At 50.3% G+C, this 143606-nt stretch overlaps 1 protein-coding gene across 1 annotated transcript; it reads right to left on the bottom strand.

Moving 5' to 3' along the window:
• Positions 1-25609: 25609 nt before the first annotated feature.
• SMAD6 (SMAD family member 6) lies at positions 25610-103427 on the bottom strand. Its single transcript, XM_052646847.1, has 4 exons — positions 101866-103427; positions 93942-93998; positions 89960-90037; positions 25610-26469 (listed from the first exon to the last, which is right to left on the bottom strand). Exons 1-4 carry the CDS (start codon positions 102680-102682, stop codon positions 25928-25930), a joined length of 1494 nt encoding a protein of 497 aa, XP_052502807.1. The 5' UTR covers positions 102683-103427; the 3' UTR covers positions 25610-25927.
• Positions 103428-143606: the final 40179 nt, after the last annotated feature.

Here is a 143606-nt window from a genome sequence, read left to right as displayed (position 1 = left end):
CTCTTTCAGCTGTAATCAATTATAATACTGATGATCTGTTATATTAGCAGTAAGATGTTGGGAAGGGGAAACAGACTATATTCCTATCACTAAATCTCTGATTTCCAGTTGATCTGAGTCCCTAGGCTGTGACGTTTTTAAGTATATTTTAGCCTTTATTTCTCCTCTTAAATGAGACAGTAAGGCTAAAGAGGGCTGCAGTTATTTAACTGCCCTTCCTCTAGGTCAGACAAGGCTCTGGTAATGTATGTTTCTCCTGAGGGGTAGGCCTTTGTTTTGGCATATTTTAAAGTATTTATTTCTCCTTCCCCAAAGAGGGTATTTTTCTCTGATCTTTACCACATGAACCTGGAAGGGTGTGGAGGGGACAAACAGGGAAACTAGGATTGGCACTATACACATACACTGCTGCTGCTGCTGCTGCTACTGCTGCTAAGTCGCTTCAGTCGTGTCCGACTCTGTGCGACCCCATAGACGGCAGCCCACCAAGGCTCCCCCGTCCCTGAGATTCTCCAGGCAAGAGTACTGGAGTGGGTTGCCATTGCCTTCTCCGATACATATACACTGCTGCTGCTGCTAAGTTGCTTCAGTCGTGTCCAACTCTGTGCGACCCCATAGACGGCAGCCCACCAGGCTCCCCTGTCCCTGGGATTCTCCAGGCAAGAATACTGGAGTGGGTTGCAATTTCCTTCTCCAATGCATGAAAGTGAAAAGTGAAAGTGAAGTCACTCAGTCGTGTCCGACTCTTAGCGACCTCATGGACTGCAGCCTACCAGGCTCCTCTGTCCATGGGATTTGCCAGGCAAGAGTACTGGAGTGGGTTGCCATTGCCTTCTCCACATATACACTACTATGTATAAAACAGATAACTAATGAGAACCTACTGGTTAGCATAGGGAACCCTGCTCAGTGATCTGTGCCAACCTAAATGCAAAGGAAATCTGAAAAAGAGTGGAGATAAGTATATGTATAACTGATTCACTTTGCTGTATAGCAGAAACTAACACAACATTGTAAAGCAACTATATTCCAATAAAAATTAATTTACAAAAAGGAAAGAAATATGGGCAGATGATCTAAATAGACATTTCTCTAAAGAAGATGTATAGATGGTCAAACAATCATGAAAAGATACTCAACGTTGGTAATTATTCAGTTCAGTTCAGTTCAGTTGCTCAGTCATGTCCGACTCTTTGCGACCCCATGAATCGCAGCACGCCAGGCCTCCCTGTCCATCACCAACTCCCAGAGTTCACTCACACTCATGTCCATCGAGTCCATGATGCCATCTAGCCATCTCATCCTCTGTCGTCCCCTTCTTCTCCCGCCCCCAATCCCTCCCAGCATCAGAGTCTTTTCCAATGTATCAACTCTTCACATGAGGTGGCCAAAGTACTGGAGTTTCAGCTTTAGCATCATTCCTTCCAAAGAAATCCCAGGGCTGATCTCCTTCCGAATGGACTGGTTGGATCTCCTTGCAACTCTCACATCCATAGATGACCACTGGAAAAACCATAGCCTTGACTAGATGGACCTTTGTTGGTAAAGTAATGTCTCTGCTTTTCTTTCTTTTTTCCTTTATTTTACTTTACATTACTGTATTGGTTTTGCCATACATCAACATGAATCCGCCACAGGTGTACATGAGTTCCAAATCCTGAATCCCCTCCCACCTCCCTCCCCATACCATATCTCTGGGTTATCCCAGTGTACCAGCCTCAAGCATCCTGTACCCTGCATTGAACCTAGACTGGCGATTCGTTTCTTACATGATATTATACATGTTTCAATGCCATTCTCACAAATCATCCCACCCTCTCCCTCTCCCACAGAGTCCAAAAGTCTGTTCTATACACCTGTGTCTCTTTTGCTGTCTCGCATACAAGGTTATCGTTACCATCTTTCTAAATTCCATATGTATGTGTTAGTATACTGTATTGGTGTTTTTCAATATGCTATCTAGGTTGATCATAACTTTTCTTCCAAGGAGTAAGAGAGTTGGACTGTGAAGAAAGCTGAGCGCCAAAGAATTGATGCTTTTGAACTGTGGTGCTGGAGAAGACTCTTGAGAGTCCCTTGGACTGCAAGGAGATCAAACCAGTCAATGGTAAAGGAAATCAGTCCTGAATATTCACTGGAAGGACTGATGCTGAAGCTGAAACTCCAACACTTTGGCCACCTGATGAGAAGAACTGACTCATTGGAAAAGACCCTGATGCTGGGAACAATTGAAGCCAAGAGGAGAAGGGGACGACAGAAGATGAGATGGCAGGATGGCATCACCGACTCAATGGACATAAGTTTGGGTAAACTCTGGGAGTTGGTCACGGACAGGGAGACCTGGTGTGCTGCGATTCATGGGGTCGCAAAGAGTCGGACACGACTGAGCAACTGAACTGAACTGATATATATATATACACACTATATATATACTCCCACCTGGGAAGCCCATATGTGTGTGTACATATATAATGTGTGTGTGTTTTTATATTTAGCACAGAGATTTTTCATATTTATTTATATTATAGATATATAATACCTATATAATACTACATATTATACATATGTGGATCTTAGTTGTGGCACTCAGGTCTTCAATCTTGCATGCAGGATCTTTCTGTTGTAGCATGTGTGATCTTTAGTTCCATAATTCAAACCTCAGTTGCAGCATGTGGGATCTAGTTCTCCAACCAGGAATTGAACCCAGACCCCCTGCACTGGGAACATGGAGTCTTAGCCACTGGACCACCAGGGAAATTTCAGCACAGAGATTCTTAACTGCTTTAGAGAAATGCAAATGAAAACTGCAATGAGATACCTCTTCACACAGGTGAGAAAGGCTATCATTAAAAAGTCTACAAATGGAGAAAAGGGAACCCTCATACACTGTTGGTGGGAATGTAAGTGGGTGCAGCCACTATGGAAAACAGTACGCAGGGTCCTCAGAAACTAAAAAAAGAATCACCCAGCAATGTGGGATATGTGAGATGTGTGGGATATGACCCAGGAACCCCACATCTGGGCATATAGCCAGACGAATTGATAATTCAGAAAGATGTATGCACCCCGATGCTCAGAGCAGCACTATTCACAATAGCCAAGATATGGAAACGACCTAAAATGCCCATCAGCCAATGAAGGGATAGAGAAGATGTGGAACAAATGGAATACTATTCAGCCACAGAAAAGAATGACACAACGCCGCTTGCAGCAACATGGATGAATCCAGAGAGACCATACTAAGTGATGTAAGTTGGAGAAAGACAAATACCGTACACTGTCACTTAAGGCAGAATATAAAATACGTACAGATGGACTTATCTACAAAGAAATAGACTCACAAACAGAAAATAACATATGGCTGCCGGAGGGAGGAGCTTGGGGAGGGGTGGAGTGGAAGGTTGGAGCTGGCAGATGCAAACCATTATACATAGCAAGGTCCCACTGTAAGCACAGGGAACTACAATAGATTCAATGTCCTGTGATAAACCATAAAAGAAAAGGGTATTAAAAAGGATATACATGTGTATATGTATGTATAACTGAATCACTTTGCTGTGCAGCAGAACTTACACTTGTAAATTAGCTGTATTTCAATAAAATTTTAAAAATTAAAAAATCTTGAAAAAGAAATACGAAAAAGAATATACGTATATATGTATACATGTAACTGAATCACTTTGCTATATACTACCAACTAACACAACACTGTAAATCAACTATACTTCAATTAAAATGTTTTTAAATAAAAAAAATTACCATTCAAGTGTTCGTAATAGTTACTAGCTTTGGCGGCTTCTGCTTAAGTAAGCTGATCTTAGCTGTGATCCTCTATATTCACCCGTCTCTCCAGATTTTAGAGCCGCAGTCTGCCCTGGAACATTAATTCTCTGATGGATCTAAAAGTTGTTGACTTTCAGTTTGTTCAGCTTTTTCCTGCTGTGAAGATGAGTGGGACATCTTCCAACTCCTTTTATACATGGGTGTTGAAACCAGAAGTCCCCCCCACTGGGGTCTTAACACATCTGCCAAAGGCCTGCCTTCCAGTCAAGGCACACAGAGACGGGCAACTGTGTTGGAATGGGGTGCAAAGCCAGGAGCAGCTAAGCTCAGTGCAGGGCCACTCAGAAGACCCATTCTGGGACTTCCCTGGTGGTGTAGTGTTCAAGGATCCGCCTGCCAATCCAGGGGACGCAGGTTCCTCCCTGGACTGAGACGATTCCACGTGCCACAGGGCAACTGGGCCCATGTGCCACAACTACTGAGCCTCAGTCTAGAGCCTGAGCTCCGCAACGAGAGAGGCCACTGCAGTGGGAAGCCCGCGCACTGCAGGTAGAAAGCAGCCTTGGCTTGCCGCAACTAGAGAAAGCTGGCATATAGCAATGAAGTCCCAGAGCAGTCGAAAATTAATTAACTTAAGAAAGAAAAAAGAAGACTCTCCCTGCTCCTTGCAAGAGTGAGGTACCATCAGGGGAAACTGAGGTTCTGATGAAAGAGCCTAGAACCACAACCCTAGGACCCGTCTGCTTCCCAATCCTCTGCCAGCTCTGACCTCCTGGATCCCTCTATCTCCTCAAGGGACTGGCTTGAGCTGTAGTAGAGGCAGAAGCATGGGGTCATGAGGGCAGGCTGGCCAAGAACACCCCCTCCAGCTCTAGCTCCATCCTTCACTAACTGTGGCCTTGGGTTGGTCACTGCACTTCTGGGGCCTCACAAGTCAGTCCTGCCTTCTCTACATCCCACCGCAGCCCGAGGGCCAGCTAAAGGAGGGAGAGAAGGCAGGCTGAAAGCAAGTAGCTAATGTTCGTGTAGCTATGTGCCAAGCATCGTTCCTAGTACTTGATGTGTATTCATAGATTTAACCTGCTCAACAAAAATGTATGATCCAGGAAATACTGTTACCCTATTCCCTGGTGGCTCATACGGTAAAAGCACTTGTTTGCAACGCAGGAGACCCAGGTTCGATCCCTGGGTTGGGAAGATCCCCTGGAGGAGGAAATGGCAACCCACTCCAGTACTCTTGTCTGGACAATTCCATGGATGAAGGAACCTCGTAGGCTACAGTCCATGGGGTCGCAAAGAGTTGGACACGACTGAGTGACTTCACTTTCACTTTCTTTTATGGAAAAGGAAAACCAAGGAACTAGAAGTTTGCAACAATAATCAGAGTAAGTGGTGAAGGCTGGGTCTGAACGCAGAGTGCATATTCTTCCTGGGTGGCTCAGCGGTAAAGAATCCACCAGCCAACATAGGAGACGTGGGAGACGGGGGTTTGATTCCTGGGTCAGGAAAATCCCCAGAAGAGGAAATGGCAACCCGCTTTAGTATTCTTGCCTGGAAAATTCCATGGACAGAGGAGCTTCGGGGGCTACAATCCTTGGGGTCGCAAAGAGTCAGACACAGCTGAGCACACACATACATGCACATTCTAGGAAGGAAGGGTGAAGGAATTAAGATCCTCAGCTCTGGGAAGCGGGCTTATCAGAGGGAGAGTCCCTCCCACTGTATTAGTTTGCCTGTGGGTGTTAAGGGCTGGAGGCTCCCTCCAGGGTCTTCAGGGGATGCCGGTGCTAACAGGGGAGCCAAGACCATGGGAGCTGGGCTGCTGCTGCTGCTGCTGCTAAGCCGCTTCAGTTGTGTCCAACTCTGTGCGACCTCACAGACGGCAGCCCACCAGGCTCCCCCGTCCCTGGGATTCTCCAGGCAAGAACACTGGAGTGGGTCGCCATTTCCTTCTCCAATGCATGAAAGTGAAAAGTGAAAGTGAAGTCGCTCAGTTGTGTCCAACTCCTAGCAACCCCGTGGATTGCAGCCTACCAGGCTCCTCTGTCCATGGGATTTGCCAGGCAAGAGTACTGGAGTGGGGTACCATTGCCCTCTCTGGGAGCTGGGCTGAGGCTGGTGCAGGTCCTGTTATCCTGCCCCTCTATGTGGCAGGACAAGGCTGGGGGACACATCTGTGTGCCTCACCCCGCTTCTCCAACCTGAATGTGCACACAAACCAGAAGGATCTTATTAAAATGCAGATTTGGATTCAGCAGGTCTGGGGCAAGGCCCTAGATTTCGAATTTCTAACAGTCTCCTGGGTAATGTTGATCCCTGCTGGCCCAGGGACCACATTTGGAGAAACAAGACACTACAGGACCCTGCCTCTCAGGCTCCACCTGCTTGATCCCTCCCAGTTCTGGAATGAGAGCTCTCTCCACCACCACCTCTCAGGAGGCAGCATAGTCTCTGAAGGGCATTTAAGAAAAGCTGCACAGGAAAAGGTCAGCCTCGTAAACCCACTCCAGTATTCTTGCCTGGAAAATCCCATGGACAGAGAAGCCTGGGGGGCTACAGTCCATGGGGTCACAAAGAGTTGGATAGGACTCTGTAAACCAGTTAATCAACATGGGCCAAATCTGAGTTGAGCCCGGCAACTCCCATCACCTACAAGATCCCAGAGCACTGGCTTCTGGCTAAAAAGCAGTGCTTATGGCACCTGTAAGATGGAGAAATGATCACAGAAGATGATGTCACGGGGTTGACGTGGGGAGTGAATGAGCAAGCATGCGTCAAGCGGTCAGCCTGGGGTCTGGCGCACAGAAGGCGCTCCTTAAGCATTACCTCTTAATTTGGTCAATAAATAACCAGCAGATGTGGGTTTGAAGCTGACTTGGAGAAAATGAAGTACAGCGGTCCTCAAACCTGAGTGCACATCGGAGTCACCTGGGAGGGCTTGTTAAACCTCAGCTCTCTGGCCTCCACCCCCAGCGTTTCTGATTAGCAGGGCTGGGGTGGGGGTCTGAGACTGCGTTTCTCACCAGTCCCCAGGTGATGCAATGCCACTGATCCAGGGACCAATTTGGAAACCCTCTGACCTAGGGGAACTCTTGTCCCTACCCCAAAAGGAGGAGTTTGGAGGCCAGGCCAGAGCTGGCAGTGCCAGGGCAGTCATACCAGGAGGGGGTACCTTTCCAGCAGCCTGGGCTCCAAGGACACCAGAGAGGGGCTCGTCAGGGGCCTGAGGCCCCTCTGCAGGCCTCTCCTCCAGGCCGGTTCCCTCCTGCCTGGCCCAGCGCCCTGGCCCTCAGAAGGCCCCTCCACCCAGCTTTGTTTGCATTCCTGGAGCCTGCGTCAGCTTGGGCAGTGGGCATGTCTATGCGGGCAGGCCTGGCGCAGTCCTGGCGGCTGGCCCTGCTCCCCAGGCCTCCTGGGCAGGCGCTGCAGTGGCCACGCAGGGCTCACTTAGCAGGCCTGGTGACTCACGCTTCCTCCCGGATTCCGGGAAATGCTTTCCTCCTGTTGCTGCTGCTGCTTTTTTTCTTGTTTAATGAGAAGTTCTCTGCAGACTTCCATGGCAACCTCAGGATGGAGAGGCAGAGGGAGGAGGTGGTCAAATCCATTCCCAAGAGGGGCCCCAAGAATTCCCATCACACACACACATATACACCCTTGCCAGCCCTGGCCGGAGCCCCCAACCCACCATGGAGCTCTGGTCCAGGAGGGCTAGCCCCAGAAATGCTCGCTTTTATTAAAAAGGAATGGCCTCACAAAGGCACGACTGTAGGAAAGGTTGTAATTTGCCCAAATAAAACTTAATTTGATCCATGAAATAGCTGTGGTTTATTGTGTAATAGATGTGCTATGTGTTTCGGTTTAATAGAAGCCAATATAATAGGGGGCCAGCTGGGGCCTCCAGAGGCCAGCCTCTTTCCCACCACGCACAGTAGGGCCACACAGCCCGCCCTGATGGTGAGACCCTCCAGCGGGAGCCGATGGAGAAGGGCTGGCCACAGACTCCTGGCCCAGATCACAGAGGCCCGTGGGAGAGACAGCCCAGGGACAGAAGAGTAAGAGCACTTGAAGGAAAAGAAAAAAAGAGAAGAAATGAAAACCACCCTTTTTCCAAAGCAAGACTGTAAGTGTGAGTCTGAGGAGGGGGCTGTAGGGACTGAGTCACTTTCCTGTCCCCTGCTGGAGTGGGAGGGCCCCTACCAGGGGCTGTGGGAGAAAGAAGGACTGGTCTGTCAGCTGGCACGGCTAGGGAAGGGAGCCTCTAGGACGGTCCCTGGGGAGTAGGTAGCTGGTTCGGCCTCCAGAGGCTTCGTGCGCAGGGTCAGGGCGGAGGAGGTACAGGCTGGGGGAGAGAGAGCCAGTGTGGGGGCGCTGAGTGGCTCACGTGGGTATGGTGGGGCCCCGGAGATGGTCCAGGCAGCAAACCCTGCCCCCGCAAATCCTGACCTGAAAGCCCAGACTGAGGGTCAAAGAGAGTAAATAAGCTGGGTGGGGGGGCGCTCAGTCACTCAGTCGTGTCTGGCTCTTTGCAACCCCGTGGACTTCAGCCCACAAGGCTCCTCTGTCCATGGAACTTTCCAGGCAAGAATACTGGAGTGGGTTGCCATTTCCTCCTCCAGGGGATCTTCACAACCCAGGGATCAAAACCGCCTCTTCTGCATCTCCTGCACTGGCAAGCAGATTCTTTACCTCTGAGCCACCTGGGTCAAACAGCCAGGGAGCAGCTCAGCCGGGTCTCAGTCCATAAACCCTGACGACACACTGGTGCTGGGTCTGGGACAGGGACCAGTAGATGGGATGCCAAAGTGGCCTTCCAGATACCAGGAATACTGGCCAGCTGACAGAGACCAACAGAGAAGGGGAAGGGACGTGGGTGGAAGGAGCGGGGTCTCACATTTGCCTGCCGTTCTCTGTGAGCTCGGCACTGCTCTAAGCAAGTCATGTGCGTTATCTCACGTAATCCTCTTGATGGCCCCATATAGTAGGTAATATGTGTGCTGTTGCTCAGTCACGTCCGTCTCTTTGTGACCCCAAGGACTGTAGCCCACCAGGCTCCTCTGTCCATGAGATTCTCCAGGCAGGAATATGGAGTGGGTTGCCAGGCTCTCCTCCAGGAAATCTTCCCGACCCAGAGATTGAACTCACATCTCTTGAGTCTCCTGTGTTGGCAGGCAAGTTCTTTACTACTAGTGCCATCTAGGAAGCCCAGATATAGTAGATATTGGTGGTTCCATTTTTCAGATGAAGAAATTGAGGCCAGGGTAGCTTGTCCAAAATCATAATTACCCATGGACCCTCTACTGCCTCCTGTGGGTGAAGACAGCATCCAGTTACCAGCTCGCCCTGCCCCACCCCATTCCCTAGTCCTTTCTGGCCCCTGGGTCCAGTTTGTTCCTGACTCATTCTCCCCAGGAGTGCATCCCTAAAAAAGGTCTTTATTTGGCTCAGTTTGACCTTCAACAAACCTCTGAGCTTCAGTTTTCTCATTTATAAAATGGTAATAATTAACACATACCCCACAAAGGCTGTTGTGGAGATTAAATGAGATATCATGTAAAAAGCATGTGAGACATTATTTGGCCTTCAGAAGATATTCCTTAAGTCCATCTATTCCATACAACTCCCATTGAGAATACTATGTGCCAGGTAAGTTCTGGACATTAGCTTAGGGGGAAGAAACACCTAGATTTGAATTCCAGCTCTGCTATTTACTTGCTGAGTATCTGGAGGTTACTTTACCTCCCTCAGTTTCACCATCTGTAAATTGGACATAACATTACCTATTTCACAGGGATGATGGGATAATTAAATGAGATTACAGATGGCACATAATAGATAGTGCTCAATAAACAATAGTTACTTCCTCCTCCTCATCCACACTATTATTCTCTTTCTAAACTCTTTTATGGCATGGCCTCTAGCGTGTAGCAACAATATGTCTAATGCAATGTTGCCCCATAATCCTGCTTGACCTGTGTCCCCTCTCCCTCAAAGGTTTCTCAGTCTATCTGTGAACTAGGGTTTCAGTGCTGAGGCTCACAGAACCGTCTGTATCCCGAGTACCCCAGAAACCCATCACACATGAACCTAATGACTGAAAGAATGGAAAGCAGTTACCCTGGAAGCATGGTCTTCTGTTCTTCCAAGGAAATGTCCTTTTTTTGCCAACTCCACTATTGAGCTGAGAAGGGTGGGTCTGTGCGGCATCCAGAGGGACAGCAGCCTCATTGATCAGGGTGGGGTCTTCCAGGGAGAGCAGCCGAGAAGTCTTCTCTGAAAGCCAAGTGAGAGAGGAAATGCGCCCCATCACCCTTCTGGGAACTGCGGGAATGTGCCTCTCTTCCCCTCCTACCCTGCTAACTCCCACCTGGACCTGACAGATGGCAGCAAGGCCAGGGAGCCCAGTCAGAAAGCCATGCTGTGGCCTGGCCACCTAAAGCCACAGTGTGGGGCTTATACGAAACTGGAGCCATCGAGGCTGTGCCTCAGCTGTGCGTGTGTGTGTGTGTGTGTGTGTGTGTGTGTGTGTGTGTGTGTACACTTTTCCCATTATGTCTTGTGAAGTTTTCCCAGGACTTTGCAGAGGTGCTATAGAGGTCAAGGGAGATAGTTGAGAGGTGGAAGTACACTACACAAATGTAAGGTTCAGACTTCCCTGGCAGTCCAGTGGTTAAGACTCTGCCCTTCCAATGTAGGGGGCGCGGGTTCCAGCCCTGGTCTGGGAACTAAGATCCCACATGCCATGGGGCACCGCCAAAAAAATGGGGAAAAAAATGTTAGTTTCATTTATTGTCATTTAATATAGTCAAACTTCAACTAAGAAGAATACTGGCAGATAGAAATGTTTAATTAAGACTTAACACCAAATCCCTTATGGTTCAATGTTTATAGTGGAGAGTCTGGTTTTATAATTATAATTTAAAATAAAGTTTAATATAATATAATAAAGATAATGCATGCTCATTGTAGAAAATTTTTAAAACATGGGAAAGTAGTTTTAAAAAAACAAATGCTAAAACTACCCCTAACTCCACAACCCAGAAATATTCACTGGATATATTTAATATACATGTTTATGCATTAATATCACAATATTGATATATATGTGTCAGGGGTGGAATTTCAGTGCTTACTGTATTTATGTACATATGGAAATGAAGTACTTTATATATGTATAGATTTATCACTAGGTTTTTTTTCCCATTTGTCATTATATCATAAATTTTCCAGATAATTGAAGATTCTAAAACATGATAGTTTTCTTTATAACACATGCTGATGGTAGGATAGATAGTTCAGAAAAATAGAAATTGGAAAGAAAATACTCCCCCAGCTCACTTTGATCTTTCCTCCCATTTTCTCAGGCACAATTGCCATTAGCAATTAAACATAAAAAAAAAATTAAACATGATTTTAAAAAGCTGCATAAAATTTTGTCACATGGCTGTGCCATCATTTCTGTAATTCCTTATATTGGACAGTCAGACTTTTAAAATTTTTGCTGCCATACCAAATGAATATTTCTCAGGAAAAATCCCCAGAGGCAGAACTGCTGGCACAGAGGGCATAACATATTTAAGGCTTTTAATCCATATTGAGAAACTGATTTCCTGAAGACTGCACCCCCCCCACCCCCGGGTTTGTTGGCCAATCAGCATAGAAGTACATTCATCTTATTTACCTCACTCCATCTCAGCCCCGTTGAGGGCTATTTTTTTATAGTCTGGCCAAGGTGATAAGTGAAAAATAACATCTTGCAGTTTTAACTGAGGTTTTGTTTTCTAAAGAAGTTAAACATATTTTTAGATACTTACTTTCAAATATAAACATAAACTTAGTCACATTTTTTCCCCTTCATTAATTTTCTTTTCATGTCCACTGTGCTTTTTTTTTCCTATTGAGGTTCTTAATTTATTTTTTTTCTATTGAGTTTCTTAAATTTTTTTCTTTTTGATTTGCCAGGGCTCTTTACATATGTGTTGTTATTTTAATTCTATTTATGGGATGTTTTGATATACAGAAATTTCCGATCTCACGCACACAAACATATACATACATCTTTTTCTGTATAATTTCTTCCGTGACTGTTGGTGCTTAGAGACCCTTCCCATCCAGAGATCAAAATCATGAACATTTTATTCTAGTTATTTCATGGTTTGTTTTCACATTTGGCAGTCTCAGCCATCTGGAATTTGTTCTGCTCTATAGTGTGAGGTGAAGGTGGAGCTATTCTCTCTCCTCCCCATTGCTGCTGCTAAGTCCCTTCAGTTGTGCCCAACTCTGTGCGACCCCATAGATGGCAGCCCACCAAGCTCCCCCATCTCTGGGATTCTCCAGGCAAGAACACTGGAATGGGTTGCCATTTCCTTCTCCAATGCATGACAGTGAAAAGTGAAAGTGAAGTCACTCAGTCGTATCCGACTCTTAGCGACCCCATGGACTGCAGCCTACCAGGCTCCTCCGTCCATAGGATTTTCCAGGCAAGAGTACTGGAGTGGGATGCCATTGCCGTCTCCCTCCTCCCCACTACACTCGTCCATCTCCTTGGTTTCCTAGGCACCACTCATAAAGCAAAACCTCCTTTCTAGAAGTGAAAGTGTGAGTCGCTCAGTCATGTCTGACTCTGTGATCCTATGGACTGTAGTCCACCAGGTTCCTCTATCCATGGAATTCTCCAGGCAAGAACACTGGAATAGCCTTTCCCTTCTCCAGGGGATCTTCCTGACCCAAGGATAGAACTCATGTCTCCTGCACTGCAGGCAGATTGTTTACTCTCTGAGTCACCAGGGAAGTCCTTTCTAGGAGATTCCGCAAAGTGTAGCAGCCTCAGACACTGTGCCATCGCCACCTGAAGACGCCCACCCAGCTCTCCAGTGATACCTTCTGTACACAAAGGCACTCAACAAATAGGTGACCCAAGGGTGCCTGAGTGGGAGAAGACAGTCCTCCTCATGCCATTTATAACACACGTGCTTATCTCCTATTGTGTTAAATGCTCATAAGATATTCCAAACTGTAAAGGGAAGGAGTCTCACAGTGAAGCGCCAGAGTGGGTGAAAGGCATCTAGAAAAGGGAACGGCGTAAGCAGGGGCTTGGAGGGACCTCCCTGGTGACCCAGTGGCTAAGTCTCCACACTTCCAATGCAGGGGGCTGGGGGGTTCGAGGTCTGGTCAGGGAACTAGATCCCACACATGCAGCAACTAAAGATCCTGTGTGCCACAACTAAGACCCAGTGCAGCCAAATACATAAATAATAAATATTTTTTCAAAAATTAGCAGAGGTTTGGAGTCACAGATCAGTTTGGCCTATTTAGGGAACATGGTTGGTTCAGACTTGGGAGGGTGAGGGGACTGAGAAGGGCCTGATACATCCCACAAGGGACTTGGACTTTGATGGGCAGCCAAAGGATAGCTTTTTGCAGAGAAACGACTTACTAAGCTGCGTTTTAGGAAGATCCATCTGGCTGCAGCATAGAGAGGGGAACAAAGGGAGTTCCTAGAGGCCTGTGGAGGGATCCGCTACGAGGGGGTGATGGCGATGCCACAGAAAGATCGTGTGACGGAGCCAAGGTGGTCTGGGGCTGCCCCTTCCAAGCCTGGAAGTCTGTCCTCAAACAAGCGAGCAGTGGCCTCCAGTCCCTGTGAGACACCACCCACCAGGGAGCATTCTGAGCCCCTTTGCCCTGGTCCCAGTCTCAGCGTGCTTGGCTGCTCTGGGGGTGAAAGTCTAGGATACAAAAACCTCGGAGCCCAAAGGCCACCAGATTCTGAAGCAGCAGTGATCTCAGTCGAACCCTAGCTCTATGCCTTATTTCCCGTGAGACCTCAGGCAAAGTCCTGAGCTCTTGCTAGCCTCATTCTTCCATATCTATAAAAGGGGACAGCCATATCTGTAGAAAGTGCTAGCATGAGGGTCCAGTGTGAGTATTCCATTAGTGGGAGGGGGACTCAGTTTATGTCAGTACCATACCACTGCCCTAAAGGTTAAGTCTCCTGCTTAACCCAAAGGAGTGGCCAGGTGTAAGGCCCAGGAAGGCAGGTGGTATCAGAGCGGATAAATAACAGTTTATAAAAGATCACTGGGCCAGTGTGTGTGTCTGACTAGCCCTTTCTGCTCTGCTTTCTTTCCCTCCCAGCCCTCTGTTGCTGGTGCTGCTGCTGCTGCTGTTTAATCCCTTCAGTCAAGTCTGACACTGTGCAACCCCATGAACTGTGGCCCACCAGGCTCCTCTGTCCATGGAATTCTCCAGGCAAGAACACTGGAGGGGTAGCCATTTCCTCCTCCAGGAGATCTTCCTGATCTAGGGATTGAATCCAGGTCTCCTGCACTGCAGCAGATTCTTTACCACTGAGCCACCAGGAAGTCCTCCCAGCCCGCTATCAAGCCCTTATTCTCTTCTAGGTCGTGTCTCAGACCACATCAGTGCTTGCATCAGTTCCCATCTTGTTTTCCAAAGCACTTTCCTGCTTCCAAGTTCATTTATTCCTTGCAACCACTCTGTCAAAACAAGTATTAGACCCATTTCATAGATAAAGAAACTGAGACCACTCCCTTGTGGGGAGAAGGTGGTAGGAAGCCCTTTGGCTGTTTTATGCTTCCCCAGCCTTCTCACCCTCCCAACCATGGTGTTCAGAGTCAGGGCACTGGCTGAGAGGCATGAAATTCTACAAGCCAGTGTCTTCGAGGCACACGAAAGAATCCCAGCACCTTAGGTGAGGGAAAGCTAATGAGCACTGGAACAAGAGTCAGGCAGACCCAGTTACAACCCAGCACCACCACGTAGCTGTGTGACCTTCAGGCAATCACTTGACCTCTCAGAGTTTTTGCTTCTCATCTATAAAACAGGCATCATCCCACAGATGCTAAAGCTTTGCTGGGAGCGTGAAACGAGAGAACTGATGGTGTACCAGTTATTTACTGCTGTGTAACAAACGACATTGTTTTTAGAAAGACTATCTCCCCAAACTAGTCAGTCCAACCTGTCCTATTTGTCAACACCATCAGTTCCACCAGATGCCTGAGTGATGGAAGCTGGGTGAGGCAGACATTTCAAGGTGCTGACAGGTGTTCTGCATGGGAGGTGCAGGAATAGGGGATATCTCATGCTGTTTCCCATAACTTCTTGGTTTGGGAAGGTTAAGAGAAAGAGTGATCAAATCACGGTCAGTGCTATTTGGTGGTAGATAGCTAGTCCAGCAGTGCATTTAAGGCATGCACACCAACGTGGCAGGCTGCATGGGTGCTGCCCATTGTGAAGAAGGTCCTGGCATGCAAGGTGTTCCCTTCCCAGGTGCTGGGTTGCTGCTTTTCGCTCCACCGCCACAAAAGCTATGTGTTCTCTCCCAGTATCCATCTTTTCCACACTCACCCTCTACTTGTACCCAGATCTTTCACCCAGAAGGGCCAGGTACACTGAGTGGCAAGGCACTTTAATAAAAACTAACGAGAATTCCATTTGAATCCCCTTTTGGTCAGACTACCAAGCATAGGGTGCATTAACTAGGCTGGCCATTCAGGGAAGCTAAGAAGTCATTGGCCCAGGAATTATTAGGGCAGGATCTCCTTAAATCCACTCCCCAACCCTTTTCATCCTGGTTATTACCCAGGTGACCCAGAGTTAGGTGATCCCTTTCTGGGAACAGTCACAATCAATGACCAAGTTGCCTTATTCAGGTGTGTGGACCAAGAAGAGGGGAGGGAGAGAAAGTTGGGAATGTTGACCCAACCAAGACCATCCCTGTGAAAGGCAGGGAACAGGGACGGTCATGAACACTTTGACCATCAGCCCCTTGTCAAGTGTCTTCTGCAGTAAGTTTGCACCATTGTTAAACTGTAAATGGCCCTGAATGCGAAAACATGACCCAGATCAGCTTTGGGGCCAAAATGTTGTGGCTGGAATTGGCTGATCTGACTGCCAGTGACAACACAACTTAAAAATGTGTCAACAGCATGGAAGCATACACCCACAGTCCCAAGACGGGGTCAGAGGTCTGAAGCAGTCAGTCTCCCATAAGCAGCCAAGGTTCATGCTTACAGGTCAGCTTTGGGCAGCAGTCTCAGGCCTGGTGGACTGTGTAGAAACACGCCGTCCTTTCCTTGCTCAGGTCTCTGAGGGTAGTCATGTCTGGTAGGGGATAGGTTCGGGTAGCAACAGGGGGCAGGCTGGCTAGGGCAGGCATGCCAGTCAGTCTCATCAGAGAACAGACCATTTCCAACAGGCGTCTGCAGGAGTGACCCACAAAGTTCAATCAGCAGGCTCAATTAGTGGCAACAGTTTGCGTCCCTATAGAGAGGTGTCTTTAATTTGCCAGTTTGTAGTTCTCCTAGTGACAAATGAAACAGACAGGTCATTGGTTAGATCCAAGAGACAGCAAAACTATAACAAGCTCCATCAAGAGGACTGTTGGCTGGAGCTATGAGAACAGTCTTGAGTTCTGCCCACTGAGCACAGCGGCTGTGCCCATTCACAGAGCTGGCACACTGATGCGGAGTAGCTGCCACTGCCCAGTGGACACCATCGGGACAAACCCAACCTGCAGGGGAAAGAGCCCTGATACCAGTCCATTCTCCACCTATGGTTTCCTCCTGGATTTGGTCTCAGGGAAATTTCCCCAAGAAAGTCAAAATTACCTTAGAGCAGCCAGGACCGACTTAAAGACTTCTGATTATCATCTCTGCCTGGATCTAAAGTCGGTAGGATACACTCTATGAGGGGCTGAGTCATCATTCTTCCCTAAGGAGCGTGACCTGGGCCACCCTCTTGTCCCAAGCGAACCAGCTGAAGTTCTAAGGATCCCTCTGGTTCCTGTCCATGTCAGTGGTGAATTTCTCTCCTTTCTCAGTGTAAGTACCCATCTCCATAACTGCTATCTAAAAGGCAAGAGCAACCTCAATCCCCCAGGAGAAACTCTAGTGGTGGCTCGTTTTGATGGGGGAAACTGACATTGGGCATTACCTTGACAAGGAAGTCCCACTACCTGGAAGAGAGTTAACCATGGTCAGGGAAACATTTTGGCAGCTGTCTTTGAATCTCCTTCTTAGCACTCAGCCTGAAACCACCTCCCCAATCCTCCTCAATAAAAGGCAATAAAATATAGGGACATCTATTGCTCAGAGGGTAAAGCATCTGCTTGCATTGCGAGAGACCTGGCTTCGAGCCCTGGGTCAGGAAGATCCCCTGGAGAAGGAAATGGCACCCCACTCCAGTATTCTTGCCTGGAAAATCCCATGGACGGAGAAGCCTGGTAGGCTACAGTCCACGGGGTCACAGAGTTGGACACGACTGAGCAACTTCACTTCACTTTATTGCCCAATTGGCCATACATCTTGATCAATATATTTGCTACTGAGTTCCATGGACTTCCTCAAAAGTCCATTAACTGGCTTGTAAGACCCTCCTCTTTCCTCATCCAGAAAGCCATGTCTCTCTCAACATCCCTCCTGCATTACTGTCAAAGTCTATGAAGGATCTGAGACTTTCCCCAATTTGTAAGACAATAAGTTAGCTTGCCCTGTTTCCTGGATGCTGATGGAAGACACGAGACGCCTGGTTCAGAGACGACAGATTTCCAGCACTCAGGTCACTGCTGCAGCATGTCCGCACTGGTTTTCTTGTGATGCAAAGAGGGACAAGTGACAACTTCACACCCAGTAGGGTGCTTTATAGGAGCAGAATCCTAAGCTTGGGAACCCAGATCTTTTATACGGGGTAGTAAAATGCCTGTCCTTTGCACCAGAGGGAGACACTATCTCTAAGGCTGTTGGTTATCATATATCCTGGGAGAAAGAGTCTGGAATACAAGCAGTCTGTGCCTTTGCTGCCAAGATTCTTAGAGAGTCCCATGGAGAATTATCTCCCCACACTACAAGTTTTCTCATTTGGTCCCTACGTGATAGAGGATATCATTCTCATTTTATGTATGAGAAAACCACAGCCCAGAGGAAACACATGAAAAGTTCACAGAGAGTGGAAAATGGTGGGGCTAGGATTCAGACATCAAAGCTTCCCACTTCTCTCCAAAACTGGCCCAAATTCCTCAGCAACTGCAGTTCAGACAGAAGGCTTGACAGAGAAGGTGGCAAAATCTCTAATTCAGAGATGGTTTTCGTGTCTCTTCTCACCCTAACCATGACAAATTCCAGAACAGACTCACCTCAAAGGCCTTTGGCTTATCCTGGTCACTTGGGAGCCCACCCCTGAGGCTTAGAAACTGTTCCAGGGGATGTTTGATGACATCGCCTGCTTAAGCTAGGGCCAGGCCGGCCAGAGCCCTCCCCGAGTAGAAGACCCCTGGGAATCTCCAGCCTCAGACTCGGATAGAATGGGATCCCAAATATGCAGACTAATTCCTCAGTTTAAAAATCCTTGTGTGGCTCAAGCTGGTTCTTCCTCCCTGCAAGTTGTGGCAGGGACACCCCTCAGCACAGCCAGGGCCTGGCAGAGACCCGGGCTGTGAGCCCAGATGGGGCCAAGGAGCCCAAGGGTCAGACCTCAGCCCCGGAGCCCCAGAGTGCAGACAGCTTGGGAGCCAGCCGAGGCCTGTCACCAAGGCGCCACTCGGCTTTCTGGGGATCCGATGTGGTTTTTGACGTGTATTGACATTATATGTTGGGCAGCACAAAGCTGGGGATTCTTAAAGAGTCAAAAGAGCTGTCATGAGGGCCAGGAACGGCAAGCATCATCGCTCCACGGGTGGAGGAGGAGAGCGAAGTGGGAACGGGGTGGGGGTGGGGTTGCCACTTCCAAAGGATCTGCTTCCTGTACACATGCTCAGAAAGCACCAAACTGCTGCCCATTTTAGACAATTTAAGGAGCCTAGCCAACATTCTATGGCCAACGGAGAAGATCTTTCTTCCCCCCTTCCCTACAAACACTCACGAATAGCTGTGTTTCGTCTGCAGTGCTAAGGGAAGCACCGCTTGCCCTGCATGCATGGACGCAGTGCTGTTTATATGCATGTTTTCCTAGGCATTCCTGAAGCTCAAAGATCACTGCTCAAAGATGAGAGCTTGAAAGTGAGACTATGACAAATAAACATTCCCAATTAATGTGCTGGTTCAAGCAAAACTGACCCCCCAAAGCTGGCAATAAATACAGTATTTTAAAAATTCAACAAATGCTAAATGGCACTATAAGCAGGTCCTATTCTAACCACTTCACAAATAGAAACCCATTTAATTTCATCTTCCTAACCATCCTAGAAGGTGTCCATTTTAACAAATGAGGAAACTGAGGCACGGAGTCCTTAAATAACTTATCCGAAGTCACTTAGCTGGAGGCAGAGCTGGGCCTGGAGCCGCAGGAGTTGCCTCCAAAGCTTGTGTGCTCAGTCAAGTTCAGAAGTGCACCATTTATTCACAGGATGAGGGGGGTGGGAGTGGGTAGGTAGGAGCACCAGCTCTGGAACCAGGGATCTTGGTGGGAATCTTCCATCTGATACTTATTAGCTGTATGACCTTGCTTAACTTTCCTGAGCCTCACCTATAGATCAGGGATAAGGATTAAATGAGATAATACAAAGTGCCTAGAATACAACACTCAGATGGTAAAGAATTTGCCTGCAACGCAGAGACCCAGGTTTGACCCCTGGGTGGGGAAGATCCCCCGAAGAAGGGAATGGCAACCCAGTCCAGTATTCTTGCCTGGAGAATTCCATGGACAGAGGAGCCTGGAAGGCTATAGATCATGGTGTCACAAAGAGTCAGATATGACTGAGTGACTAACACTTTAGTATATATTAATAACAAGTCCCTTAATAAATGAAAAGTGTTATGGTTATTGCTAAACAAAGTAAGGGTTCTATTACTAGCAAGCACCCCAGCTCCTCTCAGCAGATCCAATATGAAAGCCCACCCTAGGGCTTCCCTGGGTGGCTCAGTGGTAAAGAATCCACCTGCCAATGCAGGAGACACAGGTTCGATCCCTGGTCCAGGAAGACCCCACATGCTTTGGAGCAACCGAGCCCGTGTATTACTACTGAGCCTGTGCCCTAGAGCCTGTGCTTCGCAAGAAGAGAAGCCACTGCAATGGGAAGCCGGCACACCGCAAAGAAGACTAGCCCCTGCTCACCGCAACTAGAGAAAAGCTGGCACAGCAGAAAAGTCCCGGCACAGCCAAAGATAAATAAATATATAAAATTTCTAAAAAAGAAAGCCCACCTTAGATTTTGGGGTGGGCAGCAAGGGATCTCTAGAACCCCTGGGCTCCTCCAGAAGGCATCATCAAGACATCTGGTTTAGACCTTTCATTTTTGAAGGGAAATTAAAGCCCAGGGAGGAGCCTTTCCTAGCACCATTCAGCCAGGTCTCCCACAGTGCCCCCAGGGAGTCAAGGAGGTCACATTAAAAACGATCTGTATCCTCTGCTCAGCCCATGAACTCCTGGTCTCACACTCAGAAATTCTAGGCATTTCATCTACACTCCACTAGCCTCGCTATGACCTGCATTGAAAACAGCAAGGCTGCGAGGCTGTTTCAACTCATATTCCCGGTGACAGTCAGCCTTCACTGGACTCCCCTTTTCCCAGTATCCTCCACCAAGCCCCCAACCAGGCCAAGGTGACACTCAGCTTCCTCTGGGTTATCCAGGCTGCCGGAAGTCAGCAAAACCCTCAATCTCAGGGTGAAGAATTGTAAAACTTTGTCTTCGTTTGCCTTTTATTAAAAAGCATAGGGAACACAACAAGGAGAATATTCTTAATGCCACAGAACCACACATTGAAAAATGGTTAAAATTGCAGTTTCTGCTATGTGTATTTTACCACAATAATAACACTCACCACAAAAACATAGAAAAGATGAAAAAGTTCTAGGGAGGGTTGGTGGTGATGATTGTGCAACAGTGCAAATGCACTTAATGCCACTGCATTGTACACTTCAAAATGGTTCAGCTGGTCAGATTTACACTATATATGTTCTTTTTTTTACCCACAATTAAAAACAGACACAACCAAAAAATGATCTCTGCCACTAACCTTCTTGCCTCTCCTCTGCTTTGGTCAGACTAATGCAGGTTTCTCAGAAGCCTTTACAGCATCTCTGGGAGGTCAGCTCCGAAAGGAGCCCCAGGTCAAGGGTTTGGCCTCCACTGGCCATTGCCTTGCTGTGTGGCCCTGGTTAGCAGCCTGACTCTCTGAGCTTCAGTTCTATGAGAGTAATGGAACTAGATGCCCTCCCACTCTGGACATTTTCTGACTCTGTGCTCTAAATCATTAAAGGATGCCCCGCCCCCCCCCCCCCCATCCCAAATCAGGAATTCTTGCTATCACAGCCCCAAGAGGGTAAAATAAGACTATAGGACTGGGGCTTGAGGCTAGTGGAGGGCATGAAGGTTCTTAGAGGCCTAGAAGGAGAAGTCAGCTGGGGTTGTCGTGGAGACGCATGGTACTAATAAACACACCCCCCTCTGGATGCCTGCTCATTCCTGCAGAGTTTATAAAACACGCCCACATCTAGTACTCCCATGACCCTTTCACTCCACAAACATCCAGAAAGCCCATCCTCTGTGTCCGGCACTGGGCTAGACCAGGGTCGTAAGACATCTCTGGCTTCCAGGAGACTCCTAGGGAGGAGAGAGGCGACAGCAGCGTGGTCAGATCTTGCACTGGGCAGGCCAGGGCATGGTCGGGAGCAGGGGGCAGTTTGGGCAAAGGCCTAGAGAGGAGAGAGAGGTCTGGAGGGTGGTGTTTGAAGGTACTTGGCCAAGACGACCCAGGGCAGGGCTAGGTCCTCTCAGAGGCAGTGCTATGCCCTAAACACAGGCAGCCAGCGGAGAGGCCATCGCCACACGGGAGAGGTTCACTGTCCGATTTGGGTGCAGGGGCTTCCCTGGTGGCTCAGTGGTAAAGAATCCGCCTGCCGACGCAGAAGACATGGCTTCGACCCCTGATCGGGGAAGACCCACACGCCGCGAAACGACGCTGCCCGTGCACCACAGCTACTGAGCCTGTGCTCTGGAGCCGGCAGCTGCAACCACGGAAGCCCACTCGCCCTAGAGCCCACACTCTGCTACAAGAGAAGCCACTGAAACGAAAAGCTTGTGCACTGCAACCGGAGAGAAGCCCCTGCTCCCCGCAACTCGAGGAAAGCCTGAGCAGCAGCGAAGACCCAGCACAGCCGAAAACACGTCAATTACTTATTTGTTAAACAAAGATTTGGGTGCAGACCATGATTCTGGGTGAGGAGTGGACTGAAAGGGACGGGAGAGGGAGGGAGGCCTATTCAAGAGGCCACAGCAGCTGCTGGTGGAGGCCCTGGCATCCTGGACTATGGACGTCCAAGTGGGTCACTGACTATTCCTGCTGCGGAAAGTGAGGTTCTCCCAGGTCAGCTGACTGCCCCAAGCCAGGAGTGAGTTAGGAGATCTGAATTTGAGAACTCATACATGCTGAGACCCTAACCCCAGCTTTCCTTAGCAACCTGAGCTGCTTTCTAGGCCTCAAGGCACTTGCTGAGAGCTTAATACGTGCCAGTTGTGAGTGCCTGCTGCTGCTGCTGCTAAGTCGCTTCAGCCGTGTCCAACTCTGTGTGACCCCATAGACGGCAGCCCACCAGGCTCCCCCGTCCCTGGGATTCTCCAGGCAAGAACACTGGAGTGGGTCGCCATTTCCTTCTCCAATGCATGAAAGTGAAAAGTGAAAGTGAAGTCAGTCATGTCTGACTCGTAGTGACCCCATGGACTGCAGCCTACCAGGCTCCTCCGTCCATGGGATTTTCCAGGCAAGAGTCCTGGAGTGGGCTGCCATTGCCTAACAGGTATTAACTCACGTAATCCTCCTGACAACCCTAGGATGGAAAGACTCTTGTAATTCTGATAAGGAAACTCGGGCACAGAGAGGTAACATGCTTCAGATCACTTTATGTGGTAAGTGGCAGAGTCTGGATTAGAACAAGGCAGTTACAGCCAAAGACAGCCAGAACAATGAAGCCTTCTGATATGTGTGGGATGGAAGCTTCCGGAACAGGTAGTGGGAAGGGATGGGGGGAGTTCCCAGAAGTGAACAGAGGTGTGTGCACACCCTCTGGAGTAATGAGGGAATCTGTGTCCAGACACTGAGGAAGCAGCCAGATCAGGCATTCTGAGACCTGGGATTCAGGCTCAGTTCTGCCCCCAAACTTGCTGTGTGACCTTGGGCTCCTCATAGCCCTCTCTGAGCCTTGCGTTTTCTCACCTGAAACCTGAACACAAGATCTCCAGGACCCCTCCCCCTCCCAGCTGTACTCCTCTGGCTCATAGACCCATCCTTGCACACCCTCACCCCCAGACACTTTCGGAGACTAAGGCAGGGAAGGGACAGGACATGGGGGTGGGCTGTGCAGCAGAGAGAGAGGGGCAAAGGAGGGACTAACGCCTCTCCCCAAATCTAGCCAATAGCAGGAAATCCATTCCCCCTCCGTTCCCATCCTAGGTCTGGGCCTGGGGGCAGTAAACCCCACCCACCGCACTTCCCAGAGCCTGCAGCGACCCGGCTCCCACCACGCTCTCCAGAGACAGGGCCTTGTTTAGAAAGTGTCTTCTGGAGCCTGAGTCACCAATCCCTGGGTGGTCTGGGGGAAACCACAAAGTTTCTGCAGGCACCACGACTGGGAAAGGGGGAGGATGGAGGTCCTGCTGCCACTTGTGACCTCAGCAACTCAGCCTGTCCTGTCTGGGACTCGGTTTCCCCCTGTGAATTGAAGGACCAGAACTGGAGCCTCAGACCCCCGCGAAGAAAGGCAGCCATGAGGCCTCTCCGCAACACTTGAGCCCATCCAAGGACCTCAGGGAGGTTCCCAGCCTGGGCAGAGGGCAGGCCTGGGAGCAAGACTGCTCCAAGATTGAGGCCCCTGGGTCCCCAGAGTTCAGCCCTCCAGACTCAAGGACGGTCCCCAGGGGACAGGCCCACTCCAGCAAAGCCAGTCACAACCAGCACAAGAGAGGACGTCGGACAAGACGCCCAGCCCACATCTGAGACAGAGACGTGTCCTGTTCCCCAGGGAGCTTGGGCACAGGACAGTATTCCCATAAGCATCCATTTCTCCATCTGGAAAGAGGGACTGGCCAAGAACACCCTCGCAGAGGTTCTCGCTCCGTGGTATTAAGGACTCACAAACAGTTCATGTCAGTAATCACTGACTTGAAAAGGAGACAGATACAGTGACTCTGGGCCCATCCTCCCAACACAGCACGGCTCTGCTCACTGCACCCCAGGAGGACCAAGGCCTGGACAGCGGGGACAGCAGAGGAAGGGGGGACTCCTGGGAAGCTCGGGTCTGGGGTGGCAGAGCGGAGTGAAAGGGACTGGGCTGGCTGACCTGGGTCTGAGACAGAATTAGAGGGGTGGAAAGGAGTCTGCTGGCACAGCACTTTGGGAAATGAAGTAAAAATAGTGTAGTTCTTGGAGGATGTGGTGGCCATGATTCCCACCTCCGGGCACTTTTATGTAGCAACACCACCCCCTCTCCCACACACACACATCTGCCACCAACACACACACATACTGTAGCAAGAATGGTTTGTGTGACCAATAGAACATGGCAGAAGTGATGGAATGACGCTTCCGAGATAAGGTTAGGAAACACAGCAGCCTCACACTTGGTCTCTCTCTTTTGGATCAGTTGCTGTTAGGCAAGCCACGTCACGAGTAGCCCAATGGACAGGCCTACGTGGTGAGGAACTGAAGCCTCCAGCCAACAGCCACGTGAGCAGGCTTGGAAGTGGGTCCTCCAGGCCCAGTTAAGCCTCAGATGACTGCAGCCCTGGCCGACAGCTTGATTGCAGCCTCAAGAGACCCTGAATCAGAACCACCCAGCTAAGCTGCTCCCGCATTCCTGAGCACAGAAACTGTGATAATAAATGGTAGTTGTTTCAAGCTGCCAAGTTTTGGGATAATTTATTACGCAGCAATAGATAATACACAGGACTTCTCAGAGCATTTAATAGGCTAATGTAAATCTCCAAGAAAGAAGATATACAATGTAACATTCCCCTTAGTTATTTGGCCAAGAAGGCCTTCTTTTTTTGAGTTTTCTCAACAGAGGAAACTAATTTAATATGGCTCTGGTCCTACAATTAGATGTAAGTTCAAACCTTGGTCTGTTTCATGAGCTAGTCATTTACCCTTCCAGAACCTTTAACTTTTTCCCTTTTATAGAGTAGAAAGAAACCACCTGCCTTTGCATCAATCATGACGACAGCCCCAGATGGGCAGGTTCTGACCTACTTGGTGAGGGATCGGAGGGTAGCTTATTTAGGTCCTAAAAGGGAGTTTCACCCTGGGGCTCAGGGAGCTTCCACAAGGCCATTAACTGGGTCCAACACCCACCATCTCAGTCTTTCTTCCACAGATCATTTCCCCAAAGTGGTGAGAATTAGTCCTCTAGTTTGCAGACAGCTCAGAGATGGGAGGTATGGACCCACATCTTCCCCATCAGACTGAGAGCTGGCGTAGGCCACAGCATGAGCCTCCCCCATCAGATTGGAAGCGTTTTCCCAGGATGGATGGGCCACAAACTCCCCCTCCTCCTCCTCCTGAATCCTGTGGATACCCCACAGCCATGGGAGGGAAGGATCAACAGAACCTTCTCTGGTCTTAAGAACAAACATAGGTCTTTCCTTTCTTTTCAATGTAATTCCCTCTATTCTTTAACCACTAAAAGAATGAAATCAAGTTTCAAATGCCTGACTGGTCAGAAGCCCACGGAAACCCTGCATATCCCTCTTTGTTAAAAAGAAGACAGTTAAAAAAAAAAAAACTATAATGTGAATACTTTATTATCAACGAGTGACTGGTATTAGCTTTTTGTCTGGGCATTAATATTTCAGAAACCAGACACCAAACCCAGGCTTTTCCACCTGGCTCTGCTGTATCATTTTCTTTAAAGAAAAAAAAACATAAAGAGGAAGGAGGAAGAGAAAGAAAATATATCTGTATTATAAGCCAAAGTGCGTCTTTCTTGTTTTGTCCATATACACACATTGCACCATACATAAATAATTACATTGTAAAAATGACTCCATAATTACAAGTATAATATATATTTCCATATAATATATAAAACTTTATATTAAATCTAGGTAGATGATATCTGGGGAGGGGGGGTTCGTCCGTGGGGGCTGTGTCTCTGGGCACGGGGCCCCCCTGGCGGCGGGGCAGGTGGCGGGGGCGCTATCTGTGGTTGTTGAGAAGGATCTCGAGCCAGCAGGGGCAGGAGGTGATGAACTGCCGGGAGTAGCAGGGCCCCCAGCCCTTGGCGAAGCTGATGCGGACGCTGTTGGGGTCGTAGGGGCCGTCGGCGGCGTCGGGCTCGGGGCCGTGCTGGAGCAGGCCGGAGCGCTCGAAATCGAACACCTTGATGGAGTAGCCGGGAGGCACCTTGCGGACCACCAGGGCGCGGCCTCCGGGCGCGTCCAGCGTCGGGGAGTTGACGAAGATGGGGTGCTCGCCGCGGTTGTAGGCCCACACGCCGTCAGGCTCCTTGCTGAGCAGGATGCCGAAGCCGATCTTGCTGCGCGTGCGCCGCACCGACTCGCTGCGCTGCTCCAGGTTGAGCTGGCCCAGGCAGAAGCCGCTGCCCTGAGGTAGGTCGTAGAAGATGCTGACGGCCTGGTCGTACACCGCGTAGAGGCGGCCCACCCGCGTCCGGTGCTCCCAGTAGGCCACGCTGCACCAGTGGCTCGGCTTGGTGGCGTCCGGAGACATGCTGGCGTCTGCGAGGCAAGCACAGGGCACGCAGCTGTTATTCCCGGGCAGCGGAGGTGGTGTGGCTGCCTGGCCCGGGGAGAAGGGGGAGGTGCGTGGAGTTTCTAGTACCCCACAGACATGGGGAGCATCCACTGCGGGCCAGGCTGTCCTCACTTAACCCGCAGGCCCCCTCGCCCAGCCCCACCCACACACACACACAAAGGCAGGGCACCTACTGTGCCAGGTGCCACGGGCACCCAAACAGGAGCCACACCCGGCTCCGGCCCATAGAGTTTTACAAGCCAGCGGAAGAGGGACACACACCCACACACCCAAGGGAGGGGCTGAACGGTGAGCACCTACATTGTTCAGGGTGCTGTGGTCTGCACTCGTCACTCCACACGTGACTCTCTGGGGCCTCCAGAAATGGCGAGGAGGCCACCTTCTCATTTTACAGATGAGGATCTGAGACTTTGCAGCCCAGGGCCACGGTGGCACCACCAGGATTTGAACCCACTCAGTCCAAGCCTCAACTTGAACAGAGTGGGGTGAGGTGCAAGTTAGTCGCTCAGTCATTTCCGACTCCTTGCGACCTGGTGGACTATAGCCCGGCAGGCTTCTGTGTCCATGTGATTCTCCAGGCAAGAATACTGGAGTAGGTTGCTATTCCCTTCTCCAAGGGATCTTCCTGACCCAGGACTCAAACCCAGGTGTCCTGCATTGTAGGTGGATTCTTTACTGTGTGAGCTACCAGGGTGAGGCAATGGAGGGATGTAAATCACCCTTTGGAGGGGTCTCAGGAATCAGAAGGCAGGATAGGGTGGGATAGGGGACGTGGCCCCCAGTATCTCTTGCAGCTGGGAATCACAGCTGCTCAGTGCTGACGGCTCCCAGCCTCAGCCTTGAGCGTCATGCAGTCTCCCAGCAACCCCCACCCCCAGCCCCTCAGGTTGGCTCTCTTGGCAGGAAGTGGAGGTCTTCACCAGAACTGCAGTCGCTTCTGTGAGACAGAGAAACGAAGGGTCTCTAAGTGGGAAAGGAGATCGCTCCTCAAGGGCTCCAGTTTCCGAGGTGTTCCTCTCCAGACCCCACTTTCCCCAGTGACAGCAAAGATGTGGCCTGGATGAAGACTGGAATCCCTTTTCACTCCAGCTGGGAGCACCTCTATGCATCTGCGTGAATTTAACAATTTCCTGAAACTAGGTATAGCAAGGGCCCTGTCTTGAAGGGCAGCCTCCTCCTCACTGCCCTCAGGCATGGCTGGCCTCAGATTCTGAAGCATTTTGACGCCTGGGCTCTCCTTTGAGCTCACGGCTCTGAGAAGCAGACTGCCCAGTGGGGTGATGTGTTTCCCACTCAGGCCCTTGGCTGGGGCTTTGGCAGAGGGAGAAGGTCTGCTGGAGGCCTGATGAGGACACAGTGAGGCCCTTTATAGCTCAGCTTATCCCAGAGAAACAGAGCAAAGTCCAGTCACACCTGAGGGAGAAAGCACTGCCAACAACTTCATTCAGGAGCCTGGGGGAGGTCAGCTGTCTGCCTTCAGTCCAGTCCCGCCCAGACGTCCCAGAGCAGCAGGGTGACAGAGCTCCCGACGTTCCCTTATGTTCTGGGAGCGCCCCCCTGCCCCAGCCAAGCAGGGAGCTGTGCACCTGAGGGGCTTCCTGTTAGGTTGCTTGCTCTGCTCTGCCTGGGGCTGGGCACAGTCTCAAAGGGTGGCATTAAGGTCCCAGCCACAGGGCCCCAGGCTAGCCCCTGAGGATGTATACTTTGTCTCATGGTCCCTACGCAGACCCCTCATGGTTCTAGCTGTGGTCAGAGTGGGGGAAATAGGCCCTGCTCCCTGCTCTCAGCTGACCTACCCCTCAGCCAGTGGGCACTAGGCCAGTCCCAGCAGCTGGGCAGCCAGGAGTACCCCACACCCTTGTCCCTTTCTCCATCCATCCATCTGGCCTTGGTCTGAGAGTTGTCAAGATGCAGAGGAGCAGCACCGTCCCAGCCTGGCTGTGAAACTCCGAAACCAACCTTCTCCTTAGAGGAGAATTCCGTCAGTGCTCCAGGCACAGAGGTGTGGAGGCAAAGAAATGTGCCTGGAGAATGCTGGGCGACAACACAGGCAGCAGGCACCTCTGAGTGCCCTCCGTAAGCCAGGTGACTTCTTCACAACGGCCTTGGTGCACCCGCTACCAGCCTTGTTTACAGGTGTGGAAACTGAGGCCCCAGGAGGTGCCATAACCGGCCAAGGGCACATGCTCAACAGTGCTGGGGCTGGCATCAGTGCCAGGCCACACTCTCGAGGGGAGCTCGTCTCCATACTCCAGACAGGCGCCCCATCTTCTCGGAGCCTCAGTCTCCCTATCTGGAACCATGACAGTTCTCGTGGGCTGTGAATCCCCAGAAGTGCTTACCCACAAGCTGGTGAGTCACAAACGAAAGACCTTCATCCCCTGAAGACTCACACAGTCCTACTGAGGGAGGGAGTGCTGCTGTCCCGCCCATAAGCACAGAGGGGCCACCCTAGTCATAAAGGGGCAGCTCTGCCCCAGGGTGTAGCCACTTGTAAAAGCGTAAGAAGCACTTTAACAGAGAGAAGAGTAATGGGACCCTAGGGGTGGGGCACTTCCTCCCTCCCAGCTCCTAAAAGGCTTTTAATTCAAGGCCAGGTGGGCCTTCCTGTCCCCCTCCTCAGCACCTCCAATCCCAGCCAAGCCAAACCAACTGTGCCTTCATCATCTAACCACCCCCCCCAAACCCCAGTCAACACCTGTGTCCCGGGTCTTGTCACCTGTGTCCCGGGTCTTGTCCCAGTCAGTGCTCCTCATGGGGGATGGAACCCTATGCATGGGGATAAACCACCCACCCCGATTTGCCCTGGGGCCCAGCCTGCCCCAGCTGTGGTGCTCCAGGACACCGCCTAGTCCAGGCCTCACCTCCTGTGGCCTCTGGATGAGCAGTAACACCTCATCAAGCCTGGGCTCTGGGCCAGGGCTTCCAAATTCCAAGGGATGGACTGCCGCCTCTGGGAAGCCCTCTCCGACCTCTCCCTCCTGTGCGCCTAGAGCCTCAAATGCAGCCTCGCTCTTGGCCTGAGCAGGGGTCTATGCGGTTGGTCAGTGTCCCTGGCTGGCCTCGACTCTCAAGGAGGAATGGGTGGGTCTTAGTCCCCTCTGCGTCTGACCCAAGTCTGCGGGTATCGTCCAGGGTGCTCTTGGAACACCCTGCAAGGGAAGGAGGAAGGAAACAGAATATATGCCAAGTGTGGGCATACTGCCGTCACCCTACCCCTTACTGGAATCCTTCCCAGTAGCTGGGGCTGATGGCCTCAGGCCTGAAAGGTGCTGGGCAAGGTCTAGGGTCTCAGGTCTCATCCTGAGACAGCAGCCCAGCAGGTGAGCCTGTCACCATGCCTGAGGCCTCCTTGTCTCCACCTAGCTCTCAGGGTCTCTGGGCTCCAGTGCTTGAGGGTCCCCCAGCACTATTTCATCCAGGGAGCCCCAATACTCTGGAATTTCACAAACCAATACACTGTTTAATGGGTGTGGGGTGGGAATATTACAAGGTTACTACAATTTTATTTTGTCACATACAGACTGGTTAAAAACCCCAAGACCATCTACTGTCACTAGCACAAAAGAAAGTATAATTTGATTCTCAAAAAATAGAGTATTTTAAAAATCAAATCAGAAAATTTTAAAATACATTTACATTGTAAGAAATTTTCTTGTTTCTTTCACAATAGACCAGTGAAAACTCAGTCCTGAGAGTGGCCTGTGGGAACCATCAACTGAGTCCAGTGTCCTTGTGCCCCAAAGATGGTGTCCGGGGGGAGGGGTACCAGGTGACTTGCCCAAGGACATATAGCAGTGGGTGGCAGAAGTGGGACCAGAACTAGAGACCTCTGAATTCTAACCTAATGCTTGTCCCATGATCCAAAAGGTTTCCGAGCGAGACAGACCTAACTTTCACCACTGACTAGATATGTGGCCATGAACAAGTCACTGAATGTCCCCAAGCCTCAATCTCCCCATCTGTAAAATGGACTTGTTCATAATTGAGTACCTCAATTACACAGTCCCTCTTTGAACTTTCTGGCAACTCCAGCAGCAGATCAATATGGAGCAGAAAGAAGCAGCTGTTTATCTGTCCCCATGCTGGCCTAACCCTTCAAAGGCCAGGGCTCCTTAGGTGTTGGGGGTCATGACCCAGGATCACCACCATGGGAGGTTACAACAGGACAATGGACAGCAGTGGCCTTTGCAAATTGTAAAGTACTTTACCAATGTTAAGCTTTAGCTCCTAGCCTGGTACCTGAAGTGCAAAGAGGTGCTCATTAAGTGAAGAAATAAAAGTGAAGCGATGAATAGCTGAACATGAGGGACACAGATGAGTGCTCCTGTGGCTCTGTTTACACACACACGTGTATTCACATCTAATGCTGCGTGTTCACAAGCTAACAACGCTCTCTGCGAGTGAGCAGGCAGGCACGCCCAAACCCAGGGTCCCCTCTCCACTCCCCTGAGACGCAGAGCCCCACTCCACCCACCAGGCCGCTCATCTGCAGCCTGGGCTGCCTCTCGGGATGCGAGGGGACAGCCTCATCTGCAGCCTGGGCTGCCTCTCGGGATGCGAGGGGACAGCCTCATCTGCAGCCTGGGCTGCCTCTCGGGATGCGAGGGGACAGCCTCATCTGCAGCCTGGGCTGCCTCTCGGGATGCGAGGGGACAGCCTCTTCTGCAGCCTGGGCTGCCTCTCCGGATGCGAGGGGACAGCCTCATCTGCAGCCTGGGCTGCCTCTCGGGATGCGAGGGGACAGCCTCATCTGCAGCCTGGGCTGCCTCTCGGGATGCGAGGGGACAGCCTCTTCTGCAGCCTGGGCTGCCTCTCGGGATGCGAGGGGACAGCCTCATGTGCAGCCTGGGCTGCCTCTCGGGATGCGAGGGGACAGCCTCATCTGCAGCCTGGGCTGCCTCTCGGGATGCGAGGGGACAGCCTCATGTGCAGCCTGGGCTGCCTCTCGGGATGCGAGGGGACAGCCTCATCTGCAGCCTGGGCTGCCTCTCGGGATGCGAAGGGACAGCCTCATCTGCAGCAGATCCTTTTCTTCTCATGGTTCCAAGGCTGTGGTCCCGCCATCAGCCTAATTAGGAACCAGCTCCTTAATTGCAAATAAATACCGGGGAGTCAGACCCGATTGAACAACATCAAAGATGACCGCTCTCTGACCGAAACTCCTGCTCGCTACCCCCTGCTCAGGGCCTGGCCTAGTTCCCAGCCAGACTCTGGGTCCTGGCTGGAAGGGTTCCGGGGGGAGGGGGAGAGGAGAGGCGTGGTCTGGCGTGATGTCTGGGGCGGATCTGGAGGAGCAGCACCAGACCGGGGGGTCAGGAGTGCTGCAGTCAGGTGTCCTGTCTCCCAGCCCAGATCTGCAGGCGCGCTCTCTTCTCCCAGCCTCAGTCTTCCCCTCTGAACAGTGAGCTCTACGCGTCTATGACTTCATGAATGTTCACAGCAGCTCTACCCATAATCACCCAAACCTGGAAAGCAGCTCAGATGTCCATGAGCAGGAGGATGGATGTTAATGGACTAAATGCTCCTGTGTGTACCTCCCCAAGTTCAGGTTGAAAATGCTAATCCCTGACGTGACAGTATTAGAAGACAGGGTCCTTGGGAAATGAGGAGCTCATGAACAGATCAGTGCCCTTTAAAAGAGACCCCAGAAAGCCCCCTCACTCCACTGTGTGAGACTATAGCAAGAATATGGCCATTTATGAACCAGGAAGTGGCTCTCACTAGAGACCAGATTTACCAGCAAGCATTTTGATCTTGGATTTCCCAGACTCCAGAACTGTGAGAAATAAATATGTATTATTTAGGCCACCCAATTTAGGGTATCATTGTGATTACAGCCCAAACAGACTATGATAATGGATAAACAAAAATAAGGCACATCCATTCAGTACAAGAGGGCTTCCCAGGTGGTGCAGTGGTAAATTCCCACCTGCCAATGCAGGAGACGCAAGAGACTCAGGTTGGATCCGTGGGTTAGGAAGATCCCTGGGAGGAGGAAATAGCAACCCACTCCAGTAGTCTCGCTGAGAAAATCCTGTGGACAGAGGAGCCTGGCGGGCTACAATCCATAGGGTTTCAAAGAGTCAGATACAACTGAGCATGCACGCAATATAGTGGAACACGATTCACCAGTAAAAAGTAATAAACTACTGAAGCACACCCCAGCGTGGGTGCATCTCAGATGCATCTGGCTGAGTGAAAGAAGCCAGACCCAAAAGATGTGCTGTCTCCACTGATATGAAATTCTTAAGTAGACCAAACGAAGCTAAAGTGACAGAAATCAGAACAGGGATTACCTCTGGGGAGTAATCCCTGGGGATGAGGAAACTTTCTGGGGTGCTGGAAACGTTTGCTATCTTCAACAGCAGGAACTCGGGTATACACACTGTCAAAAATCATGACCTGTGCACTGAAGAGCTGTGCAATGCATCGTAGGTATGATGCCTTGAAAGGATGACAACAAAGATAGTAGAAATGTGCTGCCAGGCCAGCCCTCTGTGGCTTGTCCTAAAAGTGGTCTCAGCAGGGCTCCCAGGGGGCCCAGGGGACAGGCCGGACAAGGGTGGCCTGGCCTCTGGGTGGCGCCCACATTCCTGCCACCAGAGGGTGGTGGATGCCTGTCGTGGGCAGGAGGAGACTGGCCCAGCAGAAGGTCCCCTCCCCTGCACTGCAGCCAGCCCCTCCGATGGCTGGCATTCCTTCCTCTGGGCCTCTTGACCAAGTGAGGGTCCTGCGAGCCCAATGTGTAATTTTGTGGGGGTGCTGGGGCACCTAGGGGGCCAACTGTAGTCTGGGGAAGGTGGGGAAAACTGAAATACCAAGGAAAGCCTTTAGCTTCTTTGAATCAGCAGCTTTCTGTCAAAACAAAGGGCAGGAACGTTCCTGTGTGCTCCCCCGTGGGCCACACACTCCAAAAGCCTGAACAACGCAATGCAGCCTGTTTCCCTCGTGACTTCCCCTTTCCGCCGCGCCAGACTGCCCTGGACTTGCCCACCCTGGGAGGCGAACCAGAGAAGTGCCCAGATGAAAGTCTCTGGATCGCTTAGACTCCAAGGAAGGGAAATGTGAAGGCTCCGGGCATTCGCAGGAAGCTGGCCCTGAGTCCCCCAGTCTCCAGGGCCTAGCTGGGCTGCTCAGGCTCCTCCATGTTCAAAGCTTTGGCTGCTGCTTCACACCCCCTTGGGCCACAGCAGCCTCACTGCCTTTCCGGGGGCTGGCCCAGCCACACCTTAAATGAACAATGAAACAAGGGCAGACCCCACCGAGAGCTGGGAAGGGAGGCTCAGAGAAGCTAAGTGACTTGCCCAGGGTCACCCAGCAAGTTGGTGGCAGAGCCAAGGAGGAGCCTAGGGCTGGCTTTTCCAATCCCCTTTGCAGGGATCGAGCCCTGCTGGGGCCGCCTGCCCTCCTGGAAAACTCCTTTCTTCTGGCCCATGTCATGCCCACGGCTTTTAAGTTCCCATCCAACCAGGAGCTTTTTCATCTGAGGTTCTCAGGCCTGGGAGTAATTACGTGGCCCTGCATCTGGTTAACCTAACACCCCTTTAAAAGCCTTGTTTGCCCATTAGATAAGTAGTTTTTGTTATCAAACTAAAGGGGGGAAAGAAGTTTCCACTTAACCTTCCTTTGTCATTTTAAGCTGCAGAAATAGCTTCAGGTTTTGCAGCAAGTCTAAAGATGCAGCATTAATTAGAGGCTCTTTTTTTTTTCTTCGTTAAGGGAGGGGGAGACCGTCCTTTATTCACTGAGATCCGGCAGTAAAAGCAGAGAAGGAATGTGCACAGGGCCACGTTAATGGTCAACAGCTTAGAACGAGCCTCTCTGCTGAAAGCTTTCCAAAAGCAGGGCCCAGCTGACAGGAGTTTCCTCTTATTCGCTCCCACCCGTCCCTCCCCACCCCCACCTCAACTCCAGCACCTTTGGCCCCTGGAGGAAGCCAGGCTTCCAAGAGGAAGTTCCTAATCGGTCATTACATCACGGGCGGTCTGGCCACCACCGCCGCCTTCACGGGGTCCACCTTGGGGGCTCATTCAGCCGCTGGTCTCTGGGCCAAGAACTGTTTGGCCACCACTTTCCAGACAGTTGACTAGCCGCTCTGCTGGGGGCAGGAGGGCGGGGGGTTACCCCCTAGACAGCAGTGAAGCAGGCAAAGGGAAAATGACAACAGGAGGAGGGAGTCCAGGAAATTCGTGGTCCATGTGGCCAAAATTCAGGATTCTGCAGATGCAAAACTGAGGCCCCAAGAGGGAAAGGAACTGGCCAGGGCTACAGGAGAGATTCACAATAGACTGGCAGCTAGGACCAGTTGGGTGTCTCCTGCATAGGGTCCAGGAGCAAAGCTGCCTATGTGTGTGAATCTCAGCCCTGCCACTCACCAGCAGTGAAATCTTGGGTAAGTGCTTTCACTCCCTGGGCCTCAGTTTCCTAATCTGTAAAATGGGGATGCAATCAGCGCTTACTGCCTCGAGCTGGTGGGATTAATTTCAAGTGCATAAAATAATGCCTGGTTCAAAATAAGCACTCAGTTAGTAACAGCTATTCTTCTTCACTAGTGTTATTACCACTGTATATCTTATCTCTAATTGTATAAATTATTTAATAGATTGATTCAGTCTGAATAGTTCATAAGGGTATTCATATTAGGTTAGGTAATGTGCCAGTGGAATTGAGAATCAAGGGAAAATGCTAAGAAGAGGCGCACTAGTAGTAAGAACAATAAAATGAACCAGCCAGTAGTAATAGTAGTAATAATGATGCTGATATACCAGCCAACCTTTTACCAAATGCTAAGCAGAGTAGGAAGCACTTTGAATGCACTGTCTCATCATACTGTTCATTCTCTTAGTAATTCCCATTTTTAGACGCCGCTGAGGCCTGAAAGTCAGGTAGTGAGTCCAGAGTCCTCACCTAAGAAGCTGCAGATAAATCTGGGATCCAAGCTCATGTCTATCTGGAGACTGGGGACTTTGCATTGCTCTCTCACGGTTCCAACCTATAAGCTGCAAAACCCCAGAGGCCTGCAGGGTAATGGCACAGAATCTGTGTTGTAACAGCCCATCCATGTCCACTCCAAGCCGGCACTTGGCGGCTTTATAAAGATTGGATGTTCAAAGTGGTCTTTAGATGTGACGATATGGAGGCCCCAACAGACACTGCCCACCTTTTGGGGGTTTTCAAAAACCATGCCTTCTAACAACTATCTATGGACCCCTGTGCAGCCCTGCGAACATACATTTCTTCAGTGTTTCAGTAGTCTCTCCCATGGACTCCCATCTCCCCTCCTCGACACAAGGAGCATGCCCTACACGCACTGCAGTAATGGTGGGCGACCAGGGCTGCTGACCCTGGCTGAGTGATTGGAGGGGTGGGGGGTGCCGGGTGCCCTCTGCTCTGCACCCAGTTCAGGAGGCAGCATCACCCCCATTCTCTGAGGACAGACCCCAAGTCACAGAGGCCACAGAGCAGGGCTGCGTGGGAATCCTGACCGGATGGCCTGACTCTGAGCCCGCTTCTCTCTGCTGGGCCCTGCGTGCTGCCTCTGCTCTGCTGGGAGGCCCAGGGAGCCGCCGCCCTGAGGGGTTTAGAGGGAGTAAGCGCTGTCAGTGGCCAGCCTGCTGAGTCGTCGCTGGTCTTCTCTAAGAACAGTCCTGCTGGACCCAGCGGGATTCTTTCACCCTTGGCACCTTGACCCCTGCCTGCTCAGTCCCATGTCTCCTGCAGAACCAGGTGGCGGCCTGGGCTGAGGTGGGTAAGGTTACCGTTATTTAATCTCCTGCAGCATGCGAATGGATCCTGAAAAGATGAGCTCCTCTTGCAACCCTGGCATAAAACAAGCTCTCATCTGGGCCCTACTACACAGGCCTGCTCAGGGTGTCCTCCACACGTAATATCCCTGGAGCCCACCAGGACCTACCACTTCCATCAGCATCCTTCTCACCCTGCTGCCCCTGTAAGCTTTTCTGAGGTTCTCTGGGCCTGGGGGCTGTGGCTTTTCTCCCCAGGCCTTGGTGCTTTGTGGTCCAAGCTTCCTTCTTAAAAACATTCTGCAGGCAGGCCCAGCTCTGAGGGCCACACTGAGGCTGCCATCAGATTGCTCTCCATCAGAGCTGAGCATCAGACTGTACCCCAGAAACACCGGCAGGCCTACCTGGCCCGGTCCGACGGTCCTAAAGGAAGCCCCAGTACCCTATGCTGGAAAAGACAAGACGCCAAAGAAGCAGCAAGGAGATCAAACCAGTCAACCCTAAAGGAAATCAACCCTTAATATTCACTGGAAGGACTGATGCTGAAGCTCCAATACTCTGACCACCTGATGCAAAAAGCCGACTCATTGGAAAAGACCCTGATGCTGAGAAAGATTGAGGGCAAGACGAGAAGAGGGCAACAGAGGGTGAGATGGTTGGATGCCATCACTGACTAAACGGACTTGAATTTGAGTAAACTCCAGGAGATAGTGAAAGACAGGGAAGTCTGGTGGGCTGCAGTCCACGGAGTGGTAAAGAGTTGGGTATGACTTAGTGACTGAAAAACAACCGCAAGGAGGCTGAGCAGGAGAACCTCTCAGACTTCAGGCAGAAATTCGAGTCTAGGTGGGGGAATTCTGGTTCCCTGTGTCCTGGAGAGAAGGATGGTGAAAAGCGTCAGTCAAGCGTCAGTCTCCAAGGGGAGGGGAGGGGAGAGCCGGCGATAAGCAGCTTATAAAATCAGCCCCACGTTTTCCAGAAGGAACCAGTTTCTGCAACAAAAGGCTCTGAACTTTGCTCCCATTCCAGGTCGTCTTTTGTTTTATCACAAAGTCAGGGCTCTGAGTAAGTTTGTTTGTTTCCTTAGCCAGAGACCCCCTGGGGTGGGAAAGCCTGGCTCTTCATATTCACCCTGGAAAGATTCTAAAAGAGCACTGTGTGTGCACAATGACGAAGCTGGGTACCTGGGTCCCCAGGAGAGGCAGCAGTTGTGAGAAGGGAAGGCCCCCCCCACCCCGCCCCCGTCCTCCCTGCCTGCGAGTCAGCCTTGCTGATGGCTGAACTCCTGAATTCTCACAGGAGCCAGGCCCTGGCTGCTCTTCGGGGTTCCTGTCTTGGGGGAGAGTGGGTTTTCACCTGAGCCTTCAGGTGCCAAAGTTCACTGACTCAACCCCACCTTGACTTCCCTGTTGAATCCGAGAACACAGAGAACCAAGTCGGCCCTTTGGGGGTTCAGACGGGGACAGCCTGCGCAGGCGTCAGAGTGGGGGGAAGCGGTCTCTGAAAATTGGCGATGTGCTTCAAGGAAGTCCATTTGGGGACACGCTCCTGCCCTGTCGGGGGAATTCACGGCACCTCCATTTCTCTTTTATTTCCCAAATACAATATGAGTTTTATTGGCAAACCTCCTGCCTCAGACTTCTTCCTGGACCTAATGGAAAGCCATACAAGCAAAGAACCTTAAAACTGCCCTCAATCAACTTGTCTCGGAGGCAGGAACCCTCACTGCTGCAGAAACATCCCAGGGGAGGCCCCGACAACCCAGGCCCCTCAAACCCCTGGCTCCACCGTCCCCTGTGAGGGGGATCCTTTAGCTCCCTGGGCCTTGAACACCTCCCCCGCCCCACCCGCAGGTGTACTTTGTCCATCCCACTCTCTCTTGATCTGGAAAATTCCGTGAGACCACAGGCAGCAGAGAGGGGAACTAGTGCAGATCCTAACAACTGGATTACTGTGACCAGGGGACTACACCTCTGAGTGTCGAGACCAGCTACAGAACTAGGGGGCCCAGTTCAAAATGAAAAGGCAGGGTTCCTTGTTCAAAATGTATCCAGAATTTCAGTAGTGAAAGCGGAGCCTTAAACTGAGCAGAGGCCCCTTCTCTGCACAAGGCCCTGAGTGGGGCACACATCATCGAACACCCATGAAGCTAGTGCAACTCACTCCAAGGGGTCAAGGTTGGGGGGCGGGTTCATGACAGCCGTAATGACAGTAACTGGCACTTGATGATCACGAGATTCTTCCTCCATTCCCCAAAGTACATCAGACTCTTACTCAACTACCAAGGCCCCAATGTCACCTCCTTTGAAAAGCCTTCCTGAGTCCCTGGGTCTGAACCACTCAGCCCCTCCTCCATGATGCTCTTTGATGCCGGCATCAGGAGGGCGTGTGTCTCCACCTCACCCACCTGCAAGCAGGCTGGCCGGGGATTTGCCTCTGCCCTTCCCACCCTGGGACCAGGCACCCTGCCTCCTGACCAAGACGCTGTCAATAACAGGAGATGACTGGAATTTCGCATCTGAGGGCTGGGCGGGCACTTGGGAAATCATCGGATTTTCCCCAGGTTGGAAAAAACGCAGCAGCCATGCCATTCCCATTGAACAGATGACAGACACCAAGGTGGCCTAGAAGCCAGGGCATGGAGCCGGGGAGGGAGAAGCAACATCCCTGTTTGCTGATCTTCACGATGCAACCCAGCCAATGGAACGCCAGATGAGCTCGCTATGTGCCACACTTTGTTCAATAAAATAAAATCACTTGAAGCCTATAGTCACCTTGTTTGGCAATGGGGGTGGACTTAATTTCTCAGGCTTGCTAGGTCTGTGAGGGTGAATGGAACAGGGAGCATGGCTCTCCATGGAAATGCCAGAGAACAGGATGGGAGCTGATTTTCTTATTTGCAAAGCTCTCAAAGATATGCCTCACCTAACACCAGCTTGTTGTTATTTACCAATGAACCAGTATCATGTGACCTCTGCAAGTCAAATATGCCTTATTTACATTAAAGATGTGCTTTGGGATGCGTTTTGGGTGGCTCAGATGGTAAAGAATGTGCCTGCAATGCAGAAGACCCAGGTTAGATTCCTGGGTTAGAAAGATCTCCTGGAGAAGGGAATGGCTACCCACTCCAGTATTCTTGTCTGGAGAATTCCATGGACAGAGGAGACTGGCAGCCTACAGTCATGGGGTTGAAAGGAGTTGGACATGACTGAGCAATTAACACTTCGGGATAAACACCCCCAAATTAAAGTCCCAGGGGCAGAGGCATTCAATTTACAAATAATCCTTGCATTGACACCTTATCTTTAAACACAAAGGCACCTAATCCATATCTCTTTAGTGAAGGCAGGGTCCTACATACTGGATTTTCTTCAAGTGAGGCTTGCCTGGATCATTCTTACACATTTCTGGAGCAAACAAGGATGCTTTATAATAAGCAGAAAGCTAATATTGACTGGAGAGATCATTAAGCCCCAATTAAATATTCATATTTGCTGTAAAGAACACAGTAGCATGAGATTTAAATGTTCCTTACAAAAATGTTGCAAAACGACCTAGGACTTGGCAGAAGCTCATCCCTGCTAGTCGGCCTCCTGTTTGCAGTCGCGCTACTGTGCGCAGCTGGAGCTGCTGGGCGCCATCCCTGCCCAAGCTCCAAGCTGCCTGGAAAGGGATGGCTTGTTTGATATGGGGCTAGAGGTGCGGAGGAAGAGCAAGTCAGGCAACCGTCCATCACAGCAGGCCTGCAGGTGGACACAGACTCATAGACTTGCACCCCATGCCTCAACCAAGTCAAGGGTCAGTTTCCAAAGCAGAAGGAAGCAGCCAAGCTTGGTTCTCGCAGCCCCTATAGCCCAAGTCAAGAAGTTGGTTCTCCCCCAATCAGTGGTGATGGTAGGATGCTGTTTCTAACTGTGGCTGCTGCTGCTGCTGCTGCTAAGTCGCTTCAGTCGTGTCCGACTCTGTGCGACCCCACAGATGGCAGCCCACCAGGCTCCCTCGTCCCTAGGACTCTCCAGGCAAGAACACTGGAGTGGGTTGCCATTTCCTTCTCCAATGCGTGAAAGTGAAGTCGTTCAGTCGTGTCCGACTCTTCTCGACCCCATGAACTGCAGCCTGCCAGGCTCCTCCATCCATGGGATTTTCCAGGCAAGAGTATTGGAGTGGGGTGCCATTGCCTTCTCCGTCTAACTGGAGGGTTTTCCAATTCTCCAAGTCCATTCATAAAGGACCCCTTTTTAGGTTATGGCCTATAAAGTTCAGAGAGGCTGGGTGACTGCCCACAGGGTTAATGAGGAAGGAGGATCAGGGTTCATCCCTGTCTCTGGAGGCCAAAGATGCTCCCCCGACTGTCGGTTCCACTGTCAGCCAAGCATCTTGGGAAAGTGAGCCATCGGCTCAGTAAGTCCCTCAGAGTATTTCTTTAATCTGTGTCCAGATACACATGGGCACACAAGCTGCACGACTCAAGTCAATGCAGCAAAATGTGGGAGCAATGTCACAACTGTCAACTGTGCTTCTGTTTGGTCTCCTATTCCCAAGGCTAACTTTTCAGTAGAGAGAGGTACAAGGCTTGTTTGCCATGACCCAGTTCCTAATTCTTTTTAACATACTTATCTGTACTTATTTGCCTATGCCTGCTCTTAGCTGCAACACACAGGATCTTCAATATTTGTTGACGTGTGGATCTTTAGTTGCAGCATGTGAACTCTTGGTTTCAGGATGTGGGATCTAGTTCCCCGACCAGGGATCAAACCTGGGTCCCAACATTGGGAGCTTGGAGTCTTAGCCACTGAACCACCAGGGAAGTTCCCAGTTCGTAATTCTTAACGTCTTCTATGAAAGACAAAGAGCCCAGGTAGATACCTGGGCTGAACGCAACAGATGGCAACACCCAAGTGCGTTCTAGAACTACGTCCCCCTCCTCCATAGGGCTGTTTGCAGCCACAGGGACCTGCATGACAAGGGCGGGGAAGGAGGTTGGATAATCGTGTCTACTTGACCAAGTGGCACACACCTGACATGCATGGGCCCAGCAAACATTAGCAGAACTTTGCCAAGTAATGATCCTGCCACTGCTGGGTCAATACTGAGGCCTCCATTCATCCCATGGGAATTCAGGGGCTCTCAGTCACCATCTGTCCCCACACGCCATCTCATTTAACCCTGAGAACAACCCTAGGAGGTGGGCAGAATCTTACAGTGGAGGCAATGGAGGGTCACTGAAGTTAAGCCCCGGGCTCAAGGTCACAAAGTCAATCAGCCATAATTTGAACCCAGGAGAACCAGACTCCGTACCCACTCTTCCTCCCATCCTTCTTGCAGAGGGTGACCTGATGGGCACTCAGCTTCTAGCCTACACAATTTCCAACAGGCAGTTAGCCAGCCTCTCTCCTAGTCCTCTCCTAGGGGTTTGACCAACACCTCCTCCACCGAGGCTGGCGCCTGTCCCCCCACTCCTCCCACCTCCCTTCCCCGTGGGCACAATTGGCTCTGCATTCCTGGAGTGCAGGCCCACGAAGGAGGATCCGAAGTAATTCAGCTCATAAATCACGGCCATTGTGAATTTCCCTTTTAGCCACAGGCAAAGTCAAACTTTTCCTTCCCCCACTGCAGTTAACCACTCTCGGTTCACTGTATCTCTCCTGGCTCCTTCTGGCCAGGAGCCAGCGCTCAATTATTAATTAATCTGGGAGGTGCAGGTTGCATTCTTGGCCACCTAACCACTTCCTCCCTGGTCAGGAACTCACAGGCCAGGCCCTTTCAGTTACATCAAGAGTCTCACAACATCCCAGCCCTATCTCGTGGCCATAACTGCAAGAAAGGATGCTTCATACCAGAGTTAAAAATAACAGCAGAAAACCCAAACACCCAGAAGTCTCCTTTTCCAACCCCATCCCAGAGTGTCTACCCTACCTGTGTGCAAAAGCATAGCATGCCTGTTTCCCATCTGTAGAACGGGGCTACATCCCCCTCAACGTGTGTGTGTGGGTGTGTGCGTGCGTCCGTGCATGTGTGTGTGTGTGTAGGCAGGGGGAAGGTGGTGCTCCTAACTTCACCTGTTCACTTTAGCCTCAGGAAAAGGTTAAATGATGAATAAAAATGATGGGAGCTGGGTAAGCAGAGGGCAGGAGAGGCTACAGCTGTGTTCAGTTTTATTCAAGTGGTTCGGGTGAGTTCGGGCGTGAGGCAGAGGATAGAACTGTGAGCCCCTCTTTGGGTCAAGTCTTTGGGAGGTCTTTATACAGACAAACACCCCAAGAAAAGTGGGGATCAACAGAACAAGGTGACCAACCTCAGTGTGAAATGTAGTCCCCTGTAACAGTGAGGTTCAATTGTGAAATCAGAGCAAAGCTCTCCTGAGATCAGTGCCAAAGCCTTGGGCTAAGTGGCACCATTAATTCCTGATTAGAAGTCACGCTGAAGGGTGGATGCCAATGCTAGTGGGCGAACGTCAAAAGTAAGCTGTAAGACCAGTGAAGGACAAAAACAATAGAGAGGTTAGCCATGAAATTAAAAGATGCTTTCTCCTTGAAAGGAAAGCTATGACAAACCTAGACAGCATATTAAAAAAGCAAGGACATTATCTTGCTGACAAAGGTTCGTCTAGTCAAAGCTATGGTTTTTCCAGTGATCATGTATGGATGTGAGAGTTGGACTATAAAGAAAGCTGAGCGCTTAAGAATTGATGCTTTTGAACTGTGGTGTTAGAGAAGACGCGTGAGAGTCCCTTGGACTGCGAGGAGATCCAACCAGTCCATCGTAAAGGAAATCAGTCCTGAATATTCATTGGAAGGACTGATGCTGAAGCTGAAGCTCCAATACTTTGGTCACCTGATGCGAAGAGCTGACTTATTGGAAAAGACCCTGATGCTGGGAAAGATTGAAGGCAAAGGAAAAGAGTGTGGCAGAGGATGAGATGGCTAGATAGCATCACTGACTCCACAGACGTGAGTCTGAGCAAACCCCAGGAGATAGTGAAGGACAGGGAAGACTGGTGTGTGGCAGGCCACTGGGTCACAAAGAGTTGGACGTGACAGCAACTGAACAATGACAACATATCATTATATGTTCATAAATATGGTCATATTTGGTCATATATGGTCATAAATAAAGGAGAAATATCTGTTCTTGCTGGAAACTGCTGCCAAGTATCCGTTGGTCATCTCTGCTCCTCCATCCTCCACTGGCCACATACGCATCCCCCAGGAGTCAGCCTCACCACAGTGTCCCAGTTAAGCTCTGCAAACTCAAGCCCTCAGGGTTTAGTCTAGGAAGGCACTTTGAAATCCTATGCGTTATCTACTCCATGATTTTGATCAGATAAGACAAACAATTTGTCTCCCAAGCCTTCCTATAGCATTGACATTCCGGGGAGGAAGGGACACTCTTGGCTTCCCTTACCCCATGCACTGAGGCTCTTGGATAAAACATGCATGCTGTCAAAATAAATGATCACACACACGTAAAGTATCACTGATCAGGACCCATAAATCCAGAGTTTGTAACAATTCCGAAAGCAGCTGGGTTGAAGTTTTAAAAAAAAGTTTTGATAAACAAATGCAAAATATAAATAAGGTTCAGGACAACTGTTTATTCTACTAGCACTGTATAAACAACGGGCATACCAATTACAAATCACTCTTATCTGTGCACTAAAGCACATCTCCAAATGACCTCTAACGGGAAACATTATCCGGCTAGCATCACCGTCTCTGGTACTTGAACGTCACAAAATTTGGTTCCCAGATGCTAACCTTTCCAATCAGCCACCCGCCAATGGCCTCAGCTGGTGAGCCCCCTGGGTTTTCAGTGCTCCCTTTCTGAGCATCTGCAAAGGAAGCCACTTGTGGGGGGGTACACTTCTAGCACCACCAGGTCCCTCAGCGGCCGCCCAGGAAGGAGAGGGAGCCCTTGGCTCCCACAAGCCAACGTGCCACCCAATTATCTCCATGCCCATCTGAAAGAAGCAGCTTCTCCTAGGGCGTGTGGCCAGGGGACGCAGCCAACTGGGGTGTTTCCACGTGAGAGCTGGTGGGCAGGGGCCCCACCCCACGTGGAAACCTCTCGGGCGTCAACTGCAGCAGGGGAACCCGGGATGTTTATGGCTTCCTCGGTGATTTCTAAATGAGCCAGGCCCCACATTTCTCCCTGGGAGGAAGTGCATTTCACCTCCGGGGAGTGGGGGTAGAGGGTGGCCACTGATGGTTTCTGAGAGGCAGGCTAGGTGAGGGGACCGAAGATTCGGCTCAGGGAGTCGGGGTGGCAGGAAGAGGCCCGGGCACGGCTGGGAAGCCGTCACGCTGAGAGGGTGTGTTGGTCCTGGCCCGGGAGGACAGACTGCGAGGCCCCAGCGAGGTGGGCAGAGGGCCAAGCTGGAAATACCGAGGGCTGCTCCAGCTCGAGGAGATGGCCCTGCCAAGTCAGGGAGGCGGCACTGACGGGGGAATGGCAGGTTCCGGCCGGGCGGGTCCCCAAGGCCACCGAGTCAGGAGCAACCGCCTGTGTCTCTGGGCACGTGGGGGCTGGAGCTGTGCCAGGGAGACCTGGAGCCGCCAGCCTCCCCGGGGTGCCCCTGTCCTGGCGCTACCCCGCAGCCTGCCCACCTAGAGACCCCAGACGAAGGCAGAGCCTCCCCCCAGCCCGCCCCGCAAGGGGCACTGACCTCAGGCTCAGCTTGGAGGCTGAAAGATTGTTCTCCCTCCACCCCCCCATCTCCTAGATCCAGAGTTGCCCGGCAGAGCCGCCGCCCCCCATCCTGAGACCACCACCCTGCGGCTCCAGTCCTCTGTGCATTCCTGACATCTTTGGGATCACCAAGACTCTGGAGCACCCACTGGGTGATGAAGCCAGCCGTAGAGGTGCCCCTTAGGCTAGCAAGGGCCTCTCGCCGTGTCCCATGGGCAAGATGCATCCTGTGTCTTGCAGGGTGGGGAAGCCAGGTGCACTGGGGGAGGCTGCTTCTTCTCCCTACCAATGCCTCTGCACTCCTGCACCCCTTCCCTGGGCTTCACATATCGCTGTCAGGTAAGACCAACAACACAATGGAGGCTGGGGCTTGCCATATGCCCGCATCTGCCCCCAGACGGACGTCCTACCACGGTCACCATGGGTTCTGTAGTTGACCCACAGTTTGGCCAGAAGAACCTTCACCCATATGTTTGGAATCTGGGCATCCTCTAGGTTTGATCCTCTCCCTCCTCATGGTCTTTACCATCAAACAGGCAGACCGACTCGCTTACTTACAAAGACCCACCAAGAACTGCATCTTAGCAGGTCACTCATGCCACAGTCTGACCATCTCTACCTTCCCAAGGCATCCCCCCTCCTGACTGCTCCCACCCAGCCATGAGAGCTGCCCTGCCCAGGCCTGGAATATGCAGGGCCCCACCCTGAAACCCTGAAAGCAATTCCCTGAGGGGAAAGAGTGGGAAGGATGTTTTCAAGAACCACTCATTGTGGGTTTGGGGTCCAGCCAACAGAAGTGCCACGGAGAGGCAAGAACAGCATTTGCCCAGGAGGTGGGGCTCCTCTCTCACGCTCACTTCATGCCTACTGTGTGCAAGGGTGCACCAACCCGGGCTCCCTGGAAGCAGGAATCATCAGTCCTGTGGCAAGGAGTGTGTGTCAAAGGAAATCAGAGAGGCTCTCGTTTCTGTAAACATCAGTCCTTCTGGTCAGTTCCAAGTTATTTAGTGGGCTACACACACACGTTTTTTTCCCCTCAAACCAAGAGTCCTCCTTAAGACTTCCAGCCTGAGGGGAATAAAAGAAACTGCATAAACATTCTCTGCAGCTGGCCCATAGGAAGTGAGTTGTGGACCGGGCGTGTAACTAACTGCAAGCCCGCAGAAAGTCTGCTCCCTTTGAGTTCCAAGGGGCATTTCCCTGCTCCCAGTTCAAAATGGAACCTGTCACTCGGGAAATCCACTCACCACCCCAATGGGTCATGTGAATGTCTCAGAGTTGAGGGTGAGGAGGGGCATGCCTGTCTTGGATTGGTGGAATCTCGGAAAATTATAGGGTACTCCGGAACACACTGTCTAACAGCAAAAGCATGCTGATTTCAAAGAGAAACTTGGAGGAAGCAGAGGAATCAAAAGGATACTTGGGGAGCTATTCACTGTTAGCGCCAGAACTTATCCAGCCCAGCCTCCTCCCTTTACAGAAGAGGAAACCGAGGCTCAGAGAACAGAAATCACTTGCCAGAGGTTAGGCAGCAGAGTTGGGCCTCGTGGCTAGGAAGCCTGTCTCTAAGGAAGGACTTGCTCCTCAGTATCACTGAGCTCAAGGAACAAATGCTCCTGATGAGTCTGGCCAACAGGAATTATTTTTGTAAAAGGGTCTGTTTGTTCTTGTGGGTAGCAGGCAAAGAGGTCTTCCTCACATGGCTGTCAGAATGACTCCCCGCCTCTGCCTGAGAAGTGACCCGCCCCGGCTGGCCGGCACCACCACAGACTCTCAGGCAAAGGATGTGCGTTGCAAAAATGGGGCAAAGTTTCCTATTCTGAAGATAACATTGTAAGACACAGGAAGTCTCCAAGCAGAGCCTGAGTTTCCAGAAGGTCTCTGCACACCCATTCGCAACCACTTCCATTGCACAGGGTTCCTAGAGGTCCAAGGCTAAGGGCTTGGCTGGGGCCAGGGCAGGGGAGGGCTGCAGAGGGCACCAGCGCTGGGAAGGGGCAGCAGCTGTGGCCCAGGTAAGGGTCTAGAGAAGGCTTTTCAGGCCCCCAGGCTCTCTGAGCCTCCCTGCAACACAGACTCCTCTCTGAAGCCCAGTTTCTTTAACTGAAAAATAAAAGGGTTAAAAGAACTAGTGTTTCCCCTGCTTCGGGCCCTTCTGTCCAGATTCCCAGGCCCCGCCCCTGGAGATTCTGATTCATGGGTCCTGGGTGGAGCCCAGGAATCTATGTTTTTCACAAGATTTAAGAGGCCCCTTTCTGGCTGATATGTCACGATCCCATGAGGAGAGGGTTCAGCAGCCTGGCATAGTAGTGACAGAGCTGGCTTCCCCAGGGGACAGATGACAGGGGCAGGAAGGAGACCAAACCGAATCGACTTCCTAGCATTAGACAGACGTGGCGGTCCCAGCGACAGGCTGGGAGACCAGCCGGGAAGGCGACACTCCGGAGCCACCGCGGATGGGCCTGACTCAGTGCATCTGGGCGTGTCAGAGCACAGGCCCTGGGGACAGCATGCACCTCCTCGTGGGATCCTGTGTCAGGGGCCTCAGCTCGAATCCCAGTTCTGCCACTTACTAGCTATGTGTCAGGGATGAATGGCCTTAGCCTCTCTGGGCCTCAGGCTCCCTATCTGTGAAATGGGATCAAGAGCATCCAGGACAAAGAATCATGGGAGAGGGAACGACTGTGCCAGGAGCTGATGTGTCCTGCTAGCTCACCCCATGGCAGGCATCTACTTCCCACAGCAACTCTGGGTGGGTGGGGGTGGGGTAGGGGGGAATATTATTAATCGCCTGTTCACTGGACACTGAGGAAATTGAGGCCTCCTAACTCATCCAAGGTCACCCACTGGTGAAGGGGTGGTGGCGGGACTCACAAACATGCAGTCTAACCTCCGTCCCCAGGGCGCGTGCGAGAGGCAGGGAGGCTCTCTTTCCATGGACGCCCCTTTCCATATGCAGTCGCTGCTCAGAGCCCCCGCAGGGCACAAGGCTGGTCTCCCGGGGTCAGGGGACCAGGTGCACCTCTGCCCTCAGAACTCCAAGCCTGGGTAAGAGAGGACAGGACCACCAAGAACGTAAGTGAGGGGCAGCGAGGCGAAGAAGGCTGGGCCATCAAATTCACCCAGGGGAAGAGGAAGCTGAGGGGGACCACGGAGGGGTGGAAGGGGTGGGGCGCGGCGCTTTGGGGCTGAGGGCTGGGCTGGGCAAAGGCACATGGGCAAAGTCAAGGCAAAGCAGCCTTCTGAGGCCAGATCACAGAATACAGAAGGGCTCATGGAGAAAAGAGAGTCTGCAGGTGTCGGTGAGGGCTGCGCCCTTGGCTGTTGGGGACACAAGGAGCCACAGGAAGGTGGTGGGCAAGGATCCCACTCCACTGTGAGCTCATTCAGGGCGGCAACCCTGACTACAACTGGGTGTGTTTAACACTGGGAGACAGGTGGATTTTGTAGGTGGGGCTTCCACAACTGCAGGAAGCACAGAATGCTAAAGAGGCAGAGCTTTTTCAACCTTATCTTGATCCATCAAGTCCATTTAGAGACAAGACGGACCACCCTAAAAAACCTGGAGGAGGAACAGGGTCCTGGCATAGGACAATGGGACAAGCACCAGGAAATAGACAAATACACATAGTGTAAAATGTTTGCCGTGGTCTTCATAAAACCCTCTTTCTCTCTCTTGTCTCCTGGATCTGTCAGCTTCGGAAAGCACTGTGTTACAAACTCCCATTCTTCTGGAAGTTTGTCAAATTCCCTTTTTATTTCTGTCTATCTTTTGTGTTGCTGTTCTTGTTTAGTCGCTAAGTCATGTCCAGCTCTTTGTGACCCCACGGATTTTAGCCCCCCAGGCTCCTCTGTCCATGGAATTCTCCAGGCAAGAATACTGGAGCGGGTTGCCATTTCCTTCTCCAGGGGATCGAACCCTCATCTTCTGCTTGACAGGTGGATTCTTTACCATTGAGCCATCAGGGAAGCTCTATCCATCTTCTGATTTATTAGAGATTTCAAAACTATGTTGCTAAGTGTATAAAGATTCTTGATTATTATATCTTTCTGGCTGTTTAGCTTTGACCTATGTCAGGGGTCAGCAAATACCAAATGTGGCCTGCCACTTGTTTGGGGTACTGAAGTTTTACTGGAACATAATCACGAGCATTGTGGTGTGTGTGTGTCTGTGTCTGTGTTGTCTGTGTGTATGTGTCTGTGTCTGTGTCTCTGTGTGTGTATGTCTGTCTGTGTCTATGTGTGTGCGTCTCTGTGTCTGTGTCTGTGTGTGTGTGTCTGTCTGTGTCTGTGTGTGTCTGTCTGTGTCTATGTGTGTGTGTCTCTGTGTGTGTGTCTGTCTGTCTGTGTCTGTCTGTGTCTATGTGTGTGCGTCTCTGTGTCTGTGTCTGTGTATGTCTGTCTGTCTGTGTCTGTCTGTGTCTATGTGTGTGCGTCTCTGTGTCTGTGTCTCTGTGTGTGTGTGTGTCTGTGTCTGTGTCTGTCTGTGTCTGTCTGTGTCTATGTGTGTGTGTCTCTGTGTGTGTTTGTGTCTGTATGTGTGTGTCTCTGTGTGTCTGTGTCTGTGTGTGTGTGCGTATGCCACACAGCAGAGCTCGGTAGTGGGACAGTGACGGAACAGCCTGCAAAGCCGACAATGTTTATCTAGCCCTTTACGGCAAAGTCTGCCAACCCTTGATCTTTGTAAAGTTTGCCTCTTTGTTCCTTCTAATGCTCTTTTGCCTGGAATTATATTACCTTGTGTTAATACTGCTGCACTTGCTTTCTCTCTGCTTAGCACTGACTTAGATTATCTTCCCTGTCCCACCCACCTCCACCAATTCTCTTCAGTTTCAACCTTCCTATATGATTTTGTTTGGCTATGTCTCTCCTGGAAATTGAGCATGTAGCTAGATTTATGAAAACAGTCTGAGAGCTTTCGCGATGTTTTCGTTACTGTCACTAGTGTCGGGATTTGCCGTGTTGTTATTTTTTAATCTACCTTGTTTCATTGCTGTTTTGCTTAACCCCCAGAAGGAAAGTCGCAAGGAAAGAGAGGGAGACTTCTGCTTTGCCAGTATATTTTCAGTGTTATAAAAAGAGGCTATAACTACATTGCTTGTGTGATGACATGCTACTTTATATTTAGTAATAAAAAGGAGAGTGTTAAGGAACCAAGGGTCATGAGTATACAAGGATCCATGTGATGAATTCTTCAGGCAACAAAAGTTCCAGTCACCCTTCCCTTCCCACCACCTCCACCCGCAGACATACACAAAGACAACAACCACTTTATATAAATGGGGTTTGTATAATGTGGACTTAGTTTCAAGGAGGGTCCCTGGTCTTTTCCATCAGCCTCACCAGAAACCAGGCCCTCGAGGCCACGGGAAACTGCTCCCTGAGGTCACCTAGCCTGCCAAGGAGGCCGTCCCTCCATCCCTGGCCCTAGCCCGGCCATCTCCACGTCTGCAGCGGGCCCGATCTCCAGTGCCCGGGCCCATCGCGTTCCACCCGCCTGCGGCTCTGTTGTCCTGCCAGCACTTCCTTAGCAGCTCAGTGGACATTCCAGCATCTAGGGCGTGTGTGCGGAATGCGGCGATCGGGGCAGGCCCAGCCAGGCGCCTTCCAGCACTGAATCGCTGCCCCCACGCTTCTGGCTGGCCACACCTCCAGAATCTCCTTTAGCCTGCTCCAGAAGCCTGGAGCCAGGCAAGCCCTCCAAGAGACTGGGGGCGAGGCCCTGAAAGGGGCCAGGGTCAAGATGTACCAGCCCCCAACCTGGGGACTCAGAGAGAGACCCATCCTCAGGGCCTGACCCCCCGACCCCATCACCACAGGAGCCAGTAAGAGTGATGCCCTGCCCCTGGCAAGTCCCCTGCCAGTCTGGGCCTCTGCCTCTACTCAGTAAAATAATCTGCCCACTCTGTCCTGACACCACGGGAGTCCTTGTCATTCTGGGTGAGTCCTCATTAAAGAAAGGGTGGCTGGTGGAGCGGGGGTTCCCACACTGAAGAGAAGGGGCGTGTCCTACTACATCTGACCCAGATCCTGGTACCCACAGACCCCAGGTTCACTCGCGTGTCACACCTCTCTTCCTGCGTCCCCCCGTGGGGAGTGGCAGTGTGTGAGGATGTTACAAAAGCATTCCCTGAACACCTGCTGGGCTTCCAGCCAGAGCTTCTCACACTGGCCTCCTCATTAGACCCTGACAGAGGAGACGAGGACTCTCACCTACACTGTACACGTGGGGAAACTGAGGCTTGGGGAGAGGAAACAATTTACCAGCTCACAGAAGACAGCCAAGCAGCAGGAGCCCTTCCCCACAGCTCCAAGCCTCAGCGCTCTCAGGGTATTTCTACACTAGCTATAGCCGCCTCAGGTAAATATGAAGCAGAATTTCCCCTGGCACATGAGAGTCAAGCCCAAACCACCCCCAGCCCAGCAGTGGCGGGGTGGGGGGAGAGGGCAGATCTCTTCCTAGAGAGAAGAACCAGCCAAAATAGCCACAAGGCAAAAACACTCTGACTCCCCTACTCTCACCTCTCTCCAGAGGACCCAGCTTATGCCTCAAGCCTCCATGCCCCTAATTTGCTGTGCAACTTTAGGCAAGTCACTTCCCCACTCTGAGCATCCATTCCCTCAAAACAAGGGGGTTGGACTGTAAGAAACTCTGGTGTCCCTTCAGTCCAGTTCCACCCATGACTGAAACTGACTGAGTCGCCTCTGGAAGAATTTGCTGTGTATGGGACCCCTCCCCTCTGTGGGCATGTGGGATGGAGGGGAGGGCAGCCAGTGCAATGGAAAACAAATATTTTCAAGGGCTGGGAGTAAACACCACGGTTGGCATGGCAGAGCCGGCGGAGTTGCTGAACTAGAATCCTGAAACCGTTAAAAATAGGAAAAGAAACGGTACAGTTCACATATTTTGCAAAGCTAAGTTAAATCAACATCTGCAAAAAATATCCCCGTTAAACGGAATAGCAGGATTTCATTAAGTAAATTGCAAGTTGGCAAAAATTCTGAAAGAAAGGGGAAAAGCCACGGGCTGGCCTGTAATTTAAACCTTATTTTAACTGTGACAGCATGACTGCAAAGGGCTCCATTTCCAAACGAAAGGAAAAAAATTAAGCCTAAAAAAAAAAAATTTTTTTTTTTAAAAAAGGGCCTCCTGCACTCCCAGGCACAGGGCCCCTCCCCCTAGCTTCCACGGACCCACAATATTTTCAGTAATTATAACGTTACCTAGTTTTCCCATGGATATAACAAATGAGGGACAGAGAAGGGGGAGGTGTGGGGAAGAGGGAGGAAAACGTGAGCACACAGACAAAGTCACCATTGTCACCTCTAATTAGGTTTTTTTTAACCAAAATGGCCTGAAGCACAGAACTCTGGGAATCTTTTCCTTCCTCCAGGAGGCCTTTCTGTTTAACCCCACTGTGGGTTCCGCTGGCTGGAAGCCCCATGCAGAGGTGGGGGCCAAGCCCAGCCTGGCCCTTGAGCGGGATATTACCACCCGGCCCCCACGGTGATGGCCCAGCCTCTCACCTTGGGCAGGCTCTTCCTGCCCCAAGCCTCAGTTTCTCATTCCTAAAATGGGGTGGCAACAGCAGCTGCCTTACCCAAGCTAGTGCTAACAGGTCAGTGGTGAGCACCCTGTCAGCCACGGAGTACCCACAAAGTCCAGGGACATGCTGCAGGTTCTTCCACCTGCAGCCCAGGTAGGGCCATTACTGTAGGTGAACAGAAGGCTGCAGTGGCGATCACAGGGCCCTGGGGTCATCCAAGGATGACCTTAGCATAATAATATTCTCATCACAATGGACTTGAGCCAGAAGGTGTCATCTCCTTAGTTCTTAATGCTTGTTTCCTTCTTTAGCAATGGAACATTCACTGCCCTTTGTCTCGCATATAGAATTTACTGTTAATCTCAGGATCTAAAACAGGTACAAGGACAACTACTCCTTCCCTCGTGCTTCAGAGCAGCACCTGAAAAAGTTTGAAAAGTAAAGATCCAAGCTGTCCCCTCTCCTGGTACAAAAGGGGGAAACAGGACCAGTAACAGTCATGGCCCGTGGTTTGTTAATTTCAGGGCAGGCGGGGACTCTGGGAAGTGCGGTCCTGCATGCACACTGAAGAGGCCTAGGAATCCATGCGGGCATGTTTGGGACCATCCTGTGAGCAAACAGGAACTTTCTGACAGCTTCCCAGCCTGGTGATGACTCCTCAACATGAAGGTCACCCTGAGAGCTGGGCCATGACCCCCCACAGTCCTACGGAGTTTTTGAAAAGTAAGGACAGCACTAGAACCAACATGTTTGATTAGCTGCCTGAGTTTCCAGAAAATTCAAAGAGACAGTGAATGAGCAAGCAGTCCTTATAGACCCAGAGAGGGAAAGACACTTGCCTAAGGTCACACAGCAGAGGAAGGCCCAGGCACAAGGACAAAGCAGCCTACCCTGAGCTCCAATGGAAGCCTTCTCTTTCTGGCGAGGGGAGACATACGGCGCCCCCAGACCACAGGGCTCCCCCTCCCCTCCCCCAGCTCCTTACTGCTGCCTCTGAAGGCAGCCACAAGGCTCATCCTGTCCTTTGCGCCCTCTTGTCTTAAACGGACTTTTTTTTTATTTTATGAGATCATCTTTTTAACACGTTTCTTTTTTTTTTAAATTGAAGTACAGTTGATTTACAATGTTTCAGGCATACAGCAAAGTGATTCATACACACACACGTTTTCCGATCCTTTTCCATTATAGGTTATTACAAGATCCCTGTGCTATACATTAGATCCTTGTTTTTGTCTATTTACATACAGTAGTATCTATCTGTTTATCCCCAATTCTTAATTTATCCTCCCCCCCCCTTCTCCTTTGGTAACCATAAGTTCGCTTTGTATGTCTGTGAGACTGTTGCTATTCTGTAAATAAGTGCATCTGTATCATTAAATGGACTTTTAACCCCTGCACTGTTGCCTTAAGTGCAATGTGCCTTTTCTCTGAGCCTTAGTGAACCCACCTGTAAAATGGGGATTAATGAACTATACTGCCCCCTACTCCCAGTGCTTACAAGAATCATGGGAAACACTTTACTAAAAATGCCCAACTCTGTGCTGAACAGATGCTGCTGCTGCTAAGTCGCTTCAGGTGTGTCCAACTCTGTGCGACCCCATAGACGGCAGACCACCAGGCTCCTCTATCCCCGGGATTCTCCAGGCAAGAATGCTGGAGTGGGTTGCCATTTCCTTCTCCAACGCATGCATGCATGCTAAGTTGCTTCAGTCGTGATCGACTCTGTGCAACAGCTAGTAGGCACTTATTCTGCTCAACCCTCTAATGCTTAGCACAGAGTGCCTGCCTGGTAACACCACCACCAAAGGACAGAAAATAAAATGGGCACATGCCTTTACTGAGCTCCAACCAAGTACCACCAGTGGTACTTTCATGAGGATTTGCATGAACCGTGTGTGTGTGTGTGTTCCTGTGCTAGGGGAGGACAGCCAGGGAAGAAGTGGGTGTGAACCCCTGCATATTGCAAACTGCAGCCAACTCTTTGAGTAGTGCAATGAGACAACGCCCCAGGCAGGGTCACCTGGAGCCTGGCAAACTCTGACCTTTTTGCAAGTATGACTCTGAACTTGACCCCTGCCTTGATTTAAAGAGAGCACAAGCAAGAGGCCAGTCAGTAAGAGTGAGCAAGTTCAGAGAACACAAGAGAGTCAGATGGAGACAGAAGAGGGATGAGAAATAACCCTCCTTGTCTCCAAGGACCAGATAACAATATGACCCATTCATGGAGCTCTTCCTACAGGCCTGTTATTAAATCGGGCCCCTGAGGTAGGGCTCCCATTATCCCCACTCTTATAGAGGAGGACAAACGAGCCCGTGACCACCCACGGTGACTGTGCCATTTGACCCCAGAGCTTGAATCCCCAAGCACCCCGCATGCTGCCTTTCGGGCCCTCTGATAGTAAAGGCAGGCAGTGCCAGGAAGCATCACCTGGCTGGGGCTTTTTCCCTCAGCAACAACACCCTGTCCGCACAAATCTCCAAAAGACCAATGAAGCCCTTGCAGCAAGAGGAGGAAAATGTTCTAAGCTTCCTTCTCAAGTTCACGAGGCTGTTTAGGGTGAGGCACCAAAGTCATAAAAGGTGGGCAGTATGTACTGAATCCCGTGAGCCATCCTATCGTGGAGGAGGGCTGCAGAGTCCCACAACAGTCACTCCCGGCCAGGCCTCGCCAGGAGTTCTGGCCCAGCCTCTAATGCAGTGAGACTTTGAGCAAGTCACTTCCCTTCTGAGAGCCAGGGCTACCCCACCTGTGCAAAGAAATCTTGAGCTGACTGACCCCGATGTTTCACGCCCATAAGGCAGGACCCTTTAAAAAAAGGCCGCCCAGAGAGCTGAGCGGGGAGCAGGCATGCAGAGGCCACATGCTCACCCCTGGTGTATGCTGGAGGCAGCTCGAGGGAGCCAAGGCAGCAAGACGGCAGAGGTGGCGAGAAGGCAGCCGAGGGGCAGTGCTGAGGGGTCTGGGGCTGGGGAGGAGCACCGGGGGCCCCTTGCAGATGGATGCCTGACTCACAGAAGGTTCAACTCTGCCCAGATCCCACAGCTGGGATGACACACGGGCGGGCTAGGGAGCAAGGCTGCTGGCACCGCGGTGGACACTGGATTGCCACACCCCGCCTGGGCATACCATCTGAACCTCAGCACCTTCTGCAGATCTCACATCCTGGAAGTGCTGAGAAAGTCTGATCAGGGCCTCAGGGCCTTTGTGGCAGTGGTGTGGGAGGCTTCAGAGAGGTAGAAAGAAGACAAAGGGGCTTTACAACCTGCTTCACGTGGCCCCCAACTAGCTCCCCGCCCTCTCTGGGGCTCCATGACCTCATATGCCAAATGGCAATGATTAAACAACCTTCCCAGGGCGGTGTGTTGTAAGAATTCAACAAGACAATACATGAAAACACAGTGCATGTGGTGCTGTGGCAAAGCCTTTGGCAAAGGCTACTGCCATCCCCCTGTAGTTCTCCCTGGAGTGTCCCTCACTATCCCAGCCCAGGCGAAAGGTCACCTCCTCCATGAAGCCCTCCTGCACTTGCCTAGGCAACCCCCATTGGGATCCCAGAGCAATCTATTCAGATCTTTATAATAAAGAGTTCTGTACGTGGCTTTTAAATTACCTGCCTGCTACCATCAAATTGTGAGTACTGAGGGTGATGTGACCACCTAGCCAAGTGTAAAAAATTCCAAGCACAGAGGTGAGGGGACTCCCTGTAGTGACACAGCAAGCCAGGCCAGAGGTGGCCTTGAACCCCTTCTGGACATCAGTCCAGGGTTCCCTCCCCAAATCCCTCCGCCCCAAAATGTCTATAGTCTGTCAGAAAGTGGGGAGAGCACCTCCCAGCCAAGACTTCCAACACTGACCCACTAAAACCCATGTACGGCTGAAAGATCACTGCCCTGGAGGACTCAAGACCCTGGCAGGCTTGCTGAGCCTCAGTTATTACAGCTTGAAAACGGGCGATGGCTGTTTGTCCCTCAATGGGTTTCCTAAGAAGCAAGTGAAAAGCTGGGATGTAAACTCCTTTTTTTAAAAAAAAAGGCACCATTAAATGTAAAGGATTTCTATTATGTTTATAAGCAACTATAATAAAACGGACTTTACACAGCAGCTTCCTACGGAAGGCGTAGGAAGAAAGCACGCCAGCCATCCGGGGCCTGGCTGCAGTTCTGGTCGTCAGTAAGTCACTGTGTCTCGGGGAAGTCACTGGTGTCTCTGGGACTGTTTCCTCTTCCCAACAAAACAAAGGTTTGGTTGGCTGACCGCCAAAGCCCCTCTGGCACTAAAAACCTGCTCCATGCCCAGCACGGTCAAGGCACTGAGAAGGCAGCATGCACAGATCAGGGGCTCAAGTCCCAGGGAGCCTAAATGTTGGGTTGATCAAAAAGTTCATTTGGGGTTTTCCATATGATGTTACAAAAAACCCAAATGAACTTTTTGCCAGTGCAATATGTTGATGGCAGGACCTGCCTGAGACAGGTGAGTGCCGTGGCCAGAGCACGTGGCCAGCCCATCTCCCCGCTCCCAGGCTGGCTCTGTGGTTTGCTTTGACCTCAACGCACACCTGTCACGTCAGGAAAACACTGTGACCCAGGGGGCTCAGTCACCCAGGTTCAGTCTTAGTTCTTGCAAGCCTCAGTTTCCTATTGTGAAAGAGGCAGTGACAGAACCCTTCCCACTGGCCATGGTCCAGCACGCTGGAAGGGCTGCACAAGCTCTCAGTCTGTGAGGGATGGGAGTGAGAGTGGCCTTTTCTTGAGCATCTTTATCCTGGGCAACAGGCTGAGCGCTGTCCTGGCTCCCATTTCAGGCTCATGGTAAGCGGGCAAGGTGGGTTCAGTAGCTTCCCTAAGGCCATAGGGTACCGACTGGCCCTGTCTTCTGATTTTGGAGTAAGGTCTGAGCCCTCTATGCAGAGCTCTCTATGCAGAGCTCTCTATGCAGAGCTCTGATCACCTGATCCACCATCATCCTCCAACCCCTGCTCCCCCAGTCTCCCACCCTCCCCCGCAGAGCAGAACTGGACAATGTGCAAAGCACTTTCACCCAGAGCCTGCCTCAGTGTTGGCCCTGCAAGGGTAGGGGCTTGTCAGGCTCTCCTTTGCTGAGAACAAACTTCAGCCAAGGGTGGGGTCCCGGGGCCACCAGTGGCCTCATACGTAGAGGCTGCCCACAAACACTGCTGGTGTTCTGTCCATGTCCCCCTCAGCCTGCACCAGTCCAATGCACAGCTCAACTTCTAAATGCCAGGACCTGCTTTTGTCCCAGGACACTCCTGAGAGGTTGCTGTGGGCTTCCTCTGCTTGAGAGCTGGAAATAGCAGGAATCAACACCCCAGGAGTGATGGACTGGTCCCCCTGCTCAGCTGGGATAACTCTGAGGTGAACTACATGTTGTTTCCCAAAGTCCCCAGGAGGATTCCGCTCCAAGTGTCCACAGAGGTAACTGGCTTCATATAATGCTCCCTGCCCTGGCTTCTCCCACCCCATCCCTTCCCCACTCTCCACTGCTATTTCCTGGGTCAACCTCCTGCTCCAATAAACCATGCACTCAAATTCCTATCTCATGGTCTGCTTTTGCAACCCCTCAAAAGAAGAAAACCTTGCCTTAGCACCAAACAAATCACAGCTACAGTAGCTGTTCCCAGGCCCAAGTTCCTAGAGAGACAAGAAGTGCTGTGGGAACCAGGGTTGGGTCTTCTATGCTCTGTGTCCCAGCATCAGGCACAGGCTGGGCTGCAGGGAGGTGCCCCTAAATGGACCAGAATGAACATGAGAGATGGCTTGTTCACTGGATGGAACACTCATCCTTGTCCTGACCAGGCCCCAGTCTAGGTGGGAGGTAAGATATAAAACAGTCTGTGAAGATGCTCACACAAAAACAAGTATTTGGTACTGGGGGGTTTCCTAGGTGTCAAGATAAAGGTCACAAGTCTTACTGCGAGCTGACTTACCTAAGGTCACACGGCTCTTGGTCTCAGCGTGGAAAAGACTACAAGCTCATCAAGGGCAGGGGTGAGCAAAGCCAGCCTCCCCCGACCCTGTGTCCCGCACAGCGGCCCAGAGCATGGTCTGAACACAGCAAGCAATCAGTAAGGAGCCACTGGTGAATCTTTAAGGAGAGCCCGGGAGCCCCCCCCATGCTGAACGTTTGAGGCAGCGGCCGCCAGCGTGCACGGTGAGTGTGCACGGTGTGTACACACTAAAACCTTGAGTGACAAGGTTTTCAGCCCCCGCCAGGCCTGAAAAATGTGTGCAGACCCAGGGTCTCCCCTCGCTCTCCCAGACGCCAAACCCAGCCTGTCAGCAGGTCCCGGCTAGCTCCGCGGACCCAGCACCTCGGAACCACTGTCCACACACACAGACTTGACTCCAGGATGTCATCTGGGTCCAGGCATCCCAGCATCGGCCCAGCCCACCCCGAAATTCAAACCACAAAGTCTCCAGACCTGAGGATCCAGGGAGGCCGCGTGCAGCAGGCCTGGCCCCAAGAGGAGCCCTGCTGTCACTGCGTCCCTGCCCTCAGGCTTCCTACACCTGGAAGGGCTCTCAGGCGCACCTACTCCAGGAAATCTTAATCAGGAAGGTGGGGAAGCTGCTGAGTCAGACCGGGCACCAGGCACAGTACTGGGTACCATGTACCATGTGTATCATGGCAAAGCCTCGAATCAGAGGCTCGGATCCAAGCCCCTCATTAAACAGAGGGGGAAACAGCCCCTGGGGAGGGGCAGTCACGGACAGGGCTCCAAGGCTAAGACCTCATTCTTGCTGTCGTTGTTTCAGTTGCTCAGTTGTGTCCGACTCTTTGTGATCCTATGGATTGTAGCCCACCAGGCTCTTCTGCCCACGGGATTTTCCAGGCAAGAACATTGGAGTGGGTTGCCATGCCGTCCTCAGGGGATCTTCCAGACCCAAGGATTGAACCCTCATCTCCTGTATTGCAGGCAGATTCTATACCACTGAGCCATCTGGAGAGCCCAAAGCTAAGACCAAGTCCTGGCAAATAAAGCTTGAGAAAAAGTACATCCCACACACAGGCCTCTCTCTACAGCTCTACGAGGAAACTCCCATCCAGTCGCCTCTTCCTGATGATCTCGGGCAAAAGCGAGTCAGGGCGCAGCAGGGAAGGGAAAAACCTGTGAAGGGGCTGGAGCGCGACCCCTCCCCCAGGAGCCTTGCCATCTAATGAAGCGAAGAGAAAGATTCAGGTGGCGGTTCAAACGCTGGCGTTTTAAAGATGAAAGTATGCGATTCAATTAAACGTTTAAGTAGTGTTTTCTCATACTAAATCACTGAATCGTTGGTGCATTCCTTGAATTTCTCAGGGCACTGTTCATTTTTATTTATTGTTGTAACCCAATGCCCTTAGCTGCGTGAATGGTGCTATTCGAAGGAAACTTGTTTTGCAACGGGGAAAGTTGTCCCAGGTCTCTTAAAAGGTTCATTATGTGCCTGGTAACTCCGTTCTGTTAATAATTCCGGACTATATAGGCAGGGCTTACTTTCCATTTAGCATTATATTTTCCAAAATTCTGTAAACAGCTCCTCTACACAAACCCTTTTGATATTCAATTCCTCCTGGTTTTTTTTTTTTTTCCTTAACCACTCTTTTTCTCTGGGCCTACTTCTTATGAAAAAAGGAAAAAAAAAGATGGAAAGAAAGAAATCACCCAGCACACATATTTTTTCAATTAAGCCATGCTTGGTGCCAAAATATATGGATCGCACTAATAGCCATAAGTAATCTTAAGGTCTTTCCCCCAAATATTTTGATTATTTTACAAATCCCCCAAGGAATGTGCTCTTAGGGTGATTTATGTAGCTCAGTCAGGATTCGGGGAGGGGGCTGGCTGCAGTGGGGCAACTTAGGAGACGGGGGCAGCTGTGTGATACTGCAGAACCCAAAGGACTCTCAGGGGAAACTCTAGGCCATCTCTGCAGGGGTGAGAAGGGTGAGTTAGTGGTTCCTACACAGAACAGGTGGCTGCACTCAGCCCCCTGAGGAAAAGGTGGCTGGAGCCTCCACAGATAACCCCAATGTCTGATGACCCCCAAGCCACCTGCGTTTGCCTTGCATCCTAAGGTTGGGTGTTTCATTTGACCTCTATCAAGTTTACGCTGCTCACTTTTCAACTTTTACTAAGTATATACGACAAGGGGGGACCCCAGTGCCAAGGGAAAGTAATCTGGACTTAACCATCTATGAATACTCTTCAGGTGAAGAAGCAATGTGGGCAGATGAGGCGGTATCGTTGGCCCAGTGGGCTCTGCCACAGCATCCCCAGTCCCGACCACGAAACTCTTCTGCTCCCAAGGAACAAGAAGATGAGGACATGGTTCCTCAAAGAGCAGCTGGCATGAGCAGGCTGGCTTCCCCACAGGGGAGCTGAGGCATCTGGCCAGAACTTTCCACTGACCAAAGGGACCCTAATCAAGGACGAGCTGGCTTATAGGGGCAGAAGAAGCTCTCAAGTGAAGGGCAGGTGTGGCGGCAAGGGCCAGCCTCGGCAGCCAAGGGGCCCAAGGCCCGTCCACACCCCACTGGCTGGATACATGCCCTCAGCAAATTGCAACTCCTGCCAAGCCTCAGTATCCCTACCTGCCAAGTGGAGCTAAGAATTTCTGTTTTCCTGGCTGGATTTTCTCATGGAAGATCAACTGGATCAACTGGGTTGTTCTTTGTAAATTGAAAATCAGGCCAGAAGGAATTTTGTATTAGTACTGTCATACCAATAACTGACGTAATAAATGCCCAATTGCATAGCGTTCACTGAAAGTGACTTAAAGACGCCTTTCCCTTCCTTTTGTGTTAAAGCTAAACCTACAGAACCAAGGTCTCTGCATTTTGAGATCCTCCTCCCAACTCTGAAGAACACAGTTCTTCATAATGAACTCTGACTCCAATGAAGCCGCACTGGGGGGACACGCTGGGTTTGCTAGTGGGCCGTCGTAACTGCTCACATCCAGAAGTGAGTCCTCTCCGCAATGCCACCATCAGCTACTGTCACAATGAACCTCGTCCTTGACTGGCCACCCGAGCAGTTTCATTATCATGTCCACCGAGGGCACAGAATCAGCCGCAGCCACAAGTCGCCAAGCCTCAGTTTGACAAAAGACACAAAAGCCTGGCAGTTGCTGTCTCAGCCTCCCACACAGCAAGAGGATGTCCCCAAATGAGCTTTTCCCTGAATGAGAGGATGCCTTTTCATAAGCAGGTATGCACAGATCCCAACCCCCAGGCCCCCACTGCCAACACCAGGAACCCCCCACCCCAGCCCAAGTCCAGAGAGGAACTTGGGAGCCTCTGTGTCAGCAGCAGGAACAATAGGCTGAAGTCAGGGTCCTTGAGGATGTGGAACAAAGAGCTGGCTCGCCGGGAAGGGAGACCTTTAACTTCCAGAAACCACACACGTCCCATCCCACACATTGTCCCACGACCAGGAGAGAGCCTCAGGGTCACGTGGCCGTTTGAAGCTCTCAGGTTTGTTGGGGCCAGAAAATCCCAGGCTTGCAAACACAAAATAGGACAAGAGTCACCACAGTGACGCAGCTGCTGGGGTCCCTTTCTGTCTGCCTGCGCCCTGAATCCTCTCACCTGTATGAGGCCCCAGAGCGGTGCGGGCAGAGACTGGTGAGACCGGTGCCAGCCTGCCCTATCTCCCCCACCCCCAGCACCTCCAGCTGACTCATGGGGAGCCTCGGCCTCTTATCAGAGCCCGCCAGCCAGGCAGCAGCACACATCCCCACTGGCCGCACCTTCCGCCCAGAGTACGCTTTTGTCTCTGGCTCCAAACTGGCTGCGGGAAGTGGGGCGCAAGGGAGGGGTCGGGGTGCCACAGGCTCTGGAGGCACTCTAAGGGGCCTCCCCACCTGATGTCACGTGATCTTCACTTTAGAGAAGCAGGGGTGGAAAGGAACTCAAGAGACCATCCATTCACACTGTGTAGGAAGGAGCAAGCTGAGGCCCAGAGAGGGAATGAGACTTGTCCAAAGTCACACAGGAAGCTGGAGGCAGAGGCTGCACTGGAGTTCCAGCTTTCCCAGCCCGATTCTCTGTCCTGTGCTAGGCTGCTGATGGGGCATGGGCCCCGAGCAAAGGGCTTTGCTTTTCTTAAGTCCTCACCAACAAAATGATCTTGTACTCAGAATGTGAAGACACAAATCTAAGATGGGACAGTCTTTTGCTAAAATAACAGTCCCTCCTAGAGTTGGAAGCCCTTCTTTTAGCATGAGCAAAGGGGAAGTTTAGGGCAAGGAGCGGAGGGGAACAGAGCAGGAGGGATAAGAGAGCCCCTCAAAAGCTGTTTTACTGTGGGCCCCAGGCAGGGAGATGAGAGGTGGGGAGGGGATGGGGGAGTCAAGCTGAGGGGCAGAGGGCATGCCAGTCTGGTGGGTGCTGCAAAAATGCTGCAAAAGCAGGGCCTCTTGGTTGGGAGGGTGGGGCTGGATGGCCTGGGGCTGGAGCTCCCGACTTTAAAAGCAGGATGTTTGGCTGGGGCCTCTCTTCTCTCAAATAAACAATCCACAACCTTATTCAAAATGGAGGGGTGTGCTGGGGAAGGGCCTGATCACCTCATTTCCATATCCCCTCCCCAAGGGAGTGCCAGCAGCTACCTCAAGGGGCCTGAGGACCAGTGGGTAGGAAGCAGTGGCAGGGACCAGGCTGGGGCAGTTAGGTACCCTCCATCCTGAGGTCACACTGGGGTATCCCGTCTGGCTGGATATGTGGGGCCAGAATCTTGCCGACTGACAGCCTCTTCAACCACATCCTGACCACAGAAGGGAGCCCCTGAGAACAAAGTCTAGTCCCTTAAGAAACAGGCTAATGGACTTCCCTGGTGGTCCCATGGTTAAGACTCCGAGCTTCCACTGCAGGGGGCACAGGTTCGATACTGGGTTATGGAGCTAAGATCCCACATGCCACTAAGTGCTGGTGCTGGTGGGTGTGGGTCCTGAGGCTCAGTCAGTGAGGCAACTGCCCTTGCTCACGGCGGGGGGGAGGGGGGGCATGAAACTGGCATCCAGACTCCCTGTCTGGCCCTTTCCAGCACCTAGGAGTGGGGCAGGGGATGTATGGGGCACACAATGGGTCATCGGTTTCCTTGCAGAAATCTGGACCATTCCTCTGCCACATTCTTGGATGCATTTGTCCCTGGGAACCTTCGTTCATCCAGCCAGTATTTATGGAGAAGGGATGTGGTTCTAGGCTCGGGGCGTAGCCAGCAGTGAACAAGACTCAAACCCTACTTCAAAGAGCTCACACCAGCTTCCGCTGGTAACAAGCTGCTTTTTGTTATTCAACAAACATTCACCATAGGTCTGGTCCACGTGCCTGCATCAGACACCAGGGTTGGCCAAGGCACACGTCCTGCACTCATGCTCCTGTGGCCTTTCAGGTGGTCAGCATCCTCCCCATCCAGGGGGATGAGAAGCCACCTGAGACATGGACAGGTCTCAGCTCTTTCCTCTGCTCCCAAGGCAGGCCGCAGAGCATCCACTCAAACGCTGGGAGTGGACTATTTACCAAGTGCCTCCCTTCCTCTGGCAGGAAGTCGCTCCCAGCACGGTGGTTTTTTCCCCAACCCCCCTCAACTCTTTCTGGGCTCGTGGTTTGGAAAGAGCAAAGGGTTGTGAGTTACAAGATCCGGGCCCTCTCATTCACAGCTGCTGGGAGAGAAAATGGGTACAGCCTTTCCGGAGAGCACTCTGACCTTAAAAGTGCATGGCCTTTGACCTAGCAGTCCCACTTCTAGGAATTTATTCTAAGGAAATAGCCAGTGATGTGCACATGTGCACAAGGGCGCTTACCAGGAAGCCATGCTTCTGAGTTTAAAAAAAAAAAAATCACTGCAACAACCAGGCCTGGGATACTAGTAAGGAAATATGGCACATCCATGGCATGGAACGCTAAGTAGACATTAGAAAGCCCACAGAATATATGTTGAATTAAGCAAATGTTCTCAATATTGCTAAGAGCACTACAAATGGCTATATATACTTTTAATTCAGTTCAGTTCAGTTGCTAATAATAACTCCCTTCTTTTCATTTGGCAGTATGTACATATACCTATAGAGCAGATTTCTAGAATACTTCCCATTTTTTGCTAAAAAAGAGGATGACAAGAAAAATACTATTGCAAGCTAGTTAGATGATAATAATTTCCTTTCAGGGTGGTAGAGCTAAGGGTGATCTATTTTTCCTCTGTGCTTCTCTTGTTTTCTAAATGCTCTGCATTCATCATGTATTACTTTAAAAAAGGAAGAAAGAGGAAATGCAACTGGGGCGGGGCTTGGGCCAGCTCCTTCACTACCAAGCCGGCTAATGTCTGTAGGCGCCTTCGCCTAAGGAGGACGTCAGTGACACTGATAGCTAGAAGGACAATACCTGCACAGCCACACAAAGCCCTTCCAGGTAGACACCCACTTTGCATATACAAAAACCCACTCCATGCTAGACCCCCGTGCTCACCATCTAAGCCCCACCACCAGCCACCCCAAGAGAACACAGCCCATGTCAACCCTGCAGCACTGGCTGGGAGTAGGGGGTGGGGTGGGAAGCTGGGAAAACCTGCCCCACTGCAGAGCCACCAACCCTTCTAAGAAAGGGCACTCTCAGCTGCTACATTCTCCCCGCAGGGGACGCTCAGAATCCCATGGGAGTAGGCCCTGCAGGGTCTCTGGCTGGTGAATGCTTCTGCCCATTCACTCAGCCTTCCCTGGGCAGCTGCCACAGCCAGGGTGACTCACGGAAGAGCAGAGCATGGTTATGTCCCGAGGTGGAAACTGAGGCCCACAGAGGGAAAAATCACGCCACCAGGGCACAGCCTCCCGCGTGCTGACCATCAAGGGGCAGCAGCTCTGGAACGCAGGATCTCCAGGTTGGGGGGCTCCAAGAAAACCAATCTCAGGGCTGAGGATTCAGGCAAGAACTCAGTAAATGCACCCCCACCCCAAGGTGAGAAGCAGAGGCAGGTATCGGGACAGAGGGCTGAGTGGGCAGCTCGGAGGAAAGGCCATGCCCAGTGACCCACGGGGCTCCCCTAAGTAAGGCCGGGGCTCCAGAGGGGGCACCGACTGTGACAGGGTCAGAAATGCCAGGGATGACCTGAGACCCACCAGCTGCATGGCGGGGATGGAGGAGGGGTGCCACAGAGTCTTCCCCTAGGGAAGGGGCAACCAGTGAGAGCACCATGGCTGAGTCCCATCCTTGGGACTAAAGTTACTGCCCAGGGGGCTGGCTAGACATGCTGTAGGCCCCTGAGACTCCAGGCATTGGGGCTGCAGAGGACCCTTTCCTGTCTTGACTGCGCCACACAGAGTTCACAGGGAAAAGGCATCTACCGTCTCCCCACCTGGACCCAGAAGAACCAGAAGGCCAGAGGAGATGGAGATCCTTTTTTTTATTATTGTTATTTTTTAAATACGAATTATTTCCAGCCGGAAGGCAGAGGGGTGAGGGCCATTGGAGGCCTCCGGCCGCCGGCACCCAGCCAGCCTCATAAATGTCTGGCAGCTGGAGGGAGACTCAGCTCATTGCTATCGAAATGAGCTCGTTACTGCTAATTTCCCTGGCTCACCAACTGATGCATCCAGTGTGTTCCTGAATCTCCAAAGCCGTTTCCGAAGCCACCCTCACGGGGTCCGCCAAGAGACTGCAAGTGTAGGCGGAACTTCAGGGTGGCCTCAGTTTCCCCAACCAGAGTGTGGGCAGGAGAAAAGGGAACCGAGGTGTAGTTCATCCAGCTGCGGCTGAGTCAACCACAGGCGAGGCCAACCATCCCGCCAGGGCTGCTCATTCCTGCAGGCAAATGGGGAGACGGCAGGACAGCACAATTTCTCGGGGTCACTCAGAACAACCCCCTCCACTTACCAAACACCCAGCAGGCCCCCCGGACGATACTAGGCACCTGGCATATATTATCTCTTTTCATTTACACCACAACCTGGCAAACAGGACCTTAGTAACCACTCTCATTTACAAAGAAACCAAGACTCAGAAACGTTCAGGAACCCGCCCCGAAGTACACAGCTTGGGAATACTAAGGCCTTCCCCTAAAGTCAGGAAGAAAAGCGGCTAAACGTGGCAGGGTTGATGCCCACTCTGGAGACACACGCAATCTAGGCAGGGTATGCAAAGGCTCCTCCTTCCTGGGAGTTGGCAGAGGAGGGCAAGCACCCATTGGCCACCCCAAGGTGGGGTTACCTGAGAAAACTTCCAATAAGGTGACCTGAGACAGGCACTGAAAAGGAGTGCGTCAAGGCTGTGTATTGTCACCCTGCTTATCTAACTTCTATGCAGAGTACATCATGAGAAACGCTGGGCTGGAGGAAGCACAAGCTGGAATCAAGATTGCCGGGAGAAATATCAATAACCTCAGCTATGCAGATGACACCACCCTTATGGCAGAAAGTGAAGAGGAACTAAAGAGCCTCTTGATGAAAGTGAAAGTGGAGAGTGAAAAAGTTGGCTTAAAGCTCAACATTCAGAAAACAAAGATCATGGCATCTGGTCCCATCACTTCATGGCAAATAGATGGGGAAACAGTGGAAACAGTGTCAGACTTTATTTTTGGGGGCTCCAAAATCACTGCAGATGGTGACTACAGCCATGAAATTAAAAGATGCTTACTCGTTAGAAGGAAAGTTATGACCAACCTAGACAGCATATTAAAAAGCAGAGACAAAAAAAAAAAAAGCAGAGACACTACTTTGCCAACAAAGGTTCGTCTAGTCAAGGCTATGGTTTTTCCTGTGGTCATGTATGGATGTGAAAGTTGGACTGTGAAGAAAGCTGAGCGCCGAAGAATTGATGGTTTTGAACTGTGGTGTTGGAGAAGACTCTTGAGAGTCCCTTGGACTGCAAGGATATCCAACCAGTCCATTCTAAAGAAGCTCAGAACCCGGGTGTTCATTGGAAGGACTGATGCTGAAACTGAAACTCCAATACTTTGGCCACTTCATGCGAAGAGTTGACTCATTGGAAAAGACCCTGATGCTGGGAGGGATTGGGGGCAAGAGGAGAAGGAGACGACAGAGGATGAGATGGCTGGATGGCAACACCGACTCGATGGACATGAGTCTGGGTAAACTCTGGGAGTTGGTGCTGGACAGGGAGGCCTGGCATGCTGCGATTCATGGGTCGCAAAGAGTCGGACACGACTGAGCGACTGAACTGAACTCAACTGAACTGAGACAGGCATGCCATCCGTATCTGGGGCTGCCCAAGTGCAAAGGAGGGAGTGGCTAGCACCACCCACTCGGGGTGACCACCTCCCTGGGCCAGGCCCAGTTAGGGAGCAGCACAGCCCAGAGGAGCAGTAGGGGAAGAAGCAGGAACCGCTGCCTGCCCTGTGGGCAGAGCCCTCCGCACACCCGGGTTCATCTTCCCACCTGATAGGCCGGGTGTCCTGCTGAGGAGCGAATGAATCAGCCTGGGGAGATCCATAGGCTGGAATAGAAGCAGCCATCAAAAACAATGTTTACAAAAAGTGTTAAGGGCTCAAGGAAATATTTACCAAATGCTGAGGGGGGGGGGGGGGGGGAAGGCAGGACACAAAGTTGCATTTTTTAACAGAAAAACAATTTAAACAGAATAAGCCAAAACTTTTCCCAGGAGTTATCTCTGAGAGGGGGAGGATTACCTCTGAGCTTTTCTATGCTTTCCACATTTTCCATTAATGAGCTACATGTTTCTTTGAAAAACAAGCAAATGGGTGTGTTTTAAGTGAACCCCAATGATGCCACTGCAGACCCCTAGCCCCCGACCCACATCCCTCTGTGCAGAGGATGAAGGAGCTGCACTGGGAGACAAGACAGCCTGGCTGAGGCGCTCTTCTCCTGGAGGCCCTAGGAGTGACAATCCGAAGCCCCAGAATGATGGACAGATGAAGCTGCACATTTCTCAGCCATCTCTAGTGTCCCGGAAGGCTGCTGGGTTGAGCAATCCACACCTGGGTTCTGTGTGCAGCTAGGCAGGGGCCGTAGCTCCCCACTGGTGATATAGGACCGAGAGAGGGGTGCCTGAGAGTGCAATGCAAGGGCTCAAAGATGCTGCATCCATAGTCCCAGCATCCACCGTCCATAAGCTTGCTCAGAAAAGAAGGTGCCCCACAAGCTGCCAAAGCACCTGGGCTACTCCTTCTACAGTTCAGCCCCTCCATTCGAGCTTGTCCTCTGGCCCCAGACGGAGCAGCACCCCACTCCCACCCCACCCCTCAGAGCGGGAACAGCAGAACTGCTCCCTGGAGAAAGCAGGGTTTTTCATAAACATTCCAGAGCCTGGGGTGGGAGGGGGTGCAACACTGGAAAAGCGCTTCTAAGATGACAGCAGGTGAGGAGGGCAGAAAATGCCCTCTTCTTTGCCAGTGCACCACAACATTGTGAAAATATACCCGTGAGACGAGCTCCTGAAGGCCAGGGGGGAAACAGGCATGGCAGTTGTGGGGAAGAGTCATTTTTCTCCTTATTTCTGAGCTTCCTGGGTCATCATGACACTCACTTCATGCACCACCACCCGCTGTTTTCATGGGAAGACATGAACAGGCGTACCCATGAGTAGCCCACGTGCACCATCACCCAGGGTCCAGTTCAGAGTCCAAGACCAGCAACGTCCGCCCCACCACACACATTCAGTCGTGCCCTCACCACGCGTCGGTGCCCACCTCCCTTGGCTCCTTGGTCCTAGCTGTCCCAAAAGAAAGAGAGCTCCCTAAGTGCCAGCAGCTGTTTTATTTACGTCCCCAGTCGGTGATGCGAAAACAGCATGTAGGTGTGTATTTTCAACAAAATTTAACACAAGCCTTTGAAACAGCCATTCTCCTTTTGTGAGACAGTCTATGGATGGATGGAGATGCATAGCGTAACAATGTGAGTGTATCTGATGCCACCGAAGAAGACACCTAAAAATGGTTAAAATGGTAAATTGTATATTGTGTTTTTTGCAACAATTTTTTTCAAAGCCATTCTTCTCAAGCTCAAAGAGCAAGTGCCTGAGGGCTCCCTCTTCTAAGTGGGGTCCTGGCTCCCCATCCTCCTCCCCAGCTCCTCCGCCCCCTCTGGGCCATAGCCCATCTCAAAAGTGGGGAGGCCGTGCACCTCACTTCCGTGTTTATCCAGAGTGGAGTTCTGGACAGCGGAGGCTCAGCCCAGGCTGGCTGGGGCCTGGCTCCAAGGCTCCAGGTTTGCCATCAGGGCCTTTTTCCACCTACCCAGGTCCAGAGCTGGCACTACACAACTTCCTGGCTCACTTGCAATTTTTTTTTTTTTTTTTTTTACCTCCCTCAAGTCATTTAAACCTATTTACCTTTAGGCTACAAAGGGCCTAGGCTCCAGGCACGTACACTCAGGTACCAGCCAAGAGGAGGAGAGTCAGGAGAGGGGGCCCTTCCTGAGGACAGCGGGAAGGGGAGGAAAGATGGAACCCCACTCCCTCATCAAAACCCTTCCTTCTGCCTTCAGTTCAGCACCCACTTACCAAGTTCCTCCCCACGCCAGGCACGACCTGCAGACGTGGAGAAGTACTGAGCTAGCAGTGGAGGGGCTAGAAGACCCCTCGCTCATTCCTGCTAAGACGTGAACTGCTATCACTGAGTCTGCGCCATGAGTCAATGAAGGATAGGATGACCAGCTCTGCCCTGAGGGCCAGGGCAAGCGCCGGAGAGGAAGTGACATGAGTTGGACCTTTGGAAGAATAGGAGGAGCTGGCCAGATGGACAGAAACAGCCTGGCAGTGCAGTCCACATGAAGGGCGAAGCAAAGGTTCGGGGGCCGAGAAAGAGCCTGGCATGCTGGCAGTCTGGGACAGGGCCCATGTGCCAGGCTGAACTTCCGCCTGCTGGTGGCAGGGAGCCGTGGGAGGATGCTGAACTGGGGAGGTGATGAACAGGGGCCCAGACTCCCTGCCTCACCCCAACACATTCCTGGGCCCAAGCCAGGGCAGGGGCCCTGGGTACTCTCCAGGTACCAGACCAAGGTTCCCTCTCAGTCTTGTGTATCCCTTTCCACAGTCATGAATAATGAAAGCAGCCTAGGCATCATCAAGATTATTCAAAGCTGCCCAGATTGATTCTAACTGGGCTCTGCTGTCAGGCAAGGCCTTTCTTTTTAAAAAATCTCTTGGCCATGCTTCGTGGCATTTGGAATCTTAGTTCCCCAACCCAGGTTTGAACCCAAGCCTCCTGCATTAGCAGCAGAGTCTGAACCACTAGACCACCAGGGAGTTCCCAGGGAAGACCTTTTTGATGCCCTAGCAAGATACTGCCTCCAAAAACCTTTTGTTAGTGCTGTACCCATCCAGGTTGAAACACATAAGCTTTGATGTCTGTCCCACATGAGTATGAATCTTAGCTCCACCACTTACAAGGTATGTGCTCTAGGTAGGGTTGTCAGGTAAAATACAAGATGCCTGCTTAAAATTTGAATTACGAATAACTTTTAGTGTAAGTATGTCCCAAGTCAACTTCTCCAAGTGCATCAGGGAAATAACCCAGGTGAAAGAAGGCAGTCATATACTTGGCATAAAGCCAGTACTCACTGGGTGAATGTTACCCTTTTCTTCCTTTCTTCTCAGAACCTTGTCCCAGATTTTTTTTTTTAATTTTCACTATGAAAAATTTCAAGCACACAGCTGAAGTAGCAAGAATAGTAACAATAAACTCCTCTATACCTATGGAGTGGATGCTGTTACACACCCCGCCCAGATTCCCTTTGTCCCCCAGCTACTAGGAGGTTTGGGCTGTTAATGGTTCACAGATGCCCCTTACTGGAAGAACTGTCCTGGTCAGGCAATAATAGTCCCTCCCAGAGTGTGTGAATGTGCGTCTGTGTGCACACCTACCCGCAGCCAATGAGATGGGAACAAAAGGCTGACCCCTTGCCTCAAGGTGTGCCCAACTCTGAGGTGCAGTGCCTGTCCCAGAGCTCCCCATGGAACAGGCTGAGGCTAAACTCCAGTTGAGCCCACACCCTTGCTGCCCCATCCCACTTCCCTCACTCGCTTCTCCCAAGAACACGCCCCCTAGTAAGCTGAGTGTGTCCAAATCCCCATCTCAGCCTCTGCTTCTCAGAAGCCAACATGAGCTAACTCTCACTCGTGCAACAATGATTAAGATTGCTTCATTTAGCCCCTTTTATTTATTCGCGTGTTTGTTTTGGCTAAAGTACCTCCCATCATTTCCCCCTACATCCTTCATTATGTGCGTCTAAAAAAAATGTCAGCCTCTAAGGTTTTGACTTCCTTCCCTAATTTTCCTCCCAAAGGGGAAGGCTCTTGTGGGGGAAAGAGTCATAACTTTCAGCAGTGCCAAGGGACAGAGATCAGAGGCCAACCAGGCAGGCACCAGGCCATCTACTCTGGCTCCAGCCCAGCCCTGGACTATGGCGTGGCTTTGGTGGCCGGCAGGCCATGTTCACCCAGGTCCACCTCTTTTGTGTGGATCAAGAGCTCTGGGACAGTGTCCCAGCATCTTCTCAGGGATGCCGCCAGGGTTTAAGTGTCTCTCTATTCTTAAAGAAGGGAATGGCATGGAAAGGCCAGCCCAGTCATGGCAAGCCACTGGCCAAAGCCCCCACCTGGCCTCCTGCCTGGACCCTGGGCAGTCCTACCAGCCAGGAGGCACAGCAGCAAAGGTCCACACGCTCTGACACACCAGGAGTCTGCTATGCTGGAGGCAGCACGGATGGGGGAAAGACCACAAATACACATAATAAACGTCAACCATTATAACCATTTTTAAACATACAATTCAGTGCCATTAAGAACATTCACAACTTTAGGCAGCCATCACCACTATCTGGTTCCAGGACTTCATCACCCCCGCAGAAACCTCATGCCCATTAGCGGCCTTTCCCCTCACGCCAGCTTCTGAGTTCAGAGAAAACTTGGGTTTGAGTCACAACTTCTTTTCTCTGTGATGCTGGCAGGCAAGTGAAACCTCTCTGAGCCTCAGTTTCCTCATCTGTACAATGGGATGAGAACTCAGAGAGGTGCCATGAAAATCAAAGCTGTTGGGGATAAAGTGCTGAACTGCTCCTGGGGCTGTTAGACTCAGGCCAGGCAGGGGCCTCTGTGGCAGAGGATGCCCATCCCCTCCACTGCCCATCCCTCCCCACTGGTACCCTTTAGGATCTGGGGCTGCCTGCAGTGATGAAGGCGAGAGGAGGCTGCTTCCGTCTCCCACAGGCAGAGCGACTGGAACGAGCACTCACGGGTTCCAGCGTTTTCCCTTTTCCGTGCCCAGACCCGGTTCCAAACCAAAGAGTTACAAAGGCCTTTAAACTCCACACTCGAGGCGAGGTCAGCCAAAACCCGCATTTCCAAGCACGGCGCTTTTATACTTTGAAAACAGCCAAACGTGAACTGGCTACTTCTGAGGGTCACAGCTCCTGGCGGCCTCTTGGCTGCTGGCAGCGAGGGCCGCCTCACCAGCCTCTCCCTCCCTCCCCATTACCGTGCTGGGCTGTCTTTCCCCATCCAAGTCTGAGAAGAGGGGCCCTGTCCTCTCATCAACTACTGTGCAACCCCAGGCAAGTCCCCTGCCCTCTCCGTTCTGTAAAATCAGGGGAGGATTCCCTGAAGCAAGGACTCAGTCCTCTTCCAAAGCTCCCAGCCTGTGGCTTCTGTGAGCAGCAGGCTCAGAACTGCAAGGGATCTTTCCAGGTCACCTGATTCAGTCCTCTCCACTGCCTTCCATTTCATAGACAGAACGCTGACGCCCAAAGTTTGAGGCAACTCGCCCAGTGTCACATGCGTCTTGGTAGGATAAATTCACACTCGACTATCTCAGGGAAAATCATGGGGCATAGGTGAAGCTCCGAAGAGTCCAGGAGAAAATAATTCTCCACTTTGCAACACTTCCTCTGAAACATGGCACCAAGCACCAAAGCCATTAAAATTCTCCGCATACCAGGTCAATGCATAAACTCAATACTAGTAATAAATAATAGGAAAACGCTTTATAATTTATAATAGTAACGAGAAATGTGAACAAAGTCGGAATAAATTTAATAATAAAGTGTATGATCCATATTTTGAAAGCTACAAAACACGAATGAGACAAATCAAAGACCCAAATATATGGAGAGATATACCCTATTCATTGATTGGAAAACTCAATAATATCAAGCCGTCAATTCTGCCCAAACTGATGTGTAGATTTGATGCAATTCTAACCAAAATTCCAGCAGTTGTAGAAAATCAACAACTGATTTTAAAATTAATACAGAAATGCAAACGCTTGTTATAGCCAAAACAACACTGAAAAAGAACAAAGTTGGAGGACTCATGCTACACAATTTCAGAACCTACTATGGGGCTGCCTTGGTGGCTCAGTGGTAAAGAATCTGCCTGCCAATGCAGGAGACACGGGTTCGAGCCCTGATCCGGGAAGATCCTGTGTGCCACAACTGCTGAGCTTGTGCCCTGGAGCCAGGGAGCTGCAACTAGCAAAGCCCACGTGCCCCAGAGCACATGCTTCCCAACAAGAGAAGCCAGCTCAACAAGAGGCCCAGGCACCACGCTGAAGAATAAGCCCCTGCTCTCTGCAACTAGAGAAAGCCCGCGTGCAACAACAAAGAGCCAGCACAGCCAAAAATAAACGAGCAAATATTTTAAAAAACTCACTACGAAGCTACAATAATCCGGATAGGATGGCATTAACGATAAAAGGATAGACACATAGACAGTGCAACAGAATGGAGTCCAGAAAGAGAACATAAATGATCAACTGATTTTTAACAAAAAGGTCAACATAATTCAAAAGAGAAAGGGTAAGTCTTTTCAACAAATGGTACTAGAATAATCGCACCTCCATAGGCAAAAAAAAAAAAGAAGAAGAAAGAAACCAGACCCTTATCTCACAATTTGTACAGAAGTTAACCCAACATTGATTACAAACCTAAATGTAAAACCAAAAAGTAAAAAACTTTTAGAAGAATACATAGGAGAAAATCCTTGTGACCTTAGGTCTGGCAGAGTTCTTCACACAGCACAAAAACATGAAGAGAAACAATTAATCAACTGGACTTCAGCAAAAATTAAAAACTTCTGTTCTTTAAAAGACTCCATTATGAAGAGGAAACGATAAGCCACAGACTGGGAGAAAACATTTACAAAATACTTATCTTTTAAAGGACTGATAATCAATATATAAAAGAACTCTCAAAACTCAATAAAAAAGTGATCAACCCAATATAAAAAAAAGTGCAAAGATCTGAACACACTATATCACAGACATAGATGGCATATAAGCACATGAAAAGAAGTTCAACATCACTCATCAATAGGAAAAATGTGCATTAAAGCCACAACGAGATACCAGTACCTATCTATCAGAATAACTCAAAGATAAACTGCCCATACTAAGAGCTGGTGAGGATGAAGAGCAACTGGAACTCTCTTATGCTGCTAGTGAGATGGTAAAATGGTACAAACTTTGGAAAACAATTTGGCAATTCATTATAAAGCTAAACATACCTTGCCATATACCCAATAATCTTACTCCTAGGTATTTACCAAAGTGAAAACTTAGGTTCATACAAAAACCTGAGTACAAAATGTTTATAGCCAAAAACATTGGAAATAATCCAAATATCTATCCATGCAACATCACAAATGAATCTCAAAGCATTATTCTGAGTTACAGAAAAAGTTACAAAAGGCCATTTGCAATGTGATTACATCTGTAGGGTGTTCTGGAAAAGGCAAAACGAGAAAGACAGAGGACATGAGTTGTTGCCAGCAGCTGGGGAGAGGAGTAAGAGTTGACCACAAGAAATACCAAGTAACTTCTGGGGGTGATGGAAATGTTCAGTCTCTTGATTATGATAATGTTACATCACTGTCAAATTTCACAGGACAGTACACTTTCAAACAGTTTTACTACGTAGATTGCATCTTAATAAATCAAACCAAACAAACCCTATTCAGCCTCATGAGGGCTTGTCTTGTTTCTCCAACCGGTTTGATAAATGTGGGGGTTACTCTGACCCAGAGAGGCAAAGTGACTTGCCCAAGAACACAAGCTCTGAAGTCAGATGGATTTGTGTTCAAACCTCAGTGCTGCCGCTTATTAGCTTGCTTGCCACCCCTGGGCAAACTGCTTCTCCCATCTGAGCCTCAGTTTTCTCATCTGACAATGAGGGCAAAGTAATAACAGAAGCTACCTTATTGGGACCGAATGAGCTTAAGGAAGAACAAACATATTTTGCTACACTCAAAGTTTAGCTATTAGTATTACTTCCCGTATGGCTACTGTCATTATTACTGCCAAAGAGCTAGAACTGAGTTGCAGGAAATGACTTCGATCCATATCTTCCTGCACGAGGTAGGCAATGACAAGCACCAGCACCACCAGTTTCCCTTGAGAGGCAGGCCTAGGCCCTACCCAGAAGGCATTCACAGTGTGGTTGGAAACAGCAGACAAAATCAGTGCAAAATCAACCCACAGCAACAGAGTGGTGTAGGGATGAAAGCTACAGGAAGTTCAGAAAAGAGAGAAGCCACTCAGAACTACACAATCCCTGAAGTCTTCCTGGAAAAGGCAGGCTTTCACTGAGCCACAAAGGACAGATCAGATGCAGCCAAACCACAGGAGAGGCCCCGTCAGGAAGGGGGAGAATGAGAAAACTCTCTTTACCCCTCTCACCCTTTCTCCTGGTAAAAGGCAACAGGAAGCCCACAGCCTCAGCACGTCCTACCAAGGACCAGCCCTGGGCCAACAGGAGGTGCGGGCACGAGAGCAGTCAGTCCGGGCACCATGCGTCATCTGGGCACTCACATGTGTCCCCACATCTGAGCAGGAGGGTCCCACGGAGGGGTGCCCACGGATGCTAGGCTTTCACTTCATCCCCCGCTTTTTTTTCCAGGGACTTGAATTTGGGTTTGTCTGGGGAGTATTTGCTTAAGTCCAAGTGTTTTTCCCGCAGCCCAGGCCAGCCCCTTCCCTGCCCCTCCTGGCCCGGGAGGGCTGCCTGGCGGGGCCGCGGGCGCCTTTGATGCGCACACCCCTCTCCAGACTTCAATGTCGCTGTGTGCACCTCCCCTTTAATAAGTTATTTCCGTGGAAAACCCTGGTAACTCGGTCGTGAATCAAGCCTATAAACACCTCCAACCCATCAAAGCACCCAAGCAAGAGAGGGGGCGGGCAGGCTAGGAAAGTCTCTTACGGTAACTCTCACACTGCTCCCTCAGAAGGGCCCGGCTGCCTGGCCCGTGGGGGCCAAGCCAACCCAATGAAAATGTGACATGTCCCCCTACCAAGCCCAGGGATCCAAAGCCCCCAAGGACACTGTCCATCTGTGTCCCCGGACAAGGCGAGAGTCCCAGCCCAGCGCCTGCAAAATTTACAGCCCGGAGAGGCACAGCCGACCGGCTGCTCCCGGGGTACAGGAATGTAATGTTTTGGCTACCGGTGAAAGGCCCAGTTTATTGGAAACACACTTCTTTTCCAATGTTTGGTTTCCTTTCACTCTTTTCTCCTTTTTGTTTTTCCCAGAGTGCACTGCCCAGGGCCTTCAGAAAGAATATGGAGCCAGAATCCTGCCTGGAGGGAAGCAGGGAGGTGGGGAAGGGGACCTGAAGTCAGATTATCTGAGTGGTGGGCTGAGCACCCTCTCTCTCCATGTGGGCAGAGGCCTGGGCACAGAGTGGGGAGACCCCAGGTCTGGACCGGGCTCTGTCACCTGGGAGCTGTGGGGCCCAGGATGGGCACTGGCCGTCTCTCTGGTCTCATCTGTAAAGTGGATGGGACAAACCAAAACCCCCTTAGAAGTGCCTGACTGAGTGTCCTGGTCTTGGACGGCAGTCGGGCAGAGTGTGGACTAAAGCTGACAGTATATTTGATGGAGAGTTCAGCAAGGCCACTCCCAGGTATCTACCCAAGAGAAGCATGTCCTTATGTCCCCAGAAAGGCCTGTCCAAAAATATTTATTTGTAACATCACAGGTAAGAGCCAGAAACTGGGAACTGCCATAGTGCCCGTCAGGAGTGAAATGGATACACTAGCCTGGGAGAACCCTGGCTGTGCCCAGAGTATTTATTACCCAAAGCGAATGAGTGACCATCGACATTCCGAACAGTATGGGTGAGCCTCATAAACATTCCATTTTTGGAATGAGGAAAAGCCCATAGGTCTGGAGACTACCAAAGGCATGGGTGGGGGAGTGTGGATAAAGGAGGTCAAAAGGTCCAAACTTGCAGCTATTAGATAAGGAAGTCCTGGAGGTATAATATACAACATGGTGACTATAGTTAATAATCCAGTATTATATATTTAAAGTTCCTAAGAGTAATCTTAAAAGTTCTCATCTTGAGAAAAAGTAAAAATCATTTGTCACTCTGAGGTGATGTTACCTGAATTTATGTGGTAATCATTTCATAATATATACACATACATATCAAATCACTACCTTGCACACCTAAAACTAATACAATGTTTCATGGGTTTGGCCCTGCCATGAGGCATGCAGGATCTTAGTTCCCTGACCAGGGATTGAGCCCATGCCCCCATGCAGTGGAAGCCTGGAGTCTTAACCACTGGACCAGCAGGGAAGTTTCACTGTGTGATAGGCCAATTATATCCCAATTACAAAAGAAAAAGGAAGATCCTTCAGTGTTTGCTTCCATTTGCAACAATTTCAAAAATAGGAAAACTAGTCAATGATGTTCCAAGTCAAGACAGAGCCATACAAACCTTTCCTCTGAAGCAACGGTCAATCCACCTACCAATCAAAAGTACTTCTGGGGCTGGCACCACGGCCCACCACAGAGACAATTGTGGACTTCCCTGATTGGCATTCAAGGCCCTCCCCGTAGGCCTCACTTCTTACTGCCCCTCCAGGACTGCTCCCTTCCCAGAACAAGCATCTTCCCATGGCCGTGCGGTTGTGCAGCACGCCCCTGGGCCCGGGCTGCCCCTCCCCGCCCCCAGCCCGGCAACACGCCCCCAGCAGCCACCCTGGGCAGCGGCTGTCTCTCAGCCCACACTGTGCACTTGGGAAACAGCGTTATTCCCCGCCTCTCTAGGAAGTTTCCCCCCCAATCTTTCCAATTCGATTCTAGGTTTCTTGGGAAGGTCCTACCTTGGGTATGTGCTTCACCCAGTCCTAACCCTCATGCTAATATGTGGTTACCAATTCATTTAATTACCCTTTACAGAAAGCTAAATGTGCTCCAGCTGCCACATTACCTATGGTATAGGTGGGGTCTCTGTGGCATCCATGAGGGGTTGCAAAGCCTACTTGTCAAGTAGAGTAAAGTGAGCCTGTAAAAGGGAGGCTGAGTGATTTAAATCGCAAGTCTGTTCTGGCTCCAAGGCCTGGGCTTTTCACCTCTGCCCTCCTGGGTCTACAAGCATCCTGTCATTCATACCCCACCCCCCCTACATCCCTACTCCAAGGTCTAGAAGCAGGACAGGGCAGGACTAAGTGGCTTATTTTATTTTTTAGTGAAGCTGTTCAGACCCAAGGGAGACATCAGGGCAACAAGGAGAGGGACTCAGGGCTCAGGTGGGGCTGCCTTCAGCTTTCCTGAGCAACCACACAGAGCCCACTTTCTTGCAGAAGATGCAAAAGGCAACCTCCTCATGGAGGTGCTGCTCAGACACTCACCGTTAGCAGAGTGTCTTTAAGCATCAAATTAACCATCTCCCAGACTCGTTTATCTTCCCTGAAAACTGGAGGTCACAATGCCCACTTCATCAGTCTGTATGGAGATTCCAACGTGCAGGCACCTAGTGACTTTCAGAGGGAGGGTCAGACGTGACGCACTGGTGCTCTCCCACTGCCAGCCCCCAGATCACATGTGGCAGCTGAAGAGATGAGAGCCGAGCAGCCAATGAATGGATCCAGCTGCTCTAAACTGCCAGGCACGCCCATCCCAGAAGTGATCGAGTGATCGAGGCTCCTGACTTGACGGGAAGATGGCCCAGGCACTCCAGCTCCCTTCGAGGTCTGTCGAGCTCTGGGATCTTAGCTCTGGTTGCATATTAGAATCACCTGGGGAATTTCTAAAACCCTGTTGCGCAGTCCCTCCCCAGTCATTTCTAGGGTGGGCTCTGAGCTTTTCAAAAACTCTTCAGGAGACTCTAATGCACAAAAGAGGACTGAGAACCAATGTGCGAGACCAGCTGACCCATCTTACAGACAGAGAAGCCAAGCAGAAGCAGGTTGAGACCACCAGGAGATGCTGGACAGAGTCAGGACTGGGACCCGGATCTCCTGGCCCTCGGGTGAAATGTGACATTAACTTTTGACTCAGAGAAAGCCCTGGGGGCTCTGCCTGACCTTTGCCCTGAGAGGAAGAGGGCAAGGAGCTAAGACACAGCTGGGCAGCCAGGTCAGAGGAGACAGGTCTGTTTCCGCAAGTACCTGGACTCTCTCTGCCCTCCTTGGCCCCTCTCCCAGGTCAAACAGCAGCACAAGTCCCAGAAACAAGGCTCCCTTCAACCCAAATAGGATCTCCTTGGACCTGAGACAGACAACATGAGCTGAGGGTCCCAGGACGTGAAGCCAGAGCCTCTCTGTGGAATCTGTTCCACCTCAGGGGACAAGGGGGTGAGGGGGGAAGGGGTGCTCCCGTGAATCACAAAACAATCCCAACAACTTTTGCATGCCAGGCCCTGAGCTGGATGCCAGGTGGGGATGACCCAGGTGCGGCTCTCACAGCCAAGCCCCCCCAAACCCCATTCCCAACCTCTGCCCTCTGAGAGCAGCCTTGTTTTGCAAACACTGTCCCCTCTTTTCCTGTGACCCTGCAAATGGCCCTGAGAGGGACCCTGCACACCCCTCGGCTCAGCAGGGCAGAACCTGAGGCCCAGAGCAGACGAGCAGTTTGTAGAAGACCACACAGCAGCTGAGCGGAAAGGAGGCCGGGATCTAACACAGGGCTGGGGAGCCTGTTCCCTCAGTGCCAGACAGAGGCGGTGGACAGAGGGCTGGGGAAGGTGGGCAGAAATGCGTGGAGAGGGTAGGCCCCGTCCAGCACTTGCCATTTCACCCCCAAGAGGTTGCAGACTGGAGCTGGAGCCAGACCGGCCACACTCTGCTCCCATCCCTTTCCCATCACACCCACTCACCGTACCTGCCCCCAGCAAAGCCTCCTCCCCATTCAGCTGCTTCCCAGGGCTACACTCCTGGCTCGGCCTCACCCACCCGCCCCTTCTCCTTTGGATTTCACGCTGTGTGACTGTGTGACCGAGCCCACTCTCCCCCAGCCTGGCTCAGAAGGCCGGCCCTCCCTGCTCTGTCCAGAGCTGGCACTACGCTGGACAACTCTGAGATGGAAACGGCTTCCAGGCTCCTATCTCTGAGCCTACCCCTTGCCTTTTAAAGATCAATTAAAGCCTTGGCGATGATTCACCTTGCAGTCTGGGACAGTGCCTTTGATGTCTGTTCCAGACCTGAGACCTCTGTGTTTCCAGATATTTCTACCATGGGGTGAAGGTAGCGTCCCTCCCTCAGGCCAGGGCAGCCACAGCTTTGCAGAGGTGCCAGCCCTCCCACCCCAGGCTTTACCTTCTCAAGCTGGGGGTGCCAGGCCTTGACTGGGGGGTGGGGGCAAGGCACGGGAAAAGGGCCCGTGAACACCAGGAATTCTTTCCACAAAGGACAACTGGAAAAGCGAAGCACCTCTGCTTCCTTTGGCGGCCAAGGGCCACGGACGGAGAATGTTTAATATAAAAACATCTGACAAAGTACCTTCAGGATATATTTTCTGCATCAAAGAAGGAGCTCTTGGCAATAGGCAGTCTACCCTGACAAGGAAACTTTCGAGCGCGGCTCCCGATTGTTACAGACACTGGAGGAAAGCGTGCCAGCGGGGACAGGAGGGCGAGCCGTGCGGCCCGGCAGACAGATGGTTGTGATTAGGCTGGATGCAACCAAGTGCATTTTCTGGAATTTCAGGTCTCCTCAGAAAACCTGCCGGTTCCCCCGGTGACACAGGCCACCTGAGGCGGAGTGAGGGGCGGGGTCCATCTGCCTCCAGCTCAGAGGCACACAGCCCTGCATGGAGAGGCACAGGGCTCCCCCTCAGCCCAGCAGCCTCCACGCACAAGCTCAACTACTCGCCATCTCACTGACGTACTCATGTACTCATCCAGCAACCACTGATGAGCAGAGGCTCTCTAAAACCCACATTGAACCCCGGAGACCCAGGAACACAGAAGCCCCAGAAGAGCAAGAACCAGGAGTCCCACATCTTTCAAGGGAAAGAGAGGGCACCATGCCAGACTCCAAGGAACCCAAAAGAAGCCGGAGCGCCTGGGTCTGATCCCAGGTCCACTGCTTTCTAGCTGGGTAACCTTAGGAAGTTGGTTAACCTCTCCGAGCCACAGTTACTTGTCCTTTAATTTGGCTCATAAGTAGCTACTTCATAGACCTGTTGGGGGGATTCATAAATGTGATTATTAAATGTGTTATGATCTGTCTTTATTTTTATGTGTTCTCTCTTTTCTAGGTCTCTTTGCCCCAGGCAAAAATCCATTCATTCATTCATTCATTTATGCCATGACCATTCATGTCAATTCATTCGTGTCATTAAGCCAATGACCTCTGGCTATTGGCTAGGACCTGTGCTGGATGCTAAGGCAAGGTCCAGAGCCCCTTCAGTTCCAAGTATACACCGGAGGTCCCCCGGCCCCAGTAACTACTACCCCTCTGTTCCAGCCATTCTTCCAGATTCAGGACATCTCTGGATTCAACTTACCCTATTCCCCATCTCTCATGTATTAACCTTCCGCCACAAATAAACTCAGAACACACAATGCTATTTGCACAGCCCTCTGCTTCTGCACAAGCTCTTCCTTCCTCCTGACAGGCTGTCTCCATCCTATCGTCCTCCTGGCGAACACCGAGTCATCCTACAAAGCCCAGCTCAGAATCACTCTCTCCTTGAAGCTTTCCCTGAACACCTCATTCCCACCCCAAGACAGTCCCCTGTTCTTGTTTCTGTGCTGGTACGAAGGCCTGTCCACATCTCTACACCGCTTAGCACAACCACTCACCATTCTCTGCTTGCTATTTTCCTCTCCTTCTAGACCATCGGCTCCTAAGGGAAAACTCCTGGCTTTCTTCACTTTGAGCACCTGCACCAGCATGCAGCAGGCTCTTAATATGCGTTCAATACACTGACTCGTCATCCCAAAGCCTACAGTCAGGAAACATGCCAGCCCCAGGGTCCTTTGTCAGGCACCCTGGAGGGTGTAAAAGCTGTGTGATTTCTGGTGAACCCGTCGCCTTCTCTGGGCCTCAGATTCATCGCGGGTTAAGTGTACCCCCAGCTCTAGTTCCCAAGTTTTCATACTCTGGGACTAGGATTGCTGGGGTGGTGAGTGGTGGGGAGTCCAGGACACCAACCATCTCCTTCTGCATGGCCTTGTTCCAGGTCGTAGTTTTACTTTGATGAGACAATGATGAGAAGTTAAGATGCTGCAGGCCAGAAGTCCCAGCTCTGCACAACCCCTCAAGGTCCAGGAGCTGGTACCAGGGAGCCCTTGAGATCAGTGGTCCAGTGGGCCCAATGTATAGGGAGCAAAGCAAACTGAGACTAGGCAGTGAGGAGCTTACCGAAACTCACACCACAGGGTAAAGGGCAAGGCCAAGCCTGGAACCCACAGAGGTGCACTGCTCACCACCCCCACGTACTTCTTGGCAAACTATGCTCGCCAGGCCTCCTCACACGGCCCGGTCCTCCCAGGACTGCTGGCATCATCTCTGTTGCTCCAGCCCTCAACCTCCTCACTGCTTCTCTTCTAACCCCAAACCACCAGCCCAGGAAGAATGGGTTCCTCTATGAGATATCTGGGAGGCTTTAGGGAGGAAACGCCTTTTATTTTTTCTTTTGTAGATGAAAGCTGTAACAGAAAGAAAACACATGGCAGACAGACTTCCCTGGTGGTCCAGGGGTTAAGAGTCCACCTTCCAGTACCAGGGACACAGCTTCGATCCCTGGTCCAGGAAGATTCCACGTGCTGTGGGGCGCATAAGCCCGTGTACCACAGCTACTGAAGCCTGTGTGCCTCAGAGCCTGCGCACCACAACGAAAGAAGCCACTGCAAGGAAGCCTGCTCTCTGCAACTAGGAAGTACCCCTGTCCGTCACAACCAGAGAAAGCCCCTGCTCCCCGCAACTAGGAAGTACTCCTGTCCGTCACAACCAGAGAAAGCCCCTGCTCCCCGCAACTAGGAAGTACCCCTGTCCGTCACAACCAGAGAAAGCCCCTGCTCCCCGCAACTAGGAAGTACCCCTGTCCGTCACAACCAGAGAAAGCCCCTGCTCCCCGCAACTAGGAAGTACCCCTGTCCGTCACAACCAGAGAAAGCCCCTGCTCCCCGCAACTAGGAAGTACCCCTGTCCGTCACAACCAGAGAAAGCCCCTGCTCCTCGCAACTAGGAAGTACCCCTGTCCGTCACAACCAGAGAAAGCCTCAGCATAGCCATAAATAAAGGGTTTTAGAACCTTATAAAAAAAATTATAAAAACAAACAAAAGAACCCATGGCAGAGATATGATGTTAAGATCCAAATGCTGCTGACCCTGGAACCAGAGGGGAGTGCATGTTTTCCCCACCCCTGCCCCAAGAGGAGGCAAGGAGTCTGGGGTCGTTTCGGAACTGGAAATGGCAAGCTGGTCCTGGCCCAGGAGCTCAGTGCCAGTCCCCATCCACAAATGTCCAAGCTGGTGCCTGACCTGGGGGGTAGGCAGAGCAGGAGTGGGCCACACCCAAGGGCACCTCCGATCTAGGTTCAAGGCGAACTAGTCAGGTCACCATCTGCCCCAAACTCTAGTAACACACCCTTCCTGCTAAGGCCAAATGAAACCCTCTTTTCAACTAGAAGCCAATCCCCTTGCCCTCCTGCTCTCTCTTTTAAACCACTCACTCAACACGTGGCCCCCCAGACCCTGACAGGCCCTGAGCGCTGTCACATGTCAAGGCTGAGCACAGTCATGTGCAACAATGCTATCCAGGCCCTGCCTGTCACCCAGCTGCCATCAGTTGGTAAAAATTCACCAAACTGGACACGGATTTGTATACTTGGTATATTATAAAGTCTTTAAAAATATATGTATTACCTAGACCCTGACCTCCTCACACCTCATCTCCCACCAACATCAGGTATTTTCCTTTCCAACCTCTCTACCCTCCTTAGGTTTCTCAATATCAGACTGTTTTTCATACCTCCAGGCCCTTGCACTTGATATTTCTTCTACTGGGACTGTATCCCTCAAGCCTAAACCCTGTTTCTTTGGTAAACTCTTATTTATCCTGCAAAACCCAGCTTAGATATCACCTCCTCCAGACAGTCTTCCTGGGCCACTTCCCACACCAACAGTTAGTCACTAAGCCCTTCTTCCTCTTGACTGCCTCTTATACCACTTTTCATGACTACTATTTGTGTCTTCACCTGTTTGTGAGCACCTTGAGAGCAAAGATGATGTAATTTTTATGTCTGTGTCTCCAGCCCAAGCACAGTGCCTGGCACACTGTAACAGCCATACTTACCACATGTACGCCAAGCCTTGGCTGACTCAATTGGCATCACCTCATTTCACCCTCACTATAGATGATACATTGTCATTTCCACCGGATTTTATAGGTGAGAAAATCAAGGGTCAGAGTGGCTCAATGGCTGCCCCCAGTCCTACAGCTAGGAAATGGCAGAGCTGGGACTTGAACCCAGGGCCTGCTGGTGTGCACTGCATGCTCTTCAGCCCAGCTTGCTGCAGAGGCTCAGCACACACTAACAGAGCTGCGCTGAGGACCTTGAAGGACGAGGAGGTCTAGGGTCTGTGCTGGACCAGGACCTCTGAGGCGAGCATGCTTGAGCCCAGAAACAGCAGCAGGACTCAATACTGCGTTAACTCACTCCCCTCCTGACCTCTGTAGGCACTGACGCGTATCAGACAGCACCGACCGCAGAGGGGAACCTCCTTGGGGACCAACGACAGGAAAGGAGGCAGGTGGGCGGGCAGCATGGACCCGTCTGAGCTGTGACCTGGCTCCACCTGCTATATGCTTGCTGTGTGGCCCTCAGCCACTCTCCTGAGCTTTCTGAGCCTTTGTGTCCGGAACATGCAGCCTCTGTTCTGCCAATCTGCAGAACGCACGAGTCCTAGATGACGATCTGCGCCCTTGAGGCGCTTTCAGTCTGGCTGGTGGAGCAAAGACATCCACGTCCAGCTAAACCTCCAGCTCTCCACATTGTCCTACGGAGCTCTCTTCCTTCCCGGGCCTTCTCTTCCAAATGAGAGGCTCATCCTCACTGATGCAGCTCTGAAGAAACCAGCACACTCCACAGGATGAGACACTGGTACACAGAGTCAGGTACCAGACAAAGGACTGCCTGGTGCCCATGACAGGCAGCTCACACTATGACTCACATATAGTGGGTGCTTAATAGAGCACCTGAACAGTTATCCAGGAGGCACTAGAATGGGATATTCTGTTCTAGAGGGGAGTCACTGGTTCCTGCAGAGCCAGTGCTCCACACCCCAGCCCCCAAGCACTGGAGTCAGGCAGGCCTGGCTTCTAGAGCAGCGCATCACCTCGAGCCTTGGTCAACGCCCAGAGCTCACTCAGCACCCAACACCGAGTCTGGCCTGGCTGCCCCTCCTCATCAAGGGCAAAAAAGCTCCTTATGTCTTGCTCATTCTGTGCTTCTAACCTAGAGCCTAGAGAACCCAGCCCTCAGAATGGTCATTCCCATGCGGCCCTTCATCCTACAATTTCTTTGAATTATCGCATATCTTGCCTTTCAGTTGCCAAAAAGAGTTGCCTACCAGCCACTCACACTTTAGTCTGAATTTAACTAGAGCGACTCTTGCTTTCCTCCCCAAACTAAATCAAAATCGAGGGAATGGGAGAGGGGTGGAGATGTAGAAAAGAAGACGATGACCTGAGGGGGCTTCAGGCAGTCAAGGGGCGGCAGTCAGGCAAGGAAGCCAGAGTGTCAAGGACCTGAAGGCATGCCAGAAGGGACTTCTAGGCTTTCAGGTTTTCCTAAATCCCACTGAAGACTCCAGGCGTGGCAGTCCTTTACTCAGTGGCAGCTCCACATTCTGACCCCTTACTAGGCGATCTTGATGAGCTTCAGTTGTCGATGGTGTGGATCACGTACCAACATGGGGAAGCGACGTACAGATCAGATGAGAGTGTCAAGCATTCAGCAGAAGGCTGAGCCAGGACAGACGTGCGTCCTGCTGCCCCCAGGACACCCGCCGATGTGTCCTCAACTGCCCCGGCTATGACTGCCTCTCAAAACCCCCACCCTGTTCCCCCTAATGCGGCCTCAACAACAGGACAGGAAAGTGAAGCAGAGAGACCTTGGAGCTGGATAAAAATAGCCAGCCTCGGGCCGGGTGCTGGCATTGTCATTGTGCAAACAAGGGCGGTCTCTGGCCTGGGCTGCAGACACCCTGCTCCAGCGACACTGGTCCCAGGATGCCGAGAGAGGCCAGGCTCCCAGGGACAGCGGCGCCCCCTGGGATGCAGGGAGACAGAGGGGACTGGAGTGGTGGCTGAGCTGGTCTCTGGGTGGTTGGCAAGATTCACCCGATAGGGAGGTGCCTCTTGCCAGGCCCCAGCCCTGTCCCTGGTGCTTCAATCAGGACAGGCTGACCCCAGGTGGCTCGCTCTACCTGGCCAGGTGTGGCTGGGGGAGGAGGATGGGGATCGCTGCCGTGGGAAGCTGGGTGGGCCCTACACAATGCGTGAGTTGGGCAGTCACACGGCTCAGGCTCCCATCCCAAGCCTATCACCTCTGGTTTGGGAATTTGGGGCAGTGGCCCAGCAATGAGCCTCAGTGTCCTCACCTGCAAAATGGGGGGAATCACATCTGTGTCACTGGGTTATGGTAATGAGTCAACGATATGGAGAACAACCAGCAGTTAGCAAAGTGCTAACTGTGAACGCCAAATGTTAAATAAATAAAGGTCAGTATCAGCATCCTTATCACCTGTCCTTGAGCGTCACATTCTACCCACTCGGAGCCCTCACCTTTCCCACCTCACCTCCCGCCCTGCCCTCGTGCACCATGCATCTTTACAGGATGAGTCTTGTTTTACCATCCACTGAGACCTCTCCGGGCCTTCTCCTCATCCGGCAGGGCCTCCCTGCCTGAGCCTGTCCTCCAGGGTGACAGCCACCCACAGCCCCAACTCTGCGTGCTCCCAGCATGCAGGGGCAGTGCCAACCCCATTGGTCCTGGGATCCCCACGGCACGAGTAAGCTGGGAAAGCTGAACCAGGAGTCCCTCAAGCGGGAGGAGACCTGTGCCATCCCTGAGGCGGGCTTGGATGATTGCACTGGAGAGGACGCTCTCCTTGCCTACTGAGACCACCCGCGACTCAGACCAATCACCCCCCAACAGGAAATCCCAAACGTCCTCCCCAGTTCCTTCAGCCCCTAAGAATCCCAAGGCGCTGGGTGCCAGATTTGCTCATGAGAGCCACGTGATCCTCATTCACAGTAAAGGGCATCAGTGCTATCCCACCAGTCAGAACCAAAGACCACTCTGGGATAACTGGGTGGGAATCCCAAACATGGGCCCACTGGACCCCAAGGTAGCCAGATCTAACGGCCTCAGGGTCTCCAGAGACCTCCCAGCCTCGAGAGGGTGTTCCCTCCTGGGAACCGAGTAAAGGAGGGGCCTCCAGCAGGTTCTCTGGGCTCTGCTCCCTTCCAGCCTGAGCCGCACACCAGGCCAGCTCTGGGATGACAGCGATCAAGAGAGACGACGTCTGCGAACATGCCATGAACCTGTAAGGCACCTCCACACACAGCAGCTTCCACCATTAACAAGGGGAAGGGATGCTGAAAAACCATCCATCCGACCGTGCGACCGACGCCAGTGCAATCCATCCAAATTAAACACACTCTGATTGTTGGCACAGACATGGAATCACGCATTCAGGAATACTTTTAAGCCTCTTGCTGTATATTTACATGCGGCTTCCCTCCACACAGGCAGAGAGGGAAAAGAAGGGATTAAAACAACAACGTCTTGTGCTGCTCTAGTTAGGTTTTTCAGGGCAAGACATTTTAAGAAGTAGGGTCAAGAGGCAGGGTGAAAACAAAGCGGCCCAGTCAGAGGGGCCACCAGAGAGCAGAAGGCAAGTGGGGCCCAGAAGACCCGAGCCGCAGTACCAGCTGTGTCATGAGCCCCACCATGCCCATGGGCAAGTCACTTCCTGCTCTGGCTTCTAGTTTCCCTGTCTTCCAAACAGACACACTCTTGTGCTCTCCTGAGGCTGTGACAGAACATGGAATGGATGGGGAAGGGCTCTGGACATCGGCACTGAGCAGGTAGCCCTGAGCAGCCAACATCAAGACACCCTTAAGTCAAGGAGAACGTACATAAGAAATGACAGAAGTCCGTGAAATACGTTCATTGGAGGTACATCCAGTCTTTACGGAGAAGTGGGGCACAGAGCCGTGGTCAGGAGCACAGAGGCGTGGTGGCAGATGGCTCTGCTCCTGTGTGACCTGGACAAGTCACCTTCCTACTGTTATGAGTCGATGATCATAAAAGGGCCTGAGTACCGGATGTGGCCCAAAGTAAACACTCAATAAACAGCTACGATGACTGTTGCTGCCATTATGACATGGGGGTGGGGTCAGGGAAGGATGGTTCAGATGCAGACAGAGGTCTTCTTGCAGAGATCCAGCCATGCCCGCTCTGGAAGCATCTCCAGCCCAACAGGCTGTCAGTCAATGCAGCAGAGCCAGGCCATGAGCCCCAGCTGTCCTCACAGTGCCCCCTACACACCCTGCTCCCAAAGGGCCCCACAGACCTTGACACCTGAGTCCCTCCTGGCCCTGGAATCCCCTGGCTCACCACTAACCTGTCATTTCTCAAGGAAAGCTTGATCTACGTCTTTCCCAGAATGGGAAAGGCCCTATGGCCAACACCTAAATGCCGGGGGTGGGAGGAGGCTCTTCACCAGAGTTCTCTCTGGTTCCTAGCCCAGCATCCACTGCCGAGAGAGAGACATGGAAACCACAGCCTCTGGAAAACTCCTCGCGGGTCAGACTTCATGAATGTTCTACCCACTCCATTTCCCCCTCTCCTGACCCTTCACATCAGTCCTTCCCTAGAGGCGGGGATAAGAGAAACCTACAAAGACAATGAAAACAAACACATCCATTTTGCTGCCTCTCGGCAGCAGGCGGAAAGGATCCCTTCAAAATCGGGATGGAGAGTTGGGCTGCGTTTTCATCATTTCCACAACAGACAACTAGTTAAAGCATGGATTGCTGGACACTGGACAGGTTCTCACCCGCAGGCCCCATTCATACAGACTGTTCTTCACCCCAAGAACACCAGTGATGAAGACACTGATAGTCTTCTCCTTGAGGGGTAGGAGGCCCAGGGAAAAGAAAAGGCGGGGGGAAAACAACAACAAGACCTCCATCAGGCCCCTGCCACCGGACCCCCTCCTGTAAATTCAACACAACAGTAACATGCAAGGGAAAAAGAAATGCCAACCTGAGAATTCACCCGGAGCTGTGATGAGGGAGTTGGTGGCCTCTGTTTCAGTGTAAGACAATGTGGAATCAGATAGATCTGCAGGAGGGAAGAGAAAGAGAACTTAGTTGGCTGTCGGGGTTTCCTCTCTTATTTCTCAAGCATGCATGCGAGTGTGTGTGTGTGTGTGTGCACGCACGCATGCGCGTGCACATGTGGGCATGCAGATGCTTGCAAAGGGCAGCCTGTGCCTCACAACTTTCTGCTGCCACTCCCCGTCCCACGATCGCACGAGACCAGGCCGGCCAACCCTGGAACTCTTCTGGAAAATGCTGACTGCTGCAGCTCTGGCACCTGAAAAAGTTTCAATTGCTCTGACCACAGAAATAACCCAAGTTCAGGGGACCAAGCAAGTAGTAACTTGGAGCCTCCCTGGGTAAGGTTAAATTAAGCCCCTAAACAATTCATAGCTGCTGTACTTAATTACAACCATTAAAATTCTTGAAGCTGTTCCTTCTTGCTTCCTTCCTTCCTTCCTTCCTTCCTTCCTCCTGCTGGAGCTGGGGAAACTCTGTTTTAACAAGTTACCAGCCATCCTCACTCTGTCCCGCTTACACCCCTCTAATTAAGGGCTCAAGCGTTTGCTCCCAGACTGTTTTCTCTCTCCCTTCCCCCACTCTCTCACATCCAAACCTGCTCCCAAAGGAACTTTCAACGTCTGGACTGGTTTTTCCTTTTTTTCAAGGCATTCATTTGTTGTTTAAGTAGTTTTAAGTACCTCATACAGCACACACTGCTTGTTTCCTCTATCTGCAGTGCAACTTAGAGGGGAGATGGGAAATTCTTTTGCACAAGTTTTCTCCTGAACACTGAGCTGCTAGTGGGACAAGCCGGTGCCTTTCGGGACAGGCTGACTTGGGAAGTTTTCCCTGGGCCTGTGCCTCTGCCACCAGCAACGGGGTGTTGTCCCTGTTAAGGGACAGGTCTGTCCAGGAGTCAGAAGACATGTTCTTCCTGGAAGGCCTGTAGCATCTTTCATCTTCCCACCCAGCTCAGTGTGGCGCAGCTGGTCCCACTGGCTCAGGAGAGCCACTCCAAGCTGGGGAAACCCTGAGACAAAAACCGTTAGCCTAGGCCCTTGCGAGCTAGAATTCCATTCGATCCTGTAGGAATTTTTTTCCTTTTACCACATGGCTTGGGGAGCGGGAAGATGAAACATTAACCAATTTGGCCTTTCTCTATTTTTTTTTTCCTTTTTCTTTTCCCACTTGCCAGATGCTGACTGGGTGTTCTGGGTTTTATTTTGTTTTTTGGTTTCATGTGATCACAGCAGCTTAGAAGTGAACTGACTTTTTGTTTATGAAAACTAACAATGCAAGGAAAAGAAAATAATACAAAAAATAACTCAGACTATTTACCAGAGCCTGAGAAAGTTATCTCCTGGTCAAACAGGTTTGGAGGAAAATAGGGACAGATGGAAAATCTCTTTTAAAAAAAGACAATAACCTCAATGCCTAAGTAGGAACCTCGTAAAAGAATTTTGCTTTTGGAATTCCCTGGTGGTCCAGTGGCTAAGACTCTGAGCTCCCAGTGCAGGGGGCCCAGGTTCGATCCCTGGTCAGGGAGCTAGATCCCACATGCTACAACTAAGACCCAGAGCAGCCAAATAAATAAATAAAAATTAAAAAAAAAAATGTTTAAAAATAAAATAAAAAAAAAAAAAGAACTTTGCTTTTCATACCTAATCTTCCCAAAGTGTTCAAGCCCCAAGTCTTGTTGCCACTTCTTGTCTGAAGCAGTAACATCCCAGGCTGAACCCTGTTTCTTCATGAAGTGCTGTGGAGCCGACACAGCCAGCTTCGTGAACTTTCCAGGGGTTGGGTGATGGGTGTTTTCCATCCCTTGCAGCTACAAGTCCCTGCCATGTACTCTCCAACCCCTCGCATCTGGGGCTTCTAGAGAGGCCCTCCAAGGCCGTTGTAGGAAAAGAACACTCCCCGCCTCGGTCACTGCTCAAGTCCCAGGGAGGAACCCCATTTGGAAGTTGGAGCCCAGGGTTCGAGTTCCACCCTCCACTCTTAGTAAAATCAGGTGTCACCAGCTTTGCCTGCCAGGGGCCCAAAGAGAGTATTTTCAGCTTTGTGAAACTCTCCACTGAAACCCTCCACCTCTGCTGTGGTCCTGTGGCAGCGGCCACAGACAGCACAGCCGGCTTCCAGCAGAACACCGTCAGGGATGCTGAAATGTGAATTTCACATGGCTTTCACACGCCACAAGAGTCTTCTGCTTTGGGTGGGTTTGTTTGGGTTTTTTTGTATTTTTTTTTTAACCATTTTAAAAAGCAAAAACCATTCTCGGCTCATGAGCCACGAACAAAAACAAACGGTGGGCTGTCGTCTTCTGACTCCTGAGCACCAGCAAACGTCACTTCCTCTTTCTCCATCTCAGTGGTCCCATTTGTAAAATAACAGGGACACTTGTTCATCTTCAAATGGTCACTCTGCCTCGCTGGACGGGGTCCTGATTTTTTGTGGCTTTATCACCAGCTGACCCACGATTCCTCAGGGCAATGATCCTCGACACTCAAGCTCAGGTGCTACATTTACTAAGAACATTTGAGGGTTTTGATTTTTCTTTTCCCCCATCTTTTGAATTAGGGATCTTCTAAGCAACGAGTACAATTATGTTAACTCAGAAAATGCTGAGACAGGCCTGGGAAGGAAGGGTGGGGTACCGCTGAGCTGAACAGGGGCTACTGTGGGTTTCTGCCTCAGCCCCACTGCTTATCAGCTGGGCAGCCTTCAAGTGACAGGGTACCCCCAGACGACCTTTCCAGTTCCTCAGAGAACTAAATCAAGCTCCTCCATCCATGAGATGACCATACTTCAGGAAAAGCAATGAGGAAGTTGCCACCATTAAGGCACTGACTCATACTCCATCCTGGGACAGCCTCTGTCGTCCTTGACGGAGGAGGACCAACTCCCAGAGGGAACAAGTGGGCACTGCTGTCTCCGCAGTGGGGGGCCTGGAAGGAAAACTGGACTGGATGCCTGCAAGTTTATGACACTCAGGAGTGACCTCCCAGATGGTGCTGACACACACTACCGGGAAGAGGCCGTTACCAAAAACAAAACAAAACCCACTTTTTGTGGTCACTGGTGGAATGTGTTAGCATCACTGCCACGCCATCTGACTTTTAAAGCTCAGGTCTCATGGGAGCTGCCTGGGTCACCAAGTCACTCTCCTGGTGCTATTAAGGCCATACTCACTCACCCCAACACAGGGATTCTCCACTGGAGGAACCAAGAGGGCCAGAAAACAAGCCATCTCTACTTTTAAAACCATATGCATCTACCCCACCATACGGGCTAAGCATTCAGCCCCAAGGCTTTACAGAAAACACGTCCTACCTCTGAATGGGACCTGCCAACAGTGACATTACCACTGAGGGGTACCCTCCATGCTTGAGTGTACCAGTGTACTTGCTTTCTAAACTTTTCAACTGCTCTTTCTGCCCAGGTGAATTTCGTGGCTTAATAAAGGTGGGGGTGGGGGTGGGGGTGGGGAATGACACATACAGCTCCTTTCGACAGTGACTTCATGCTCAGCCTATCTGTCATGGTGCTAATTAATACACATCAAAGGAGAACCACCTAAGGCTGGGAGGGAAGGAGAGGAAAAGAGACAGAAACCCTAACCCACCTCCAATGAGATGCTGAAGTCAAAACCCATTCATCTCCCACAGGCTCATGTTTAAAGGTCACAGAGAGGTTAATGATGGGCGAGGAATTTCTAGATGTAAATAGCCCACTGCAGAGGCTGGGTCGGCTCTGGCCCAACTGGGAGTGTGTTTGTAAAACTTCACCCACCCCATTTCAAAGGCAACCAGGCTGGGGATCCCTTCCTCCCCTTGCTCTCTCGGGCTCTTCAGCACTGAGGCGGGGCCCTGGGGGAGCCTGGGATGGACACACCTCCCCAAGGGTCAGAGGGAGGACACACTTACCCAGTGGCTTGTACTCGTCGCGAGGAGACAGCCGAGAGTAGGGGGGTGGCGGTGATTCTGGAAGACAGGAGTCAGTGTGTCACTGCCGGGATGAGAAAGTTCACACAGAGGGGCTCTACATGTTTTTGATGATTGATTTCCTCAAATAATAAACCCAGCTCCCAGGAAATCAGCACCTCTGCTGCCCAAATCCCCTGGAACAGCATAGGGAAAGCCACAGTCTTAGGCCACAAACCTGGGCGCAATCCCCGCTCTATCTCCTTCGGCTGTGTGACAGCTGGCAAGCTACCTTACCTCTCTGAGCCTGTTTCCTCAGCTCTAAAATGGGGAAAATAATCAGAGAGACTCCCTAGGTTTGCCAGGAAGACAAAAGCAAATAAAGTACGTAAAATGCTCAAGACGATTCTTGGAACTGCAGAAAAATATCTAGACAAACAGCAGCTATTATTATTATAATGAGAGAAACACGGGTACAGGCAAAGTCAGAGCTAGGATGCTCAGTTACATTTGAATTTTGGATATACATGGGATACACTTTGAGTATAAGTATGCCCCTTGCAATATCTGGGACATACTTATGCTAAAATATTACATGTTGTTTACCTGAAATTCAAATTTAACTGGGCATTCTGTGTTTTTCTTTGCTAAGTGTGGTAACTCTAACAAAACTGAGTGAGGGCAGAGGCCCACAGAGACACAGAAGCTCACTTACAAACAAGCTACATTAGAGCAAAGGCCCTTCAGGGCGAGACGGGCATGACTGGTTAGGACCGAAAAAGCCAAACCCAGCTCCCCAGATGGGAGACCATACCCCAGTCACCACTGGTTCTCGGCCTCAGTCTCCCCCTCCGTAAAGAGAAGGGGCAGGACGCCACCTCCGTGGCTGCCCACCTCAGACCCTGTGTGATTCCTCATTGTCTATGGCATTTTCCTTTGGGTTTCCTTTCATTTGCCTAAAATACTTGTCCTTAAAAACATATACTTTGTCTTCAGAAGAATTCCTTAGCCTCTTGCTTTCTGGGAAGTAACAATTTGCTAAACTAAGTAACAATTTGCATGCATGAAATGACCCTTCATTTTCTGTAAATGAAACTAAACACCATCAAATCGCAAACTAAAACAAACTCTCAGTGGTAGTAAAGCGGTAATAACTATTATTAGGCAGGTATCAGGAATGACACAAGGGGTAATAAGTGTTTTTCGCAATTATAATAAGGCACAATTAGTTGTAGGAGCAGGCAGCTTCACCTCTTCCCCAACCCGGCTTTTCCAGCTAGAAATGACTTCAACAAAGTCTAGAAACAGGGAATCTTTTGTGGACTGGATTGGGGAGAAGGAAACTGAATCATGGATTAGCCACTGGGAGCGAAGCAAACATTTGCTGAATGCCTACCCTGTGTCTCTCTCTGCGCTGGGGCCTTTCCATTTCATTCACTGTATTTCATTCCTTTGGACCTTAGGTACAGAGTGGTTAATCATGCTCATTGGGTGCCTACTTTCATTTCATCCTTTCTCAAAAATAAAGAAGACGACCATTATCATCCCCATTTCACAGATGAGAAAACTGACTTTTCCAGTGCCTCCCCAGCCAATCATGGTGGAGCTGGGATCAGAGTCCAGGCCTGCCTCTACTCTACACCCCAATGAGACAGGCAATCAAGAAGCACCCTGTTGGGACTTCCTTGGCAGTCCAGTGATTAAGACTTCACCTTCCAATGCAGAGGGGCGTAGGGTGAATTCTTGGTTGGGTAGCTAAGATCCCACATGCCTCGTGGCCAAAAAACCAAAACATAAGAGAGAAACAATAGTGTAACAAATTCATAAAAGATTTAAAATGGTCCACATTAAAAAAAAAAAAAAAGGAGCATTCAGTCTTCCACTCCTTCATCCCAGCTGGGTCTGGTACATCCCATGCACAGAAACCATTCAGTATAATGTGGACAAAGACAACAGTGATAAGGTTAATGGTAAAGCTGGAGGGAGAAAGGGGACATACAGGGCCAAAAGGGTCACCCAAGAGAGACCTCACACAAGACTCAAGGAGGGGAACTGCTTCGTTCAGTAGGAGCCCCTTTATCCACCAACCTTGGAAGAGCTAAAGACCAGACTCAAGTGAGGACCAGACTCTCAGAACAAGAGGCAAAACACAGGAAGGGCTAGAGACCCATAGGGAAAGAGAATTGAAGCCAGTGCTCCATTGTACAGAGGAGAAGGCTGAGGCCTGAATAGGAGAAGTGACTCCCTCAGAGTCTGACAGGGGGCTGGTGCAGAGGCAGAACCAGAGGCCAGGCTTCCTGACCCCCAGCCTCATGCTCTTCCCACCAGCCCCCAACAACTTATCAGAAGGCCTCCGACTCCTGCGTCAGGGTTCCTCTTGCAAACATCTGATTGGCTGAGGCCCAGGCTACACGTGGGCAGGAAGTCTGGACATCTGCCCCCAGATCTGTCCCCAAAAGTGAAATCTGGCAGCGATGGGCTGTGTTGGCTGGAGTCGAGCCACTGTAATCAACCCCAGCATCTCTTCCAGTGGCTGTAACCTGGGACCTGGGAAGGGGAAGAGGGGCTCAAGAAGATCCCCGTCATGGAAGCCACTTAAGCCTTGAGTTACGATACTCACCACCCACAGAAACACCTGAGCTGGGGGCATCTAACACATGAGTGAGGCAAAAAGCAAGTCCACAGACCTGGGAATTGCAAAGCTTTTAGGAGGGACTTTACCAGCACCCCCATCCTCCTCCATTCTAGCAAAACCATCTGCACAGAGACTGGAAGCACATCACTAACTTCCATCCTGCCAAGTCACTTCAGTCGTGTCCGACTCTGTGCGACCCCACAGACGGCAGCCCACCAGGCTCCTCCGTCCATGGGATTTTCCAGGCAAGAGTACTGGAGTGGGGTGCCATTGCCTTCTCCAAACTTCCATCCTAGGCAAGTAAAAAAGAGACTCCACCCCCAAGACACCGGAATTTAGAATATCAGAGGTTCCCCCCAACTCAACTTCTTTTAACTGATGGGGTAAGTTGGGTAGAGGCAGGTAAAGGGCCCATCCAAAGCCACACAGGAAGGCCAAGGTTATTCTACTTCAACTAAGCAAAGGGGGAGGCCAGTTCAGGACCAATACCAAGTTACGTTAAAAAAAAAAAAAAAAAAGTTATCATTCACATACCCTAAGATCCACTCTTTTAAAATATACAATCCAGCGGTTCTTAGTACATTCAGATTTGTGAGACCAACACCACCACCTAATTACAGAACATTTTCATCACCCCAAAAGGAACCCTGCCCCATTCGCAGTCATTCATTCCTCCCAATCCCTAAACCTCAGGCAACCACAAATCTACTTTTTATTTTCATGGGTTTGCCTATTCTGGATATTTCACACCAAAGGCTTCCTATAACATGAGGACTTTTGTATCTGGCTTCCTTCATTTAACATACTGGTTTCCAGGCTCAACCATGCTGTCCTCTCATACTTCATTCTTATTTATGGCTGAATACTATTCCACTGGATGGCTATACCACAATTTGTTTATCCATCTATGAGCTAATGGACATTCGGTTGTTTCCACTGTTTGGTTCTTACGGAATAAATGCTGCTATACACAAACCTCTCACTGGCACCTCCAACACATCAACCCTCCCCGCATGGATCTGGGAAGAGGGAGCCCCAGGTCAAGAACTCAGGTGGGACAGAAGGTCTGAAGAGACAATGTAAGGTGCCTCCAGGCCCTCTGTCAGCACTCCCCTCTTAGAAGCTACCTTAGTACTTAGAAATCTTGTGCTGATTTCCGAATAATAACTTTTGTGCTCTAAACTTCAAGGGGAGCGCTCTTAGGGCTCTACAGGCCCCTTGGAAAGAAACGATCATGGGCAGGAGGAAGGGAGGGAGGGAGGAAGTTGGCGAGGGGAGAGAGAGAAAGAGATCAGAAACTCCAGCCTCTGCAGACAGCCAGCCTCAGACATTAACTTCAGGAATCGCCTCCAACTTCCTTCAGAAGTGAGAGCAGTCAGCCAGGGGCCGAGGGTATCAGAAGGCTAACACTCAACCCAGTTCAGGTTAGTTCAGCTCAGCCCAGACAAGCCTCTGGTTAGCCCCCAGGGGGTACTGAGCCTTTGGGATCTAGACCCTAACTGCAAAGCCAGAAGAGTTCACAGCCTCTCCCACTGCCTGGTAAGGTTTCAACTGGAGACATTACCTTCCACCCCATCTGTGCAGCCTAGCATCTTCTTAGGAAAGGTTCACGTGCCTTCCTGGGCCTCCCAGTTTTCACCCTCCGGAGGAGTGGCCTCCCGGGTGCCTGTCCCCTCCACCCCCAGAACCTGAGGGATCAACCCCAAGCCCTGGGGTGGGAGAAGCCGAAAAGAAGCTCTTGGCGCTTTAAGGCCGGCGGAGCCTAATTGCCCAGATTCCCCCGGCAGCCAGATAAACAGCGCAGCCGGCTGGCGCCAGCAAGAGGCAAACTGCACATTATCACCCCTTCCTCACCTCCAAGGAGGAGCTCCGAGGAGCAGGGCGGGCAGGCCGAGGGGCCGCCAGAGGGGCGGGGCGGGGGCTTGGAAGCCCAACTTGAAATTGATCTCATTTCAAAGGGATAATGCCAGGCCAAATAAAAGGCAAACTTTCTAGCCCATTCTAATTCCTATAGTCCTGGCCTGGGAACCCTGTGTTTTCCTAGGCGGCCTCCTCCAGTCGTTCAGAAGTTCTCTCCCTAGCTCTGTCTCTTTCCCTGGCGCAATTTGGATAATAGTAATTTACTGAATATAATTACAGAAAAAAAAAAGTGGTGAAGCAAAGAGCAGGAGATTTATTCCAAAGTTAATGGATACTTTCGGGAGAAAGGAGCTCTATAAACACAGGTTAGAACTGTGATTAAAGTATTTCTCCACATTTCCGTCCACATAGGCACCAAGCTCAGCTAACTGGCTTTTCCTGGGACAGAAAGATATACCAGAAGGAGGGAAAGCCAGGGCTTGAGTCCCACGGGAGCAGGAAGCCCAGGGCAGAGCTAGGTATGGGGGACCCCACTTTCTGAGACAAGCATGAGGGAGAGGGCGGGTGTAACCTGGAATCCACCCATCGGGCTTCAAGGATGCTGTTGGCCCCCTTGCTTTACAGATGAGAAAAGAGGCCTGAAGAAAACTGGCCCCAACGCCCCAAAGCAAGCAGAAGGATGGAGCAGCGCTTGCTCTGAGCAGCAGCGAGTCACACTGCCCAGAGTGGGGCCGCCTGTCACTAGGGATCCCTCCTAGGGGGCACTGGGGTGCAAGTGGGTGTCCCTCAGTTGGCCTGCTGAGTATTCCAGCCTACTCTCTGTGTGTCTGCTGGCCCCGGTGCCCCAGCCCTCTCCCCCAGGGGCCTGGAAGGAGCAGTCTCCTTATCAGGACGCGCACGGCTGAGCTCCAGCTATGCACCCTCCCAGCTCAGGGAGTCAGGCTGGCGGCCAGGAGGCGGAGGTGGGGTGGGCAGCAAAGAGCACCGCACACCCCCCCCCTCCCGCCCGCCAGACCCCCAGTTCTCAGTCCTGGTGGCTTAAGCCATCAGGCAGAGGATGAAGCAAAAGGGTCAATCTGGTGCCTATAGGACACTCGTCCCCAGACCACCAGTCCTCCCAAATCCCCCTGGTGTGGCTTGAATGGGGGGGGTGGGGTGGGCCGGGTGCAGCACTGAGCTAGTGAAGAAGCTGGAGAACAGGCACAGCCCCTGCAACAGCGCCTCCTTCTGGGAGAAGGAGAGGAGTCAAGTGCCAATGCTGAGTCTGGAACTTGATGTCGAGAATTTTCTAGAGCCAATCCCACTGACCCATAGGGAGACAGAGAGGGGAGATTACTCCCCCTCCAAGGTCAAGTTGTCATACTGGCAGGACACAGCCTAGGACCAGGTCTGTGGGTCAGAACCAGTCCACTGCAGTTTGCCCTTTAACTTAACACTGCTCAAGTTCACCAAATTCAAACCAAGACTTATCCAAAAAGTATGGGCAGGGTGGGTCCTGCCTGTTTCCAATCTCTTCATCCCATCTCTTCCCAACCACGCACCTGAACTTGCCTGGCACCTTGACTCTCAGCAGGTCCCCTCCACTTCCCCTGCAACACTCATGTCCCTTTACCACCCAGCCTGCAAGGCTGCTAGAGGTGCTCCTGTCACATGCACACCCCAGACGCCCGGCCTGGCCCTACTTCCCCCATCTCTGTCCCATCTCTCCTCTGACCCCTACCCAAAGATTCTGTTTCTTGAGGGCATGGATGCTACTCATATTTCCACTCTCCCCACTACATCACCCAGCGTGGTCCCTGGCACAGGGTAAGTGCTCAACAAATATCCCCTAGCAGACTGATGCAGTGAGAAAGAAAATGGCCAGCAGGGCCTTCTGAAAGAGCAGAGGGAACCCCACAAATTCTCTCCCACTGAAAAAAAAAGGGACCAGGAACAGAGCAACCACAATTAGGTCCTACTCCTCAGAGGCAGGGAGGAGTCAGAGAAGAAAAGTGGGAAAATCCACTTCCAGGGGAAGCTGTTAGAGAGGAACAAGGAACACAAAAGGCCCGCAGTGGGCCACAGATAAGGGACTGACCAAGCCCCTGAGAATTTGGCCTGGAATGACCATATGAGGAGCAGGCAGTCAGATCAACGCTGCCTCTCCCCAGCCCCCTTCAGTGCTCTCTCTTCAGGAACCACCGCTGAAGCACCGTCCTTCCCCTCCAGCCACCACCCCAGACATAAACAAGACACCTGGGACACATCCATGCTTCTAGCCCCGCCCTTCCCTTCCACACTGGGAGTCAGAAGACCTGTGTGATCTGACCCTCTTAAACGCCCCCAGGCTGGGTGTTGTCTCTCCCAAGAAGGGCCAGACTGGAAGAACTCAGGGCCTGCCCAGACCCAACACCCCTGCAGAACACCCCTCTTCCCCCCCTTACCCCGAACCCCCCGCCATGCCACCTAAGATGCATACACCCAGACGATGCTACAGGCTAAAATGTGCAATCCCTGTAGTGCAAGGGGAAGGGGGTGAGGATGCAGGAGTCTCCATCTGTCCTCACCTCTGCTCCAGCATACAGAGCCTGCTCAGGTAAGCAGGACTGGGTAGATCACGTGTACAGAAAATCCCAGGAACAGAACAAAGGGGAGCGGTTCTCAAAGGTACTAAAATAGCCTGCTTCCTTCCCTAGCTACACACCTCCAGGACTCTTTTGATTCTCTAGAAAAGCTGGACACAGAATAGAGAATGATGATGACAGAAGGCCATGCATTTGACACCCAACGGATTCTGGAAACAATCAGAACAAGACGGTGGTCTTCACTCTGAGAAAGGCTACCCTGCCAAAGCTTTGCTCCAAAGTATAGACAGGAACAAGTGGGACATTTACGAAAACCTTTGACTCCAGCCATGAACTGTCTCCACCAGAATTTACAACTTGCATCTACTTGGATCCGACAAAGTATAACACAGGTATAGGCATATGCACACAAATGTCTCAGGCCACGGCTCGGACTTGGGGTTAATGCACTGGGGGGTGGGGGGTGTCTTTGGCCTCTCCTAGACCTGCCCTTCTCTCCTACTGTCTACAAAGTTGGGGTCTGCCTTAAATCCCTGAAGCCGCACAGAGCAAAGTGCAATGAGCACCTTTCTGAGTTTGTTTAGTCGCCAAGTCGTGTCCGACTCTTCGCGACCCCATGGACGGCAGGGCGCCAGTCTGAGTTTGCTGAAGCCTTAGATGAAGTTGCCGTTTGATGTGTGCGCCCACATACCCACTACCCGGTTTTGCTGCCAGGATGAGGCGCCTCCACTGGGAACTCCCACGCTCCGGGGAACCCGGGGGCACACCCGCAGCTTCGCCCTCCCTCCCGAGAGTCCAGGGGAGAGAGAAGGCCACGGAAGGTGGCTGGACGGGAACCGCGAGGACCCGCAGGGCGCGGCGTGCTCACCTGGCCCGCAGAGCCGGCTGAAATGGTAGGGGTTGCAGCACACGGTGGGGCCGTCGGCGGCGGCGGCGAAGCTGTGGCAGCCGCACAGGGGCTTGAGCTCCACGGCGTGCTGCAGGTCGGGCCAGCGGAAGAGGCGTCCGAGCAGCAGCTGCGGCGGCGCGGGCTGGCCGCCCAGGCGGAGGTCGGCGCGCGGCACCAGCACGCAGCCGCCCGGCACGCCGCCGCGGGACTCCACCGCCTCCAGCAGCGTGTCCAGCGAGCGCTCCTTGAGCCGCTTCAGCAGCGAGTACGTGACCGTCTTGAGTTCCTGCTCCAGAAGCAGCAGCCGCGAGCGGGCTTCGCGACTCCGCCCGCCGCCCTCCGGCTCCTGGGCCGCCCCGACCAGGGGTTCGCCGGCTTCTCGGGGAGCTCCGGCGGCGTCCCGCTCCGAGAAGAGACAGCAGGTCACCGTCTCGCAGTCACTTTCGGGCAGCCAGCCCTGGCCTCCCGGCTCCCCCACGTCCAGCGAGGAGCCCCCAGAGCCGGCCCCCGGCTCGGACATGGGCCTCGGGGGGCCCCCTGAGCGCCGGCGTCTCCCAGCGCCTTGGGCGCCTCGCTGTCCCACCGCGTCCCGGGGCCGCCGCAGGGCTACCGGGCGGACTTCGGGGCGGCCACAGCCTCCGCCTTCTCGTGCCCGCGCGGCCGGCTCAGCTCGGCTGCCCACGCTCCCATCCTCTTCGCCACCGCCGCCGCCGCTGCCGCCGCCTTCCTCCCGGTCGGGGACCACACGACTTCGCCAAAGTCGCCGCACCAGCCCCGAGCGTTTGGACCTGAACATACGATATCCTTTGGCGCCGGGGGAGGGGGGGGAGGCGGTCTCCGGTTACCGGGGGTCCGTTTCCTCAGCGAGGCGCCGGCTGCGCGGGCCGCAGCCCCACATGAAGCTCTGCCGCAGGGCGCCGTGCAAACCGCGCACAGCCTGTCGTCGAAGGGGCACCGCAAGGCTGCAACATGAGGGAGCTCGCCGGGGCTGGACGGCGGGGAACGCGCGCACGCCGATCCGCAGTCCGCGCCCGGCCCGCGGCTACATGGACCCCGGCGGCCGGGAGGCTCAGCAACTCCAGCCCCGGCGCTTTAGAGAGACTGCAGGCGGCGCGCCGCCAGAAAGACCCCGCATGGGCCGGCGAGCCTTCAAAAGTTGCGCGGCTGGTCCATGAGCACAAAGCACTCGAGCTGAACTCCCCAAATGTGTCTGGAAAGCCCTGCCTTTAAAACCCAAGCGCTTCACTACATGGGTTTTTCCTGCAGGATCCGAAAGGCAGGCTTGTTGATGATACCCTCGGCTTCCTTCTTTCTCCCTGCAAAAAGAAAAGGGGAAAAAAAGGAAAGGAAGAAAAAGAACCCCAAACAAAACCAAAATCCCTGGAATTGCATGCACGAAAGGCCAACTCTGTCTCAGGTCCCAGGCGCTAGATGCACTTGGAGCGAATTTCTCCTGAACGCGGTGTCAACACATGAGTGGAAACTGTAAAAATCCCAAAGAGCTGCTGGGAATCCTTAATTAAAATGCAATCCACCGAGGCAGAGGTCATAGCCCGCCCCACGCCGCATTCGGACGCCCAGGACGCTGCGGCTGCAGAGGTCGCCCCCCTCCCCCTCCACAAAAAGTGCCTCCCGGTGGCCCCGCGGTCCCGGCGAGGTCTGGCGAGGCAGCGCCCGGCGGCTCTTTCTCTCGGCTCGACTCCCTCGCTCGCTCCCCCACTCGGCTCTCTCTCTCTCTTTTTTGTTCTCCTCAAACGCACACTGAGGGCCCCCGGAGGAGCGCCGCGGAGTCATTGGCTGCCTCCCATCATATGCCAGTCTAGACACTTTGGCGGCTCCGCGGCGCTGATTGTTGCGCAAACAAGGTTTCAAGTTTCTTAACTCTTAAAGGAGAACACGTCCCATTGCAGGGCCCGAGGCTCCAAGGGGCTGGCTCCCGGGGCGGGCCGAGCCCCGGCCCCCGCCCCACGCTTGCCCCAGCACCACCCCCCTCCCCCGCCCAGGGCCTGACAGCGCCCACGGCCGGCTCTCTGGCTCGCGTGCGCCGCGGGCACAGATGCGAGCGCGCGCGCGCGCACACACTCACACACACGGTTACACAAACCACGGGCAGGCTGGCTGCGCGAGAGTTTGGTGGACCCACTGAGACTCGGACGCAAACGGGGCGCTTTGCCTCTCCTTGGCTTGTGCACAAACTTCAAACACACGTTGCACTTTAGAATTGGTACAAACCCCTATCCCAGGGAAGGCTAATAAAAATGGGTGTGCGTGTGTGCTTTCCTGGCTTACGTTTTTTGGCAGTAGGGGGCGGCTGATTTGTTGGGGTGGCGGGATCTAACGTGATAGCACGAGGTTTCCACACCCCTGCTCAAAGTCGGGGGTAGTCTGCTGGGCCAGTCGGGTGGCGTGGGATACCTCACGCAGAGGGACTCTAGGCTTGCTCGAGGTAAGGAGTTACGGAGGGTGGGGTGGCGGCGGGGAACTTCTTCTCTCGGGCTCCTTTCGGTCGCCAAGTCTTTCCCTCAGAGCTAGGCCGGCCGCCAGCCGTCCGGGCCCCCTCGAGGCTGGGTAACTTCTCCACCCGCTTTCCTTCTCCAATTTATTCTCTGCACCACAAAGAGGGGTGTGGGTAGGGCTCGTGATTTCCCCAGCGACGTTTCACCATGGAAATGGGAGTGGGTTGGGGGCCAGATCCCTTCTGATCCCGGGCAAGCTGGTGGGGGCGCGGTGGCAGCAGCGGACCGCCTGGCGCGGGAAGGGTTAAGGCCGCTCTTGCCCCTGGAGCCGGCGCGGCGGGGTACCTCCTCGGGCGCGCTCTCTCGTCCGAGGGTGGCAAAAGTTCAAGCTTGTAAAGTCGGGATTGGCCCCGAGCGGAGGGAAAAAAGGCCTGGTCCCCCCTCCCTCTCCGGGCGCGGCGCCGATTGGCCCGGCCACGGGGCGGGCGCCGCCCTCTCCCGGGCGCGCGGCGGCACCGCCCCCGGCGTGGCGCCCCGCCCCTTTCCGGGCAAGAGCCCGGCCCCGCACTGAATGAAATAAATTCCGCTACTCTCATTGGCCCGAGGCTGGGCGCCATTCCCCCGCGGGGGCGAAGGGGGCGCCGGCGCGCGGTTCTCGTGTGGGTTCCCACGTGTGGGGCTGGCCGTGTGAGGCAGCCGCAGTGCGAGTCCCCGGGGCCGCCTCGACTTAAGTGTGCGCTGGGGGAAGGGCAGTGTTTGCTGGATGGGCTCACCCTTTGCTGAGCTTTACCTGGACCAGGTACTGTTCAGTCTGCGCCCTCTGGGAGAGGCGGTTACTCTGGCGAATGGAGGGTCGGGCTTAGAAGCTTCCTCACCCGCATCCCCTTCTGCGTTAGCCAAGACAGAATAGCTGTCTGTCTTGGCCTCATTTTCTCGTTTGAAAAACGGAGATGATGATGCCTGTCCTGCGTTTTCACGGGACCATGAAGCCCCTATGAGATAAGTGCATGGAAAGTGTACAAATCGCAAGCAAACAGGGTGAATTTTCACAAGTGAACAAAACACCAGTGTAAGCAATACGGAGAGGACAACGGACCTTGAGGCCTCTTTTCAGTCACTTCTGTCCCCTGGGGAAATTAGTGCGTCTTAAAATAGGAGGAGAAATTTAATGTAAAGTGTTTTATCAGGGTATCCGCTGGTTTGGCTGTGGATTATAATAGCAGCTTGCGCTTACCGTGGGCAAGGCCATGTTTCAAGCATTACAGAGATTTTAGTCATTCTCACAACAGCCCTGATAGATACTATTACCTCCATTTCACAGGTAAGTAAACTGAGGAAGAGGAATTAATCATTGACATGAAGATAGTCTTCAAAGTGCTAAAATAATGCTAACACCACAGAGACATCAGCCGGTATGTGCGCTCACCCTGACAGCAAGGAAGTGATGTGGGTCTGTGTTGCCAGAGCATATCCTTGAGAACAATGCTTTTCAAACCGGTCCATTGGACCTGCTGAATCAAAGCATTGTGGGGTAAGGCCCCAGACTCCATTTAACAACACTTTGGGGGTAGGCATAGTTATTAACCATTAACTTATAGTTAAGGACACTGAGGCACAAAGACCTAGTAACTTGTACAAGCTCGTATTTAGTGGCAGAGGCTGGATTTCAACCCAGCCAGTTTGGGGGAAGGGGTGTATGTGACGGGAATCTAAAGGGAAAGGACAGCAAGCAGACAGATTACCCCTCAGGGCTTCCACAAATGCTCAACACCTACCCCTGGAGTCAAACCATGTCTCCTTCCCCCTCCATTCCCCAATTCCTCCCTGAGGTACCAGGACATTCCTTTCTGAAGGGTTGCTGGGGGAGCACCCTGAGGGATGTCAGGTCTGTCTGGGGCCTCAGACCAAGGAAAGACTGAAACAGAAACCTCCCTGGGGAGGGCTGCCTTCTTTCCTGAGCAGTAATTTGGACAGAGTTTGCCTTCTGCTCACCCAGAGATGAGGCATTGGGGGTGGGGTGCCTTTAGGTGCCAGCTAGATGGCACCTGAAGAGCACGGAAACCAGAGTGTGGTAGGCCTGAGTTCAGGACTGATCCTGCTTAACCTCCCTCGGCTCTATAAGCCTTGGGGTGGGAATAGGAATCGTGCCACAGATGGTAACCAAAGTTCAATGACATGAGGTCCCAGAGGCATCCCTCATTCCAGGAAGACCACGTCTCAATAGCAATAATATCAGGAAAGAAAGGATGGTGACAGTCAGCCCTCTTGTCCTTGGATTTCCAGGGCCCATCCAGCCTGGCCTGCGGCTGCCTGTGTCGTGACCACTAGAGGGTGCGTGTGGCAGTGCCCAGAGGGCAGGGCCTCAGAGCTTCAGCCTTAGGTGGTGGTTGTTCAGTTGCTAAGTTGTATCCAACTCTGCAACCCCGTGGGCTGTTGCAGCACACCAGGCTCCTCTGTCCTCCACTTGTCTCCAGAATTTGCTCAAATTCATGTCCATTGAGTTGGTGAAGCTATCTAACTATCTCATCCTCTGTCACCCCCTTCTCCTTTTGCCTTCAAGCTTTCCCAGCATCAGGGTCTTTTTCAATGAGCCGACTCTTCCCGTCAGGTGGCCAAAGTACTGGAGCTTCAGCATCAGTCCTCCCAATGAATCTTCAGAGTTGATTTCCTTTAGGATTGACTGGTTTGATCTTGCTTTCTCAAGAGTCTTCTCCAGCAGCCTAAGGACACCTTTGTAAACCACCCCTCTGGAGAACAAGCTCAGATTTCCTGGGGGTATGGGAAGGGAGAAATGTAGGGTCCTAGCTGCTGCTACCCAGGTTTCCACAGTCAGGTTACTCACAAAGTAACTCACGAAGAAGTAACTCTGACCCCTCAGATTCAAATCTGCTCCTTCCCTGTTGTTCTAATATTCCCCCAAAGTACCCTGTGTTTTCTCACAGTTAATAAACCCATACGACCTGATCACAATTCTCCTCTGTCTCTGGAATGTAAGTGTCATGTGGTTAGAGATGGGGAAACTGTCAGGCACAGGCCACCCACAGCCCCACTGAGCGAGTCAGAAACAGGCCATTTGATGCCCCTCTGTCTGTACCATCGGGCTTCCCTGGTGGCTCAGATGGTAAAGCATCTGCCTGCAATGCGGGAGACCCGGGTTCAATTGCTAGGTCGGAAAGATCCCCTGGAGAAGGAAATGGCAACCCACTCCAGTACTTTTGCTTGGAAAATTCCATGGATGGAGGAACCTGGTAGGCTGCAGTCCATGGGGTCACCAAGAGTCGGACACAACTGAATGACTTCACTCTCACTCTCACTCTGTCTGCACCATCAGAGAAGCTAATTCACACAAGACTTACCCCATTTCTTCTCCCCAGTCTTTAGCATAACACCTGTCACATAATGGGCATTTTATATCTGCGACATGCTTCGTTTAAAACCCCTTGCTTCAAAAAAAAAATTAAAAAAAAAAAATAAAACCCCTTGCTTCACCAAGCTCCATGCTCATGATCATCTGGAGCAAACACTTATTTGCACTATCTCATCAAATCCCCCCAGATTTTGTTCCTGTTCTTACAAAATCACTTTTAAAGCAAACAGAGAGGTTATGTAATTTGTCTTTGGTCACACAACCAAGAAGTGACAGAGATGGAACTTGAACCCAGGGCCGCTTGAGTTGAGTGTTCTCCTTCTTAGTATCTGGCCCTAAAAAAGGAAACACGGTCTTTTGTCTTTGGGATGTTTCCATGCCTCTGCATGCTAAGTCGCTTCTGTGTGTTTGACTCTTTGCGACCCTATAGACCATAGCCCACCAGGCTCCTCTGTCCAAGGGAGTTTCCAGGCAAGAATACTGGAGTGGGTTGCCATGCCTCCTCCAGGGGATCCTCCCAACCCAGGGATCAAACCTGCAACTTTTATGCCTCCTGCGTTGGCAAGCGGGTTCTTTACCACTAGCGCCACCTGGGAAGCCTGGATGTTTCCACATTAGCTAGGAATTCACAAGGCATGAAAGAGCAGAAAGAACACAAGGCAGAACTTGGTGGTGGGAAGAGCCAGGCTCTAGGGGCTACTGCTTATGAACAGAGGCATCACAGACAGAGTCTGGCTGCCTCTTGCTATGGTGAGATGGACTGGCAGGGAGACTGAGTCATCCCAGCCCACTTCACAGAAAACTAATGGATAAATCAAGGCTTCTCTTATTAATTCTCAGGAAAACAACTATAGGCCCAACAACAACTGGCTAAGTGGTATCATCTGCCCCTTTAGAAGGTTAAATCTCGTTGGTCAATGTGGTCCCAAGTGGGAGAGCATGGGTACCCTTTGGGGATGGATAACCCTTCTGAGACTGATGAATGCTGCAGACCCTTTCTGTCTTGAAGAATGCACACAGGCATGTATTCACCCACATGACACATACTCATCTAGTTCCTACTGGGTGCCAGGCCATGTTCCCAGTGCTGGGGATGCTTCAGTAAGCAAAACACAAAAATTCCTGAACTCAAGGAGTCCAGTGGGAGGACAGACAGACCATAAACAAAATAATCGTATCCAGCATCTTGGAAGATAAATGTGCCAATGTTAAAAATAAGAAGAGACAAATGCCAGGAGAAAGTGGATGTGGTTCAGAGAAAGTGGTCAGGGGATACTTCTCTGGGAAGGTAGCATTTGAGCAAGGTCTTGATGGTGACACTGTCTGACACTATCTGACACTATCTGGGAGATGAATGTTGCTCAGAAAACAGCAAACGCAAAGGCCCTGAGGTGGGAGTGTGCCTTGCATATCCCAGGACCATCAAAGAGGTCATGAAATGAGACAAGTACTGTGGGAGGTGGGGGGCATGCAGATTATAGGGTACCCGGGCCATTGGTGGGTCTTGGGCTTGTCCTGTGAGCTGGGAGCCCCTGGAGGTTCTGAGAAGAGGGCCACGGTCTGCCTTCTGTTTGACTGGCTCCCCCTAGTTGCCACACAGAGAATAGATGGCAGGGCAGAGATTGCGGCCTGGTGGGAGATGGTTGCAGTGGCCCAGGAGAGGCCATGCTGGCATGGGGAGGAAGGGTCAGATCCTGGACATATCTGAAGATAGAACCAGTGTGACTTGCTGTTACACAGACTTGAGAGTGTGAGAGAATGTCTGAACAGTGTAGACACCTTACGCTTATTTACTTAATTTTAAAAATCAGTTCACCACTTTTATTTAGCCTTGTCACAAGCAGTAATAGCCATGGCGTCACAAATGTGCTAGTTAAATTTATGACTTTAAGATAGATACATAAAGGGACTTCCCTGGTGGTTCAGTGGCTGAGATGCTACGCTCCCAATGCAGAGGGCCTGGGTTTGATCCCTGGTCAGGGAACTAGTCCCACATCCCACAGCTGAGAGTTCACATGCCACAGCTAAAAACTGGGTCAGCCAAATTTAAATTAAAAAAAAAAAATATATATATATATATATATATATAATGATAGGGGCTTCCCTGGTGGCTCAGTAGTTAAGAATCTACCTGCCAATGCAAGAGACAGATTCGATTCCTGGTCCGGGAAGATTCCACATGCCACAGAGCAGCTACGTCCATGGACTACGGCCACTCAGCCTGTGCTCCAGAGCCTGGAGGCGCAACTACGGAGCCCACGTGCCAAGCTACTGAAGCCCATGTGTCCTAGAGCCTGTGGTTCACAATAAGAGAAGCCACTGCAAGTCTGTGCACCACAACTAGAGAAAAGCATGCACGGCCACAAAGAGCACAGCCAAAAGTAAATACATTTTAATAATAATAATAATGAAACAAATATATAAAATCAGGAATCCCTAGAGTCCACTGGTAAGGGCTCCACGCTCTCATTGCCGAGGGCCCAGGTTCATTCCCTGGTTGGGGAACTAAGATCTCACAAGCTGCACAGTGTGACCAAACAAATTTTAAAAATAAAGCATTTCTTACAAAATAAATACATATATACATAATACATTAAAAAATAGGTGGTTTATCTGTGTATCACCTGAATTATCCTAATAACCATCTGAATACATGCATTGTTGGGAACGCCGGTTTAACGAATTCCTAATTTCACCTACTTTTAGGCTTTTTTGTTTGCTCACATCTTACTTTCTCTCAGAAGGACTTTTCCTGGTCCTGTCTACAATTATGGAACCTATTATTACCACAGCCTCTATGAATCAAATGCCGACTTTACCATTACCACTCCAGGCAGCCTATGCTTGGGCAGCACGGGGTAATGGTTCTTAACCATCATTTTGTTGAACCAAACAGACCTGGGTTCAAACCCTGTTCAGTTACCTCTCAGTTGTGTGACCATAGGCAACCTCCTTAACTTCCTAAAACAAACCCCAATTGGGTGCTATTATTACTCCCAGGTTAGAGACTATACATGGGGAGCCTGACACTTAACTGGTAATAATAATATTGGGAGGTTGTTTTGAAGATTCAAAGGCTTAGTCCAGTGTCTGGCACCTAGTAGGTGCTCAGCACATGGGAGATGTTGTCTTCCCAGGCAACGCAGTGGTAAAGAATCGCCTGCCAATGCAGAAGGCGCAAGAGATGCAGGTTCGATCCCTGGGTGGGAAGTATCCTGTGGAGAAGAAAACAGCAACCCACTCCAGTATTCTTGCCTGGGAAATCCCATGGACAGAGCCTGGTGGGCTGCAGTCCATGGGGTCGCAAACAGTCAGACATAACCTGGCAACTGAGCACGCACATTAGCTAAATAAGCAAGGAGTTAGTTGTTTTATTTAACCTCTGGGAGACTCAATTTCCTCATCGATAAAATGGGCCTGCTTGACTGTGGCAGGAATAAAGTCTTGGCACCCTGTGGAACTCAGCAGCTCCTGGGAACCTAGAGAAACTGCCCTTCCCAATGTTGCTGGTCACACCCCTTGCGCTGCCCTTAACCCTCCACTATCTAAATAGTCTAAACAGCTCAGAACAGGACAGGGAGGGGAGCCAGAGGAGATTCTAGAACCAGAAAAAGAGTGATTTGTCCAAGATCACAGGGCCGCTTGGAGGGAGTCAGAGGTTGACCTGAGGTTTTCTAGCTCCGAAGGCTCTTTGCCCCTTATCCCGGTGCCTAAGGCTTCTCACCCTAACTGTGCAGTGGATACAGAACAGGAGATAAAAGGGCAGCCTTGGGGTCAGACTGCCTGGTTTTAATCTTGGCTCTGGCGCTTTCAGGGTGGCCTCGGTCACTTTACCTATCCTCTCCAAGTTTCAGTTTCCTCATCTGTAATATGGATTTAATAATACTAGTACCTACCCTGTAGGATCACTGTATTGACTGATATATATGCAAAGCATTTAGAGCTGCTACTGCTATTTTGCTCCTTGTGAGTGTCATGTGAAAGTGAAGTCGCTCAGTCGTGTCCGACTCTTTACGACCCGTGGACTGTAGCCTACCAAGCTCCTCCGTCCACGGGATTCTCCAGGCAAGAATACTGGAGTGGGTTGCCATTTCCTTCTCCAGGGGATCTTCCCGACCCAGGGATCGAACCCAGGTCTCCCACATTGCAGGCAGACGCTTTAACCTCTGCGCCACCAGGGAAGCCCTTTGCCCTGAACATTATCAGGCTTCAGAAATACCAGGTGAATGAATGAACAGAGGCGTGAATAAGTGAAGTCTTCATCAGCAACAGTCTCCTGGTTGTTAAGAGGGCCAGTGGTAGTTAGACAGAGACCTGGGTGAGGACTGTAGCTTTGCTGCAGTGAAACTGGATTGCCTTCATCCATCCGTCTCAAACTAGGAGAATCCCTCGAAGTCAAAGGATTTTTCTGAAGGGCTAATTTGACTCAAAAAGGTTGGAGAAATTTACTTTTATATTATATTTGCAATGTATCCCATTTTACTATTAAAGCTAACCTAGATGTATCAGGGAATAGTTTGCAAAATGGAGGGGCTTTTTTTTTTCTTTGAACAGAGATGAGAGATTCCTAAAGAATGTCACAATCACTGTGAGCAGCACCGGACTGTGACCCCAGACCTGACCCCCAGCCTGAGCCCAGGCCTCCTGGTGGAGGAAGCTCACTCCCCTTAGCCTTCAGCCAAATCCAGGAGCCCTCGTCTCAGAGACAACGCCCGGGAACAGGGCTCATTTGAGTTCTTGACTGTAATTCAGGGACGTGTTTCTATAGGGCGCTTGCTATGGGTCAAAGGCCTTTCGTGCAAGGAGCCTACCCCTCAGGGCCTGGGAGATTACTGGGTAGTCCTTGTTATTCAGTCATTCCTCCACACCACAGCCAGAAAAAGGTTTCAAGCACTTCTCTCTCATCATGAGGCTCCCAGACTGAGAACCATTCAAGCCCCATGACCCGGAAGGGCAGAATCACTTCCCAGCCCAATTAGGTGTAGGTCCCGTCTCACCTCCCCTCCCATCACGTGGACCCTGAACAAGAGAAGGCCTGCGCCCCAGAACACCCTAAAGGCCCCCTGTTTCCTGTCAACTGACACCCAGCCTTTGCACAAGCTGGTTCACCTGCCTGCAATGCTCTTCCTTCTTTTCTGCCAGTTTTTCCCTCTTCTCCCGAGAGACAGGCCTGTGGCTGCCACCCTTTCGCTCTCCTGGCATCTGCACAGACCTCCTTCCCAGGAACGCAAGTGATTGTCCCAATCTGAGAGGCCCCCAAGAGCAAAGCGTGAATGCTCCTCCCCTCTGTACCCCTAGCACAGCACCCAGGAAGTGCTCCCAAAATTGGGGAGAAGGAATTTAATGTAGATAAATATGGCCACTTTCACCTCCCCATGGAAGTTGTCCCAACTTCCCCTCCCTCGCAGGATTCCTTGGTGGCTCAGTGGTAAAGCATCTGCCTGCCAGTGCAGGAGACACAGGTTTGATCCTTGGGTTGGGTCGATCCCCTGGAGAAGGAAATGGCAACCCACTCCAGTATTCTTGCCTGGAAAATCCCCATGGACAAAGGAGCCTGGCGGGCTACAGTCCATGGGGTTGCAATGAGTTGAGAATGACTTAGCAACTAAACAACAACCCCTCCCTCACAGTGCCCACACCTCTTGATGCTGTGATTCCATTTTATATGCAGACATACACATGTGCTTGCACATAGTGAAATAATGTATATATACAGTTATTTAATGCACAATTGGAAGAGTGGGAGTTATGCTCCATAAGGTGACTTTATAACGAAGAGATTAGAAACAAGGTTATCAATAAAGGATCTAGTTAAATCAATTACTGTATATCATCCAGCTATTGGAAAAGAATGAGGCAGCCCTCAGTATGAAAAGATCAAGATATTAAGTAACTGAAAACAAACAACTCAATGAAAAAATGGTCAGAAGACCTAAATATACATTTCACTGAAGAAATCATCCAGATGGCCAACCAGCACAGGAAAAAATGCTCAACATTGTGAAGTTATTAGAGAAATGCAAATCAAAACCACAAAGTCTGTATCAAAAAACCAGTATCAATCAAATGGTTTTCATCAAAAAGTCTATGAATAATAAATGTTGGAGAGAGTGTGGAGAAAAGGAAGTCTGTCCTACACTGATGGTGGGAATGTAAATGGGTATAGACACTACAGAGAACAGTATGGAGGTTCTTTAAAAAACTAAAAGTAGAACTGCTGTATAATCCAGCAATCCCATTCCTGGGCATATATTTGGAAAAGATGAAAACTCTAATTCAAAAAAATTCATGCACCCCAGTGTTCTTAGCAGTACCATTTACAATAGCCAAGACATGGAAGCAATCCAACTAGAGAGTAGCCTCTGCTTGCCGTAACTAGAGAAGAGCCCCTGCAGCAACAAAGACCCAAATAAATAACATTAAAAAAAATAAGAGATAGAAGAACTGACCACAGTGGGAGAGGGCATCCTGTCTGGCTTCCTGTCTGCATATCGTCTCTTCTCAGCTAGACCGGGACACACTTGTTGCTTTTGTTTACTTCCCAGAGCTTGGTGTACAGAGGGTGTGTAATAAACATTTCTTGCCTCAGTCCCCACTAGCACTCACTGTGCTCTGGGAAGGGTTGGGGGACACAATGGTCAGCAACTTCCAGGACCCAGGACTCTGCACAGGGCTGCATTGTGACTCCACGGTCCCTAGACAATTTTGTCTTCATGGGTACCTTCTTCCATAAAAAAAAAAAATTATTTACAAGTGTTTTGGCATATGTAATTGACATTACATTTGACAAATGTAATCCAGGCTGGATTCATCATTGTATGTTTATCATTATTATTTCTTTTCTTCTGATTTCAAACACAATGAAAACTAAAACATTTTCTAGGCCCCTTAAAATTACCATGGGCCCTAGGCACCGTGTCTGCCATGCCTAATGGGTAAGTGGGCCTGTGCCCTGGGCATGGCTGGTGTTCAGTAATCAGGCACTGCTTCCAGAAGCAGCCTGGCCAGGGAAATGCACGTGGCCTTTGGAACCCTTAAAGGCCTGGGTGTGATCCCAGCTCCAGTCCCTACCCACTGAGGCTCTGAAGGCAATCACTAAGGTTTCCTGAGTTCAGCTTCCTTCCTGCTGAAATGCAATGTTGCCATGAGGATTAGAAATATAACAGAAGATGCTTCATAAATGTCCAATATCATTAGTTGATTTGTCTCCAGGAGGGAGTGGGTGCCCGAAGGTAGCCCAGGGACATGGCTGGCTTGGATGACACCAACCACAGTCAGAAGTCCTGGCCCCTTCAGGAGAGGCAGAAGGGAGGTGGTGGGAGGACATGCATTTACCTGGTTTTAATTATACTCTTGGTATATAAACCCTTATATATGGATATAATCTTTTATATAAGTATATTCATAGACTTTTAGACATATAAAAGATTATATATGAGTGTATATACTGAGTATAAATATATAAGACTATAAATATATATACTAAGTATATATACATTATATACTTATATACAGTATCTATGAAGCTATATACTCAGTATATATCTGGAGCAGATAAAGATTAAAATTCAGAGCCAGGCCTCTGCTCAGGGGTTCTCGGCCTTGACTATGCATTGGAATCACCTGGGAGCTTAAAAAATACTAAAGCTCTACCCCTACCCCAGACCAATCAAATCAGAATATCTAATAGGGGGCTGGGTATGTGGGGTTCTTTTTAAGCTCCCCCAGGTGATTCTAATTTGAAGCAAGGCTGAGCATCCCGGTGGCCATTCCTGTGGATGGAAGGAGTAAGCTGTCTTATCCAGCAGACAACTTCTCACCCCTACAACATCTAAGACCATGAACTCTTAAGTGGCTGCCAGAGGTAGACTGAAAGTGGGGTAAAAGTAACTTGTAGGAGGCCCTTCCAAGGCCCTACACCCATCAGAGTATTCTTTTTCTCTGGGCCAGCCTCCCAAATTGCATAGATTCAGACAGCACCCAGCCTAGAAGCACCCCTGTGGATGCCTCTTTCAGCCCAGAACCTTGCTGGGTCCTGAGACAAGGGACCAGAACATGCCCCCATCTGACAGGGCGGGTAATAAACAAGACAGGGGACCTACCCCCGCAAGCACTAAGTAGGTTTCTCCAGGGCTGCAGACCTGCTCCACTTGAGGCTGCTGCTGCTTAGTTCAGTCGTGTCCGATTCTGTGCAACCCCATGGACTGCAGCCCACAAGGCTCCTCTGTCCATGGGATTCTCCAGGCAAGAATAGTGGATGGGTTAGCCATGTCCTCCTCCGGGGATCTTCTCAACCCAGGGATTGAACCCGGGTCTCCTGCATTGCAGGCAGATTCTTTGCCACTGAGCCACCAGGGAAGTCCCCTCTACTTGAGGACCTGAGTGCTATTCATCTGCACCCCTGAGCCACTCAAGATCTACTGAATTGACATCTCTGGATTAGGCCAGAGGCCGCATCTGTCACTCTCTAGAGGGAATTCTCATGCACAGGTACGTTTCTGAGTCAAGAGAGGACCCATAGTCCATGTCTTGATTCAGGAGGAGGCTACATAGTGTACACACAGGTAAAAAAAAACTTCAAGGTTTACATTTAATATGTGTACTTCATGTGCTCAACCTAAAAGCAAAACCAAAAGAGAACCAACTAACTATGTGTCTGGAGCTTTAGTAAGGAGAATCAGGGGAGGCTGTCTGGAAGAGGGGCTCTTTGAGCTAGGTCTAGGACAGGGAAAGAACAGGGGACAGAGCAGAGAGAGTTGGGAGGTTCACTGGGGAAGAGACTCTTGCGGCGATAGCAGTGGGGGAGGCAGGTCGGAACAGGAAAATGGTTGTTTTTGAGGCCTTTTCAGGTAGCTGCCTCATCCCCACCCAGCAACAGGGTGTTCTCAGAGGCCCACAGGCTGCTGTGGTCAGCATAGGTAGCCCATGAAAACTCCCAACTTGCTTCCAAGAGCATCCAGGTCATTCTCCAACAAGACAGCATTGTTTGGGGTTCCAATGCAGGGCAAAAAAAAAAAAAAAACAGAGAGCTCAATTGTCCCTGTCATAATGGGTATATAATTTATAATAATGTCAGCTATTAAAGGATTTTTAGTAATTAACTGACAGTGGTGTGCTATTTCACTGCATTTTTGCCTGCCATAATGATCTTGAACTTTACAAGACAGTTTTGAACTTGCTCAAAATAAGTCCCAAATACAAAGAAGGGCAGGGTCATCCCAAATAAGGGGTAAAAGATGTTGGACAAAATGGGGCTATTCTCCTCCCAAAAAGAAGGTGAGCTGTGCAAAACCAGGAGGATCACAGGCCCACTGTCTTCCCAGGGAGCTACATAACCAGTCAGATGCCTGGCCAGAGTGGCAACCAAAGCAAGTCAGCTGTTTCAGAGCAGTGTATTAAGCTGCATTCTTTTTAATACACTGTGTTTGCATGATATACAGCTAAGAATGTTTTTCGCAGGACTTCCCTGGTGGTCCAATGGTTAAGAGTCCACAGTCCCAATGCAAGGGGCACAGATTCAATCCCTGGTCAGGAAACTAAAATACTGCATACTGTGGCCAATAAAAAATGTTTTTAATATATTTTTAAATTTTTTTTAAAAAGAATATTTTTCTCTTCCCCAGAGAAATATACTTCTACTCTCGTGATTCTCTTGGTATATTTTTTGCTCTTTCTTGACTTTTAACAAAATAAAAGAAATATTTCTTTCTCCTCTTAATTCTGCTACGAAAAAAGACCAAAACAGCCAACATAAGCCCAATGATAAATAGTAACAGACAGAGTGCTGGAGAGGCATCAGGGAGTGGTGGGGTCTGTGGGAAACTGATGCACTCAGGCCCAGTGTGAATGAGAATCTACTATTCCACTCCAGACAACCAGGACTGCAGGCTCCTGGCAGAGACTGTTAAGTGCCAATGGCAACCCCAGTTCTTTTTCTTTCTTTTTAATAGTAGAAAGATGATTTATTTTCAGCTGGGAAAATTTCATCCTGGGAGAAAAGGACTACTTTGGCTTGAGCGCAGTCAGATGACCATCTGTATCCTCCCTTGCCCTTGGTATAGCCATGCAGCTATCGAGACAATAAGCTGCAAGGAGGCGTGTTGTGCAGGAATTCTGGGAAGGCTCATCCGGAGGCCCCCTGTTTGACTTCAGCTTTTCTTCTCTGGCCTAGAATGTGGATGTGATGGCTGGAGCCCTGAAAGCCACCACGGACTGTGAAGCAGCCTTTGCAAATGGGAGCTGTACACGGAAGACAACAGAACAGGGAAGCCTAAGCCCCTGGTGGCTTTCTGAATCTACCTACCCAGGCCTGAGCTGCCGATTTATCTCCTGGCTCCTTTTATATGAGGAAGAAATGTGTATCTTATTTAAACTACTGTTATTTTGACATTTTCTGTTATAATCTGCCCAACCTAATTCTAATTAATACAGCTGGGCTCACTATCACAATAGTTTAACTTTTCAAATTTAGCCAGATTATATGAACTTGTATATGACATAGTTTGATGTCATACATGTTGGAAACTTTATATAATTATTTAAAATACTGAACATGCCAAACAAATTATGTCTGAACTGCGTTCAACCCAAGCCCCACTCTGGACTATACCATTGATGATAGGTGTTAAGACTTGATAAATAGTCATTTCTCTCTTCTGGGAAGATAGTAGGATTGTGCTTCTCCACCCAGTTGAACTCAAATGTGTCCATGTGACTTGCTTTGGCCAATAAAATATGAGCAGAAGTGATGTGCAATACTTTTAGGCAGGTGATTTAAGAGCCAGTGTGTGGCTTGCCATGTTCTCTTTTCCCTGCCGCTGTCATTATAGAAATATATCAATGTGGAACTTCCTACAGCTGGACGGTTGAGTGACTTTGAAGAACAGAGCATCCTGATAACTCATCAGGTAGTACCTAAACATGGTTATAGTAAAGCCACTGGGATTGGGGGGATATTTGTTACCACAGCATTATCTAGTTTATCCTAACTCATTTGCCCTGTGATGACACTGGGCCCACACTGATAACCCAGGATAATTCCCCATCTCAAGGTCATCTGATTAGCAACCTTAATTCAACCAGCAACCTGAATTCCCCTCTGCCACGTGACCTAACACAGTCACAGGTTCCAGCGATTAGGATACACAGTTGAGGGTTCCAGAGATTAGGACACAGACATCTTTGAGGGGGGCATTATTCTGTCTACCACCCCCTCTCCCACCCCAGGAGCAATAATATCAGCAGTATTTATTGAGCACTTACCACGCACCTGCCAGTGTGCCCAGTGCTTCTTTTCCTGAACAATCTCATCCATTCTTCACAACCGTAGGAGGATAGTTCTGCTGCTGCTGCTGCTGCTAAGTCGCTTCAGTCGTGTCCAACTCTGTGCGACCCCATAGACGGCAGCCCACCAGGCTCCCCAGTCCCTGGGATTCTCCAGGCAACAACACTGGAATGGGTTGCCATTTCCTTCTCCAATGCATGAAAGTGAAAAGTGAAAGTGAAGTCGCTCAGTCGTGTCCGACCCTCAGCGACCCCATGGACTGCAGCCCACCAGGCTCCTCTGTCCATGGGATTTTCCAGGCAAGAGTACTGGAGTGGGGTGCCATTGCCTTCTCCAATAGTTCTCCTAGTGTTCTCATTTTACAAAGAAGTCAAGCAGTTCCCCAAGTCTACCCAGAGAGTAAGGGCTGGATGTTGGAATTTGAACTCAAGGCTGTCCAACTGAAGCCAGGGTCCCACCCACATGCTGCATCCTGAGAAGCCACCAGATCTGTTCAACTAGATGTCACCCCTCCTCTGTGCTTCCATAGCTGAGTGGCGGGTCTCTCTTGTTTAAATGATACTCTTCTGAAATCTCAGTTTTGGGCAGGCCACCTCCCTACATCAGCTGTCAAAGTAATAAGAGTGGTTATTTAATGAAAATCTACCCTGTCCCAGACCCTTCGCATACAACAACTCTGACACCCTGGTCAGAGTTAAGGCTGCTAAGGCTGGTCTTGTTTCCACTTTCCAGAGAAGGAAACTGAGACTCAGACAGGCGAGGGTCAGCCTCCAAGGTCATTCGTGTCAGTGCTGGAAGTTGAACACAGGCCTAACTCCAAGGCCAGTTCCTGCTTCTGTGGTTGTAAACACTTGCTGCCTTTGTAAGCATGGGAGAGATATAACATCTTACGGAAAAACCTGAATGAACTTGCCGACCGACCCAATAACTATCATGAACTGAGTTTAAGCTGGCAGTGTAGTCCCGTGGTTAAATTGGGGATGCTGGAGTCGTGCTGCTGGGGTTCAAATCCCAGCCCGCTCGCTTTCTTCCTGTGTGACTTATGCCTTGATTTCCTCTACCATAAAATGTATAATGATAGCACCTATCTCACGAGGGCTGTTGTGAAGATTAAATGACTTAGTGCATCTCAAGTACTTTTGACAGTCATTGTCCCATAGCAAGCAGTATGTAAGTAGCTTTAATTGTGGGGTGGCCTAGTCAGCTGAGCGTCATGCAGGACCCCGGCCCCAATGTCCAGTCACGTCACCGGTCCTCTGCGCCAGTCTGGTTAGAAAGAAAGGCGTCTTTTTCTGTGAAACGTTATGACCTCAAACTAACTAAATAGAAGGTTCTCTGGAAGACCAAAAAAAGATACATGTTGAGAAAATATTTTATAAACTGTAGAGAGAAGTGCCCGTGTTGGGTTTCACTGACATTAATGAAGTGCTTAACAATCAGGCTGGGAAACCATAGACCCACCAGAAGACCCAGTGTCGGCCTTCTCAACGTGGGGCCCCGGGGAACAGAGAGAGAGCGGGCAGCTGTCATATTTCCTCCTCCCCTCCCATCTCCGCACCCCAGCCCGCCCCCATCCATCCTGGGGCTGCAGGAATGCGATGGTATCTCAGCAAACAGACAGTCTGTTCCCACAGGAGATGGGGCCGCCCCCAGGAGGCCCCACTCTCCCAGCCACTGTAAACACAAGGGTCTGTCCTCTTTATCAGCTTGGCTCAGCAGCAGTGGAGACAGTCTGCCCGCTGGAGAGTCCCCGCGCAGCGATAAGCTGCTGGGCCCCTTGTTGGCGGCCCTCCTGGGGCTGTAGCTGGGCTGCCCCAGAATAGGAATCTTGGGGCTGGCCTGGCTTGGGGCCTAAACACCTCATCCAGGGGCTGGGAGGCTGGATGCCTGAGCTCTGAGGATGTTAGCCACTCAGATGAAGGAAGCAAAGGCCCAGAGTTGTCAAGGGGCCAGGCCACAGAGTCTGCAAAGCCCCCAGGAGCTGGCCAAGACTTCTGAACCTGATAATTACATCGCTTTAAAAGGTATCTTTATCCTCCTTCTCCCTCATCATCATCATATTTACAGACCATACATATTGATGATCGTTTTACCCACAATATTTTCCCATCCACACTCCATTCAGTGAATTAATACACAGCAAGTGCTCAGCACTGGGCTTGGTAAGGACTCAGAGAAACTCACCCTGCAGACAAATGTAGTAGCGTTCCTGTCATCATTCTCGTGGTGCAGACAACCCCCAGTCCCTTAAGATAATAACAGCTAGCTTTTATCTGGTCATACCTATCATGTCCTCGGTTTCTGCACTGACTGGACGTGGGGAATACTAGAGTGAACAGCGTTCTCATTTGACTGAGGCAGGAACTGAAGGGCCCAGAGAGGTGAGGTGATTTGCCTAAGCTGCTCAGCCAGCACGTGGCGCAGCTGAGACCAAGCCCTCAGACTCAAAGTCCGACAAGCCCCTTTCCATCCTAGCCATTGCCTGGGCTGCGCTGCTGTTCTCAGTTGCTCAGTCGTGTCCGACTCTGTGGGACCCCGTGGACTGTAGCCCATCAGGCTCCTCTGTCCATGGGGATTCTCCAGGCAAGAACACTGGCGTGGGTTGCCATGCCCTCCTCCAGGGCATCTTCCCGACCGAGGAATCTAACCTGAACCCGAGTCTGCTGCATTGCAGGCGGATTCTTTACCTTCTGAGCCACCAGGGCCCACAGCCAAGCACAGAGGAGCCTGCACTGGGTCTTGGGTCCCTGTCCTGGATCCTTTCTGGGGTCAAGCAGAGGCAGATCAAGATCCCGGGGGTGGGGATGGACTGACAGCTTCTCTACAGCACTCATAGCGCTAGCGAGCAGCCATGAATTCAAGTCCAAAACAACCAGTGTGGCTGTGAACCCACAGGATGGGCACCTGGATGGGAGCCCAACACCCTGGGTTCCAGTCTCAACTCTGCGGTTTTCAGGGCGCTGATCTGGGTGGGGCTGGGCACTTCTCCTCTCTAGGCTTGGTCCCCAGATCTTTCCTTCCTTATCTATAATATATCACCTCCTCTGGCCTGGCTACCTCCTTCAAGAGTTGCTGGGTGAACTAAATGAAACAACATGCAGTAAAACCTCTGGTTCGGAGCTCCTGATTAAAATGCTTTCTCTTCTGGATCAGATGAATTTCAAACTGCTGACCATCCTTTACTGCCCAGTTCAGATGCCTCCTGTTCCTAGAATCCCTCTCTCTGATCTCCCAGTTGGGCACAACCATAGCCTCCTTGGAGCTGCCACTTCTTTCCTGGGGTATTCTCTCCCTCGCATGGGGTCAAAGTTTGGGACTGATTTCTCATGGGATCCCCAAATCCTAGTATGGAGTCCAGCACACATTAAGTGCTTGATAAAGTGAGTGAGTCAATGAATGGACTACCAGAGTGAGATGGACACTCTGTCCCCCTGCTCTGTCTATGAGGCTCAGAGAGCATGTCTCCTCCTCCTCTTGGGGCAGCTCACAGTGGTAAAGACCCCTGAAAGGCAAATCTTCTTGAGAAATTGTTTCCTTCTTTTGCCATCTCCTACTCTCAACTCCAGATCCTTATGTGTTCCCCAGGGCTCCCAGGATTCTATCCTGACTCCTTTGCCTGGCTTTGAGGCCCCTCCCAACCTGTCCTCAGTCCCCGCTCAAGCTCTTGTCTAGCTTATGGTCCCAGGAGTGCCCTCTGCCTGGACCTTGCTCTCTGTTACCAACACTCACAAAAACATCTCCACTTTCACGGAGTCTACAATGCAAGCACCACCATCACCATCTCAGGGACTTCTGTTGCCTTCTCTCTTCTAAATGCACCGCCCCTCATGTCCCCATAGGTACCTTCTCGTAGCCGAGGGACCTCCAGGTTGCCTTTGATTCTCATGAATAGGTCCACCATCACCTCCCCCACACACCAGCTGGGCCCGCGAATCTCCCCTCCCCCATAACATAGACTGTGATTCTCAGGGTGGCAGAGGGAAAAGATGGACACTCAGCTGGAATTTGGGACATAGAGAATGGCTCCCAAAATGTCTTAAGTTTTCTCCAGGCCATGTCTTCTGCCTGTGCCCACCAGAGTGTCCTACCCCCAGCATCTGCAGGGACCCCAGATCCCACATCACAAGGCACCCCTTTAGTCCACAGAGGCTATGGCCTCTCTGCCACCCACCCCTGAACACCTGCCCTGTTACCACCCTTACTCATGAATGCTCACTGAGTGTCTTCTCTGCACCAGGCATACCATTCCAGGCCCTGGGCAGGGACATAGCAGGAGCTTTCATTCTAATGAAGCAAAGGATGGAAACAGACAATTAAACAAAAATGAGTAAAGTATAAGACTATTTTAAGTAAGTTTTGTTATAGATAAATTTACTGTCATCGAAAGTAAGGGCCTAGGTTTAAAAGAAAAAAAAATGCCAGGATGGATTTTGGGAGTGCAGAGTGGAGTTGCTACTTAGTGGGATGATCATGTAAACCTCCTTGAGAAGGCGACATTTGCTCAAAAAGCCAAAGGAGGCAAGGCGGCGGAACTTAAGGATTCTGAGGAAGAACAGTCCAAGCAGAAGGAACAGCCAGGACAAAGGCCCCTGTGTGATTCCATGTTGCCTTTTCTGTGCACCCACATCTTCTTCTCTTTATTTGGCCCTGAGCAGAATGCAGGAGGGGCTTCCCTGGTGGCTCAGTGGTATAGATTCCACCTACCAATACAGGAGACACGGGTTCGATCCCTGGGTCAGGAAGATCCCCTGCAGTAGGAAATGGCAACCCACTCTACTATTCTTGCCTGAAAAAATCCAATGGGCAGAGGAGCCTGGCAGACTGCAGTCCTTGGGGTCGCAAAGAGCTGGACACGACTTGGACTAAACAACAGCAACAGAGTTCAGGAGTGTCAGAGGAAGTTGCTCACTTGGTCACCTGTCCTGCTGCACCAGGAGCTCCCTGGGGCAGAAACCCTGTAGTGGTCAAGTTCACAGTCACCTCAGACCCCACCCTGACATGTCCAGGCACACACACACCCAGACCCACACCCTCATGCCCAGACATACACACCCAAACTTGTATACAGAGATCCACACACTATGGTCAATAGAGAGGCCTCAGTGATTGTCTACTGAGATGAACTGAGTGCAGAGTAAATAATAATTAAGTGCACCCAGCCCCATCTAGTTTACAAAGGTCTCCCTTGTAAGGTCTGCTCTTTGAGCTTCAGAACTGGGTGGTTATTAAAGTGAGGCTCAGAGAGACCAAGGTGAACACGCTGGTCACTGGTATTTGCCATACTGGAACCCAGCTCTTCTGATTACCATCCAATATGTTTTCATTAAAAAAAGAAAAATCAGACATGAACGTAGAACAAAATGTCTATAGAAGCAAGTGTCCCTCTTCTCCCCACCCTCCCCACCCTTCTGCGGGGCACTCAGCTTCCTCCCTAGAGGCAGAGTGCACTTCTCAGTTTACTCTCAATGGACACCCAGGCTCTCCTCTCTCTGTGAAGAGAATGTGCCTTGCAGGTACACCTGGTGTTATGAAAACAGGCCAGGAGCCCCCGCTCTGGAAGCAACCCCTTTGCTCCTAGGTTGTCTGGAGCCAGACCTGGCATCCACTTGGTTTCCCTAACCCTACAGGTCTCTTGGATCCATGACATGGTCACTGAATGTCTCACATCTTCAGTCTCAGGGATGATCCACTCATCATGAGGAGCTCAAAGAGAGGAAACGGAGAACCGAGAAGAAGACGGAAGGAGTAGGGAAACCAGGCACTGCAGGAAATCGCACTGTGCTGGAGTTTCTTTAAAATGAGGCCCCCATTTAAGGACCTCTGGATTCTTCCCCAGACCTTTCAAAGCTGATGGACTGTGAGTTCCCAGTGAAAAGCATGGGGCTGGAGTCACTGGATGACCATCCATACTGCACCTTAGCACGCTGCCCCAAACACACTCAGCTACAACTGTGGAGTCCAGCGTATGGTTCTCTTTTACGAGGAGCAGATGAAAATGTGTCAGTCATGGACCTGCTGCAGGACCCTACAGCCGAGGGGAGACACACACATGCATCCCAGTTGGACAGTGCTCGGGGAGTCTTGAGGGATCAAAGGATGCTGCTTCTCCTGGAGGCAGGGAAGGAAAGAGAAGAAGGATTACACAGAACCCCCCAGCAGAGGAGCCGACATATACAAGGAGCAGAGACACTTAAGAAATGCTAAGGGGGGCTTTGCTGGTAGTCCAGTGATTAAGAATCTGCCTTGCAATGCAAGGAACCCCAGCTGGATCCCTCGCCTGGGAAGATCCCACATGCCTCGGAGCAACTAAGTCTGTAAGCTACAACTCCTGAGCCCGTGCCCCTCGGCCACTGAAGCTCATACTCCTGAGCCCGTGCCCCTCAGCCACTGAAGCTCATGCTCCTGAGCCTATGCCCCTCGGCCGCTGAAGCTCATACTCCTGAGCCCGTGCCGCTCGGCCGCTGAAGCTCATGGGCCTGGTGTCTGTGCTCTGCAACAAGAGAAGCCATCCCAATGAGAAGCCTGCACACTGCATCGAAGAGGAGCCCCTGTTTGTCGCAACTAGAGAAAGCCCATGTACGAAGGAAGTCCCAGCACAGCCAAAAAATAAAAGAAATAAATCTCTTTTTTAAAAAAGAAAAGAAATGCCAAGGGGAATTTTGACTTTGGGCGGCGGAGATCAAACAGGAAGGGTCAGTGGGGGTCAGAAGCGAAGGGCCTGGATGTCAAGGGGATGGGTTTGATTTTATCTTACTAAGTGGAGGTTTTCAAGAGGGTTGTGGCAGGATCTGATTGTGTACTATTTGGATCTCTCACAGACCCTGAGCAGCATCGAGAAGGGAGTGGAGGCCTCCAGGGCATGGGATGTGAAGTTCTGACTTTAGCTGAGCAGAGAGAATGTGTTAATGATGCTTTATTTCTTAAATAGGGTGATGGGGACACTGTTTCTACTTTTTTTTAAATATGTCTCAAATAATTCCTAATGAAAAGGAAATTTTAAATAAAAAAGATAAAGTCGTAGACGTCTCCTGTGGTCCAGTGGTGAGTAACCCGCCTCCCAATGCGAGGGACACAGGTTTGATAACTGGTCTGGGAAGATTCCACATGACATGGAGCAACTAAGTTCCTGTGCCGCAACCACTGAAAGCCTGCATGCTCTTGAGCCTGTGCTTTGGAACAAAAGAAGCCACTGGAATGAGAGGCCTAAGCATCAAAACCAAGAGTAGCCTCTGCTCACCACAACTAGAGAAGCCCCGGCACAGCAATCAAGACTCGGCACAGCCAAAAATAAAATATTGATTAATTTTTTTTAATGTCCTGAATTCTAAAAAAATAAGATGAAGTCAGTGAATCCAAGCTCCAAGAAGGTGCAGATAACAATAGCTAATAATGAAGCTTGTTATGCACTTAATCAGAAAGCTTAATAGGCACTATTCCTAGAACTTTATAAGTACGCAGTCATATAATCGGCACAACCCTATGAGATGAGTGTTTTACTCCTAAATTACACACCAGGATAAGAAGTATAGAGAAGCTGAGTCTCTTGTGCAAAGTCCCCTGGTCAGTAGGATAGAAAGCAGGGCTTCAGGGATCACATTTCACCAAGGCTTGTACGGCCACATGGCTCCTGCTTACTACCACGTCCGCAGCACCCGGCACAGACCAGCTCTATAGTAAACTTTCACTGAATGAATGCACCCCAGAGAGGCTCAGCAAGTTCCCATAGGCAACACGGCCCAGCCCTTTAAAAGTATGCCCCCGTCGGGAGACCGGTGGCCCGGCTGCGACCTGGCCACACGCCTTCCTCCCTCTCCTGCTCATTCTGCCTCCAGGCCCAGCCGTCCTGGGTTAGTATGCCTACAGTAGCCTGAGCCTAACTCAGGCCAGCGGAGACGGGCGGCCACACTCGCCAGATCGGGGTGCAGAGAGGGATGCAAGGCCGGCAGGGGCAGGGAGGCTAGATGGAGCAGGACCTGGGTGGGGCGGGGCTAGGGCGGGGCCGACGCCAGGTGGAACACCTCCGGGAAAGCCTGCCCTCCTGCTCTTTCTGCAGGGCCTCACGGTCACTCCCTTGCTCCCGCGGAAAGATCCCCCTTTTGGGGGGCCAGTTTTCAAACCCGAAATGGCTGTGCAAAGTTCTAGGCCGGGTGGACCAAGAGGAGGTACCCAAGAAACCTTTCTGTGCAGAGCGCCGGGTGCCGTGGCAACGGAGGCCCAAGTCGGGAGCCATGGTAGGCTTCGGGGCAGTAAAGGGGCCAGCAAACGTGAACCTGGACGATGCACGTGCAGCAGGAAGCTGCCTCCGCCGACCCATACCCCCGCCTTCCTAACCGTCCCTTGCCACACGTCCCTTCTTTACTCCTGAGCTACTTGCTCATCTTGGAACATTTCATGCCCTTTCCCACCTCACAGCTTTTACCCTAGTTGTTTCCTTTTCTGGAAAAGTAGGAGGAGAAGCAGCAAATGCTTGCAGCCCTTACTAAGCCCTTACAGGCACTGTCTAAGCACTTGACATGTATTAACTCATTCAGTCCTCTCCACAACCCTATAGATATTAATAGAGACTATATATATATATATATATATTTATATATTTTTTTTCCCCCTGCTCTGGGTCCTCCTCCCAGGGTTCCAGCTTCTCTAGTTGTGGCACACTGGCTCAGTAGTTGTGGTTTAGTTGCCCCATAGCATGTGGGATCTTAGTTCCCCCTCCAGGGATTGAACCAGAGCCCCCTGCATTGGAAGGCGGACTCTTGACCGCTGAACCACCAGGGAAGCCCCAATGAATACTATTCTTATCCCAAGTTGCCTTCCCACTGGATTGTTCACTACCTAAAGACATCAACTATGACATGGTCATTGTAACAAAAATAATACTAATAATAACTCACGTTTTTTGGAGCATTTATTAGGTGTCAGGCACTGTTCTGGAGAAGGCAATGGCACCCCACTCCGGTACTCTTGCCTGGAAAATCCCATGGACAGAGGAGCCTGGTAGGCTGCAGTCCATGGGGTCGCTGAGAGTTGGACACGACTCAGTGACTTCACTTTCACTTTTCACTTTCATGCATTGGAGAAGGAAATGGCAACCCACTCCAGTGTTCTTGCCTGGAGAATCCCAGGGACGGGGGAGCCTGGTGGGCTGCCGTCTATGGGGTCGCACAGAGTTGGACACGACTGAAGCGACTTAGCAGCAGCAGCAGCAGTAGCAGCAGGCACTGTTCTAAGCACTTTACCTGTGTGAACTTATTTAATTCAACAATCTTCTAAGGCATGTACCACCCTCCCTGTTTTACACAGAAGGAAACTAAGGCAACAAAAGGTTAAGTGTCTTGTCCACAGTTATGCACTTTGTATAAATTCAGGATTTGGATTCAGGCCCTTCAGACTCCAAAGCAAGTGCTCTTTTCCACATGCTGCAGCTGGCAGGCCTGTTCCTCACTGGGGCCCGGGGTAGAACTCTGGCCTCCCCGTGGGCTGACTGGAATCTCTTCCCAATTACCCACAGGCCTGCAGGGCCTCAGAGTTGGCACAGAGAGCACTGGTGGTCGTGAAGCCTGGCATATGGAGCCTGTACCTCTGGATCTGCTGGGGTTTCCAGTACAGGGGAGAGAGCTGGCAGGGCAGCAGTTTCCTGTTGCTGCCATCACCAATTGCTGCAAACAGTGGCTTTAAATGACGCAAGTTACTGTGTTATAGTTCTGCAGGTTGGAAGTCTGACATGGGTCTGTAAAATCAAGGTGTCATCAAGGCTGTGTTCCTCCTGAGCATGCTGGGGCAGAATCCACTTCCTCACCTTTCCTGGTTCCTAGAGGCCTCCTATATTCCTTGGCTGGTGGCCTCTTCATCTTCAAAGACAGCCACAGAGACCCTGACCTTCTGGTGTCGCCCCTCTCTGACTCTGCTTCCTCCCTTGCTTCTCTTCCTCTGACTCTCTTCTGCTTCCCTCCTCCCCTTATAAGGACTCTTGTGGCTACACTGCTGCTGCTGCTAAGTCGCTTCAGTCATGTCAGACTCTGTGCAACCCCAGAGATGGCAGCCCACCAGGCTCCCCCGTCCCTGGGATTCTCCAGACAAGAACACTGGAGTGGGTTGCCATTTCCTTCTCCAATGCATGAAAGTGAAAAGTGAAAGTGAAGTTGCTCAGTCATGTCTGACTCTTAGCGACCCCATGGACTGCAGCCCACCAGGCTCCTCCATCCATGGGATTCTCCAGGCAAGAGTGCTAGAGTGGGCTGCCATTGTGGCTACACTGGGCCCATCCAAATAACTGAGAATAATCTTCCCATGCTAGAGTCAGCTGCTAGTAACCATAATTCCATCTGCAACCTTAATTCCCAATTTCCTTGTAACCTAACACATTCACGGGTTCTGAGGGTCAGAACGTGGACACTGTGGGGGTGGGGGATTAGTCCACCTACCTCACAGGTGTTTCTCAGATTGTCCCTCAAAACTCCTCATCCCTAAGCGTCCGTAAAATTATTGGAGCAGCCCTCCAAGCCTGCGCAGTGGAACAGCCTTCCCCCAACCCAAGAGAAGTCCCTCACAGCCCACGAAGAGGAGAACACATGGGGGTCGGCTGAGGACTTGGCATCGACTGCTTGACAAGAGAGCAGCCCCTCAGAGCATTTCCACCTGTTATCGACAGCTTGCTAATCCCCAGTGGGAGGCCACGAGGCGACTCACATCCCCACTGTAAAGTGGGGAAAGTGAGGCAGCCAGCCCAGCATCTCACAGACACCTCCCAGCTCACGCTCTGCATCTGCACTCATTCTTCAGGAACCTTGCTGCTCACAGTTGGGTATCGGCCTCATCCTGGTGGCCAGGGTGCTGGCAATCACATAAGACCTTTCTCCCCCATTGCGATGCTTTGTTGAGCGTGAATTACCTAGCACACGCCTTCTTTATTAAAATAGCACAAATATTATTAGGTAAAATCGTAAATAAAATTAAGGGAAAAAACCGTTTGAATTTGTTTGTTTTAAAAGACAGACGTAAGAGAAACTGTGGGGTTTGCATGGGTCATATCTGTGAAACCTTTTCTGCTCCCCTATCTCAAGGGATATGTCAGAGAAGCAAGGTGCTAGATGTGCCAACGCAACACTGTTTGCACATATACGCGCGTGCATGTGCACACGCACACATACATTGCCACCTCCCCAGAGACCAGGAAAAGCCTGTTGTCCTGCAGTCAGCTGGATTCTTCCTTCCTAACATGAATTTTTTCTTTCTTTTTCTTGCCTGACAACACTAGCTAGAACCTCTAGTACGATGCAGTCAGCTGGATTCTTCCTTCCTAATATGGATGCTTTTTTCTTTCTTTTTCTTGCCTGACAACACTAGCTAGAACCTCTAGGACGATAGTAAATAGAAATGGTGAGAGCAGACAAACTCATCCTGTTTTAGGGATCTTAGTGAGAAAGCATCCCATCTTTCACTATTAAGATGTTAGCTATATTTTTCATAGATGCCCTTTATCAGGACAAGAAGTTGCCATCTATTCCTAATTTATTTAGAGTTTTTATCAGGAATGGATGTCAGATTTAAATTATTTTTCTGCACTTACTAAAATGACCATGTGATTCTTCACTTTTAGTCTGTTAATGTGATGAATTACATTGATTTCTTAAGAGTACACTAACCTTGTATTCCTGGGATAACCCCCGCCCCCCTCCCAATGACATAATGTATTATCCTTTTCATATACTGCTACATTCAATTGCTAACATTTTGCTATTAATTTTTACATCTATGTTTATGAGGAATATTTGTCTGTAATTTTCTTGTAATGTCTTTGACTGGTTTTTGTAAGAGGGTAATAATGCTAGCCTAATAGAATGGGATAGGAAGTAAGCCCTCCTCTTCAGTTTTCTAGAATTTGTGTATAATTGAATGCTTTCTTCCTGAAATGTCTGGTAGAATTCTTTAGTGAAACCATGTGGGCCTAGAATTTTCTTTGTAAGAAGGTTTTTCACTACAAATTGTGTCTTTAATAGATCCTGGGTTATTAAGGTTGTCTACTTCTTCTTGAGTGAGTTTTGGAAGTTTGTGTCTTTCAAAAAAATTGTCCACTTTATCTAAGTTGTCAAGTGTATTGCCACATATTGTACACATTAATAACATTCCCTATTATCCCTGTAATATCTGTAGAATTTGTGATACTTATTTTTAATATTGGTCATTTTTAATCTATTGCTTTTCTGTTTTTATTTCATTGGTTTTTGTTCTAATCATTATTTTCCTTCTTCGACTTACTTTGAGTTTCATTTGCTCTTCTCTTCTGATTCTTTAAGGCAAACACTGAAATAATAGATTGAGGACATTTTCTTCCTAATAGAGGCATTTTAGTGCTATAAAATTTCCTCTACACACTGCTTTAGATACATCCCACACATCTGGATACACTGTGTTTTCATTTACATTCAGTTCAAAACACTTTCAAATTTACCTTTGCTTTCTTCTTTGACCCATGGTTCACTTGGGTCAAAGAAGTATGTTACTTAGCTTCCAATACTTGGGGATTTTCCAGAGATCTTTCTTTGTAGATTTCTAATTACAGTTAACCCTTGAACAATGCAAGGGTTAGGGAGTGACAATCCTCTACATAATAAAAAATCTACATATTACTTTATAGTCAGCCCTCTGTATCCACAATTCTGCATCCGCAGATTCAACCAACCACAGACTGTGTAGTACTTTAGCACTGACCATTGAAAAAAATCCACTTATAAGTGGACTCGCACAATTTAAACCCGTCTTTCAAGGGTCAACTGTACTTCCACTGTAATCAGAGAACATACTTGGTATGACGAGTCATTTTAAATTCATTGAGACTTGTTTAAATGAGTAGTGTGTCTGGATAAATGTCCTGTATGTACTTCAAAATAATGTGTATTCTGCAGCTGCTGGATATATTGTTTTAGAAATTTCAATTAGGTCAAGTTAGTTGGTGTGTGTGCTCAATGGCTAAGTCATGCCAGAATCTTTTTGCCCACATGGGCCGTGGCCGCCAAGCTCCTCTGCCCATGGGATTTCCTGGCAGAAACACTGGAGTGGGCTGCCATTTCCTTCAGGGGATCTTCCCAACCCAGGGACTGAACCTGCGTCTCCTGCATCTCCTGCATCGGCAGGCGGGTTCTTAACCACGGAGCCACCTAGGAAGCCCATTCAAGTTAGTTGGTAGGGCCGTTAAAAACTTCTATATCATTCTATATCACTGATTTTCTGTCAACTTGTTCTATGAATTATTGAAAGAGGAGTGTTGACATCTGCTTATAATTGTGGATTGTCTCTATCTTCTTGCAGTGCTGCTCTTGGCTTTGTGTGTTTTGAAATGTGGTTATTAGATGGAGAAACAGTTAAGACTGTTACATTACTGTGATGAGTTGTCCTCTTTATCATTATGACGTGAACTTCTTTATCCCTGGTATTTGTTTTGCTCTGATTTCTACTTTATTTGATATTAACATAGCCACTTCAATATTCTTTTGATTAATATTAGTATGGGGTGTATATATATATATATATATATATATATATATATGTTCTTTCTTATTTTGCAGGGGACCGCATGACATGTAGGATCTTAGTTCCCTGCTGCTAAGTCGCTTCAGTCATGTCTGACTCTGTGCGACCCCGTAGACGGCAGCCCACCAGGCTCCTCTGTCCCTGGGATTCTCCAGGCAAGAACACTGGAGTGGGTTGCCATTTCCTTCTCCAATGCAGGAAAGTGAAAGGTGAAAGTTCCCTGACCAGGGATCAAATCCATGTCGCCTGCAGTAGGAGCTCAGAGTCTTAACCACTGGACCACCAGGGAAGTCCCAGTATATATTTTTCTATCCTTTTACTTCTAAGCTATTTTTTTCTTCATATTTAAAATGGGTTTCTTATAGGCAGCAGATGGTTGGGTCTTTCTTCTGTTTTTTTTTTTTTTTTTTTTAACAGTGATATTTTATGTTTAAGTTAAATAATAAGAGTAATTTAGATAACAAACATAGGTTGGGGGGTTCTTTCTCTTTTATCCAATCTGACATTCTGGGTTTATTTGGGGTGTTCACATTTAATCACATTTAATGTGACTCTTGATAGGGTTGGGTTTAAATCTATCATTTGGTACTTGCTTTCTAGTTGTTCTGACCCTTATTTGTTCCCCCTTCTCCCCCTTTTCTGTTTTTTTGCTATTAAATAGCTTTTTATGATTCCATCTTCTTGCCTTTGCTAGCTTATTATCTATAACTCTTCGTGTGATGTTTTAGTGGTTTCTTTGGTGTGTAACTCTTTATCACAGTCTATCTTCAGATAGTACTGTACCACTTTAGAGAATACAAATCTTGTAACAGTATAATTACATCTGTCTCCTCTAAGCCTTTGTGCTATTGTTGCCAGATATTTTTATTTAAATTTGCTACAAATTCAACAATACACTATAATTATTTTTCCTCTTAATATTCAAGTATGTTTTAAATATATTAAGTAGTAATAATTGTAGTTACCATTTCCAGGGTTATGCATCCTTCATGAAGATCTAGGTTTCCATGAGGCATCATTTTCCTTCTCTTGAAAGACTTTCTTTAAAAATTCTTGTAGGACAGATATACTGGTGATGAATTCTTTTTATTTTTATATATCTTTAAAAGTACTCATAAAGACTTTTGTGAAAAGTCTTTCTACCACTGTTTCTGAAAGATGTTTTTGCTAGGCAGAGGTTTTATTCTGTTGATACTTTGAAGATGTTCTACTGTTTTCTATCTTCATTGTTTATAACTAAATATTTGCTGTTATCCTTAGCTTTGTTTCTCTGTATGTAATATGTGTTTTTCTCCTCTGGCTGCTTATAAATTTTCCCCTTAATCACTAGTTTTAAGCAGGTTGGTTCTGATGTGCTTTGGTTTAGTTTTCTTTATGTTTCAATTGCTGGACTTTCTGGAACTTCTTGGATCTGTGGGTTTATGGTTTTCATCATATTTGGAAATTGTTCAGGCATTATTTTTAAAAAATCTTTTATCAGTCTCATTTTCTCTTTTCCTTCAGAAATTTCAGTTGCACATATATTTGGCTTCTTGAAATTGCCCCCACAGTTCACGGATGTTCCATTTATTGTTCTTAATTCTTTTTCTTGCTGTGTTTCAGTTTGGATAGTTTCCTTAACTATATCTTCAAACTCACTATTCTTTTCCTCTATAACCTCCAGTCTCTCCTTAATCTTACCCAGTACTTTCCTCATTTCACACTTTGTGATTTTCATCTTTAGAAAGTTGATTTTTATGTCTTATATATCTCCAATTAACATGTTCAATCCTTAGCTTCTTGAACTTATGGTATATGGGTATAATACCTGTTTTTATACCTTTTCTCAATTATGCATTAATGACCCTCTCTTCATTGAGTTTTTTATTTTCCTTCTTTATATGCCTGGTAATTTTGATGAAATGTTAAGGATTGTGACTTTTACCTATTGGGGTAAAATCCTTTTGCATTCTTAATATTATTCTTGAAATGAGTTCTGGAACATGGTTAAGTTGCTTGGAAAGAGTTTGATCCTTCTGGGTCTTGATTATAAGCTTCATTAGGCAGGACAAAAGGAGCGTTCAGTCCAGGGCTAAGTGTCCCCACCACTGAGATGAGAGCTTCCATGGCACTCTGGCAGACGCCCAGTCATGGACACCTTATGGTCTTCTGGCTTCCCCGGCGGCTCCAATGGTAAGGCGTCTGCCTGCAATTCGGGAGACCCCGGTTCAATCGCTGGGTCGGGAAGATCCCCTGGAGAAGGAAATGGCAACCTACTCCAGTACTCTTGCCTGGAGAATCCCACGGACAGAAGAGCCTGGTAGGTTACGGTCCATGGGGTCACAAAGAGTCGAACACAACTGAGCGACTTCACTTTCCTCTCCTTTCCTTATGATCTTTTACACTCTGGCTTTTGGAAGCAAGCACTATCCTGAGCCCTTTGAAGCTCCAGGTACTGCTCTCTAACCCTTGGGGGTTCTTTGATGGCCTTGGGTAGCTTTCTCACACTGAATACTAGAGGAAACTGTGACTGTCTCTCCCTATGAAGCTCTCTCCTCTCTAATATTTTTCCCTGCAAATTCTAGCTACCTTGGCTTCTCTGGACTCTTAGCTGCATCTTCTCAAGATGACTGCTGGGCTCTGCATAAATCACTCTCCCTTTTCCACGGATGGAACTGCTCTCGGGAAGTAAGCTGAGGCCATCAGAGCTCATCTCATTTGGTCTCCATCACTGTCCTCTACTGCCTTATAGCCAACATCTTGAGAATCACTGTTTTTGATATTTTGTCTGGTTCTTTGTTTGTTTTAGATGGCAGGGTAAATTAGGCTCCTGGATTTTTTTTTTCAAGTGAAAGTGTCAATAATTGGAATTACAAGTTGAGGACAAAAATATTACTACTTAAAATAGCATTTAACGGAATTCCCTGGCGATCCAGTGGTTAGGACTCAGCACTCTCAGTGCTGAGGGCCCAGGTTCAATCCTTGGTTGGGGAACTAAAATCCCACAGGCTGCATAGAGCAGCCAATAAATTAATAAAATGGGTTTAAACATTCTCTGACATAAATCATACCAATGTTTTCTTAGGTTTGTGTCCCACAGCAATAGAAATAAAAACAAAAATAAATGAGACCTAATCAAACTTACAAGCTTTTGCACAGCAAAGAAAATCATAAACAAAATGAAAAAACAACCTACAGAATGGGAGAAAATATTGGCAAATGATGCAACAGAAAAGCACTTAATCTCTAAAATATACAAACAGGTCATACAACTTAACAACAGAAAACCAAACAGCTCAACTGAAAAATGGGCACAAGACCTTAATAGACGTTTCTCCAAAGGAGACATACAGATGGCAATAGGCACATGAGAAGATGCTCAACATCACTAATTATTAGAGAAATGCAAACCAAAACTATGAGGTATCACCTCATACTAGGCAGAATGGCCATGATTAAAAAGTCTACAAATAACAAATGCTAGAGAAGATGAGGAGAAAAGGGAATCCTCCTACACTGTTTGTGGGAATGTAAGCTATGACATGGAGAAGGCAATGGCACCCCACTCCAGTACTCTCGCCTGGAAAATTCCATGGGCAGAGGAGCCTGATAGGCTGCAAGTCCATGGGGTCGTGAAAAGTCGGACACAACTGAGCGACTTCACTTTCACTTTTCACTCTCGTACATTGGAGAAGGACACGGCAACCCACTCCAGTGTCCTTGCCTGGAGAATCCCAGGGATGGGGGAGCCTGGTGGGCTGCCGTCTATGGGGTCGCACAGAGTTGGACATGACTGAAGCGACTCAGCAGCAGCAGCAAGCTATGACAAACCTAGACAGTGCATTAAAAAGCAGAGATATTACTATGCTGACAAACATCTGTAGTTAAAACTATTGGTTTTTCCAGTAACCATGTACAGATGTGAGAGTTGGACCATAAAGAAGGCTGAGCGCTGAAGAATTGATGCTTTCGAACTGTGGTGCTGGAAAAGGCTCTTGAGAGTCCCTTGGACTGCAAGAAGATCTAACCAGTCAATCCTAAAGGAAATCAACCCTGAATATACACTGGAAGGCCTGATGCTAAAGCTGAAGCTCCAATCCTTTGGCCACCTGATGCAAAGAGCCTACTCATTGGAAAAGACCCTGATGCTGGGAAAGACTGAGGGCAGGTGGAGAAGGGGAGGACAGAGGATGAGATGGTTGGATGGCATCACTGACTCAATGGACATGAGTTTGAGCAAGCCCTGGCAGATGGTGAAGGACAGGGAAGCCTGGCGTGCTACAGTTCACAGGGTCGCAAAGAGTCAGACACAACTTAGCAACTGAACAACAAGTTGGTGCAGGCACTTTGGAAAACAGTATGGAGGTTCCTCAGAAAATTAAAAATAGAATTACCATATAATCCAGCAATTCTACTCCTTGGCATATATCCAGACAAAACTATAATTCAAAAAGATACATGCACCCCTATGTTCATGCTAAGTCACTTCAGTCATGTCCATCCCTTTGCAACCCCATGGACTTTAGCCCACCAGATTCCTCTGTCCATAGGATTCTCCAGGCAAGAATACTGGAGTGTGTTGCCACTTCCTTCTCCAGGAGATCTTCCCAACCCAGGGATTGAACCCAGGTCTCTTAAGTCTCCTGCATTGGCAGGTGAGTTCTCTACCACTAGCACCACATGGGTACCCATAACCCAATTCATAGCAGCACTATTCACAATAGCCAAAACATGGAAGCAACCTAAATGTCCATCAGAGATGAATGGACAAAGCAGATGTGGTGCCTATATACAGTGGAATACTACTCAGCCATAGAAAAGAACAAAATGATGCCATTTGCTGCAACATGGATACAACTGGAGATTATCATACTAAGTGAAGTCAGAAAGACAAAGACAAATACCACATGATATCACTTAAATGTGGAATCTAAAATATGGCACAAATGAACCTATCTACAAAGCAGAAACTGACACAGAGAACGGACTGGCAGGTGCCAAGGGGCAAGGGGCTGGGGGAGGGGAGGACTGGGAGTTTGGGATTAGCAGGTGTAAACTCTTATAAATAGGATGGATAAACAAGGTCCTACTGTATAGCATAGGGAACTATATTTAATATCCTATGATAAGCCATAATGGAAAATAATATTTTAAAAATTATGTCTATATGTGTATAACTGAGTCAACATGCTATACAGCAGAGATTGGCATAACATTATAAATCAATTATTTCCATAAAAATTTTAATTAAATATGAAATCGCATTTTAAAATATGAAAAACAGATAACTGACAAAAGCTGTGCAAGATCTGTACGGTGAAAAGTACAAACATTGCTAAGAGGAAATTAAATTGAGTCCAGAAATATACCTACACAAAAACAATTGGTTTTTGACAATTGTTTCAAGACAATTCAATGGGGAAACAAGAGTCTTTTCAACAACTGTTACTTGAATAATTAGATGGTGGTGGTTTAGTCAGTAAGTTGTGTCTGACTCTTGCCACCCATAGCTGTACCCTGCCAGGCTTCTCTGTCCATGGGATTTCTCAGGCAAGAGTACTGGAGTGGGTTGCCATTTCCTTCTCCAGGGGATCTTCCTGACCCAGGGATTGAACCTGTGTCTCCTGAACTTCAGATGTATTCTTTACCACTGAGCCACCAGGTAAACCTGAATAATTGGTTATCTATATGCAAAAACAAAAACAGAACTTTAATCCATACCTTGCATCATATATAAAAACAAACTCAAGAGGGACCTAAATGAAAAACTTAATACTATAAAACTTAAGAAGAAAACACAGGAGAAAATCTTTGTGACCTGAGATTAGGCAAAGATTTCTTAATACTTATCAAAAACACAATTGATACAAGAATAAATGGTAAGTTGAACTTCATCAATGTAAGAACTCCTGCTCTTTGAACTTTTGGAAAAGGCACTGGTAAGAGAGTGAAAAGATAAGCCACAGCCTGGGAGAAAATACTTGCAAATCAGATATTTGATAAAGGACTTATACCCAGAACATATATAGAACTCTCAAAAGTCAATAATGAGAACATAAACAACCCAATTTAAAACCAGGCAAATGTAGACTTCCCTGGTGGTACAGTAGTTTAGAATCCGCCTGCCAGTGCAGGGGACATGGGTTCAACCCCTGGTCTGGGAAGATTCCGCACACTGAGGAGCAACTAAAGAGCTCTCGAGCCACGACTGCTGAGCCTGTGTGCTGCAGCTGCTGAAGCCCTCATGCCCTACGGCTTGTGCTCCAAAACCAGAGAAGCCACAGCAACGAGAAGCCCACGCACGGCAATGAAGATCCAGTGCACCCAAAAATAAATTTTTTAAATGGAAAAATAAATAAAACTAGACAAATGATTTGAACTGACGCGTCACCAAAGAAGACCTACAGATAGCAAATAAGCAAATGAAAAGATGCTCAATATATTAGTCACTAGAGAAATATAAATTATAACCACAGTGAGATATCACTACACAGCTATTCAGTTCAGTTCAGTCACTCAGTTGTGTCCGACTCTTTGCGACCCCATGAACCTCAGCACACCAGGCCTCCCTGTCCATCACTAACTCCCGGAGTTCACTCAGACTCACGTGCATCGAATCAGTAATACCATCCAGCCATCTCATCCTCGGTCGTCCCCTTCCCCTCCTGCCCCCAATCCCTCCCAGCATCAGAGTCTTTTCCAATGAGTCAACTCTTCGCATGAGGTCTAAAACAAAAAAGACCCATCATACCAAATGTTGGCAAGGATATGGATTCTCCTACACTGCTGGCTGCAGTGAAAATAGTACAGCCTCAGTAGAAAACAGTTTAGCAGTTACTTTAAAAAGTTAAACATACATCTACTATATGACTTAGCCTTCCATTCCTTGGGTATTTACCCAAGAGTAATGAAAGCTTATGTTCATACAAAGACTTGAACACAAATGTTCATAGCAGTTTTATTTATAAGATTGAAAACCTAGAAACATTCCAAATGCTCATCAGCAGATAGATTAACAAATTGTGGGATATCCATTCAATGGACACTCAGTGATAAAAGGATTGAATAATTGATGCATGCACAGTATAGATGTGCTGTCATTCAGTCATGTCCGACTCTTTGCGACCCTACAGACTGTAGTTCACCAGACTCCTTGGTCCATGGGATTCTCCAGGCAAGAATACTGGAGTGGGTTGCCATTTCCTCCTCCACAATATAGATGAGTCTCAAAATAATTGCGCTGAGTGAAAGAAGCCTTACACACAAGAATACGTACTGTCTGACTCCATTTATATAAAATTATTGAAAATGCAAACTGATGTATAGTGACCTGAAGCAGGTCAGTGGTTGCCTGGGGACTGAGGTGGGGGGTAGGGAGAGAGGGAAGGATTACAAAGTGGCAGGAGGAAACTTTTGGCAGTGACAGACATGTTCATTTTCTTGATTATGATGATGGTTTCATGACTGTAAACATATGTCAAAACTTATCACGTTGTACACTGTAAGTAGGTGCGATTTCGTGTAGGTCAGCCACATCTCAACAGAGCTGTTTTTAAAACATGAAAGAAAGAAACAGAGATAAGTGTGACCTGGCCTCTGCTTCCAGCACCCTGATGGGGAGGGGAAGGAGGGCTGTGCATTGTAACCTAATCAAAGCCTGAGGCTGGAGGGTGAAGCTGGAAGGGCGGAGTTCAAGCAGAGTGAGGACTGGAATCTGAGCTGGAGACGCGGAGCCTTGTGAGTTCCTAAAGTCACCCTCCCACGTGAGAGGCTGGCTCTGCCTTATCTCTAATGCCTTCTCCCTCCAACATTCTTTCATCCTAAGAAGTTTCCAGCCAAAAAAGACTTCCTGAAGTTGGGCAGGGAAGCCTAAGGAGGCTAGAACAATAGCAGAGCCCCAACTCTTAGCAGGCCAGGCTCTTGCTGCACACTTTATCATGCTTAACCCTCCAATGGCCCCAGTATGAGCTAGTTATCAGGGCCCATTTTACTAGTAAGAAACTGGGGCAGGGTGGGGATGGGGGATGGAGGCTGAGGAAGGTGAAAAGACTACTGCTCCAAGGATAAGAGCTGACGGCACTCCCTCCTCCCAGCCACAGCATGCCCCTGAAGTATGTCTGTCTGTCTGTCTCTCTCTCTCTCTCTCTCTCTCTCTCTCTCACTCACACACACACACACACACACACACACACGCACGCACGCACGCACGCACGCACGCACGCACGCACGCATACGGAGGGGTTGGAGAACCACTGGTTGCAGGACACTTTAAAGCCTTTTCTCAATGCCAGGCACTCTTATTCTGGAGAGCCCACGCTACTCCATGTAAGGCATATTAAACCAATGGATTCTATAGTGATTATGATTTTTACTCTGATTATTCATCTTATTTGTAGTGTTTTTGTTGTGCCTGAAAGCCATGTTCTTTTTCCCAGTTTCTAACATTTTCTTAAGCTCTCAGTTTTAAGGGCAAATTGGCCCTATTTATTGGTGGCGGGGGTTGGGGGGAATCTTTTCAGGGTGTGTGATAGCTTTGGGGGTGGTATCAGGTTGGGGGGAGCCTTTTCAGGGGGTGGTAGCTTTGGGGAAGTGAAGACCCAGGAAGGGGCCCTGAGCCCTAATACAGACGCGCCTGGTTCCTGGGGTAGGGGCAGGGCAGTGCTGCCTGGAAGCCTGGTTTCACATGCAAGCTCTGGAGTCAGAGTTCTCTGCTGTACACCCTGACCCCACTGCCACTGTATGACCTGGGGGGTGTCATCTTACCTCTCTGAGCCTCACCTTCTTCTGTGAAGCTGGGATCTTAATACCTATTGAACAGGGTCAATGACTATAACATATCTTGTTGGATGGTGTTCAAGGACCTCTACTGTGTGGAGACACGTGAGGACTTAACAACTAATGTCTGAACAGGAGCAGAAATCCTGTCCTGTGGGCCATTTCAGCACCCCTGGACTCCGGCTATTTTCCTCTGGAGTCATCTTACCTTATCAAGTCACAAGTCCCTGAGTCACCCCCAGCTCTGTGGCCAGCTCCCCGACATACTTCCTGTGGCCCTCCTCCACCCGCCCCATATTGTTCCTTACCCACCACACTCAGGGACGTTTTGTCTCCCTGGGCTTGGCGACTGTGAGCCGCTGGGAACAGGAACTGCTTAGAGGCCCCCAGTCATTCCCAGGAAGTTCACGTGGAATGCAAGTGGACGTGTCCAGCGGCAGGCCTGTCTGCCCAGCCCAGCCTCCAGCATCCAAGCCCCTGCCTCCCCCTCCCCCACCCATGCCCGAGGGTAGTAACAAGATCAGAACAAGGGACCCCCAGCCAGGCCTTGGGCCTCCCTCTGTGCCTTTAGAGTCACAATGTCACCTACCATTCTTGCAGAGTCCTGGATGTGCCCTTAAGGTTTCTGGATCTGGGGAGGTCCAGGGCCTGAGGGAGGGACCAGGCAACCTGAGCACAGGAGAGGGAACAGGACCATATGTATTTGCAATACATATATAAGTGCATCAATATTTTAACCATTGGAATGGAATGGCAATGCCCACACATACTGGCTGAAGGTCAGCCCTGAGGGTTCAGTCCCCTCTGCCTACTCAGGTGCCACCTCTTCCAGGAAGCCCTCTCTGACCCCTTCAGCCAGGATTAGGTGTTCTTTCCAGTGGCTGTGCTTAACCCTGTTATAGCACTTGTCACATCATTATTCCCAACACCTATTCCCTTATCTGTCTGACCCTTGAGATATTCTGGGGAGAGGGGCTCAGAGGGTCTTTCTCAGCTTAACTTCAGTGAGAAGGGCTGCACTTCTATGTTAAATGAATAAAAGGCGTCAAGAGTGTCTACAACCCATCAGGGTTGGGTTCACATCCCTGCCACCCCCTCATAGTTAAGGCTCTGTGGTGTTTGTAAACCACCTTGCGGCTCAGTTTCCTCCCCTGACAAATGTGGTGAACAGTGGCTGCCTAAGCATCGGTTGGAACCGTCTGGGCAAAGTGTCTGTCTTTCTCTTTTCACTAACTCTTAGATGAAGCTTGAGTGACCACCCGTCATTGGCCCAGAGGAGTAGCTTTAACTTTCTGGTTGGTGGTCTCTTGAGAGACCTCAGTTGAATTTGGCTGCTGCTCAATCCCTTTTCCCTCTGCTAAATGCAAGACCTGTCCCCCTTGTAAACTCCCAGGCCTTGAATTGTGCCACTGATGTATGTACTGCCCTGTCATCAACAGGGAGCAGCTTATATTTGTAAAGAGTCTTGGAAGTCACAAATCTGATCTTCATCTCTACAGCATTGGTAACATCAATCACAGAAGTCTTCCATTGAACAGATGAGAAAACCAAGGTTCCCAGAATCCCACAGTGTAAACTACGTGTAGACAACTACGGGTATGCGCAGATCCTGCTTGGACTCACTAGCATTTTGACAAGAAAGTGTTAGTCACTCACGTCTGACTCTTTTGTGACCCCATGGGCTGTAGCCTGCCAGACTCCTCTGTCCATGGGATTCCCCAGGCAAGAATACTGGAGTGGGTAGCCATTCCCTTCTCCAAGGGATCTTCCCAACCCAGGGATCGAACCTGGGTCTCCTGCATTGCAGACAGATTCTTTACTGTCTGAGCCACCAGGGAAGTCCAAAGTATTCTGACCCAAAGGAAAGCCCCAAGTATTGGGTTGGCCAAAAAGTTTGTTCATGTTTTTCCATAAGATGTTACAGAAAAACCCAAACAAAACTTTTGGCTAACCCAATAAACAGAATGATTCGTTAATGGTGTGATTTGAGGCCAAGAAGGTGGGAGAGGAAATTGAGGGATAGCGAGGGGGCTTTTCCAGGCTTTTGAAACCCGATCCCACAGGTGGTCACCCCCTCTACCCACAGTTAGACCTGGAAAAGCAAACACACATCTCGCCCTTGCTGCCTCCCTGGCCCTGGGAGGATGCAGAGAGAAATTTGGCCCTGGCTTTGTACCAAGCTGGCTCTCCACCTTTCGTTTTTATAAGTTCAGGCAGGAGAAGAGGCTGGGAGGAAAATCTGCTACTAATAAGGAAATCAATTAGTTGGTGTGCATGTCACAAAAAACTTCAATAAAGATCTGCCTTTTGGGGATTTTTTTCCTTACTCTTT

The sequence above is a fragment of the Budorcas taxicolor genome, chromosome 10 (assembly GCF_023091745.1).
Source record: "Budorcas taxicolor isolate Tak-1 chromosome 10, Takin1.1, whole genome shotgun sequence".
Lineage (NCBI taxonomy): Eukaryota > Metazoa > Chordata > Mammalia > Artiodactyla > Bovidae > Budorcas > Budorcas taxicolor.
Note: the sequence above shows the minus strand (reverse complement) of the source record. Positions and strands in the feature narration are given on the sequence as shown.

Excerpts from the sequence above, each read along its gene's own strand:
- SMAD6 (XM_052646847.1), bottom strand. The coding sequence starts at position 102,682 with ATGTTCAGGTCCAAACGCTCGGGGCTGGTGCGGCGACTTTGGCGAAGT. Across the intron at positions 93,999-101,865 it reads CAGCCGGCTCTGCGGGCCAG|AATCACCGCCACCCCCCTAC; the intron begins GTGAGCACGCCG and ends CCTGTCTTCCAG. Across the intron at positions 90,038-93,941 it reads CGACGAGTACAAGCCACTGG|ATCTATCTGATTCCACATTG; the intron begins GTAAGTGTGTCC and ends TCCCTCCTGCAG.